Source organism: Gracilinanus agilis, chromosome 1 (assembly GCF_016433145.1).
Source record: "Gracilinanus agilis isolate LMUSP501 chromosome 1, AgileGrace, whole genome shotgun sequence".
NCBI lineage: Eukaryota > Metazoa > Chordata > Mammalia > Didelphimorphia > Didelphidae > Gracilinanus > Gracilinanus agilis.
The window spans coordinates 440,760,708-440,893,158 of NC_058130.1; the positions used below are offsets into that span (position 1 = coordinate 440,760,708).

At 37.9% G+C, this 132,451-nt stretch overlaps 3 protein-coding genes across 8 annotated transcripts in view; 1 reads left to right on the forward strand and 2 right to left on the reverse strand.

Annotated features, from left to right (window-relative positions):
* ANKRD33B (ankyrin repeat domain 33B) overlaps positions 1–853 on the forward strand; it is a 100,698-nt gene extending 99,845 nt beyond the window's left edge. The window contains exon 4 of the mRNA XM_044657885.1: positions 3–853. Coding sequence (XP_044513820.1) covers positions 3–853 — 851 coding nt within the window. The remainder of the gene's footprint in view (positions 1–2) is intronic.
* Positions 854–44,551: 43,698 nt separating this feature from the next.
* Positions 44,552–117,941, reverse strand: LOC123238125 (death associated protein). The gene is made up of 4 exons (XM_044665496.1): positions 117,786–117,941; positions 97,713–97,809; positions 46,479–46,521; positions 44,552–45,227 (listed from the first exon to the last, which is right to left on the reverse strand). Exons 1-4 carry the CDS (start codon positions 117,838–117,840, stop codon positions 45,114–45,116), a joined length of 309 nt encoding a protein of 102 aa, XP_044521431.1. The 5' UTR covers positions 117,841–117,941; the 3' UTR covers positions 44,552–45,113.
* Positions 100,574–118,176, reverse strand: LOC123238092 (RNA-binding protein 41-like). Of its 6 annotated transcripts, none has more exons than XM_044665450.1 (2): positions 118,098–118,176; positions 100,574–102,171 (listed from the first exon to the last, which is right to left on the reverse strand). In XM_044665450.1, the coding sequence occupies exon 2, from the start codon at positions 102,081–102,083 to the stop codon at positions 100,803–100,805; it is 1,281 nt and encodes a 426-aa protein (XP_044521385.1). In that variant the 5' UTR covers positions 102,084–102,171; positions 118,098–118,176; the 3' UTR covers positions 100,574–100,802. The 6 variants fall into 6 exon arrangements, with proteins under 6 accessions (XP_044521385.1, XP_044521394.1, XP_044521377.1 ...); XM_044665459.1 differs by lacking the exon at positions 118,098–118,176 and adding an exon at positions 117,786–117,801; XM_044665442.1 differs by lacking the exon at positions 118,098–118,176 and adding an exon at positions 117,786–117,800 and having other exon boundaries at positions 100,574–102,247.
* Positions 118,177–132,451: the final 14,275 nt, after the last annotated feature.

Below are 132,451 nucleotides of genomic sequence, written 5' to 3' on the forward strand. Positions count from 1 at the left end.
AGGGGCAGATGCCCATGCAACTGATCCCAACAAAGGGATGACCCCACGGGAATGGGCATCTTACACAGGAAGGTCCGAGGCTGTCTGTGTCCTGCAGAGATTGTTGGACAGACCCTGTCCTGAGCAGTTCAGCGAACAGTACAAGCTGGACTGGCCAGTGGTCAAGGACATTCTTGTCAAACCAGCAGAGCCCAAGAGCTGTTTACAGAGGCTCACTGAGTGCTTTCGGTCAGTCTTGTCTTCCCACTATGTCCAGGAACCTGAAGATGGGGGGGTCCTTGACCACATGGTCAGAATGACCACTAGTCTCTACAGCCCTGCTGTGGCCATTGCCTGCAAGACTGTGTGTCCTGAGAGTCCCCCCTGTGTGGGGAAGAGGCGCTTTGCAGTGCAGGAGATCCTCCGAAGACAAAACACTGGGGAGGTCTGTGACGGTGAGGAGGGCATTGGGGAGAGCCACCAGAAACGTGTTCCCAGCTCCCAGGGTGAGGTGGTTCCCCAGAAGACGGAGAGGAGAGCCAGTCTGCAGCCTTCCCCTGTCACAGGGGCGCAGGGGGGTACAGGGAGCTCGAGGAAGGCCAGCCTGCTGCCCCTGCACCTGTTGAGGAGGAGCAGTGTGAGGCCTGGCTTTGTCATTCCCAAGGTGCGCATCAACAAAGCCCCCACTCCCACCTTTCAGCCTGAGAGGGCGAAGAAGAAGGCCAGCACCAAGGACAGTACCTACTTGCAGATTCCCAAATGGAGATACAAGGAAGCCAAAGAGGAGAGGAGGAAAGCGGAGGAGGCTGAAAAGAAGAAGGCTCCTGAGGCCCCGAAAGAAAGACGAGTGTCTCCTTGGAGGAATAGGACTTGAACCCTCGGTGGCAGCGTGCCAGCATCCGGGCTCAGCTTCCTGAGCCGTGGCTCCAGGACAAGGGAGGGTTCCTTTGGGGTGTGGGAGAAAGCCTGGAAGAAGCGAGTGGGGTGCTCAAGAACCTGGGGAGAGTGAGTGAGGACGGGATACTTTCCCTTGCTGCTTCTCCCTCTCACTCTGCTCTGGGGCTCCTCTCCTTTGGTTTGAGTAGAAATGGTCGGGCAACAGGTTTTGGTAAAGAGATTGTGGGGCTTGGTAGCTGGGCAGGGAGTCGGGGAGGCACAGCTGCTGGGGATGAAGGAGATGGATATTCCAGCTGGTGGGAGACAAATCCTCTGGACTTTCTCCCCTGTCTCTGAGGAAGGGAGTGGGTGGGACTCTTGTGCTGGTCCTCCTTCATCCCCCAAACCCCCCACCACCACCATTTTATCCCCTCATTGTGTTCCTTGAAGTCCATCTGGCTCAGATCTCATCGCTTAGAAAGGTGGCTAAGGAGAAGCAAGAGGGAGTAGAAACAGCTCCCATTGGCCTGTACCCTGTAGAAATAACCGTGGCACCATGTGTATTTCAGAACCAAGAAGAGAGACTAATGAAGTCATCATGGCAGGTATTGAAGAATTCTTGTAATGTATACACTACTGGCTACATCCATCATGAAGGATAGCATAGAGATACCATACATTTCCCAAATGCTCTCCTCTCCCTCATTTCCCCCCGTACTCAAGGATGGTGCAGTTAAGTGCCTAACACAGTGCCCTGGATACACTAGACACTTCATAAATACTTATGAAATTGAAATTTAATTGAATCACATCCACTTTGTGCATAACGATGTCTATAATACTAGAACTTTGCCATTGAGGTGTTATCTTTGCCAATCCCAACGCTATCAAGGGGTCTATATATCAATGTATATGGATGAGTGGTTCTTGAAATGTGGACCACTGACTGACTGGTTTTACAGGATAAAGAAAGGCCACATCCTACCTAGATTAAACAGGAGATTCATATTTATTTGGGACATCCCTAGTGAGGTCATTTGCTTTTTACACCTGGATTTGTTAAATTATTAAAGCCTGTCAGAAAAATAAGTAGAGACAATTTCATTATGAAAAAGATGAGAGAGCAAACCTGTAAGCCTTCACAGGTTCCCCAGAATTGCAATTATATGTAGAAATATGGATAGATATGGATAATTCTCATTTCTGCAATTTGGAAGTGATGACATCCCTGAGGTGGAAGCATATTGCTGTTACAAAAGAAGTATGTGATAGCCAGAGCTCCCCCTTTATTTTCTTTTTCCTCTTCTCTCTCATTCCTAGCACTGTGAAGTCAGGAGCCAGCATGTATCTAAATGGCTTTATGAGGTGATAATCTGTTCACTCAGCTTTTGTTCTAAGAGGACACAAATGCTGTAACAGATGACCAGCTTGAGTGGGTAGTTAGCAGCTCAGCTTCTCACCCTTCTACAGTTGTCATCCATTCCAGAGCAGTGATTCTGTCCAGTAAAATAAATTTAATACCCCAAGTTCATGTCAGAACCCAGTGAGGTAAGAGGGGGTACCCCTTGGGGAAGACAGCTCTTTTAGCCAAATGCTATCACAAATCAGTGGTAGCTAGATTGTTTGTATTTTAATAGTACTCCCTATGTTCCCCCAAAGGTTGGTCATCTAATACTGCATCAATGTCTCAGCAGTTATTAGGCACATCCTGCCAGGATGTCTCATCATATTCCTTTGGTGGCTCTTCAGGACTTGACCAGATTATTGATGCAATTGAATTCCACATTCCTATAGCTATCATATAGTATTAAGATGTGGGAGGGAGTTTTGAATGCTTTTTTACATTTTTTCCCCTAACTTTCAATCATAGGTAAAGGACACTTTGGGGGTCTATATACTGAATAGGCAAAAAAACACAGAGAATGCTCATGATATCAGCAAAACAGGCCTTATATTTTTCTTCTAAACTGTCCAGCCAGCAGATTTGGACCAAACAAGCATGTTCTTGGCAAGCCAGATGCTGTGTTTGTCACTTTTCTGTTACTGAGGAAAACAAGATAATTGGTCAAAGGAATATGATGGGAAAGGCACAATGCATAACCTAGAGTTAGTTGTGTGTTACAGGGACAGAGAAGTATGTGTTTGTGTGTATGTATGTATATGTACATGGATGGGTACATTATGTGGAAAACAGAAAATGAACCAAAGGAGACTGTTTAGTACCATCCTGGAGTGCAGTCTTACCCAACTCTATTATTAACTCCAGTCACACCCAGATTCTGAAGGGAAAGCACTTTACGTTATTTCTGCACTTTTTTTCTCATGGCTAGCTTGTTTAGATTTTCTCATTTTTCTCCCTGCATAAGCAGATTTACTAGTACAGCAGTTTCACAAGGCAAAGAAGTTGTCTTCCAGAGCCGTCTCTCTGCTGTAGCAAGGACGCTTATGTTCTTGTTTTTTAAGCCAGCTGTGGGAGGCAGAGGCAGGGATGCAACTGTACAGAGCCAAATAATTTGCTGTCTTTTCTTTCCTGGGAATTTCAGGATTTCCTATTTATTCCTTTCCAAGGGAGCTTTTTCTTACATGAGGTCATTTTTCATACTGGACTTCAGAACTCTGCACAAACCCAATCATCAGCACACCAGAGACCACACAGACGGTCCATTCAGTAGTTGTCAATGTCAGCAGAACAGGTTGGAAACTAAAGAAAAATATAGATACACTTATTTATCAGCTGCTATTTGGGTGAGCTAGCTAAGCCACTCTGATGGGAGACTGAAGGGCAGCAGAATAAAGGAAGATTTCTTATGAAGGAGGCATTTAAAAAAGACACCGACTCTTAGACAAAATAGTTATGTTATTTATTCCTCGTCTCTTTTTTAAAGGCAAGTTTCATTTAGAGCAGAAACTGACCCTTTTTGTCCATACTGGGGAAGAAAACTGTGGAACTTGCTCTTAAGTATTTTAGTAAGTGTATGTCACAAGTGTGTCAAACGGCAGACTTTTAAGAATGTTCTTTCACTGTTACCATCAAAATGGTAGATTGGTTTGGTTTTGTTCCCGCTTGCCATATTTGCTAAAGTTCAATAGTTGCTTTCAGAGAACTATTTTCTTTAATTCCCACCCCCATCTCTGCCCCACTCCTGCCTTTTTGGGGGCTGAAAAGAAAAAAATGGAAGAATAAGGGTGACAATTAGGCATTTTCTGCCTTGTTACCTTTTGCCCCTTTACACTTGATGCCTGAACAACCTTTTCTTATTTCACCAATTCTGCTCTTTGTAGCCTGTCCTGTGGCCTCTCTTTTCTTCCCTTTGCTGGCTGTTTCACCACCTCCCTATCAAAATTCCTCATAGAATTCTTGTCATCGGTTACTCTGGAGGCAAAAAAAAAAAAAAGAAAAAAAAAAGGGCAATATGGTAGCTCCCTTTTTTGGCAATACCAAGTGATAGTCTTTAGGCTTCATGAAATGAGAGGCTGATTTCTCCTGTTTCTGTGCATTTGACTGAAATTTTTACAATTTTCTTTTTGTAGATAGGAAAATATAGTTTATCAAAATAACCTAGCAGAGTCCAGATTGGACAAGGGCATAAGAATTTCCATCTCAGTTCTTAATTACTATGAATTTTGAGTAGCAGCCTTTTCATTCTCCTTAAATTCACTTTATGCATACACTCAAACACATTGTTAGACATTATTTTAATTTTAATTTACTTTTATCCCTTAAGGGTATTATAGTTAGACTAAAATTAAAATAAATAGGTTATAAGCTCCCTCCACCCAGTAAGATTCTTTTGCCTTTTGAATTTTCCTTGATCTTAAGCAACTCAGATCTGTGGTAGTCTAGGACATTTAATAGAATGTTACTCTGGTTCATGCAAAGCCAATCATTGATCTTTCAATAACTTCTTATGACTGAATACTCTGAGTTAAACAAAAATCAACTTTCATGGACATTTTCAGTCAAAGATAAATTTAGGTTTTTAAAAATATTTTTACATATTTTTATTGATTTATGTTTCAGAATAGTAGGTTTAGGGTTGGAATATATACTTCTTTTGTGTGTTTTCTACCTAGTAATGTGAATAAAAGGCCCCAGGATCTGCCTTGCATTAAAACCATTAGGGAAAAAAGAAGACTGCAGGAAGTTAATCCAGCATCTATGGAACTTCCAAAAGCTTAAGCACTTTAGTTGGCCACCGGAGCAAGGTATACAGAAGTCTCTGAAGCACTAAATAGCATTTGAAGTTTTTCTTTCTCTTTTTGAAGCTACTTATAGCAATTTCCTGGCAGCACTACTTATATACCTCAAGAATGTGATGACCTGTATTCTAACAGTTCTTTAGTTTAGGCAAAAGTTGTACTTTAACCTTATGTTTGATGAAACAAATATCATGCAAAATGTTTATAAGGTAGTAACATGAATACTGAAGTAGTGTTTGTGCAACCCTTTCCCTTGTTTTCAGCCTACAATTCAGTTTTCTCTGGTCAGAAATGAGAATGCTTTATGATGAAATAAGCCTCCCAAATTTAGCTTCACTATGTGAGGCTAGATTCAGGTGCTATCATGTCCAGTTGCAAAATTCTTGAATTACTTAGATGGTAGGTAGTGGTAAATTAATATGAAAAAGAGTCACCTTGAGAAAGTTGGGATTTTTTTTTACTAAATCTAGCTAGGAGACAAGATTTTTCTTTATAGCATACTGACAAGAATATTCTATCTAATTTTAATATTAGGTCTGAAAGTAGAGAGGTCATGTTTTTTCTTTTCATAATTTGACTTGGTGCCTATGACATTTGAAAGGAAAAACAACAACTCAATCTCCCCAGTTTTTTCGAGGTGTCCTCTTCCAATGTACCCATTACTGGCACATTTTGTTAAAATGAATATAAAATACAATATACTGAAAATCCTTCTTCATAATTTTCTTGCATAGGAGAAGATACCAACATTTGTTTAGTGTTTATAGTATTCCCAATATACAGTATTATAAAAAATCCATATGATGATACCAAAGAGTTAACTCAGGACTATTTTCTTCCCATTGTGTATTATTGTTTCAGTACTGAGAATAAGTCTGACATTTCATAAAAAAAAAAAAAAAAGAAAAAACATAGTTCATTCTCAAGGTGGTGCTGAACTTTGTAGTGTTGTATAACTTAGATCTGGTCCTGGATCTGCCAACAACTGACTTGTTGATCACTTGGTCTCCTTGGATATCAATTTCTACATCTGTCAAATGAGAGGGTCGGAGTAGAAATTCTCCAAGGACCAACTATATAATGTTTTCCAATTCTGTAGTTTACATGAGGGCAGTCAAAGTGCCAGGGCACTTCAGCTATGCAAGCCATCAGTTTCCCAAATGTTTTTTGGGAGGATTGCTAATCTTCTAGGTTGGGAAGGACCACACTAAAAATATTGGCCCTTGTAAAAAAATACAGTTGCTTTAAAAATAATAACAAAATTGGGTCAGTGATAGTAGCAGTGAGGTTTAGTCAAGATGGGTCCTAGCAATAGTTTGATGCTTCCAGGAGTTTGTTTAAGGTGTTGATTATGCCATTTCTTCCTTCTCCCATCTTTTGATGCACCAAGTACTTGGTTCAAAAGTATAAATGTTTATCTGTAAGCTATTAATTTGAAATAACTTTTTTTTACTTTGATGCTTTTTATGCACATTGATGGTAAATAACAAAAAGATCACTGAAAATTGAAAGAAAAATAAATGGAAAAAAAATACTATGGATTGGTTTGATTCTCTTTCTTGACTCTACATCAGTATCATTTCATTTCCCCAATATGGATATGGGTCTAAAAGGGCACTTTAAGGAAAGAGCACTGGCACAGTAAGCAAATATTTGGGTGGCTTATGTCTTTCTAAATAGACTTGAACAGGATATAGTGAAACACAAATGCATCAAGGAGAGGGTATTTTGGTTCAATGTGAGATTAGCAAATTCTATGGGCTCCTTGTGATGATAAGTAACTCTAATGGGCCCTCTGTATTTGGGAAAAAAAAGTTGTACTCTCTAAGGCAAGGGCAGTATGATATATAGAAAGAGCATTGAGTCTGCAGTGAAAAAAACTTACTTAGGTTCTAATTCCAACTCTGACACTAACTGTTTGACATTGGTACATCTTTATGGGCCCCAAATAATTTCTTAAAAGGTTGGCAACATTGGAAGTTTAAGGTCTCTTTTTCACTCTAAATTCTATGCTTTTGAATGAAGGAAGGCCCCTTAGGCAAAGTTGTGTCTAGGAACTAAACAAATCTCATGACCATTTATTGAAGCTTAATGGTGACATTCACCATCATGATATAGACCTTTCTTTAGGCTCTATATAGGAGATCTGGTTTATAATATTGGCTCTGTGTGATCTTGGGAGAGTTCCTTCTCTGGAACTCATTTTTCTCATACATAAACAAGGGCATTGAGTGAAGTTTTCTAAGGTATTTTCTAACCCTAACAATCTATGATTTCTTTGTGTTTCCACTTGTCTGGTTTTGGAATTTTCTTTGAAAATCAACACAGTGATACATGTATAACCCAGTGGAACTGCTTGTTGGATTTGGGATTGGGGGAGGAAAAAGTGCCCGGGGGTGGGTTGGGGTGGGGAGAGATCATGAATCATGTAACCATGGAAAAATATTCAAAATAAAAAAAGGGAAAATCAGCACACGATTTTAGCAGCCTCAGAATCCCTCATCTTGCTTCTAGAAAATGGACGTTTTTTTCTCCCCGATCTTTCCTCCTCTAGTATAGATTAAGGGAAATATTTGACATAAAGTTTTAGAGTGAAAATTGCTAGCTTTTAAAAAAGTGAACATCTGATGTTAAATGTCATTGTCATGAACACAAATTGTTAAAGCTGTACCATATGTATACATTTAGCTGTACAGGAAAATTGTAGTATCAGCCCTTTGAGGGGACAGTTGGGGGGAAAAAACTTATGAATGATAATAAAGAATATGAGAGAATAATAAAAGCCCATTTCATTGAAATCCTAGCACTCTGTACATAAATGCCTACATTTGTAGAGTTTCAAGATATTTTGGTCCTGATCAACAATAACTACAAAATAGCCTGAGAATTTAACCTTGCTCTTTTATGACCACAGTGTAGATTAAAAAAAAAAAATCCCAATATGTCAGTATAAAAACATTTTCAAGTAAATTGTATTTTCTTTGTGGTATATAGGTCTTGTTAAAATGATGTTGAGAATGGCTCCAATTGTATTATTGGAGGGTCAAAATTTTTATTTCAAGGTTATGTCTTTATCACCTACAGCTCTAAAGAGATTTGCTTTATTTGGGTTATAAGAACATTTGGGAATATAGATTGAAGAGACATTATCTTTAGTATTTGGACTACAGAAAAACCATTAAAATGAAGCCTACTCAATTGGATATCATGTAATAACTGAAAAATACTTTTTTTCTCACTGTCTACCAAATTATGTACCTCATGTCAAAGTGAAATCAAGGTAATATCCAAATGACCATTGAAGAGTGTAGAAAGTATTCTTGACTAGAGAATAAAAGAAGCATACAGTGAACCTGTTCTGAGTGTATAATAGTGTGATGCTTGAATAAAACTATTTTAACTTGAAAATGATTGTAAAAAAGTATACATGATTTTTAAAAAATCTTAGATATTTATATTAATTTTGATTCAAATAATTGTGAGATTTCTTAGCTACCATTTGACTTTGTTTTCAAAGGACATTTATATTCTTAATTTAATAAGGATTTGTGCTATTCTTTATTAAATTTAGCAGTGTTGTACTTTGAGTTTTTTCTTCTGTTGATCTTACATTGATATTATTAAAGTTCTGAATTCCAGCCTGTGGGAGGAAAAATAATTTTGGTATTGCCTTGATTGGGAGGGCTCTAAATAAAAAAATATAATGTCACCCTTGTTTGGCTTGGTTTCAGTGCCTTTCTTGTCTATACAAAACAAGTTGATGGGGTGAGGTCCCTTTATTCATTTTCCAGCAGGGAGGTTAGTTGAGAGAAATACCTGAATTAGCCACCAGATGTTGCTCTGCCTGAGCTATAGACTCCATTCCTGGTAAGACTTAATGAGTATCAAGGAATTGGCATTTTCTATTAGTCATTAAAGAGTGCTGAAGCTTGGAAAGAGCAGCTAGGTGACCCAGAAAATAGAGTGTAGGACTTGGAGTCAAGAATACCTGTGTTCAAATCTTCCCGAAGACCAGTCAACCACTTCTGAGCCATGTGACCCTGAGCAAGTCATTTCATCTTTTTGCTAGTCTCATCTGTAAAATGAAAATAATAGCACATACATAATGGGATTATTATGAGGCTCAGATGAGATGTAAAGTACTTTGTACACCTTAAAGTGGCACAAAAATGCTAACTAATAGCTATAATTAACTAATAAATAATAACTAACAATTTAACAATAACTAACATTTCTGTAGCACAATGTGCCAGTCACTGAACCAAGTGCTTTAAAATGGAGATAATAATAGCATCTGCTCAGGGTTGTGAGGATCAAATGAGAATTGTAAAGTGCTTGGCACAGAGTATGCACTGTAGGAATGTTGGCTATTGTAAGGATGGGTTTTTGGTGCAGAGGAGAGGGAACCAAAGGGAGAAGAAGGCAGTTGCTGACAGTTGCTGGCAGTTGAGACCAGCAGAGGATTCTGGGAATTGCTTGGGGAAAGAGGAGGAGGAGAGGGCTTCAGGCGGAGGACTGAGAGAGGGAGGAGGACAACCCAGCTCGCATCCAGTCCTGAGGGCTTCCTGAGGATCTTCTTTTGGAAATTGAAACCCTGATTCCCTGATCAAAGCCATTCCATTGCATCTCACCCATCAAGACTTCAACCATGTCTGCTAAGTTTGGACTCCATTTTGGGAGCAATCTCTTACTCACCTTCACACATTACCCAACCTTGCTGAGAGACCCCTTTCAGTCAAAACTTACAATTATAGAAAAGGATAGAAACAGAAAAATAGAAATAGAAACAGAAGGAGAAGGGACCGGGGAAGAAGCTTAGGAGTGGGCCATTAGGATTTCCTCCTAAGTGACAGACCCCATAGGAATAAAAAAGAGGGCACCCCAAAATCCCTTTCCCCAATCTGAATATTAAAAAAGCCATTCCACAGTCAGTGTTCCAGAGTACCTGAGAGACAACAAGGGAGAGGGGAGCCACAGCTTGGTCAGACTGCCTCCATCTTGAAGCCAGACTATCCGCTGTGAAATTAACTGATTGGGGGGAGGTTTGTGTGAACCCCGTCCTTATTCAGGATTGGATTGGGGTACCACATACCTCCTCTTATAGGGAAGCCTCACCCCCAACTCCTCAGGGGCAGCACAACCATCCAGGTCACCCAGTTTCGGGGTGATACCCCCTTAAAGTGCATATTCGGCCCCAGGGAAGTGCTGGAAGAGAGACTTACCTCATAGACTTTCTCCATCTCCCTTCTATCAAATATCCATTACTGGCTCTTTTCTTCTTACACTATTTTATATGCATTGAGGAAACTGAGGCAGATAGGGGCTAAGTGACCTGCCCAGGGTCACACAGCTAGTAAGTATCTGAGGGAAAATTTGAACTTGGGTCTTCATGACTCCAGGCAGGGCAACTCTGCACCATACCACCTAGCCCTGATTCAGCACAGTTCACTGAAGTGGCTTCCCTGTTAATTCTTGCTGATTGGGCTCAGTTTAGCCTAGGAGAGGAAGAAGAATATTAGTTAAATATCAAAACACAGAATCTACTCTATCTGACTAAAGACTTCCCCTTGCAGAGGTCTTTCACTTTTGGGTCACTTCCTATTTTATTCAGAGATGTAAGTTCATTATGATCAGAATTTTTAAAAATAGCAAATATGTAAAGAATGTATAAACTCAATGACTTATTCTTCACCTCTATCCTCCAGGATCTTTCTGGCTTGGAAACTGGCCAGTCCATATATACTAATGAATATCCATCCATCCATCCATCTATCCATCTATCCATCTATCTATCTATAATACAAGTGGAGAGTAAGGTGGAGAAAGGCTTTCATTATTGTGAAAATTAACACTAGCCTGTACTGCTTTCTTTGGAACCACAAAATTAACTTTGGATTTTAAAAAGGGAGAGTTTTCATAAGTTTGAAATTTCAACCTACCTCAACCTCTGATTGAATGAAGTTGCAACTAAACCCACCCCTTGATTGAATTAAGAACAGATAAAGCCTGTTGCTTGTCTGTAAACAAACTACATAAGACTGGGATAAAGATCATGATGCCATCCTAGAGGTCTCCTGGTGACCTGAACTAAAGACCCTTGTCCTTTACCCAGAGTGAGGTTGGAGTCTCCCAAAGAGGGTAGAGGGGAGATTTGGAAAGGGACATCACCAAGGGCATACATTTGACTAGAGAGAGAGAGAGAGAGAGAGAGAGAGAGAGAGAGAGAGAGAGAGAGAGTGAGTGTGTTTGTGCTAAGAGAATAGTCAGCCATATGTGTCCTCTTTCTCAGGATCACTTTTTGTTATTTAATAAGTAATTATAAATTAAGATACAGGTCTAAGGAATTTTAATCTTAACATTCTATCTTGAAGTTCATCAGTTACAGAACACTGAAGATGTTCCCTCCATGGCTCAGCAGCCATAGAATTTCTAGTGTTCTCTGACATTCACCAATTTACCAATAAACAATTTTTTTTTGTGCCGGGGTTGCACCTGGCCCTTTGACTTCTGTCTCTGCATTCTCAGAGGGAGCAAGTCCCAAGTGGAAAATGTTGGAGGAAAAACATCAAAGTAAAAGCATCACCCTATTTTGTGGTTTCTCCTACAGCAAAAAATAAAAGGATCATAATGTCAGATAATCAGAAATTATTCTGTCCACCTCTGTCTCTGAGTTATTTCCTAGGCCCTAAGTTCTCCACAGAGAACTGATGAAGTATCACCAGTCTACAAAAATTTAAAATTAAACTTGATCTTTTAACTTATCTTTGAAGGCTATTTCCTTTTGAATTCCTGTGCAAATTTGGGGATAAATGAGGGGTTTAGGTGATTATGAGCATCAAATGAGATTATATATATATATATATATATACACAGTGGTCTGTAACTGGAAAGTGCTCTACAAATGCTAATTATGTAACAAAAATAAGGAATATGTCTCTCATGAGTATTTTGGTTCTATTTATTTTCATTTTTAATGGGCAGGTCTGTGAATTGAAACTTGAGAAATTGGGAAGGGGAAGGTGATTTAGAATTAAGGTTGCATCATATTTTACCTACCTTGAAATAAAATTGTTAATAAAGAAAAGAGCAATAAAGCAAATAAATAGTGATTAGTAATGTAACATCATATCTGCTGTAAAATAACAATTTAAACAATTGAGTAAAGTATCTTAAATATCTTCCAATTCTTCAATTCTCTCTTCTAGATTACTTTTTGGGGGTAGAAGGGAGCAATCAGAGTATTTAAGTGGTGCAATGGATTAAGAACCAATGGGTAGCTCAGTGGAGTGAGAGCCAGGCCTAGAGATGGGAGGTCCTGGGTTTAAATGTGGCCTCAGACACTTCCCAGCTTTGTGACCCTGGGCAAGTCACTTGACCCCCATTGCCTAGCTCTTACCACTCCTCTATCTTGGAACCAATACATAGCATTGGTTCTGAGATAGAAGAGTAAGGGTTAAAACAAACAAACAAACAAACAAACACAAAACTAACAAACACTGGGCCTGGAGCCAGGAAGATACAATTTTGTGAGTTCAAATATGACCTCAGGCATTTATTCGATGGATTACTCTGAGCAAGTCATTTAATATTATTTACCTCTGTTTCATCATCTGTAAAATGGGCTAGAGAAGGAAATGGCAAACCACTCCTTTATCTTTGCCAAGAAAACCCCAAATGGGGTCACAGAGTCAGACCCAGTTGAATAACAACCAAAAGGTGCATTCGTTCATTCATTCATTCATTCATTCACTTAATGGACTTGTTAGCCATCGGTAGAGAGACAGGTACTCAAATAGGGAACTTTTATAACTTAAAAAGTTGACTCTAGGGCTAACGGGGCTTAAGGGGATTAGGGGGAGAGGGAAAGAACATGAAATATGTAACTATGGGAAAATATTCAAAATAAAAATAAAAAAATATTGACTCTTACCAAAGGTTTTAACCAGCCAGTTACCAGTTATATTCTCATGAATAAGAAATACATTTTTATATTTTTATTTATTTTTTATCTCCTCTTTTACCCTTCTCGCCTCCCTGCTTCACATCACGGCAGAGAAACTCGATGGGACTAGATGAACCTTTGCTCCATAGACGTGCCAGGGCACACGTGCATTCCAGTGGTTGTTCTCTTCTTATTTTGACTCAGAGACAGAACGGGACCCCTGCTAAACTGATGTACTGAGGCAATCTGGATATAAAAGCCCAAGAAACGGCCATTTGGGTGTGAATTCAACACAAAATAGCCTCATCTTGTGGCTGTGGGAGTACACACCTGGACTTGGGAGAGCAGAAATGAGAACACAGAGCGCTCAGGCGTCCAGGTGGTCTGGGTACTACTGCCAGGCTTCCAGCAGGAATAAAGGCTATAAACTGAGTACAGTCTGCTTGATGGGGGGAAGAGAGCAGACCCTTCTAGGCATATGCTCTACCCTTTCTTTGGGGGACTACTTAGACTTATGCCTCTGGAGCCCCTGTTTTCATTTGCTCTGCAGTCAGCTGCCAGGAATGAAGCTAATTGTGGGATTTTTCTTTGAATACAACACCTGCCTGCCACTCAGCTCAGTCCACTGACTCATTTCATGCCGCCACCAAGCACATGTCATAGGAACGGCTCTCCTTCACCACTGACCTGGGCTGAATTCCAGCAAGGGACATGAAAGGAGAAAGTTTCCTTCTGCCCTGAAGCTCCCAGTTCCCCAGACAAAATAGACTTTGATATGGAAATTGTGCTAGTAAGTTGTCAGCGGTGAGATGGGAGCCAACAGCTGCATCCCAAACTGTTAACAGTTCTCTCAATAAAGAGGTTTGGGACTGGCAGCACCATCTAGCAAATTAGAGTCATCTGGGGTCCAAGGGGAAGTGTGTGAAGCCCGGCAGGACAGGTACCGCAGTAACAGAGATGGGGACATCGTGTAATGAAGCTGCCTTCACTGTTCCCTGTGTACCACATTATTTTCAATTACACAATCTTTGCTTTGGAATCTTCAAGTGTAAACCTTCTCTGAAGAAGGAATTGCCTACTTGGCATCCCTAGCATGTGGCCATTCAACTTCTGCATAAGTACTTCTGGTGATGAGAAATTCACTATCCTACAAAGAAGTCTGTTCCATTTTTTGGGCAGCCCTAATATTTGACTATTGCTCATTCATTTGTTTAGTTTTGGGTGCTTTGGGTTTTTTCCCCACTTAAAGAATTGATGGGCTTTCAAATTTAAAAAAAAAATTGAACATAAAAGACTTCAAGTTTATTTTAGCTAAAAATATCATTGAATTCCTTCTTATTAAAAATAACTTTCCAAATCCAATTCAGAAACCATTAAGATGCCCCGAGTTTAGATTGGGAGCCAGACTTTTGTATAATTAGAAATCTTGAACCCTTTTACTCGGATATTAATTTTTAATATTACACTTTGTATTAGTTAATGAAGGATTACAGCATTTGGGAGAGAGGAGCAGGTTGTGTTTGGAGTTGACAGCATTACAAGGTGTGGAATGTGTGAATGATGAGTCTAAAGTGTGACTTGACAGCCAAGAGAGTTACTAGAATACAATCTCAGGCTGTGTGAAGAGAATTATAGATTTCAGGATTAAGGAGTTGATAGTTCTGCTGTCCTCTGCTCTGGTCAGACCACATCTGGATGGTTAGATTGTATTGTATCAGCTGTGGGCACGACATTTAATGAAGGAAAATGGCAAGCTGGGGAATGTCCAGAAGAAAACCAGGATGCTGAAGGGACTGGATTTCATGTTATCTAAGGATTGCTTGCTTGAAGTAACAGGAGATGCTTAGCCTGGAGAAAAGATTTGGGGGTTAGAGGAGTGATAGCTGACTCAAGCATATCAAGTGTTGGCAGTGAGAAAGAGGAATTAGCTTTGCTATACAATTGGCAAAATTAGAAGCAATGAACAAAAAGTACAAAGAGGCAAGATGAAGTTTAAAGAAAACATTTCCCAGCAATCAGAAGCACCCCAAAGTAGATTGGGAGACCTCAGGAGTTGCTGTGTCCTCTCTTGGAAGCCTTCAAGCAAAGACTGGGTGATAACTTGTCAAGTACATTGTAAAAAGCATTTTTTTAGATAGTATAGGTTGGACTATCCACGTTGGAGAACTTCCAGCACACGTGCAGAGGGGGCAGCTCACATGGGGTGGAAGAGTGCAGTTTGGGCACTCAGTCTCTAAAAGGCTTGCTATCACTGGACTAGATGGTTCCTGAGGTCCTTCCAAACTCTAGGTAACCCAAGGCACCTCAAAAACTCATTGATCCTCATTGCTGGAGATCAATACCTTATACCTGTGTAAGGGGTAGGACAGAGTTGATGAGAGTGGGAGTTAAGGCAGCTCCTTTGAGGCTCCAGTCTCTCAGGGACTCTGGATTCTACAGACTCTTTGGGCACTCCTAGCTTCTTCTAGCTTTGAGAGAAAAGATGGACAATGGCAACCCCACTTCAGGTTCCAGAAGAAAGAAGACTCTGGGAAGAAGCTGACAAGAGAGGAACTAGCATCTTCATCCTGTCTCTATACTCAGCTTGCTAGAGACTTCAGGGAATGTTCTCCTTTAGGTAAGATCTAAAACTTTCTCCCCTGATTAAACTGAGTCATCTTGCTCCAAATGGGAGAGCTTCTTTATTCTCTGTATTCTGGTATCTATTTTATGTTTGTTTTTTTCTTATTTCTGTTTTGCTATCAACTTGGATAAATGGGTGTTTTTGCTACTTTCTATGTGTATTCATTATGGAATGGGTATTTGGTGGAGAGTCAAGTCTTGGATATAAAAAGTGGATGCTTCTTCCCTCATTAACTAACTGTAATCAGAAGTTTAGCTTGAACCTGAGAGGACCACATTCCCTAGAATTTAAGGAAGCAGACAGAGATAATTCTAGCCTGGAGCTTCTCTTTCTCACTAAGCACCTTCTATGTGCCAAGCACCGTGCTAAGCAGTGGAGATGCAAAAAGACACAAAAAGGAGTCCTTTTCTTCAGGGAGTTTACAATTTAATGAGGAAGACAACCTGTAAACAAATATATACAAAGCAAGCTACACACAGGATAAATGGGAAATTAACAGAAAGAAGCCACTAGAATTAAGAAGGTTTGAGGAAAAGTTCCTATATAAGATGGGATTTTAGTTGAGGCTTAAAGGAAGCCTGAGAGCTCAGTAGTAAGAGCAAAGGAGAGAGAATGTTCCAGCTATAGGACACAGCCAGAGAAATGCCCAGAGCAAAGAGTTAGAGATGGAAAATGATGCAGTTGTTTGATGATAATGATTCAAATGGGATTCTATTTGGTGCTGTTAGAATGTGGGAAAATATAACTTGATATTAGGAGGGGCTGGAAAGCAATTGATAGAATTGGTGTACTTTGGTGGACTTGTTAAGAATAATATTCTAGTACAGAAAGTAGAGCATTTCTCAGTGAGAAGTTATAAAATATATAAAATATATAAAAGCTATGATCCCAACCTTAGACCTGAGATCTGCCTGATTCATAGTTTTTTGGGCCCCCAGCTATCTGACCTACTATGAAGATAGCATGATAGAAAAAGAAGACAACCTGGCCACATGGTGAGAGGAAAGGTAAAAAACTTAAGTTTTTCCATGGCTATCGCACTTATCTTGAAGTTATAGGAGGACATGGACAAGAGTTCCCTAAGAAGGGGGCCCCCCAAGAGTTCCCCAAGAAGGAATACCCCAATTGATCAGATAAAAGATCCTTTGGAGAATTTAGAATCAGAGGGTAAAGCAATTTAATTAAGAGCTTGCCAAAAGTGGAATGATCCACCTTGGGAAGTAAAACTTCTTTTCTTTGGGTGTCTTGAAGCAGAGGCTGAATGACCACTTATTTTAGTGGGAGAGCCTGATTTGGGGTATGGGCTGGACTAAAAATGGCAACCAAGGTCCCTTCCAACTCTCAAATTCTGTGTGTCTATGAACTAGGGAAAGTGGGCTACACATGTAGCAAGAGTAAAAGATAATTCATGGATGATAGGACCTTGTGCCATGATGGTATTCATATAACATCACTTGACATAAGAGGAAGACCCCCAGCAAACCAGATGGACCCTCTGTTAAGAACTTATTGGAGGACACAAGAACAGCAAAGAAAGAGTGTGGATATATTATTATCTGCACCATTTGTGTTAGTTATCCACCTCAATCAGAATACAGATAAATTTAGGTATTGAAATAAGGGCAGTGAGATGGAGCAGTGGATAAAAGGCCAGGCTTGAAGTCTAGAAAACTCATCTTCCTGAGTTCAAATTTGGCCTCAGACACTTACTAGTCATGTGACTCCGGGCAAGTCACTTAGCCTAGTTTGCTTCAGTTTCTTCATCTATAAAATGAGCTGGAGATGGAAATGGAAAACCATTCCAATATCTTTGCCAAAAAAAAAAAAACAAAAAACAAAAAACTTCAAATTGGATTCTGAAGAGTTGTATACAATTTTAAAAATGACTGAACAAAAACTACAGTGTAAGATCCTACAAACATCCACAAAAGGGGCAAGGGAGAGAAGAGGCAGAAGCTCCTAAATTTCTCTTAGATTAAGGACACCTGGTCTGTGCTACTTTGGGCTAGATAACTAAGCCTGTGTGTTCGTTCATGTATAATTCATCTTGTTGGTGGCTCTTATTTTCTGCTTTTGCTTGTGATACGTTATGAAATGCCCTCTCTCTATTAGTCACTTTGGCTTCACTTCATTCAAAGGGGCTGTTTGGACATGGTCCCTGAAGGGAAGCCCACTGCAAGGCCCGTAATTGTTTCTCAGCAAATAGCAGAGGCAGGTGTTTGGTTTACAGCAGAATGATGCTGAGGCTTCAAGCAGGGAAGCTTGAAGCTTTGACTGCTCACTCTCACCAAATGCTCCTGTGGCAGGACATTGAGGCTGGTTGGTCTATGCCTTTCCTTCTTTGAAATAGCCAGGTTAAGTGCATATCTTCTCTTTATTGCTCTATCTCTTGACCCACCAAGCTGCATGGGTAAGGAGGAAGGACTCACGAATTCCTGGTTCTCAGTCCGTCCTGCCCTTGTCTACTAAGAATCTCATGATCCAGGAGCTGGAAATGATCCCAGAGACAATCCAGTTCAATCCTCTCATGAATGGATAAGGAATCTGAAGCTCAGGAAGGAGTGAGCAATTTGCCCAAGGTTAAATCCAAGTCTTTGGACTCCAAATCTAAAGCACTTTCTAGTGAGGGCTGCAAGGAAATCCAGACTGAGCCTATGAGAGTAAAGACAACATTGCTTAGTCTGTAGAATTAGTGGTTTTCAAATGAAAGAAGTTTAATGAAAATGGAAACAGGCAAGTTTAGTTTGGTTAAAGATGCACCAATGTTGGAAATGCCTTTCTTACTTTATTAGTATTATCTTGGATCTTTTCCCAGAAGAGCATATGGTGAAGATGCTTAGATTGCCTAATTAAATCAACTGGCTGGAAGGCTATTCTTAGAGTCAGTACTTCAGCTGCAGTTCTGTGCTGGGTGAGATGCTTCCATAAATCTGGACCAAAGAAAATAACACTTTGTACTTGTATAGTGTTGATTTCTGTAGAGGGCTCAAGGTGCTACTCAGGGAGAGCCTAGTTCTTTAAGCCTCCCAAGATCACTACAAGACAGGAAAGAAAGATGAAGCATTCTTTTTGTTTTCTAAAAGAAGCTAAAGATATTTTTAAAAGACAAAAAAAGCTTCAGAGAAGTAGGATTGAGGAAGGATGAACTTTGAATGACTTTACTTTTCCAATGGTAAATCCCTCAGGCCAACCTGATATTTGGGTATGGATAAGTAAATTCTTTCAGCTCCCATCATGGATCTGGTTATTATTGTAAGGACTAGACAAACTATCCTGGAGTTTCATTTAGCAATACCAGAAAGGATGGGTTGGAATTGGTGACCTTGGCTGTACACTTAAGCAAATAGGAAATTGTCTCTCTCTGGCTACCATGTTCTTTCTTTTGCTGTTTCATAGTAATACCTGAAACTGAGCATTGACTAGCCACATTGTTTATTTGTATGAAGAGAGATATTTATGTCCTGTCATCATTCTTTGGCATTTTATACCATAACTTTCTAAATGATTGATTAAAAATTAGCAAATGACTACTTTTCCTTCTTCAACAGACCCAACAACCCTACGATAACTTCCACAAAGTGAAGAGATATTGTGTTTTTCGACTCTTCCCTGACATACTTTGTCCTATCAGACATCATTCACACTTAAGATGCCTTGCTTTGAAACTGAGACCCACTTCCTTTCATCCACCCTTCACCATACTATTTGAAGACCAGAATTCAAATGATCTGGACATTCAATGTAGTTTGATGATGCAGGTGCTTCCTCTACCCAATATCAAAAACAATCTCAAGGAAAACATATTTCTAATATAGGCTTCAATCCTAACACATACTACAGTAAGTACATTAGCTCCTCTTTATAGACCACCTGGATTTTTTTTTGTGGCTCTAATAATGATGCTCCCTTATCCAAAAGGACAATGAGGCTACCTCAGAACGTTGAATCATAGGTCCTTTCCATACCAGGGAATCTCAGATATCAGTGTTTGCTTCATTTTATCTCACGGCTACTTCTACCCTCTTTGAACATTCTCCAAGACTGCTGAAGCTTCCTAATATTTTGGTCATTCTATGGATCCATTCTCCAGTAGCATAAATCACTAGATGCTGTGAAAGGATTTTTTTAAATTTCCTTTGTCTATTTTGAGTTAATCAAGAACTAAAAATACCTCTAAGTGGCTTGTGAACTTTCTTACTTAGTGACTTAATAGAAAAAAAAAGTTCACTGCCCCAAAGGTCACAAGCACTGCCTCCCCTTGGGTAGTGCTAGGCAAATTGGGAGGCTGTGATTGGTTCCTGTGAAGTGGGAGAGATAAAGGAAGTGATGGGGAAGCAGTCTGGAGGCACTAGGATTAGGACTTGGGGTATTTATAGCCAGATTATTTTTTTCTACCTCTTTCCTCTATTTCCCACTTTAATATATCTACCTTGCTGAAAATGAAAGCTACTAACAGTCATTTGACTAAAGACATTAATTATTTTTTTATAAATGGCAACCACAACAATAATTTTTTAAATTCTTATATTTGTCGAATCCATTTTAATTATTACAATGCCCACCCTACACTTGGCCCACCTCTTCCCATAAATCTTCTAAATAAAAATATCCAGTGTAGGTCTTCTGATTCTCTTAATAATAGTGAATATTGTTGAAGCACTTGCGCTATAAGTTTTTCTCTTTCCTAATGCACTTTCTATTCTTATAATTCTTTTTACCTACTTCTCATGTGTAGGTCATTTGGTAAAATGTTGCTACTCACTTGTGCCCACCATGTATCATTCCATTTAGCTGCAATGATGCTTTTGAGATCTTGTTTCTAAGATTCAATGCCATAAAACATCACTGAGAAAATAAATACTGGCATTAAAAAGATTTCATGGCTAACCTCAGGAATTTTTGTGTTTTTCTTAAATCCTATTAAACTATCATTCTGTAATTTTTATAGGCATAGATATTTTATTAGAAATTTAACATTAAACATCAATATAAGCAAATCATGATTGTAAGAATTCTTATTTTTTTTTACTGTCCCTAGACAATAAAAGGTACCTCTGCCAAGCCAAGAATTCCTCATGGTTTTTTTCTTCCTCTAACTAAGCCCTTATAATTAATAAATTCTTACACCAAAATAGCATTTGACTATTTAGTAATCAGATCTAATTGGAATTGTTTTCAATAGCTATATCCTTGGGATTCTGTCACAGTCAGCTTGCAGAGTCTAGAGATTAATTGACCAGAAAAAATGTTTTTCTTTAAAAAAAAAGTTTTTATTAGGGCAGCTAGGTGGCTCAGTCCCCAGAGAGCCAGGCCTGGAGACAGGAGGTTCTGGGTTCAAATGTGACCTCAGACACTTCCTAGCTGTGTGATTCTGGGCAAGTCACTTAACCTCAGTGGCCTACCCCTTACTACTCATATATATAATACACACACACACATATATGTATATATGCACACACACATATATATATACATAGTATAGATTCTAAGAGAGAAGATAAGGTTTTTTTTAAAAAAGGTTTTATTGATATCTTCCATTTTTTTACATTGCTATAGTTTCTCCTAATATCTCTCCCACTTTCAGAGAGCCATTTCATGAAACAAATAGTACTTTAAATTTTCTATTTGATTTTATTTTTAAAATATATCTTATTTTCCCAATTATATGTAATAAAAAATTTTAGCATACATTTCCTGAAATGTAAGACCCAAATTGTCTCTCTCCCTTCCCTCCCTCCTCTCTGAGATTGTAAGCAAATTGATCTGGGTTATATATGCATCATCATGCAAAATTTACCTTCGTATTGGCCATTGTGAGAGCACACTCATTTAAAAACCCAATCCCAAAACACAAATGAACTAAACTGGAAAATAGTATACTTTGATGTACATTCTTACTCTTAACAGTTCTTTCTTGGAGGTGGATATTATTCGTTGTCCTAAGTCCTTCAGAATTGTCCCAGATCATTTGTATTACTGAGAGTAGGGAAGTCTTTCACAGTTGATCATCATACAATATTGCTGTTATTGTGTATAACGTTCCCCTGGTTCTGCTTATTTCACTCTGCATCAATTCACGTAGGCCTTTCCAGTTCTTTATGAAATCATCCCATTCATCATTTCTTACAGCACAGTAATATTCCATCATCATCATGCCACATTTGTTCAGCCACTTCCCAATGGATGAACATCCCCTCAGTTTCCTGTTCTTTGCCACCACAAAAAGAGCTCCTACAAATATTCTCATGCCTGTATCTGCTTTTCACTTTTACACATGGTATTTTTAAAGAAAAAAATAAAAAAATCAGCAGAACCGATCAATACATCAGAAAAAAGTCAGAAAATAGCTGCAGTTGGCGATACTTATAGACCTTCCATCTCTGCAAAGGGTTAGCATGGGAATGTCTTCTCATATTTCTTCTTCTGAGCCATGCTTGTTCTTTATAATTTTGCAACATTTACTTTTGATTTTTTGTATCTGTGTGGTTTTCTTTCTATTCATATTGTTATAGTCATTGTATATCTTGTATTGATGGTTCTGCTGACTTCACTCTGCAAATAGTTCATATTGATCTTTCTATACTTCTCTGTATTTATCACATTTGTTTTTTCTTACAACATAGTGATATTCTCTGATACCCTGTCCCATAATTTGTTTAGCCATTTTGCAATTGATGGGCATCTACTTTGTTTACAATTCTTTGCAATCACAAAAAGCCCATGGAACATTTATTAAAGTGCTAACAGTGTGATTGGCACTGTGCTGTGTACCTGAGGATAAAAAGACAAAAGAGAAATAATCCATGTCCTCAAGAAACTTACATTCCAACAGAGGATGAAGATGCAAATATAACATGCAAATATAAAAGCATATATGTGTGTGCACATATATGTGTATTTTTATGTAATATGGGCACTCTAGAGATAGCATACTGGAAATAAACATCTAATAGGACAGGGATCCCCAAAGTGTTGTCTCTTGCACTTGAAGAAGGCAGTCTTCACACGGACTAATATGAGTAACTGATGATTGAAAGGTAAGACTTCCTATCTTGATGAAAAAGGAGAACAGAAGCCTTAAGAGAGGTATTTACAAATATAAAATATGTTATTATGTCACCTTATTAAGGAGGACATACCTATTTTTAATTTTTATTTATTTTATTTATTTATAAATTTGTAAATATTTATTTTTATATTTACTCACAAATTGTAAACACAAAAGGAAGGTGTACAAACATTATTAGCAATTGTGACCACTCTGGTGGTTTGATCTATTTTCGGGGTAGCTGGTGGAGATATACTGTCTTTGGAGATTTTTATTATTTCCTGGGAAATATCTGTTAAATAAAAAATAAATATATAAAGGATCTATAAAAAAGAGAGGTATTTATACCACATGGTAGGAGAGGAGGTTGAGAGATTGCCTGTAAGGAGATAAAGGGGAGCAAAGCCTCTTTGGCCATCATGGCTTCCAATGCCCCCTCATACTGATAAGGAACCAAGGGCTCAGTCCACACCGAGAGGGTTCCAGCCCAGAGGGAATAATAGATAGTTTTCCTCAGCCACATACTTTTGCCCTCACTCAGTGTTAGAAGGGTACCAGCACTGCTACATATACAAAATTAATACAGCCTGACTTTGGAAAGGAGGATGCGATGTAGAAGGATTCAAAAAGGTTTCATGTAGGAATTGGCCCTTGAGCTGAGGCATGAAGGAAACCAAGGAGTTCAAAATGTTTGAAAGGTAAAAGAGGAGTCCCCAGCGGGTTCTTTTCACATGAGCCTTTTCCCTAATGCCAGGGAATCTGAATTTTCCTGACATGGTAGTTTCATGAAGCAGTTTCTGAAGATTAAGGTTAAATTTTGTACCTAGGTCAGAGGCACTGCCTGCAATGTAAAGGGGAAGCCTCTTTTTCTTGATCTTGCTCCCTGGAGGGAGGAGTACAAAGCTGATTTCATGCTTAGCCTGCCCTACTGTTTGTAGTCCCATGCCATTTATCTTGCTGTATTTTATATTAGCTCCTTTTGACTCTTGTCTTTTGGGGGGAATTTCCTTCTTTTCACCCACTCTCCCCACAGCGTAGTTGTTTATTCTTTGCTCCCCAGTCCCTTCCCCATACCCCATGCAGACTTATTACTAGGACAGCTTGAGTTGGAACCTTCCATTATGGAAATAAGAAGAGATTTAGTTGGAGGAGAAAATGGGAAAAAGGGGAAGAGTATACATAAAATGCCTATTGGAATCAGCATGAAAAAAATTCAAGCATGGAAAACTGCATAGTAATGCAAAAAGGACCAAATTTAGACCCATACCTCACTAGGTATAGCATTACAAATTTCATTTGGATCAATGAGCTAAATTCAAAATACTCAAACCATAAAAAAGTGAGAGGAATATGTGTATTTGGAGGGGAGAATTCTTGACTCTTGAATCAATGTGATGGTATAACCTAGAGGGACAAATTTGAAGAGTTTGATGATATGATTTCTAAAAAGTTTCACACAATGGAAAAAACCCAAAACTAAAACAAAAAAAGCAATAGGATGGAAAATATTTGTGATGACTGTCAGATAAAAGCTCTGCTTGGTTTTCTTTCTCTGTTTTTGATCTACCTGGCTTTGGAAATATTTGGCTTGCATGCTTTTGGCTTTGGAATCAGTACCATATTTGTGTCATAAAAGGAATTTGGTAGAACTCCTTCTTTGCTTATTATATCAAATAATTTGTATAGTATTGGGATTAGTTGTTCTTTGAACGTCTGATAGAATTCACTTGTGAATCCTTCAGGCCCTGGTGATTTTTTTCTTAGGGAGTTATTTGATAGCTTGTTCAATTTCTTTTTCTGATATCAGATTATTTAAGTATTCTATTTCTTCTGCTGTTGATCTAGGCAATTTACATTCATATCACCTAGATTGCTATATTTATAACCATATAATTGGGCAAAATAGTTTTTAATGATTGCCTTAATTTCCTCTTCAATAGAGGTGAAGTTTCCCTTTTCGTCTTTGATATTGTTAATTTGGTTTTCTTCTTTCCTTTTTTAAATTAGCTTTACCAGTACTTAGTCTATTTCATCTGTTTTTTCAAAATATCAGCTTTTAGTCTTAATTATTAATTCAATAGTTCTTTTACTTTCAATTTTATTAATTTCTCCTTTGATTTTTAGTATTTCTAATTTAGTTTTCATCTGGGGTTTTTTAATTTGTTCATTTTCTAGTTTTTTAAGTTACATACCCAATTCATTAACCTCTGCCCTCCCTAATTTGTTAATATATGCACTCAGTGATATAAAATTTCCCCTTAGAACTACTTTGGCTGCATCCCATAGGTTGGGTAAGAAGTCTCATCGTTGTCATTGTCTTCAATGAAATTATTAATTGTTTCTATGATTTGTTCTTTCACTAAATTATTTTGGAGAATTATATTTAGTTTCCAAATAGTTTTTGGTTTGCCTCTCCATGTATTCTTACTAATAACTATTTTTATTGCATTATGATCTGATAAGGTTGCATTTATTATTTCTGCTTTTTTGCATTTGTTTGCCATGTTTCTATGCTTGGAGTTTTTTTACAAGGAATTGATACAGAGTTCTGGGGCAAGGGGCAGGATATTCAATTTCCAGCATACAAATAATGGCCAAAGAACGTGAATGGAGAGCAAATGAGGACACAGAAATTATAAATCAACGCTTGAAAAAATGTCTGACCTCACTAAGAATTTTAAAAATCACTTCCAAACTATGTAAAGCATCACTTCATACCCACTAAGCTGGTGAAACTAAATATATTTACTCCAGCATAGTGTTGGTAGGACTGTGGGAAAATAGGCTTATCTGCATGCTGTTGGTAGTGTAGTCTCTCTGGAAAGAGATCAGAGAATGTGTAACGAGAACAATCAAACTGGCCTTACTCTGTGCCCCAGGAATCCAATTATCCTATTAGGAAATATGGTAAGAGTCAGAAATAGGAAAATTTGAAATCTGAAAATCTAATTTTCCTATGAAAAATGTGTGTGTATTTAAAGAACTCCAAAACTTCATGGATGTAGTGATTAACCACCACACTTTCCCACAAACCACTGTAAAAGAATAAACAAATAAATTGTGGGTGTTTTGCTTGGGTAAGTAACTAGTGTGGCTACAAAAAAACAAACAAACAAAAAAAAAAACTTGTGTTAGAGCTTTTTAATGGATATCAAATTCTGTATTTCACCTCCTTCATTTTCCAACCTCATTTGTGGAGCCTAAATTTTGAACCAGGCTATAGATCACTTCAGGGATCCTTTAAGACCAAAGTAATACCCAGACTGAGTGAAGGACCATTGGTTTAGATCACTTAGTTGCCCCTATTTTGATAAACTCTGCATTAATCCTGTTGCCCCCTTCAGCTGTGAACCTTTTTTCTCTTTATATTCACAGCCAAATTCCCAGGACTTAGATGCTACAATGGTGCTCCTGCCTCTACTTCCTTATCCCTTTTCTTTCTCCCCAACCTTTTGTTCTCCATTTCCTCTACAGAAATATATTACCTTGGAAGGTCACCAATGTCCTAATTATCACATTCCTTTTAAATTCGTTATTCTTGGTGACTGCTTTGCTGCCTTTAACACAATCAATAATACCTTTTTATTGTTGTTCAGTTTGGGCTTTTCCATGTGGTTTACCATTTCCTTCTCCAGTTCATTGTATAGTTGAAGAAACAGAGCCAAACAGGGGTAAGTGACTTGCCCAGGGTCACCCAGCTAGTAAGTGTCTGAAGCCAAATTTGAACTCAAGAAGATGAGCCTCCTCCAGGCCTGGCACTTTATCCACTATGTCATTTACCTGCACCTCTCTCACTTTACAAACCCTTTTTATTCTAGTTTCTTTGAGAATATCTTATCTTCATGCTTCTACTACTATGGGAATTGGTGTGACTAGTTGGACTTGGAGAGTCAGGAAGACTTGGGCTCCAGTTTCACCTCTGAGTTTACTAGCTGAAGGACAACCAGCAAAATACTTAAACCTTTCTGACCCTGAATTTCTTCACCTATAAAATGGCATTATAACATCTGTAAAGTCTCTCACAAGATCATTGTGAGGCTCACATGAAATAATGTATGCAAAGGGCTTTGCCTACTTTCAAGCACTATAAAAGTGTAGGTGATTGATTTGTTCTTTCCACATTTTTTGCTTTTTCCTTTCTCCTTTTGTATTGTAATGAATATAGAGGTTTAAGTTTTAGCCCTTGGAATGAAAGTTCAGACCCTAGAACATCTGTTCCAAGAGCTTCCACCTTTAAGCAGATAATTCCTAAATAAATATCTCTAGTCCTTGCCTTTCTCCCCAATTCAAAAATCACTGCTGATATCTTCTGGTCATTTTCATGTGGGTGTTCCTTCATCACTTCAAATTCGACGTATCTGAAACTGAACATTTAATATCTCATTCACCTCATATCATCTCTTATTGCTGACTTCATTATTCTTTTAATGATAGCACCACTCTGCCAGTCACTTAGATTCAGAACCTCAAAGTCACTTTTGATTCTTTTTAAACACCCTCCCCCTCAGTCTAATCAATCATCACATCTGGCTGATTATTCCATTGCCGCATCTCCTGCACTTTTTCCTTCCTTTTCATTTTTGTCACCACCACTATATTTCATTAAACTATCACTTTATGCCCATACATCTCCCTTTAATGAGATTTCCTCTTTCTAGTCTCTCATTCTTCCAATTCACCCTTAACATGGCTTAACAACCAATCCTACAATATCAGACTCCTCATGACATTCTGTTCAAAATCCATAATGGTTTTGTTTTGCTTACAAAATAAAGTACAAACTCTATAACTTTATATTCAAAGTCCTGAAAAATCTGGTCTCAGTAAACTCCTTTTAGACTTTAACTTACATTCAATCCTTCATTTATGCTTTGTCTTCCAAACTAAATTGCAAACTCCTTGAAGGGAATAACCATATCTTATCCACCGTTGTGTCCACTACAACACCTGGAAGTTCCTGGTGCAATAGACATACTCAATAAGTCTTGACAAATTCATTCCCATAAAGTGAGAACTCTTATTATTTGTGTCCATATTTTTACCTTGACTAATATTTACTGGTTGGAAGGTCTTTTAGCCACCATTTGTGCCTATGTTGGTTTTTTTTTCTTCCCAAAGTTTGCCCTTACTTACTGTATAATTAGAATTGGAGAAATTGAAAAAAAAAAGTGTTCCTTCAAGCCCGGTAAAAGCATATTAAACTGAACTTTTCCTAAACCAAACAATCTATTTTCCAATTTCTTTCTCTCTCTGTCTCTCTCTCTCTCTCTTCTCCTGCTATAATCATTGGTTCTGTTTTCTCTGTTATTTCTCGTTTACCCCCAAATTATTGTAATTTCCCCTTAGAGAGTGCAATAACCTGTAGTTAAAGATCTTTAGAGATATAAGTTGGTTGTGTGTACTGATTCTATGAGAAAACTAGGCATATAAATCTGGGAGATTTCTACATGCTCATTTTCCATTGGAAACACAGGGAGGATTGTGTAATTAGAATTTTGTACCCCAAGACTCCATTTCCCAGAATCCCACTTTCATCCTCATGTTATATCCTTATGTTTTGGAAATAAAGTTTCTGTAACCCCACCTTCTCTTTCTCTTCTCCTGCTAATACAAGTCAGGAAAACTTCTCTTTACTCAAGTTTTTTACTTTTGTCTTTTTATTTCCTCTACTTCAAGTGATTATTAATAAATCTTATAAAATATGATACTTGGAGTTATGAATATTAATTTAAATCTTACATTTCTTAACTGTTAGAAGGTAAACTCCTCATTATGGGCCATTAGTAGATAAAAATAGAATGTTATTTCTTGGAGAATGAACATTTTTGGGGGGCTTACTCCCTTGTTCTGAAGATAAATTTTGGCTTGCTTTTGTTAAGCATCTTTTGGATGTTCTAAAATCCTTCCTAGTTCTGGAATAGGAATCAGAGGAATTAGGTTTGAATCCTGTCCTGGCTAATGGATAGTCTCATGAGACTTTGGATAATCTACTTAACCCTATACAGTCCAAGTTTTCTCTCTTGTAAAATGAGGGAGGTAGACCTTAATGAAAACAGTTAAATTACAATAATGTGGAGAAAAGTATTACTAATACTAGTAAGGAAAAGAGTAATTTACTGATTGTGGGTGACCCCTTTTAAGTGGATAGTCTTTGCCTGTGATAAATATCATATATTTGTAAGTGACTTAAGTGGGTTATAATTGGACAGGATGGGTAAACTCCATTCTGTGTTAAGCATATATATACATAATATGCAGCAGTAGGACTTTGGTGTTATCCATGGAAGTCCAGCTCCTACTGGCAATTGTCTTGATAACTCTACAAATAGTCTGTTAAGAGTTGCTTGATTAGAAAAGGTAACACGGTTACATAATTCAAATAAAATAAAATAAAATAAAAAAGAGTTGCTTGAGGGGCAGCTGGGTAGCTCAGTGGATAGAGAGTCAGGCCTAGAGATGGGAGGTCCTAGGTTCAAAGCCAGCCTCATACACTTCCCAGCTGTGTGACCCTGGGCAAGTCACTTGACCCCCATTGCCCACCCTTACCACTCTTCCACCCATGAGCCAATACACAGAAGTTAAGGGTTTTAAAAAAAAAGAGATTAAAAAAAAAAGAGTTGCTTGGGGCATTGACAGGTGAAGTGACTATCTGAGGTCAGTCTTTATGAAGTGAGTCTTGAGAATCCTGGTCATCTTGATGCCAAGGCTGCCTGACTGTCCATCACAACACATAGCCTCTCTTAATTTTGTAGTTACACTGATAAAGTACCATCTTCCTGCACTTCGCCTTTCTTAACCTCTCCTCTTGGAAAGAAGAGATCTTCAAGTATATTTCACACTTCTCTAAGAAGTGGTATGTTCTAAGAAATGTGGGTTTTGACACCTTGGCCACTGTCTCATAAAATAAGGAAACTTGCACAGAATGAGCCAGTTTTCAGTTCTCCATAGTTCAGAAGTCTCACTTCTCTTACCTACATTTTACAATGCTTCCCCCCATTGTTGGCGCCTTGCCACCGGCAGTAGTGAACTGGAGTAGAGTGACTTTATTAAACTCCAAAGTGCTGCTCCTTGTTCACTTAGAGCTCCCCAAAGTGGCAGCAGCCCCTCTATAGTCCTGCTCTCTGAGCAACGTTTTCAAAATGGTATTTGGTTTGAAAGTGTGTTTCACTTCTTATTAACATGCAAGCCCCTGGAGCATCATCGGGATGCACAGAAGCTTGTGTGAGGAAATATATTACTCGGGCAAAGGTTTATGATTTGCCTAAAGGACTGAAGTTTCTCTTTTGCTTATTACACGCTGAGACCTCTGGGTTTAAATGATGTCTATGTTCTAGTCCAGGCTAACTAATTTCAGCAATACTTGTGTCTATGCTTTAGATGTCTGAGGGATGTTTGGATTTTAGTTTCAAGAAGACACACCTTTTAAGGTGATAAGAACTACACTGAGGAAGACATCTTTAAAAAAAATTAGTGCCCTTTGTTGAGCATTGCTATAGCCATGACTAGACCAGGCAGTAGGAGCTTTGCCTGAAGGTAGGACATTTACAGGGCTATGAGCCTTCCTCCCAGCCTCTCTGACCAGGACTGGGCCCAGCAGCAAAAGTATATTCCTTCCCATTTTAGCCACGTAGAAACTGTAAGGTGCCCTGGTTTGTACTTCCTCTTTTCCCCAGGCCACATCAGTTCACTACCATTTACTACAGATAAAAAGTTTGCTAGTTTGGGCAGTCATTCCTGGTCCCCAACTGTCAAATTAATCTTCCTAACCTGCACAGGTATGACCATGGCACCTTCCCTGTTCAATAAACTGAAATACCTAAGGGATGTTCCAAAAGCAAAGATCTGACCAAGTCATTCCCCTACTCAAGAATATTCAGAGATTCCCTATTACAGTGATGGCAAACCTCTTAAAGACCAAGTACCTGAACTGCAACCTTCACACTGTATGAGTCCCCCGTCTAACCCCAGACAGGGGAGGGAGGAAATGCTACATTGGGCTGCTGGGAAGAGGGGCAGGGGATGGGAGAATGTCCTCAGGCATGCATGGAGAGGGGGAAGGAAGCAGCCTACTTTGGCACACATGCCAGAGGTTTACCAACATGGCCTTATATCCTCTAGGATCAAATAACAAACTCTCTGGTCTCTACATCCTGGCTGAGCTATTTAATGCTCCCAGAAATAGGACTAGTTTGTTTGAGCATCACTTTGTTCCTTTCTAGGTGAATTAGAAAAGTGTATTCATAAGTCTCGATCGATGACACATGAAGAAACCAGTGGAAAAGTGTGTTGGCTATGGGGGGTGGGGGGAGAGAGAGCAAGAACATGAAACGTAACCATGGAAAACATTTTTCTGAAAAAAATAAAAAAAGAAAAGTGTATTCACATTTTGTAAAGGAATGAGGGCAGAAACACATCTTTACAGAGAAAAACATTATTAATTTCTTATGAGTGAATTTTTGATATTATGGTCTCGAGGTTGGTCACAGATCAACTTTCCTGCATATATTTGTTTTATAGGTAGCACTAAGCTATGGTGGTGCAGTGGGTGGTAGCAGCAGAGGTGGTGTATGTTTTATAGGGAGGCAAGAACAGACATCTTTAGAATCTCCTCCCTTGAGTCTTCTCCAAGAGAAACTTTGGTTTGTACCAAGAGAGGAAACAGGTTGCTCTGCTCTCCTTAAGGGAAAAAAAAAGTGTATAGGGAGAGTTATATCTGTCTTCTCCCTTAAATATCGTTAGTCTAGGAGATATAATTTTTATATTTAAGCTAGAGAAAACTTCAAATGGGATCAAAACAAGTCAGACACAAGTGAAAATTATAATAACAAAAACATTCCAGGAAACACTACCCACATTCAGAGGAAGAACTGTAGGAGTGGAAACACAGAAGAAAAGCAACTGCTTGAACACATGGGTTGAGGCGGACATGTATGGGGATGTAGACTCGAAACTACCACACCAAATGCAACTATCAACAATTTGGAAATAGGTCTTGATCAATGACACATGATAAAACCAGTGGAAATGTCCATCAGCTATGGGGGGTGGTGAGTTGGGGGGTGAAGGGGAAAGTAGGAGCATGAATCATGTAACCAGGTTAACTTTTCTAAAAAATAAAAATTATTAAATGGAAAAAAAACATTCCAGGAAGTTATTCATTAATGGGGGAAAGAGGATCTCTGAGCTTGACTTTCTTCCCACCAAATGCCAGTTGCACAATGGCACGTGTAGCACGTAGCAAAGAAACCCATTTATCTGTGTCAGTAGAGAAAGTCTAAACACGAACATTTGTACCAGACATTACAGAGTGAAGGAGCTTGCCTTCGGGGAGTGAGATAACTCAGCTCAGCCCAGAGCGAGTCTCCTTTTTCACCCAAAGGGAAATGCTCAGAAGTGTCTAGCGGAGCCAGCGGAGGCTAGAGACACGATGACGATGGCCAGCTCCTCTCGTGGCCTCTTCTTTCCTAGCCTTTTTCTCCCTTTAGCACCCTGAAGAGAGCGTGGCATATATATCTCTCTCAAAGCTGGAAGCCAGAAGAGTCTGAAGAGATGGAAGAAAAGGGATCTCTCTTCTCTCTCATTGTCCCAAACTCTGGTCCACCCCTCACGCAGGGTCAGGCCATTGATCTTCATCCATGGGGAAAGAATCACTCAACTGGCCCTTTGAGCCAGGGTTACATTCATCGACTTTATATGTATTCAAGTTACCTTCCTCTACAGAATGTCATTTCCGAGGGCAGCAGCTTTTATCGTTTTTTAATCTCTGTATCCCAGGTGCATGGCACAGTGCCTGGGATACAGTAGTTGCCTAATACTTTGTTGATCAATTGTTTATTGAGGGTTCTGGGAAGAAATGATCCGTTTGCACATGCTAGGTTTTCCAGTTGATCATTTTTTAACATGTATAGTGTTCTGTGTTTCCATAGTTAAAAGTTCTAAAAATATCTCACCTGGGGCTTTATTTCTGAGCTACAGCGGAGGTTTATGTATCACCAATGAGCTCTAACCCTTTCCTACATGCCTCCCTTTCTCGTCTATTCTGTAGATTGTGTTAATGCTATTTCCAGTTCCAGTTCCCAGGGAAAACAAATACTTTTCTTGGATCGTTTCATTTTGGCTCTCAAAGGAATGTAAAGTTCTGCAGTAAAGGGGGATTAGGTGAGTTTTTAATATCCAGCATCCAAGAAGCAAAAGTCAAGGACTCATCAGCATTTTTGCATGCCAGGGAAATTCATGAACAGGAAGCAAAAGTCCAGGTAAGTGGATTCCAGGTGTATAAATGGAAATTGTGAACCTTGGACTTCATCCCCCAATTGGTTCCTTAGTTTTCCCCAAATTCCCTTTAATCTCTCCTGCACCTCCATGTCTGCGTGGTCACGTTGTTGTTTTATAATTGCCTGTAACTCCTCCCTCTTTCTCTCTTTGGTTCCTGGGAGCAAGCTGGTTAGTACCTTTTAGTTAGTCTCTTTTGTTAATTATTAATAAAATATTAATTATATATAATATTTAGCATTTTTGGCATATTAATTTAAATCTCCACACAGGGGATACTAGGAGTCTATACTGGGTGAAGCTGACTTAAGACCTTCTCTGTCTTAGATTTAAACATATAATCTGAGTTGGACTGAATTGAGTTAGGTTGGTCCTTAGATGATAGGCATGCATTGGACTATATTCAAAACCTAACCAGCTAACTACTTTTTGCAATTTGCTGGCCTTTGAGAATTCAAGGAATGGGAATGTGACTGTAAAAAGAACAATGTTACAGCAAAGTTCTTGTGTGTCTTCAAGGGAAATTGAAAAGGATTTGGCAGAAACCAAAACCTACTCCAGGAAGGAGGATGACCCAAAAGACAGAAAACAACCGATTTTGTTCTGGGTTGAATAACAGTCCTGTGTTCTGTATTGGAATAATGTGGAAAATGAGCCCCAGGGAGGTTTGCTGAAATGCCTGACTATTACGAATTTTGCCAAAGCCAATGGAATTGCCAAGCATGGAGATTTAGTTCAGGTCCTCATCACTTGTCACTTGAACTTCGGCAAAATCCTCCTAACTGGACACTCTCCAATTCATCCTACATACACTGCCAAAGTGATTTTCCTAATGCATAGGTCTAACCCTTTCACCACTCCTACTCAATAAACTCTAGTGGCTCCCTCTTATTTCTAGCATCGAGTATCAACTCCTGTTTGGCATTTAATGTTTTTTCCACAACCCAGTCCTTTCTTTTCTCTCCAGTTTCTTACACATTTCTCCTCTACATTCTAAGCTACGACTGAATTAGCCTGGCCTGTGTCTGCTCCTCATGTGTGATGCTCCATTCCCCATTTCCTTGCCTTTGTACTGGCTGGCCCCCTTCCCCAGAATCCTCTCCCTTTGCACCTCTACCTCCTGGAGTTCTTGGTTTTCCTCAGGAATGAGTTCAAGCAAATACCTTCTTCAGGAGGTCTTTCTTGATCCCCTCATCCAACGGTGCCTTCCTATCCAAGCTTCTTTTGTACCTACTTTTTTAGCTGTCTTGAGCAGTCTTTGTACTATCCAAGTTTTGAGGTTGAAGGTGAAAATGAAAAGGAGGGATCCTCACTTCCTCTTCTAGCCCTCATTCTTAGAATGTGGGCATCAATGATTAGATCCAGATATTCCCTTTTCTTTCCCACTACTTCTGAATTATTTTCTAGTCACCACCACCAACTACATTCTTATAGAGAGAATTTTCTGCACATTGGTGAGTGGAAGAGGGAAACGGTGAAGAAGGAAGGTGATTCACCAGCCTTGCCTCCCTCCAGACAGCAATTATGCTGAACTTGTTTTCGTCCATGCAACCAAATCCCAGGACTTTGCTTTGCTTACTTTGGGATGTTTCTAAAACAGAATGAATCAATATCAGTGCCTCCTATATCTCTCCCAACTCCTCAATAAATATTTTTATTGATGATTCATTTTAGCCTTTATACCAAGTCTAATGACTATTCTCTTCTTTTTTGCACCTCTATAGACACAAATAATAAAACCTCAATAATAAGCAGTTATGAACTTGGAAAATTCATGGGACAGGGTATGAGTGGAGAGGGGTGAGGGAGAAAGTCTTCACATATTTAGGGGAGACATCTTCCTAAATCACTGATAGGGTTGAGGACCATTAGATACCCTCCACTTGGATTAGCCATCTGGTGTGTGGCTGTTACATATACGTGCTACAGCTTCTTGGAGCCACAGGGGAGAGTTGAATGATAGATGGATGAGCAGCCTAGCAAGCCTGCCCCCACCCCCGACCAGAGGTCTCTGAGCAGCCCAGAGCATAATATAAATCCATCAGCTCCATTCGGACCACAACTACAACTCCCGGAATGAAGTTTCTCCATGTTAGAGAGATAATACTATGTCTGTCTGTCTGTCTGTCTGTCTGTCTGTCTGTCTGTCTTCTCTCTTCTCTCTTCTCTCTCTCTCTCTCTCTCTCCCCTTCTTCCCTTCCCTCTGTCTCTCCCTCCCCCTCTCTCTGTATGTATATACATATATATATACCTATATATGTAGTGTAATATATGTGTATATACATGTCTATATATGTGTATACATACACACATATATCTATACAGGTTCTTGGTGTCTTCCCATTAGAATTTAAGTTGCTTGGGGGCAGGGACTATGTTTCTAAGTGCTTAGCCCAGTGCCTCAAAGATGGCATATGCTTAGTAAAGTAAAACGTTTTGTTTTACTGGTAGTTTTTTTTTTTTTTTTAAGCTTCACCTTCTATCTTACAATCAGTACTGCGTATTGGTTCCAAGGTAGAAGAGTGGTGAGGACTAGGCAATGGGGATTAAGTGACTTGCCCAGGAAGTGTCCAAGCTCAGATTTGAACCCAGGACCTCCGTTCTCAATCCACTGGCTCTCAATTCACTTAGCCACCTACCTGCCCTCTACTGGTAGTTTTTTAAAGAGGCCTCTGTCTAGCACAGCAGCTATGAATTTTCTGAAAGTATTGCTTCACTGTAGCTTGCAGATATTGGAAGAAATGAAATTCGGCCAGGCCTTAAATGCTTCCCAGCCCTTCTCTGGCCTAGCTAGAGAGAGTACCCTTTGCCTAATATAGCTAATGGCAATGGCATGATGGGCCACATAATTAGCCCAGCAGTGCTGAGCCTTAATCTCTGATTCAGTGAAAGTCATTTTATTCTCTGATACTTTCTAGATGGTATCTAGCACACCTGTGCCCAAGGAAAGCAAAGATTAGCTTTGTGCCCAAAACATTTGTTAAAAAGAAGAAAACAAAATTAAGCCATAGAAGTGGAAAAACTAACATTTCAGTAACTTTGGTCTTATCAGCTTAATGGAACACAGCTGTACAATCTCTGTCCTTGGGAAAGGCCTATTCGTTAAGAGGCCAGAGACTTCTAACCATGGTGTAAGAGTAAATTTCTTAACCCGTTCCTTGTACTTTGCTTAAATTGGGGAAATCTTGGAACTATTCCTTAAAAAGGAAAGTCTGTGTTATCTATATAGGAATCTTTCATAAAGAGAATGCTGTATGGCCAAGAGCAGAAGGAAAACATAAACTAGCTGAATGACTGAAAAAAAAATAAGGGGGCTTCAGCTCTGTCCCTGAGACACTACAGGCATGTAACATGGCAAGGGAAGGCCACTTAAGCTAGTCCAAGTGCCTCGTTTTACACTTTACTATTTACGGTAGTCAATATGTATTTATTGAACACCTACTGGAAATTGAGAGGTAAATTGACTTGACAAATACTAAGTTGCACAACCAGAACTTGAATCCAGGGCCTCTGAATATAAATCCAGTATTCTTCCTCTACCTCACCCTACGTTTTGGCCATTCTCTTGCTCTCTACCTACACTTGTGTGGAATGAATATAAAAAAGTAACCCTTTTTCCATCTGCACATTAAGTCAGGTGGCCAGCCAGCAAGTCATGTGACGAAATGGTCACACCCAGAGTTCTGACTTCCGGAAGGGGCTGGCGAAAGTCGTGGTGAGTGACATGTTTGGAAGTCAGGACGCAGGACCCAGACTGTCCAATCAGAGCGCCCCAGTAGGAGTGACGTCATTGACCTTATACTGAGAGGGAGGCAGAGCAGTAGCTTGCTCTTTAGGACTCTGGACTCTTCTTGAACCAGAGCTGGGATCTCTCTCCGTTCTCTGGAGTGCTTAACGCTCTGCTCAAACCTCAGCTGGGAACTAGACGGGGAAGCATGGAAGAAGCAGTTTTGTTAGGGTGACCTGGCGATTTTTCTTTCTTTCTCTCTCCAACTTTAACTAATAATTATAATTTAATAGTCGCCAAGAAAATTTTAATCATACACAGTCTCTTTATTCCCTTTTGGGCCCCTTATTCCCCAGGGCCCCCGAGGCTGGAGGCATTTGGTACCCACATCTAGGCTTGCCTTCTGCTCCAGTGATCCACTCCAAACCTCTTGTCTCTCTGGGTCCCGTTTAGGGGTTAATTTTAAGGAAGGGGTTAGTGGTCATAGTGCCTTGTTCTCTTGACTCTCCCTGGATCACGTTTATATTTTCACCCATGCTTTAACTGAATGCAGTGTTTAAAAACAAATTTCTTGCTATATTCTGAACACTGCCGAAAGATTTATAAAGCACCGAGGACAGAGGCAAAAGATCTGCATGACGGAGACCCTCCTATTCTCTTGTAGGAAGAAGACAAGAATACCAATAACTATGATGCCAGCATGAATGAAGAAAGCATAGAGAACAGGTCCAGCTAAAGTGATATGAGAAATTGAATGACGAAATCACTTTTACCAGAGGGTGTGGGGGTAGGAGAAGGGACAGGAGAGGCCGCGTGTGGGAAGTGGCACTCTCAAGAGACTTCAACCCTTGGGGTGGGTGGGGAATGTTTAATTGTGGGCACAGGGGACAGTGCAAGCAAAGATAGAAAGGCACGTGGGTTAGAGGGAAGAGGAGGAGAATACACATTTTTATAGTTCCTACTCTGTACCAGATACAAATATTATCTCACTTGCTCCTTGCTATTATCATTGCCCCCATTTTATTGTTGAGGAAACTCAACAGTAAAACAAACAAGAGGTTAAGTGGGATACATAGCTAGCAAGTGTCTGAGGCTGGATTTGAACTCAGGTCTTCCTAATTCTAGACCCAGGTCTAGCTAAGAGAGTGTGGGACAAAAATTTAGGATGGAGAATAGTCAGGTTTGGTTGGAACATAGATGTACAGAAATATGGAAGAAGCCAAATAGAGCAGGTTGGGGTTAGTCTACATTAAGAGCTGGGAGTTCGTACTTTTATTTGATGGGCACTGGGACAGTAAAGGCACCATATGTAACTGGCTATTTTGGGGGAATGATCAGGCAGCTTGATAAGAGATAGGTAAGAAATCCCAGGGCTACTGTAATCAGTCAGTCAGCTAATAAATATTTATTAAATGCCAAGTAAAGTCCTCTCCCCAAGTGAGTTAAATATGGCAATGAAAGTTAACATTGATTTTTAATTTTTTTTCCCCTAACAAAAAACAATCTGGTTCCTCTCCCTTCACTGCCTTCCCCTTTCCCACTGAGAAAAAAAGAAAAACAAAAACTTCATGAGAAGTTGGCAGTGAAGGAAATTCCTACACTGACTGAAGCATACATAAAAAGTCTCATTCAGCATCCCTGGGCCCATGAGCCACCTCTGCCAGGGGGTAGGTAGCATCCTTCAGCATCAGTCCTCTGGAATAGCAGTGTAATGCAGGATCGGTGCAAGAGAACTTGCACCGATCCTGCATTACAGTAGCTAGTCACAAGTTCTCAAATCTTTATAATGTTATTTTATAATTTTTCCCCTAGTTCTGCCCTCTTTATTCATCAGTTCATAGAAGTTTTCTCAGATTTCTCTAAAACCATCCCTCTTAAAACTTCATATAGTGCTAGAGCTCTTCATTACATTCTATTATTTGTTTAGCCAATCTCCAATTGTTGGGCACCTCCCTAGTTTCCAATTAAAAAAATTTTGACACCAAAAATGTATAAGGCACTCTGTAATATTTCACGCTGCTTCTTAATGACTGTTTCAATTCTAAAGACAAATGCAAATGATTCTGATAAAGAAGAAAGTAGGAAATTATAAAGAGACAGATATAGTTGCAGAGGTAGAACTGATTTACCAATTCAATTTTTTAGCGAGATGCCACAGTAGACAGATTGTTAGGCTTGAAGTCAGGAACTCTTTTTCCTGAGTTCAAATTTGGCCTCACACTTACTAGCTGCCTGTCCCTGGGCAAGTCACTTAATCCTGCTTGCTTCAGTTTCCTTATTTGCAAAATGAGGTGGAGAAGGAAATGGCAAGTCATTCCAGTATCTTTGCCCTCAAAATCCCCAAATAGGGTCACAAAGCGTTAGATATGAGTACAAAACAGCAATTAGAAATGGAAGAGAGGGTGGGTAATTGAGGAGAAAAACAGAAAAGGATGACTCACAAATGTTAACACCCCAAATGAATTTACATTAGGAAAAATGAAAAGGGTTTTATTAGGTCTGTTGAATTAACTAGATATTTGTAGTGATTGATGATTAATTTCAACCTGGATGGCTGGTGGAATGCCACAGGTCCTTGTTCCAACTTAGAAGGCAATACAATTTCAGCTAGAAGGAACTTCAAAGTCCATCCATCTCAACTTGTTTCTGAGTAAGATGCTTTTCTATGCCATACACAGAAAGTCATTTTACCTGTGCTTGAAGACCTCAAGTGAAGGAGAATACAATTTATCCTGAGGAAATCCATTCTATTTTTGGATATCTACTAGGACGTTTTTCTTTATAGCAAGCCTAAATCCTTTTTTCCCCAAAATTTCTACAGTGTTCCAGTTCTGGGGTAAAGCACAAGCCTAATCTCTCTTCATAAATTCAAGATGGAAGAAGTATAACTACACAGCAGTCCATCTGGAAAAGATATTGAGATTTTAGGAAACTGCAAATTTAGTGAATTAACAGCTATAGAATATGATGTTCGTATTTATTATAAGAAGCCTGAAATTTTAGAAGGGTTAGTACTTGTGAAATTGCTCTCATCTCACTTGCGTATGATAGCCTTTTGGATACTCCCAAGACAGCTGTAATGCCCTTCTATAAGTTTTCTTCTCCAAGTCAAACATTTCCTCTTGTGTCATAACTTTATCACCGTCTAGTGTTTAAATTCCAATTTATATATCTGATATAAGGATAATGATAATCACTTCCTTATCCTCAAAGGATTTCTTAAGAACCTGAAAAGATATATGGATCTATAACTTTATAGTAAAAAAAGCATGCCACCCAATGGGCACTGTACACTGACCAAGGCAAAATAATTATACATCTTTTGTTATTTTTCTAATACTGAAAAGCTGTCATTACCAAGGGGGCCATAGCAAAAATAAGTACGTGGCTTAAATTAAATTAAAGCATACAACTCATATAGCATGGTGGATGAATGAATGGACAAAAAAGAACTGAGTTCAAAACCTGCCTCTGAAAATTGCTTTCAGTGGAACCCTGTATAAACCACTTAACTTTACTGGTCCTCAGTTTTCTCATCTTTAGCACGGGGATAACATCATCAACATTACCTCCCTGGGTTGTTGCAATGATCAGATAAGATTGTGTGTAAAGTGCTTTGAAAATTTTGAAGGAATTGTATACATCAGGAATTGTTGCTAAAACATGTGTTGGTCCTTGGGCTCATACAGTATTTCTCCATTGTCCTGGGCTCCAACTTGCTTTTTTCAGAAGCCAGGGGAAGCTTTGGATGGGTTCATTTTCAAGGACAGGTATCACAAAAAAGGGTGAACAAACAACTCCGTCAGGCTTCTGTGGAACCTTTAATAGAACCTTTCAAATTCTGTAGTTTACCTATTTGTGGGTACAATTTAACAGGCTTTTATAAAATATCCTTATTAGGGCAAAATTCATCAGTTAGTTCCAGGGGTTACGTCTTGGCTACCAAATGGGAGCACACACAAATAATATTAATGCTGGCCAATTTAAATAGAGGAATGTTACAAGAATTATGGAAATAGAATATTTGTGATAAGCAGTGGGCATTTGATGGACCTACTTGGTTTATATAATACAATGTATAAGAAATATAAATCAATGAAGTTCCTGTAGAAAAACCTGGTAAAATTTGGGGGAAATTGAGGAAATTTGAAAGGGGTAAAGTTCACTAGGTCCAAATTCTAGTTCTGAGGTGAAAGAGAAACTGGATCATGAACTATTTAAGGAGTCTATAGAAGGATGAAGGAGAATCAAGGAGGTTTATGGAGCAGAACTTTAAGAGGCAGTCTTGGCAAGGAGAAGGCAAGGTAAGTAAGAGAAAGAATAAGTAGAAAAACTAGAGGGCTAAACAAATTGAGGGGATTGGCAGGTAGCACTGGTGAAATGGATAGTATATGGGTGGAAGGGTAAAGGAGAAGTAGGTATAGCTACAGAACTGTTGGGAAGGAAAGACATTTGAATAAGGTTGTCAAGTTTTAACCAAGTGCCATGAACTCCTGTACATAACATAAGCAGTCAGTCCAGAGGAAGCAAGGCTTAAAATCTCAATTAGTATGGAGAATAGGGAAAATTGGGCAATGAGTTACATAAGTGTATAATGTTGTATTTCTCCCATGTGTTCCAAGTGCAGGTATAATCTCCCTTGTGGAAAAGGTGAAAGGATTCAAGAAATCCCAGGCTATCCTCCAGGTTATTAGACATAATAAAGCATTTCTAAAGGAAACAAAATTCTAGGATTCTTGACTCCAGGCTCAAGGTTCTGTCCATCGTCCCCTCTAGCTGTTTCTAATAAAAAATTTTAAATGCGTTCTTCTGAGCAGAGCTGCCATTCAGACAAAAGCTTTGAATTTATTTAAGACACTGAAAGAAAATGGAAATAAAGTGAATAATGAAAAAACTACTGAAAGTGCAGGGTAGTCTGGTCGCTTTAAAAATTAACTTCAATCACATAATGTTAAATGCAGATAAGGAAGCAGTGGTTAAGTATCTTGGTGCTTTGAACAAAATAATCAAAGAAGGTAGATATGCTGATCATCAAAATTTTAATTGTGGATAAAACAAGCTTGTTTGAGAAAAAGATGCCTTCCAGAACTTACATTTCTAAGGGGGAGAAAACTGAACCTCAACCTATATTTAAAGTGTCAAAGGATCACATACACTTATTAGGAGGTTTTGCAGAAGGGGATTTTAAATGAAAACCAATGTTTATTTGCTGGTCTTGAAATCCTCATGTTTTGAGAGGCTAAGTTGCAGCAATCCCTTCCGGTTGTTTGGTAGTCAAATAAGAAAGCATTAGTGATTAAAGCTGTTTTCAAAGACTGGTCTTCAAGTTATTTTAGCCCAGCTGCTGAAAAATATTGCCAAGACAACAATATTAGGTTTAAAGCATTACCGATTTTGGATAATGCCTCAGGTCATCCAGCTACATACACTTGGTTCATTGTGAGAATGTGAGCAGGCAAATTTGCCAAAATGTAAATAAAGCTCCCTGCATGTAGCAGTTTACGGTTGAAGATTAAAGAAAGCCAGTTCAGGCTATGTGGCTAAAATATTTTAAATCATAATAATGGCATTTTTGTTGTATCGGCAGTATAGGTTTATCTTTAGGTACAATATTCAGTAACTTAAAAATTTTGCGTCCCAGAAGTATTCTATTACTTTGTAATAAGCTTAAATTTGAAATAGTTTTATCTTCTGTTGTTACATTAACTTAGTAAACAGATAAAAAAAAGTTTAATTTTTCCATTGTATATTCCCATGGAGCTAGAAGTGATTTCCCTATTCACATATAATCATAAGTGTCAATACTGAGAATTAAAATAATGTGACCACTTAACAGGACTCAGTATTTGTATAATCAGTACTTAGCTGTATTGAGTTTAGCTCCAGACCCCATGTTATTGCAAAAACATTGATAAGGTGGAATGCTCCTTATTATATCATTTTGTATTAAAATAGTGTACATGTCATCTACCCAACTAACTTCTAAGTTCCTGGAGACCACAGATTGTGTCTCCCCTAATTCTGCACCCTCTGCCATGCTCAATAAATGTTTGCCGATTGACTGAATGGAATTTACAGTTAAAGGGTACCTTTAGATAGAAGGGTAAATGCACCTACTACCTCTCTGATGCAAAGCTGCTAGTAACCATCATAACATTTTTTATTATACTGTATTAAATCTGTCTTAAAAGGTCCCATTTACCTTAATGAAAGTGCCAGCTAATGGTCACAAGTTACCAGTTTTAATCAAGTACGTTATGTTTTTCCATTTTATGGTACCATGATTTAAAGCAGACAATGAATGGAAGCAAATTTAAAACAGAAATCTCTGCAATAGAAGGAAAAACAGTACTGAGAGAAGGGGAAGCATAATTTTTATTATTGAAAAACATAAATGATTAACTATAAAAGGAAACACTTGACAGAATTGTTTCTTTTCAGTGATTTGGAAAATGTGGATCTACACTACATCAAAGATATATGTAAAATGAAATTTTTGGAAACAGAAAAAGTTATTATCACTTCCAGCTATCTGTAAGTGGAGGTTGGAAGGAGGTGGTGGGTGGGAGAAGCTTCCTAAACTATTCTGATGGCAGAGGATGTGATATATAGATTGCGTGAGACCTAATCTACCACCAATTGTTTTCCCAAGTGTCCTAATGCTCTCTCCTTCCTATATGAAATGCTTATTTCCAAACAGAGCTCTGAGGAGATGCCAAGTCCTTGTTCCAAAGGAATATCAACCTGCAAGCCTCTGGGTATGAGTTCTGACTGTGAAGTAATAACAATATCGACAGTCTTTTGGAGGCAGAAAATGTTCCTGTGAATACTCCTGCCATTAGGAAACAACAGAGATGATACAGACAGTGTCACTGCCATAGGAAACTGGCCTGCTGGGGATCGGGAGCTAAGGAAGGCCAGAGTTTTCTAGAAAACACAAAATCAAGTGAACTGTGAGCATTCTTTGTGGAGGAGACATCGCTCCAGGGAGGGCTGAGAGTATTTCTTCCAATTGATAAGATGTGGACTTCCTCGTTTTATCTAAGGGTGGCTAGTGCAGGAGGCGGGCAGCCATTCAGAGTGCCATTGCTATCCTGCAGCAAGATACAGCTTTAAAGGAGGCGGCCAGTGTCCTAGCTAACAAGGAAAGGCATTCTCTGTGAAACTGGTCTGTTTGAGAGACTTTGTTCCATATGCAAATGAACAGAAGTTTATTTTCCAGTAGGGAAATAGTATAGTAATTGTTCCAGAAAAGCAGTCTTACAAATATCAACTGGCAAGAAGCACACACACAACAGAACTCTGAGGGACATAAAATACTTAAACATTCAGAAAAGTGATTATGTCATTGGGGCAAAGGGGAGTCTGACCAGTTGTGAGGTCTGTAAACAGATTGCTCCAACTAAAGTAGAATGTGTTTCTTTCCTTGACAGTGGGATTCATCTCCCTTTGGAGGAAAACTGGATCTCTTTGGGAACTTGGTCAGTTTTACTCATTATTCCCCCTTCTTTAAATTCTCTTATTAAACTGCTCTCCATATGTCTCTCCCTGCCACGACATGGATGTTGGTCCTAAGAGGTTCCCCCCACCCCAAATCCTAAGCCAGTAAGACAACTACAGAGAGCCCTGGGACTCCAAGCAAGATGTCTGAGAAAACAAGCCTTCTTGGTTTATCATGTTCTAGATACAAGGCTCTTAAGGGAAATAACTGTTTTGGTTATTCATTGAAAGAACAGTATGAATTTTTTTAAACCCTTACCTTCTGTCTTAGAATTAAATCTATATATTGGTTCCTAGGCATAAGAGTGGTAAGGGCTAGGCATTGGAGGTTAAGTGACTTACCCAGGGTCACACAGCTAGGAAGTATCTGAGGCCAGATTTGAACCTAGGATCTCCCATCTTGAGGCCTGGTTTTCAATGCACCGAGCCACCCAGCTGTCCCCAGACAGCATAAAATTTTAATTGACTTCCCTATTTTGCTCTGGACTTCACGGTATGACCCTAGTGTCCAGTAAAAATAAGATTATAAAATGACCCATTTTTTCCTAACCTTTACCAAAATGTGTTCACAACTGTTTTTAAATATCACACTTCACTTTGTGGTACAAATCAAAGGCAACTTTTTCAGTACTACTAAAACTAGCTTTTAAGAACATCACTGCAAATAAAGCTAAACAGAGTAAGGATTCTAAATTGGGGGGGGGGGAATGAGATTCAAGTGTTGTTTGTATTTAAGTAAACAAGATACAAGGTTATCTAATCTATTTTTAGACAGTAAACAAAGAAACATAAGGCAAAGAAAGCTACTGATTTGCTTTGTCTTAAATTTCTCTACAGAGATAGATAGGAAAAAAATTGAACCGTTTCTTGTTGCTTTATAAATGTCAAATCTAAGAGAAATCCTGTAGTTCTGGGAGGGCTGGTCTGGCAGGACGGGGACAGGCCTTCACTTGCGGGGCTGCTGGATGTGTTGCGTTGTCCTGGGAGGGTGCTTTTCCATGGAGGGATGAGGTTTCTGGTGGGCCACTTGAGCAGCTGCAGGAGGGAAGTCTTTGTCACCCTGTGTGCAAACACAAAGGCATACCATTAGCAAGCTGGTATAAGATGATGTTTAAATCTGAGACTTGGAAAAGGAAACAATTGTGCTCAGGAATCTTCAGACTACTCAATACTGAAGAAAGCCTCGAGAGAGGGGCACTGCCCTGTTCACTGATCCTGATAACTCATCGGTAGTGAGAAACAAAAGACATGGAGAATGGAAGATCTTGTGTGCCAGCAAATACAAAGGGCAGGGCACATGTTCCAGGAACTGCAGAAGCCAGGCTGTTTGCATTTTTGCAAATCGCAAGACGGAATTCAGGCGGGGGTCTCGGTGCTGCAGGAGAAAGTAAAAGGACTAGAAAAATTGCTTTCCTACTTGTGGATGCCATGTCTAAAAAGACCCCTCCAACGCCCTCTTCTTTTCTTGTTCACCTAGGGTTTCAACAATCCCCTCCAGAGAGATGACTTCCATAGCTAAAATTCCACCTACCTTCTGTCTCCAAAAGCACACTCGCCTCCTTTCTGTTGGTGTTCCCTGGCCGCTCAGACAACACCCTCTACACTTGACTTGGCTTTGCTGCTAGGCCTGCCCCTCCTTTTACTGGCCCTTTTGCTAACCATGACACCACAGCAAGCCACCTTTGCCAGTGCCTTCCACTTCTCATTAGACGCTACATCAGTGTGATTCTCACAAGCAGCATCTCTAGCCTTTATTCCCTTCCTCTCCATCTTATTTCCCCCCACATTGCTTCTCTTTCAGTATAATGACACAATTATTCCCTGATCCTTTCCTGTACTCTCCTACCTTCCCTGGTCCTGGTACGTGCTCTTATCCTCATCTATGGCTTCTGAATCTACTTCAGATTCTGTGTTTTCTTCTTTGAAAGTTTAGCTCAGGTGTTGTCTCTTTCCTGAAACCTAAAGGTAGTTGGAACGTATCATATCTGTCTGTAGAGAAATGTAAGGGAATGATGGGAATTAAAGACAAGCTGCATCAAATATAGCTGACATACCTAAGAACAAACTGTACTCAACCTTTATCTATTCTCTCATCATCTCCCTTGAAAATGTATCATTTGGGTGTGATAAACTTAAGAATTCCGCCAAGCCCTGGACTCCATTAGTCTTGCTGGTCAATTCTTCTTGAAAAAGTTTGTGAAAAATATAAATAATACGGAAAATACAAACTGGTAAAGTAAATAATGAAATCAAGTGAAAAGACCTTTAGTCTCTTTGGAATGATTATAAAAGAGATATAAAAAGCTCTTACCCTTGCAATAACACCAGAGATGTACACAGTTGGTTTAGGTGGGCTAGAAAAAGAAAAAGGAAAAATAATTTAACATTATGGCTTGAATCAACAAAGCAACATGTGATCCAAATACAGAAGAGGCTAGTCTTAAGCGAACACAATAAACAATGGACAAGTACAAAAATCTCCTTGGGGATAAAAGCATTTTTAAAAATGACATACAATCTGCCCTCAAGGAACTTACAATCTCCAAGACTATACAAAAACACATAAATATAATACCAGGTAGGCAGTCAAACAGAGTGTTTAGGGGAACTTGAAAAGAGAAGGAATACCTTTAGCTGGAAAGAATGGGGGAAGGTTTCAGGAAAGAGACAATACCTGAGCTAAACTTTCAAAGGCCCTAAATATCTTTGGCAAGCTCCCTTTCTACCTTTAGGAGTCCTGTTAAATGAAGGAGCTGGGCAAGAAGACCCCAAAAGGTCCCTTCTAGCTCTAAATCAGTGCTGCTATGAATGGTTTCCCCTGTCAGGTAGGTCCTGGTCCAGTGGATAGTTAAGGGAGTGAGAGGAAGTTGCTGTTGTCAGTGACATCAAGGGAGGTAGGACAAAAAGAGGAGTGAAGGTGCACTGAACACTTTGTTCAGCTCAATACTTAAGGCCCAAGATGGTCAGTCTGGCTCTGAAGGGCTGCAAGTAAGCAAATCACTCAGCATCTCTGCCTTTTAACCATATGCCCTTCCTACATCAGGACTGATTAGGAAGACAGAGAGTCAGACCTGGAGTCAAAAGGTCCTGGGTTCAAATTTGGCCTCAGACATTTCCTAGCTGTGTGACACTGGGGACAAGATACTTAACCCCAAATGCCTACTCCTTGCAAGTCTTCTGACTTAGAACTGATACTAAATACAGATGATAAGGTTTAAATTTTTTTCCACAAATTACAAACAAATACATAAATGGTGAGAAACAAAAGGCTTTAAAAATTATTAAATTATTACAATTACTATCATTTTAGTAGTAGAGAAATCCAATATCTCCAAACCCAGGGTTTACTCCAATGCCCTGATTATAGACAAATAAGTTTGGTATAAGCAATAATATATATATATTTTTAAACCCTTGTACTTCGGTGTATTGTCTCATAGGTGGAAGATTGGTAAGGGTGGGCAATGGGGGTCAAGTGACTTGCCCAGGGACACACAGCTGGGAAGTGGCTGGAGGCCGGGTTTGAACCTAGGACCTCCTGTCTCTAGGCCTGACTCTCACTCCACTGAGCTACCCAGCTGCCCCCTATAAGCAATAATAAGAAGCTCCAGACAAAGTGTTCCATAGATTTACTTGCATTTGGCCCTTTTTAGGAAAAAAAAAATAAAGGTTTATCTCAAAGCAATATTGTGGCTTCCTTTTGTTCATGGTAATTGTCCTAGTGTTCAAAAAAACCCATGCCAATTGTTTACAACTTAAAAAGAGTTTAGCAAAAATGCAAAAATATTTCCAATTCATTTCTGTACCACAATGAGATTAGAAACTGAAATCTGAAAAAGTATCAAAACAAAAAAAGCCTCCTTAATTATTTAGTTAAGATAGGCTTCAGTGGTTTTTGTTGGCTTCTTTTTTGTGTTAACTGGATTGCTATTTTCTTTTTTCTTCTTTTTGGTACAAACAATTTAGCTGCTGGATTAATAGCTAGCAAAAGAAGTGTAAATTCAATTTGTTTCAGTAGCCCCATCTGGTCTTCTTTCATCTTTATATAAAGCACAAACATGATATGATTAAGTTATATAAGCTGTCAGCAAGTTTAGTAGTGAATTCATAGCCTACCAATATAGTTAACTCATGGCTAAATATTTTTGGATCAAAACTTAAGCACTGAAACCTGAATCATTTAACTATATAAATTATTTTTGAAGGAGCAAGAATATCGTAACTTGTGAGGCTTTAAAAAATTCTCAGTATTCTTTTACTTTAAAACAATTCATTATTAGACTGGAGGAGGGATGAATGGGTACTTAAATCATCCATTCCTTTCCCATTCTTGAAATAAATCTCCCTTTCTAGTTTATAAATCTGTCAAGGCTTAGCTTGGGCTCCAGCTTCTATAGAAACTTTCCCCAAACTTCCCTAGTTGTTTGTACTCCTTTCCTCCTTAAATATTCTGGGTGGATTTTGTCCAACTGTCTTCTTATAAGGGGGGCAGGGTGGGTGGGAGAAGATGATTATAGGCATCTCTTCCATATCATGACTTTCCTTATTTTGGTTTTGATAGATTGCAAGTTGGCATAAGAAATTAAATGGGAGTTTTGTGGAAGTCTCAGACAACACACAAAGGCCAGCCAATGACATAAAAAAGTTTAGAAACTCAGAAATGCATAAAATATATGTACAATAATGTTTATCAATATATTTTATCTTTTAACATAATAAATACACTTTCTTTTTTAAAGTTAAAATAAGTAAAAAGAAAAAAATTTGCCAAAACAACATGAAAGCCAAAAAATTTTACACGGATTTTCCAGATCGTGGGGGTGTTATACCCCTAAACCCCATGATGTAGAAGGGATATCTATACTCTGTATTATATTTAGCTGTACATATACTGTATTTCTCACTAAAATGTTATCTCCTTGAGGCAGAGAAAGTTTCATTTCTGTTTTCAAATTCCAGGCTCCTAATGTAGTGTTCTGGAGGCAGATAGATTAGATAACTCGGAGGATAAAGCACTAGGCCTGGTGTCAGGAAGCCTGGAGTTCAAATCTGGCCTCAGACAGTTACTAGCTGTAGGGTTATCAGATAGTGGGGGTATGACTTAATGACCCCCACTTGTCTGGAATACCTGGGCCAAAGTTGCTTATTCCCCCTCCCTACTAGGAAGACTTTTGAGCGTATAATTCAGATGGGGACTCCCCAAACTGGAGGGGTGGTAGAGTAGATGATGGAGGAAGGTTGTAAGGATTAGTTTGAATCCTAAATGATTTCTGTCTAATGTTCAGAGCCACTAAAATCTTGACAAACCTCCCCCAAGCACTTCCCAAGCATTTTTCCCTCAAGATGGAGTCGAATGTTCTAAAACCTCCTTTCAGCCACCCAACGAATACCTCCCCCCTCAAGGTTTCTACTCCAAACTCTAATCAATGTAACATAATATAGCTGAACAGGGATTTATTGTGAAGAATAAAGTAATTGGGGTTCAGGGAAGGGAAAGGATATGACTCCTTTAAGATGCTGGGTGGGTGGCCCCTCCCTGCTAAGGCAACTGACTCCCTATTGGGTGAGAGCAGAGCCCAGCAGGAAACCATGGCCCAACTTCCTCTCAACAATGGAGGCTTAGCTTTCAGTTCCACAGTAACCTCTACTTCTCAAATTCTGTCCTCCCCTTATTCTCCTTAGCCTTGAAGGTGTTATAATAAACACAGGAATTCACAAATTAAGGCTAATGGGTTTATTTGAACTGGACGGGGAAAACTAAGGTAAGAGGGCTTAGGTTTGCTAAGCTGTTGCTAGGGGCAACTGGCAGGTGCTGGCAAAGACCTAAAGGTCTTGACAGGCTAGGGCAACCAGCCCCCAGCCAAAGATGATTAGACTCTGGCTTGGTGTTATTGATCAGCTAGGTAGACCAATGATGTTGTTGAATTGCTCTAAAGATGGCCCTAACCACTAGGCTACACTAATCTAAGTTCCTGCCCACGATCTTCCTCTCTTCCACCCTTCCCAATCAGGGGCCCCAAGGGGAAAGGGTCAGGGATAGCAAGTTGTCTGGGTGAGGTCAAGGGAAAAAAGAACCCCAAGGTTGAGTTTGCAGGGCCTTATATAGTCACAGACCAACTGCCAGTTGGCCCCTGGCATGGCGCATGCCATCGGCAAGATTCCATTCAGGGTAACTGACAGAATTGCCTAGGGTAATATTGTATGCAAAATCTCTGCACTACAAGCTCCCTTTGCTAATAAATTCAATCCACACTGTTCTGGGTAAGTCATTTAACCTCCATTTGCCTTAATCCACTGGAGAAAGAAATCGCAAACCCCAACACAACTAAATGATTAGACAATAACAATGTAGTACCTGGCACATATTAAGTAGAAGAACTGGGGTTCCAATTTTAAAAATAAAAAGGGAAACCTAATAAATCATAATCATATTTTCCTGGAGTGAGACATATGCCCATTTTTGTCTTAGGGGTACTAGAAACATGTCTTTTGAACCCCAAACCTTGTCTCAAGACCTGACAAAATATATTTTGGCAAAGACTGTTTAAAAGTATACTTCCTTTTCTTGAAGTCAGTATTGGCCTAGGGCTGCGGTAGTGAACCTATGGTAAATGTGCCAGAAGGGGCACTCAGAGCCCTCTCTGTGGGCACCTGTGCATCGTCCCTGCACAGAGTTTGCCAGAATTCGTTACTAGAAAGGCACAGGTATGTGGGGTCAGGCTGCTCCCCTCCCCCTCTCCACACATACCTCAGAATGTTTTTCATATCACCCACCCCTCTAAAAGGTTAGCCATCACTGGCCTAGAGATGGTCACCATATCCATTCTCCTTTAGCTTTGTTTAAATATGTCTTGGAAAATGGATTTCTAAATATAATTTAATTCAATAAGCATTTATTAAGCAGCTACCATGAATATAGCACTCCGTAGTAGGAGTAGACATAAAATTTAGGATATGCCTTCCACTGAGATTACCTCCAGTTTATCTTGTATGTAACTTTTTTGTACATGGTTATTTGCATGCTACTTCCCAATCAGATTATAAGAGCAGAAAGAGCAGAAACTGTTTTTACTTCCTGTATTCCCAGCACTCTTAGTAATGCCCCAGCACAAAGCATATGCTTAATAAGCAATTGTTGACCTGATTAAAATTATACAATAAAATGAGTTTTGAACATTATGAACAAACAATACACACTGAAAATCAGCAACATTTCTAACAAATCTAATGGCTCCCACAAACCCTGTTAGCTACAATGATTTTATTTCAAATTATCCTATGGCTCTGATCCTACTGTTTGATCATACAGCATACCATAAGATCAGAGCTGGAAGGGGTTGTAGATATCATCTATTTTACAGAGAAGAAACTGAAGCCCAGAAAATATAAAATGTGAGTCCAACCTCATGTGGGTTAGTACTAGACAGTAGCAGAACCAAGATTCCAAAACTCACAATAATAATAAAAAGGTTTTTAAGTGGGTATGGAAGTTCTGCTTTATTGTATTTTAAATTAGTTGCTGCTATTGCTTAAGCAAGTGTAAATTACAGAACCCTCCCTTAAGCAAAGAAATAATTATAGTAAGAAAAAACAATAATGACAATACTATGAAAATAAGTTTAATTTGTTAGAATGTGTCATTTACTGGGGGACAAAAGGTATGGACTTGCTATCTGACTCCTAATGCAAGCTTAGAAAATTAAGGGTTCCCCCCCCCTTTGGGAAGCTGGGTTGGGTGGAAGGAGAATAATTGAGTTTCTCTGTGACTTTACAGGCAGATATAGCTGTTACTATATAACTTAGGGATTTAATTCCCCAGGAGAACATCCCAGAAGTCATGCTTTAAAAAAAAATTTGCCAATTCAAAAAATGGTATTTATTGATCATTGCCAGTGATTTAAGGCTGCATAAATAGAATGCATCCCCAGATTTAATATTATTACTACTACTATAGTACTAGTATTACCATTAGTGGAGGAAATTTGCTACTACTACCAGTACTTCTAGATGTTAAATTTAAAATTCTTTGGGGACTGTAATTTTATAGTTTTTCATTAAATAATAAAAATTGGGGCAGAGAAAGAAAAGGCACCAGGTACCTGTGGCTGGCTCTTTCCCTCAGAAGTCTCCTCCTGAAGCCAGCTGCATAAGCTTCTCAGCCAGACTTCGGACTTGCCTGGAGTTCAGCCCTAAGCAGCAGCCTGTGTGTGTGCACTGGGGCTCCCCTAGCCAGAGCTAAACTGGTTGTGTGAACTAGATGTCTAGGGGATCACCAACCCAAGCCAATATAGGAAAGACTCAACATAGGAATCACAGAGTCTAGGCTGCCACCAGGACCTGGGAAAAGTCCTGCCAGCCAACTGAAGGATGAGGTTTAAAAAGCCAGCCTATGGAAGCTAGAAGGCTCTGGGCTCCTATCTGGCCTCTGGGTTCCTGGCCTCACTCTTTTTCTGAGCTCTCCAGTCAGCTCTCATCTTCCTTGCTGTCTCTGGTGGTGTGGAGGGGACCTTACTGGGTTGGAATCAGGGACCTGATCCTACTTTAAGTTAGAAAGGCTGGAAACCTTATTTCTCTCTTTACTAATACTTATAAATTTACTATGAGGTTTCCAAGATTAATTTTTATTTATAACACTGTACTAGCCACCTCCCTCCCACCCCAGCCAGCCCTCTACAGACCACTGCTTTCCTAGCCACCTTCCTACTTCCTTTCCCCAGGCCAATTTTATGCTACTTGTGACACCACTGTTCTGAGACCCTCTGATTAGGTTGACTCTAACCTTAGTCTGGATCAGAGGCAGCATCTGTTTGTGTGGTGGGCCTCAACTAAATTAATACCTGAGGATCAATTACTTGGTGACCTTTTCTAAAAGGGAAAAGAGCAAGTGATGGAAAGTAGAGGAAATATGCCCTGTCAGCTGCCTCTCTGGCTTCTCTTAATCAAATTTCAAAAATCAAGAAGGAACTCCTGCATTCCTGAGGAGTGGGTAAAAACTGTAGCTTTCTACATTTTTAGCTGTTATTACCTATGGATAAATGTATGACATTTGTATAAAACTGCTAAGTCTGTGGCATCCTAAGAGCTTAAAATAAAAGACAAGACAAATCACATATATTAAAAAACCTTTGTCAGGTATTGGGACAAAACAAGGTTGAGGTGAGAGATGTCCCAAACCTCCAGTCGGCTTTACCTTGAGCCCTTAACCAGGATGGCCACCAGGTGGCCTGGGAGATAATGTGGAACATGTAATATTGAATGGAATGCTGGAAAAAATTAACTTATACAAGAAATGTGTATTTTTTCATTTGTAGCTTATTAAAATTAGAGAACAGAGCCATTCCTACTTATTCAGCATCTCCCTCCCTTTCCCATTACTGAAAGAATTTTATTTTAGGTATCTGAGGGTCTTTTTGTTCTGCCAGTGTGGTTTGGGGACCAGAAAGGGTTTGAGCAATCTTATTCAAGCTTTCCACCAAGTTGTTTCTAAGATTTCTAACAGTGAGAAGTATTATGAAAAGTAGGGGGGGCTCAGGAAATGTATAAGACCCTTATACCCTGTCCTTAACTGTCACCTTGGCACATGCCCTGGGGTGCTTTGCCAGGTTGAGTGTTCTAAAGTGGCAAACTGCTATTTTGTACCTACAGAAAATGGCTGCCCGTTTCTGTATATCACAGAAATATGATTTCTTCCCTGTGGTACGCTGCTCAGAGCAAATCTGGCTGGGTTGGTTATTCTTTTTGTGAGATGGTGTGCAGAAGGACAATAGAGAATATTTTTAATATTAATTTAAGGCAAAAATTTCACCAAATATTTGAAGACTTAGTGGATTTTCTCTTGCCATTATTCTTAAATTCCTGCATATAGTCCTAACACAGCACTACATGTTTTAGCACTAGTACTTAAAGAAATGCAGGGAAATAATGGCACCCAGAGACCATTTGACATTCTCTTTCCTGGCCTTAAGATTATGCTTTCCTAAGTAAGGCCTTAGAGATCCAAGGTTTTTAAAGCTTTATGCTACATGGGCAAATATTTAATTTTCCATCTAGTCTACAGAGGGGAAAAGGTCAGGAATTGGCAACTCTTGTCATTTAGGTAACTAGTTATCTCTGAAAATTTTTATCATAAACTTTTCTCCAAAGAAATGGGCTTTGCATAAGGGTCATGGAAAGGTCTCTCAGTGCCTTAAAATCTTACAATGGACTTCAAATTACTCTTTGGAATATTTTTAAGCTAGTCACTTAAATTTTGAAACATACCTTCCAGAGGGGATCGGAAACCTTAAAGTTGCTTTGATAATCTAGCCTAGTCTTGTTATGTCCAAATAAGTCCAAAAGGAATGTCTCCCTTCATGCTCTCTATAAATTTTAAAGGCCGTAATCTTCTCTAGAGCAGCTAATTTTGAAGGCTGTCTTTTTTTTTTTTTTTAAAACCCTTACCTTCTGTCTTGGAGCCAATACTGTGTATTGGCTCCAAGGCAGAAGAGTGGTAAGGGTAGGCAATGGGGGTCAAGTGACCTGCCCAGGGTCACACAGATTTGAACCTAGGACCTCCCGTCTCTAGGCCTGACTCTCAATCCACTAAGCTACCCAGCTGCCCCCAAAAGGCTGTCTTAAAAGAGTGGTTTGTTAAATAATATCCAGGAGCTATTTTTTTTTTAAATCTCTATGTTGATAAAGTTCATATTACGTTTTAAATTTTATCAAGCTTGGCCAAAAGGTAACATAGAATGAGTTTTCATACATCTAGCTGAATGGCTACCACCTCAACCAAATACATTTCTGACTTTGATTTACCAAATCAAATTGGTATATGATTATTTATGGCATTTATACAGCACTGTACTATTTCTTTTCCTTCAGACATAGGTGCAAAAAATAAATATAAGAACAAGAAATTAAAAAAAGAACCCCCCCCCAAAACAGTTCCCAAAACTATTTCCAGTATCCAAGTATTTTAAATGCTATTGGTGTTTCATTCAAAGCAAAACTTACTTTCCTAGTATTCTGTAAACTATGACAGTTGCTTTGAGGATATATTTAATCTGATGAGAATCACTCTGACAGATGTTGTTTTGAAGATGGAACATTACTTTCCCTTAAGAAACAGACAGTGAAAAAATTCCATTCCCCTACACCCTAAATCCTTAGGCCTTTCCCATTTTTAAAGAATTCACTTATTTAAATTTAAAGGAAATGCATGCAAGGCAGAATTAGCTAGGATTAAAGTCCCTGTAACACTTTCCATAAATCAGCAGAAACTCTGACGCTTTATCACATATGGGAATGACTAGCCATATCTATTAGGCTGAGAATTATTCAAAGCACTTAAGGTTCTTATGTGTGAAATTGTTAAGGACACCTGCTAAACCTCAAAATCCAAGATCATTCCTCCTTGGATTGTTTTTTAAAGGCAGTCCATTATGAATTATACAAATTGTCTTTCTGAATAAAGCTTAAACATATCTTAAAAATTTAGAACATTCCAAAGGAAGTTCCAGATAGTCAAGATACAAAAGTGACAAAGTTGTCCAACATGAGCATAATAAAGACTGTCTGACAGTCTTATCTACAATTTGGCCATCTATGAAGGATGGAGAAGGGACCATGAGAGAGACCTCATTAACAAATGGCACCCTGGTTCGGCAGGAAGCAAAACAAAGAATGACATCCATTTTCATTTGGACTCATGGCCCCTCTCCTAAAGCCTGCTCTGCCATCTTCTACCCTCATTTTTTCTTTTTCATGTATAAAACTAAAAACAGGAATGATGGATTGGTGTTCTGAACCTATTCTGCCTAAACCATGTTAGGAGCCACACAGCTATGGAAACCATCTACTTCCCACCCTAAAACAGCCAATGAGACAAGTCCCAGAACATGTGAGGTCAAAAAAGGTATACAATAGGCAGTTTTCAGATGAGGAATAGGCAAAAAAGGACTTAAGGTCATATATAGTCATTATTCTGCAAAGAAAAGATAGAGGTACACTTTCTCATCTTTTATTTGAGGACAACCATGGTCATTATAATCACATGGTGTTAGGTTCATTTTTTCCCCATTTATATTGCTGTAGTCATTGTGCAAATTATTTTCTAGTTCTGCCTGTTTAACTCTGAATTATTTAAAATAAATCTTCTCATGATTCTCTGAATTCTTCACAATCAGAAAGTATGATTCCATCATATTTTTGTAATACAATTTATTTAGCCATTTCCTAATTGATGTGTATCTTTAGATGTACTTCCATCAATCCTAGTTATAGTTTTCCAAACTATGGCAGATTAGAATCAACAAATTAAAATTGTTTATGCTAAAATTGTATACACTGCTTAAATAGCAAGAGATGGAGGTCTGATAATAATGAAAGCAACTCCAGAAAAGCCGAGATTCCTAAAATAAAGTATCTCAGATCAATTAATATAATCCTCTGCCTTTATAGATATATAAATTGTGACCCAGAGAGGCAAGTCAACTGATGTGGCTGGTAATATAAAAATCAGACAAAAGAACTAAAGAAGACAATTAAATGAAACTATTTTAATGTCTTTTTGGCAGGCTCTTAGTGGAAACCACTGTAATATAGCATAGTTAAAACAAATGTTCATAATTATGGACTTAAATAACCAAGAAAAAATTAAATTATGCTTTATAGTCTTTGTTTCAGAAAGCAGGAAAGATATATAGTATAGCTTAGAAAAATTTCCAACAAAAAGTTAAAGATGTTGATTTTAGGGACATAAAAAAGATAAACTTCAGTTATCTAGAAAACTGACTTTATTATAGATTCAGAGCTAGGAAGGATTTGAGGATATTTATTCTATGTCCTCATTGTACAGATGAGAAAATGGAAGCCAAGAAATGTTGTCATTTGTTTAAGGTCCCACAGGTGGCAAGTTGTAGAACGAGGTCGTTCTGACTTGAAAATCCAGCACTCTTTCCACTGTGCCATACTTCTTATTTATGTTCCACTTAGATGAAATACAAGTGACTGACAAAGGAGGCATTAAGGCATTCACTTTAACATAGTGAAAAATGGTGAAATAAAGAAAAATGAGGTGATTTTTCTTCTCTAAATGAGATTTTTACCTGAAAAAGGCAACTGTAATTATGAAAAAGCCAGAAGATAGCATGGCTGGTCAGGGGCTGCTTTTGGGTAAAAACTGCTGCCTTTTGTTTTGTGTATGGGGAAACCTGTTATCACTTTGAGCAAAAAAAAAAAATCCTCTTACTTGTTAAAGCAGGTGATGATTAAGCGTGTTGGAGGACAAAATGATAATAATATCACCTGTTTAACCTGCAATATACACTTAGAGCTTTCCACAACCAAAGTATAAGCTGGACCTTTAAACCTAGTCAGCCACCACACAAAACTAGTCTCATGTACTTGGAGGGAAGAGAAAGGCCAAATCCAACAGCTTTGCTCCAGGCTCAGGGGAAAATTCTTTCTTATGAACGTCTTATGGTCCTCGAGGCCAGCATTATTATTATACCTCTTCATTTGATTTGGCATGAGAACAGTATGCACAATTTAATTTCCCTTTGCTAAGTGGTAAGCGTGAGGGAAAAGGTAAGTCCTCTTTTCCTTCTGAAATCAAGAAAGCTGTTTAATCTTATCTGCCACAAATCAGCTACCATAACCAATTATGACTAGACCATGACTGCCTGCCTATCTTTATAGAGGTAGGTGGCCTGGCAAAGTGGGAAAAAAAACCCTACCAGACTCAGAAGAAAATATGTGCCCTGACCCTAGACTAGTAAATTATTTCAACTAGACCCTTAATTTACACATCTGTAAAATGTGGAGTATACTCTCTTATACCTCATGGGGTCATTATAAGAAAAACTTGTTGTAAAACCCCATCAGTGGGAGCTGTCATTATCAGGAAAAAAAAGAGATCCCTTAGGGAAAGTCAGAAACAAATTCTACCCCAGCAATGGTTTTGAGTGAGTCCTATTGTAGTAGAATGTAGTGAAATGTGTGTGTGTGTGGGGGGGGTGGTGGTGTTTGGTGGGGGAAAGAGCACTGCACAGCTGAGATGATTTTAAAACATTTCCCAGTAATCAGACTAAATACAAGCTCACTGCTTATAATTTGTGGCTCTTGAAACATTTTCAGGCTTGGTTTTAATTTATTTGGGTTATTAATTTTCTGGACACCAAAACAATAATTATAATTAGCATGGCTGGCTACCAGAGGGAAACATTTCACTTGACTGAACACAGACATGTCTTTGTAGTGTCATTCTACAAAGTTCCTGACAATCAAGGTTGTTGATTTCTCCAATTCAACCTCCTTCCAAGACTAGGAGCCTTCCCACAAGATGGCACTGTTGCATCTTTCAATTTTGCTGTCATTTTAGGGAAGCAAACAAAGGCTCAATAGCTTCAGGGAATAATTAGAAGTAGAAGATTATTATTTGGCAAAGGCTATTTGCAACTAACTTAAAAAAAAAAGAAAAGAAAAAGACAACCCAAACTTCTAGTTACACTTGTCAAGTGTGCCTGTCTGGAGGTGCATTAATAAACCACAGTTCAAATCTTAAGTGAAATTCCAAACCTCAGAAGAAATTACCTGGTATCCAATTCTTTCCATGTTTAAGAGTTGATTGAATTCTTTAAAAAAAAAAAAAGAAAATCACCACAGAAGAAAAATCTTGATTTTACAAAGAAGTCACCTTTTTTATTTTCAGTGATCTAGTTGGTGGGCTTACAAAACTAGGAATGTAGCCTTCATTATCTAGCTTCAATCACCATCATCTATTTTCCTGTGATTCATGCAAACAACCGCCCCCTTTTCCTCTGTATAGTTATCAGCTCTCCTGATTTGAGGGCACTGTGATCCTCTTAAAATGAACACTCACTCACCATCTGTTGTTTTATTAAGTCTAAAGAATGAAAGGATTATTATCTCTCCATTTAGATGGAATTTTATTATTTGAAAGGGCTAAGATATGCCTAGAGAACTCCAGCAATGTAGTCCCCCTAGCTAGCTGTGGGTTTGAACATAGGTTATAATAGCCTCACCTAACATTTATTTATAGAGACCCCCAAATAGTGACTGTTAAGAGATAAGTGGCCGGTCCAATCACTGAATTCAGAAATTTCTAACTTCTGGAGGAAATATATTTGTTTACATAAAAGCTATGTATAAAATTTCAAAATGAATACAGATGAAATTTTTTTCTGTGGACATAGTTGTTTAAAAAGACATTCCAAACTAAGAATTAAAAATTTAATTAAACTCAGAAAACTTCATGATCCTGTTCTTCTCCCCCCCCCTTCCTGAATGCTGAAAAGATCATAAAAATGAATAAAATTAATATTCTTGATACTTAGCCACCATGTCTTTGTGGCATGTCGCCACCCAGGACAAAGGGGATAACAAGTGGTTATGAAAAATAAAATAGGGCAGGGAGGCAAAATGACATCTCTGAGGTCACAGGACATGAGTTCAAATCCTGCCTGCCAATGCCAATATGATCTTAGACAAATCCTCTCACCTCCCTGGGTCTCAGCTTCCCTTGTAAAATAAGGAGAATGGATTGATGGGTTTCCTAGACTTGTGATCCTACTGAAACTTCAGAAAAAGTGGCATGAGAAAATTCTGTTTTATGACTACTTTAGCTGGACTTCAGTATACTTCAGTACAAATGTTTTACAAACTGTGTTCGAGAGAATAGTTTCCTACAAAGTATTTAGAAGTCCTCTGAAAAATGTATAGAGTAGGTCAGTGAATCTGTTTAATTTTTGTAATGTTGTTCTCTCCCCTCTGTGCCCCACTGGACATGGAAGGTTGGAATTATAGGGAACTAAAAACAAAGGTGGTTTCCCAAACCTCAGAAAGTCTGAAAAAAATCCATCACAAGACATTAAGCAAGTTCAAATTAAGGAGAATAAAGACCAACAGTAGTTTGTGTTCTCTCAATTTACAACCAAATGGTGATGTTTTTCTTACCAATTATGAGTATATTCTATATCGAACAGCTTTCTCATACAGGTTTATTCTGAGAGACTGTAAAGACAGTCACAAGGAAACAAATAATTGTGACATGCTTTGGGCACTTCTCTCCAGAAGCTTTAGAAGGTTGGAGGAAGACATGGGGAGCATCCACTGTTTCCTCCTCCCTTCCCTTCGCCTTTCTCCTGCCTTTTCAATCAGTTTTTCTTTGAATGGTCCTATCTACCTAATGTGTTATTTGGAACCCGGAGGGGGGGGGGGGGAGTTCCATTTAAAAATATTTGACAAACTTCCTGTGGACATGTGGGGGATTTTGAAACTACATTTTCCATGATCCAATGGGTTTCCTGTTTGGGATGACGTCTTTAAGGTAAAGCCTGCCAGCTTTAAATATTGGGAAGTTGCTTTGAACTTCCTCTTTGCAACCTGAGGGCTCTCCCAGGGGATGGGGAGAAGTACAGAAGGTATGGAACAAAATGGCTGAGGTGACAATTTGAATTTTTTACAGGTGCATGGTTGATCTTATTCTATCAACATGGGCCTAATTAAAATATTATTTTTCCTCATAATATCAGCCTTTATCATTTTTAAACCTTACATTTATGGCAACCACAAAGGGATTGATTTTTCCTTTATTCTCATTTTGTATTAATTCTTTTTAAAATTTTACTGTGATATAAGCTTAATGCAAATATGTATTTGCTATATTATTAACGCATACCTGAAAAGCCTGAGACTATGGTAACCTGCCAATTATTGGTAAATATTATGGGACTGTGATTTAATGCCTCTCTGTCTGATTCCAGGAGAAGTGCTAAAAAGAGCCACAAGGTCATGGAGACTGACTGAGAATCTGCCAAGGAGCAAAAGGCCATGTAGATCATGGATCACAGAAGTTCTATGCCAATACTGAAGGGCTTGAAACTGGGGTTTCAGTTTTTGGAGTCCCAGTCTTTTCTAACATTTTAGAGGATGAGAGTCCCCTTTAACTTAAATTCCTAGTGAAGCACCTAAGATTGGCTATCATTTATGGCTCATTCCCTGAGAAAGTGAAGAAAAATCAGACCAGAGAGAGACATTCCCCTTATTTCTCTTATACATAGAGAGAATGGCAAATTTTCTATAGTCCTGGCCCTGCATGGGTATTTGCAAACTGCTTAAATCACTTTAATTGGGCCTTGATTCAAGGGCCTGTTATAAGTTTAGTTTTCCTTCTTTTATTTGAATTTGAATTTTTAAAATTTCTTTTGCCAATTGATTTCATATAACCCCGTGACTCAGCCATGCATCCTTAGCTGAGAAATGTGTTATTTAGAATTTTCCTCAGGGGGATGTATGTTAAGTTTTAAAAAAAAATCGATAATATAAAAATATATATTTAACTCTTTTAGGAGTAATTTCAGGGGGAAATGTATAATTCTTAGAAGGAAATGTATGTTTTATAATCTATAATGTAAAGTTTAAATTCTTTTGAGAGTAATTTCAGGATAAGGATTTTGCCATCTCCCCAGAATCCAGACAATGAACCTGTTTGGTGAAGGCAGCATGAAGATGCCTGAAGAGCCTTCACTGGACCATGAAGATCAAAATTGAACTTTGGGGTGCAGTTGATTTGAACTATGGGGAGTTGAATGAGTTGAATGCATTTGTTTTGAATGTACCCTCTTATGCCAATAGGGGAATGCTCCAAATTGGCTTTTTGTCAGTGCGGCTAGTTTTTATCCTTTTCTTTTATCCCCAAATCCCTGCAATTTAGAAGTTGACTATGTTTACAGATCCACCGAAAAAAAGGACCAATCCTTTTTTTTTTTTTTTTTTTTGCAGGATCTCAGGGGGAAATGTGTTATTTGGAACCTTCGGCGGGGGGGGGGGGGGTCCCATTTAAAAGTATTTGACAAACTTCCTGTGGACATGTGGGGGACTTTGAAACTACATTTTCCATGATCCAACGGGTTTCCTGTTGGGATGACGTCTTTAAGGTAAAGCCCGCCAACTTTAAATATTGGGAAGTTGCTTTGAACTTCCTCTTTGTGACCTGAGGGCACTTCTGGGTGATGGGGAGGAGTAGGGAAGGTATGGAACAAAATGGCTGAGGCGGCAATTTGAATTTTTTACAGGCGCATGGTCGATCTTATTCTATCAACGTGGGCCTAATTAAAATATTATTTTTCCTCATAATATCAGCCTTTATCATTTTTAATCCTTACACTATGTAGAAGAGTGGAGCTGTGGCCTATAAAGGAAACCTGAAATCTCACTCAAGGGCCTGATGAAAGATGATGTGAAGGTTGTTCTGTCTTCTGTAGTCTGGTGAGGCCATTTACAGATGACTCTGTGCTCCAACAGAAAGCCTCTTAATTCAAGCTTTTCTTGGTAGTGGGCTATATGTGGGGAGCTGTGGAAAGGGGAAAGGAATAGACTTGTGGATCAGTTTATTTCCTCCTACTTTATTTAGACAGGCAATGTATTTTCAGTACAAAGTCAAGGTCTTCATCTTTGTATTTCTCGGAGAAATGAATAGTGCTTACATAAAGTAGGGATTCAAAAAAATTGCTAAACTGAAGGGAAAATTAATTTTGGCCTTAAGAAATGAAAGGGCAAAAAAAATTTAAATCTAACCGTTTACATGCATAAAGGGGTTATACAAAAGATAGCCTTCTAAGGGAAAGCAGTAAATTTAATAGGGAAAGAATTGAACTAGATCTACAACAAATAAGAAGTCAAATAATGAGAGCCCCATAGCTAGTAAAATAGTTAAAACATCAAGCTACTTAATTTTAGGATTTGCTACATATATACGCCAAATTTGTGGAGTATATATAATATTTATCATGAAGATTTCTGATCTGGAAATGCACTGTCATAAGTCTCTACTACTAAAATCTGAGATTTCCACATCCCCATCTAGTATATCCTTCTGACACAATTTAATTTTAAAAAACTTTAACTGTTATTAGACTGTACCTTAATATATACTCAAATGGATGTGTAATCTCATTAATTTGAGAATCCTTTCCAATGATACAATTGGCTTAGCTCTACTGTGGACCTCTCCATTGCCCACCACATGATAATTGTTTTACATTTTTGTGACTGTTGTGTTCTAATTATTTGTTGCTATAAAGCAACAACAATAACATGTCAATATTAAAAAGATGGGCCTTTGATTCCAGTTTAAGTGTGGGCATTTTAGGATCTTATTCCAGTGCAGATTTAACTTGTCCAGTTGTATTCCTTGTCTCAGATAAACACACTGATGGGCAAGCTTGATAAACTGTCTAACTGCATGCCATAATCTAAAGAATATCCATTTTTTAATTTGCTTGTATGAGGCCAAACTCTTCAGTGGGTACTAACTTTTCCTTACATTGCCTCCATTAAGAGAAACTTTACAGTTTTTGGGGACTTAATGTTAATACCAAAGTTTGGTCTCTGTGAAAAGGACTATCTCCATCACAGTGATAAATACATTTGCCAAACATATATACGTTCCTGTTTTATATACCTTGATTAATGTTTACCATTTACCATCAGAGGATTATTGAAGAAGGTAATTTTTATTTTTGTCTTTTAAGGAATTTTGTATGCTTCTGATGTATAAATAGGAGAAATATTTTGTTGGAAAAAAGCCTGCACTACTGAATAAAATGCCTTAAGAAAATACTACATATATCCAGGAATAAAATCCAGATGGAAGAAAACCCCCAAATCCATGACAAAGGCTATTTTCAAGGAAGTCAAAGATTGGATTTTATAATATATGTTTTAATTTAGGGAGGAGTGGTGATTATGATTATCATTTTAAATATCACACATTTAATCTGTGTTGATCATTCTTTAATATAGGAGGGGGAAGTATAAGGAAAATATAATCCAAGGCAAATGCTTAGCATTAATAACATCACTTTTAGAAGGGTATTATGAATACTGAACCAATCAAACCAAAAAGATCACACTTTAGGCAAGAAAGAAGAAACATAAATTTAACTTACTGATCCTGCCTTCTCTGGGACTAGTTACACTTTAAGGAAAGGAAGATGAAGCTTAAATTAGGTTGGCCATTACTGGCATTTACATAAAACTTAACACTTTCAGGATATATAAATTTGCTATTGTGGGTATTCCCTTCACTGAATGCAGATCACAAATTCTCTTATGATAAGGAAAACTAATTTTGAGATTTTTCCAGAGCCAAAAAGAAATTATTATTCTGAAGCCAACCTGATGAATGACACCCCACCTCCCTGCCTAGAAGCTAGAAACAAATTTTGGAATATTACAAGATTATTTTTCTTTCTAATCATCTATCTCCAAGTCTTGTTTACTATCCATGGAAATTGGGCAAAATATGGCTCTGTAGGACTAATACAGCTTTAGTTAAAGTCAAGTACAGAGAATGATGGACAAGAGCCCCTTTATTTCTCTCTTGCTGGATTTGCCAGTAATTATATTCTTAATCCACCTTCTATACTCATTTCAGGGAAGGGATTTGGTGAGCTGATAGCCAGGCATCTAACATCACATGCTTAAAATTTCAGTACTCTTGGTATTTGCAAATTTAATTCAGGGTCTTACTACAGAAACTGGAAGTGCATTTTCCCCCCAGATCATATGCCATTCCATTTTTTTCTCCGTGTTCATTTGCAGAGACAGAAAAAAAAGGTCAAGTAGATAGAGGGGAAAAAACCCTCTTTTATATAACTTATCGAACACATTTCCCCCTAAATCTGACCTTTTATTTCTTCAGGCCAATTCTGTTTGGCAAGATTTTGGGGGTCTTCCCTGGCCCCCTCCCATTAGATTGTACAAAATCTTAATAATCTGGGAGACTCTTCTTCATTCACATCTGCTTGGAAGCTTCTGAAAACTTCACTGGAATGCCTACCAAAGTGCAGAATAATACTGAACTAATATTCAAGAGAGAAGAAGCTCAGGGTATGGACAGAGTGAGGAGAAATCCACAAAGAAATAATGATAGTAGAGAGAGAGACTAAAGAAAGAAGGGGTTCAAGATGGAGTTCTTAGGGAATGCCTACTGTGGGGTATAAGAAGATAAAGAGGTAGGAGGAAAAACAAGTTAGTGCTGTGTAATGCATGCAAAAAGAAAAAAAAATTCAAGGAGTGATCTATGTCAAATAATACAGAGAAGTCAAATAAGATAAGGACTAATAAAAAGGCACTGGAGTTGGCAACCAGGAGGCCATTGATGGCATCTGTGAGAGGAATATCAGGAGAATACAAAAGAGAACAGCAGCAACAAATAATTAACAATAGTAGAGCAATGAGAATGTAAAAAGATTCCTGCCCTTAGGGAGTTAACAGGGTTTCTGGTGCTATGGGAGATGAGTTCAGCTTCACTTTCTACCTGATGTTTACCTCCAAGACCAACTAGAGTCCAGGCTCAAAAGTAAACATCTACTTGACACAGATGCTGTTAGTGACCACCCTGATTGCCAAAATGCCAAAACTTGTTTTTACTATTATGAAGTGGAGTTTCTAAGAAAAAGGTCTCATCCCCAGGAGTTATATGTAAGGATTTCTTCACATTGGCGAGACCAAAGTAATGTGGAGAACACTAAGATTACCTTGAATTCTCCAAGTTTAAGGTTTAATGCAATAATGCAAGTTTAGCCAGAATGTGGAATAAAGTACATTTCCTAGGTGACTGTCTTTATTAGCATCTTATCTCTCTAGCTTCAATAAAACTTAGCTAAGTGAGAGCTCATAAAACTATATTCAAGGAAAATTTTCTTATCAAATCATATATGTAAATGTATGATCCTAAAAAGAGGCAGACTTTAGATTATCCTCATAATGAGTTATAGATAATATTCACAAAATATGCCCATGTCTATGGAGTAGCTATAAAATAAATCTATATCTCTAGAGTACACCTTTGTTTGGAAGGACAATACACACACATAATTTAATGGCAATTCTGAAGCTTGCAATATTAAGATTTTTGGGGGGCTTCTAGTAGCTGATTGACACAAGCAATAACTTGCTCTTGTGAAGTAGCTAAAGGGGGCATCAAACAATGGCAATTCAATGCACTAAGGAACATTTCTACTGCAGCAAAATGCAATCACTGGCACTTGTCTGTCTTCCCCAGCATTCAGTGTAAATGAACAATATTGTTTAGTAAAATAAAGTTCCAACAGTTTTACACAGAAAATGAGTGAATAATGGCAACTTTTGTTCTTGAAATCAAAACACTTGAGTCTGCATGAGAAAATCAACCACTTATTAAGCTATATAACTCTAAGCAAGTTATTTATCTATGTGGCATCTCAAGTTCCTCTTCTATAAAATGGAGAAACTAATACTCATGCTACCTACCTCACTTACATTAATAATAATTCTCTTTCCCAAATGCCAATTTATGTCTTAGAGCAAAGGTTCATTTCCTTCCCTTATCTTGTGTCTGGTCAAAACCTCTCCAGGCACTGAGCTCCAGTTTTTCTTCTAGAAAATGGGCCTTTCTGATAGATGATGTCAAATTGTTAGAACTATAATAAATACTAGATCACCTAATCTAGCTCCTTCATTTGTTATATGAAGAAACTGAACCCAAGAGAGATGAAATGTCTAGTGTGATATAAGAGGAAGAATTGGGATTAGAACCAATTCCACAATGAGTGATTAAATATGACATAATTGTTTTTATCTGGTTTGTAATTCCATTGGTATAGGAAGTTCTCAATGAGAAAACAGCCTCACTTTACGAATGGAAATCCAGATATTCCCTGTAACTTGTAGTCTTAAAAGAGTTGTCTGAGGCATCAAAAGATGAAGTGACTTGCCCACAGTCACACAGCTAGTATGAATCAGATGTAGGAACTGAATACTATTCTCAATCCCCTAGTGGGGGGGATATTATATATATGTATATGTATGTGTATATGTATATGTATGTGCATATATACAATTAGTTCTTTGTAGTTCAGAAAGCACTTTTCTTACAATCCTCTGAAAAAGACACCTCATGTATTATTATCATGATTTTAAAGATGAGGAAACCAAGGTTTAATGAGGCTAAGTTATTGTCAAAGACTTGGAAACAAGTCAACTCATAAGTCCGATTGCTATTTTTATAATTCCATGAGGCTCATGCAACAGAACTTATTTCTAGGGAAAAAAAAACAAAAGTATTTAAGTTTATGGAGTGCTTTCATAAATTCTCATTTCATTCTTCTAACAAACTTGTATGGTATCCCCAATTCCTTACCCTTCTCTCCCCTGAGTACTCTTAATTTATTTAGTAAAGTGTAAACTAGGGAAATATCAGAAGGGCAATTAGTTTGATATGCAGAGAATTCTAGCAATCTAGTCAGTTTCCAATTGTTCATATTAATGGGTGAGAGGGAGGCAGTAAGAGGGTAAATGCCTCCAAATAGCAAATAACTGGATAATCCTTTATGTCTTTCTGATGTTTTTGTACTTATACTTGAATCTGGGGATGTGTTTGCTATTTGGTTAACTCAAGTCAAAGAAATTTTTCTGCCTGAGATCAAATGAATTGACTTTATCCTCCACAGCTAATAATGATTCTGTGGGTTGAGAGCCCTGTCTAATTCTAGGAAAGGATGGCAGTGACATTTGGCCTCAAAAGGACCCCAAAAATCTATTATTTTTTTCTAGTGAAATCCTCTCACCCTGCCCTTTCATTTTCTCTACTAGGACACTAGGCTTTCAGAACTGAAAGGGACCTTAGAAGGTATCTAGCCTAACCTCTTATTCAAAACATGAATCCCCAATATAGTTTTCCTGTCAAGGAGTCATTTAGGTTCTACTTGAATAGCACAAATAATTGGGAATTAAGTCCTCCCTGAAATATCTATCAATATCCATTGCATTGCTGGATGACTTCAAAATCTGTCAATGTGGCATGCCCAGGCAAGTGCACATAATTAACCACTACGGTGATCCAAAATTTAGAGGTTGAGTATTGAAATGGCTCTTCACACACCAGACATTTCATTTCATTCTATTATAACCCTGAAAAGCACTTAGTGAGCTTAAAGTAGGAGAAACCCAACAGACACAAAAGGTCAACAAACACTAGTTACAAGTCTCAGGGTGAATATTTACTTTAATTTAACTCAACAAATGTTTTAAATGCCAACAGTGGATGACACAGTTAATTGCCTCAAGCTTCATAACACTGCAGTCTCCTAAATGAGATCTATTACTCAAAAGAATCTGGCCTATCTGCATAAGAAAAAGCAAGGGGATGAGGTATACTATTATCTCCCCAAGGGTATGCAATTGCAGTATGAACTTATAGAGCCTCATTAGAGTACCAGTGTGTGTCCAGGCAGGCATGAACATATGTATTTGTGTGTATATGCATATTTGTTTGCACATATGAATATACATTGAGTAATCACTTCAAAAGGGACAATAAAGTGAATTTGGAGTTAAAGAAGAGTGGGCTGGATTGTCTTTGGGAAATTACAAAGTTCTTTAAAAAAATCTCAATTTTTTTCTCCAAAATAAAGGATGATAGGGGCAGCTAGACAGCACAGTAGGCAGAGAACTGGGTCTGGAGTTGGGAGGACCAGGGTTCAAATCACTTCCTAGCTTTGTGACCCTGGGCAAGTTACTTAACTCAGTTTGTCTAGCCCTTGCCTTTCTGTCTTAGAGTTGATTCTAAAACAGAAAGTAAGGGTTTAAAAATAAAATAAAAGGCTCATGTTTTTAACACCAATACTCTTCAGATGACATATGGCTGTGAGCCATGTTAACATCATAGCCTTTAAAGAAGTGAGGCTGAAGATCACATGAAAATAGAGAAAGTTGCATGATGGGAATGAGTAGGCTGCAAGACATTCAAACAAGGAATTATGCAGATGTGGTGTAAAGGATGACATCAAAGGAACAAAATCAAAAATCAAATGGGCTAACTCCCATTTGATTGACCTAGGACAGGAACAAGGCATAATTGATTGACTGAAGGGGAAAGATTAAAAGAGAAGAGACTCCAAGGAAGGAAGCTAGTCAGGAGATTATTATGGAGGGGCCTGATATTATGAATAGAGAAGAGGGGATAATAGGAAGAAAGAACTGATAGGACTTGGCAACTAACTGGATGTGAGAAATGCAGGCAGGAGAGGGAAAAGATAAAGCGAGCTCTGAGATTTCAATCCTAGTTCAGTGGGAGGATGGACATATAAAGTAGGTTCTTCTATGGGTATAGGTTGGGGGAGAGGGCCTCTGATTCTTTTTTAACTCTATGGCTTTATGAAATAAAAATGCCACATAAGAGAGAACAAAGGTGGAGGAGGCCAGGAAGCTAGGCATTTTCCCAATCCTAAACCCTTCCCTTTTCTGAACTTTTTTTTTTTTTACATGTGTCATTGATCAAGACCTATTTCCATATTATTAGTATTTGCATTAGGGTGATCGCTTAGAGTATACTTCCCCAATCATATCCCCATCAAACCACGTGATCAAGCAGTTGTTTTTCTTCTGTGTTTCTTCTCCCACAGTTCTTCCTCTAGACATGAATAGCCCTTTTCTGAACTTTTAACACAACTTTTCCCATTATTCCCAGAGAACCAGGAGTCATTCTCAACTCTTTATTTCTATTCATTCTCTAAGCCGACTCAATTGCTAAATCTTAGTCCTCTTACCTGTTCAATCTTTCATATGTCCCCTTTTCTCTATTCACATGCACAGCCCACTCCCCAACATCTTTCCGGGAATCCTGGGATAATCTCCTAATGGGTCTCTCTGTATTTAGCCATTCCCTTCTCCGAACCATTCTCACACTGCTGCCAAACTGAAATCCCTATGGCACAGTTCTGGCTGTGTCCTTCTCCTGCTGAAGAAGATTCAGGGGTATCCCACTGTCTTTAGGATCAAATACAAACTCCTTTGTTGGACACATAAAGCCCTTCAGAGTCTGGCTCCAGCCAAGCTGAAGTGCTTGCTGTTTCCCACACGTGACATTCTATTCTCCCTGCCTTCTTGCCCTTGTACAAGCTGATACCCATGTCTGGAAGGCAGCATTTTTTGCCACTGCCAATGAAATCCCCAGCTCCTAGTAAAGTTCAGTTCAAGGGCCCTCTCCTGGAGTGAGCACTACATTTGTTAGAAGGCAGATTCAAATCTGGCTTTAGATACTTACTGTGTGACTGAACAAATCACTTAACCTTTCTCTACCTCAGTTTCTTCATCAGTGGAAAAGAGTTGGGTTCAATGTCCTCTTACATCTTTTAATTTCTAAACCTACTATTGATCCTATGATTCCCGAAATGGCTTTTTCTAATTCCTCCAATTATTTTTTCAAAATATGTACTCTATATTTACTCATCTGTGAATTGTGTATTCTATAAACTCCTTGAGGGCAGGTCTTGTGTATTATTTCTGGCCCTAGCACTTAGCATAGTGACTGGCACATAGTAGACACTTAATGGAGGCTTGCTGTTCCTCCTGACCTTCTATTCCACTATTCCTTGAAACTTACTCCATTCTTTAGAGGAAAGGAGTTGACTTTTTCAAAATAGCTTCTTTTTAAGAATAGTAAATAAAAAAAAATTGGATGGAAGCAATGTGTAAGTATACAAAGTTCTAAGGATATTGAATATTTTCATATTGTTAGAATATATTCTTATCAATAAAACTTAAAAGACAGGCTTTATAAAAACCAAAAGGACAATCATATAATCAAAATCATTTGAATCGCGTAGCCAGAGATCAATATAAATACACTGGCTATCTTGAGGGTGGTAGTGAGGGCCCTGGATGAGGTGAGAAAGAGGGAAGATATTAGGTGAGAAGCAGATACAAAGAAAAGAGATTTGGTCTGTGTCTGCAATTTTATTTGGGGTCTTGATGGCCATACTCCCTTGGAATGTTGTTTTTAGAACCTATGCCAAAAGTTTTCCATACGCCCTAACATATCTGTACAGATGAGATTACCTGATTAGTCAGCTGTCACACTGGGACACAGAGACCTCAAAGGACACATCCAAAAGGAAAGTGGATGCATCCTTAACTAGAAAAAATACATCACAAGTTTAAGACGAGGAAAAGTGTGGTTCTCAAGAGTTGTGAAAAAGATCCAGAGGTGTAGCTGTCTCCCAAATTCACTAACTGCATACTACTTTGACTCATTTGGTAATCACTAGGCCAACATCTCAAAGAGATCAAAGGGAGGGAGAAAGACTGCCCAATTCCCACTGTAGGCTTGAGTTCAGAGGGGAAGCTAGCAACATGTTTGCCCCCAAAATGAAACAAATCAAACCCTGCCCCCAAACAGGTCATTGAAGCATTTTTTAAAAGCTCAGATGAGAACAGAGGAAAGAACAGAGAGAAACTCAGAGCAACAGGATATCTTTGAAAGTCATATGTTGAATTTTTACATGTTTTAAAGAAAAAGTAAGCTATGTGAAATAATTTTCCCCTATTCTATTTTGTATATAAAATGCTAGTTTTTATTTAGTATTTATTAAATCCAGAAAAAAAATTAAAATAAAGAAATACAAAGACCCAGGGATTTGGGAGTTCAAAGAGATTAACAAGAGAAGTAAAAATATGATAATGACTGACCAAAAAAGCTAATGCTATGAAAGGCTGCATTAAGAAATACAGTGTTCAGAAGGAAGTGATGGTTCTATACTTTCTCCTGATCAGACTATATCTCAGGTACTAGGTTCCATGTTGGGCTCCATATTTAGGTTGGACACTGATAAGCCTGAAGAAACCTAGTGAAAAACAGCCAGAATGGTGATCCTCAAACCTATGAGGATCAAGTAGAGGAACTGAAGGTGCTTACCTTGTAGAAGAGAAGCCTAAGGAGAAGTATGACCTGACGTCAAGTATTTGAAGGGCTGTCATTTGGAAAGAGAACTATATATTTTTTCTTTTTGTCCCTGAAGGACAGAGCCAGAAACAATGCAGATAAATAAATTTAGGGCTTCATGTGCATCTCTAATTCAAAATATTCAAAATCAAGTGGGCTGTTTTAAAAGGTAGGCTAGCCTTCTGTTCCATCTCTGGATAGTACTATAATATACCCTCTAACACCTCATAAAAAGGAAACTCTATGCCTCTGACTGGTACATGAGCAAGGGAATCAAATTCTATCACTCCCATGATAGTGCTCTGTAAGTTTTTGTTATCAAAATTTTCAAATGTTCATTCAGAGAATTGGACTAAATATGTCCTGGAGTAATTATCTTCTTCCCTTGCTTTTATGACTGTTTTTCTATGGAAGAAACCTTACTATATATTTCTGATATCTAAAGTAGCTAGGTGGTCTTGTGGAAAAAGTGCTGGGCCTGGCGTGAGAAAGACTCATCTTCCCATGTTCAAATCTAGCCACAGATACTTACTAGCTAAGTGACCCTGGACAAATTTACTTAATCCTGTTTGCCTCATCAGTTCTTTATTCTGTAAAATGAGCTGGAGAAGGAAATGGCAAACCACTCTAGTATCTTTGTCAAGAAAATTCCCAGACAGGTTCAGGAAGAGTCAGATATGACTGAAACAACTAAATGACAAAAATGTATCATGAGAAATATTAATGGGGTCATACTTTTCAAGTGAGTTCCATTTTATAGCTAGCTCCTGATTAGTATGAATAATTTATCTCCTGAAATAGTCACATACATTCAAATTCATAGTATTTGAAGTTATAATTATGTAAAATATGGTAACTGGTTCCAGTCCAATGGACTTTGCAATGTTTATTCAAATAATGTGAACCCTTCACAGCATTCATTAGGCATTTATTATTTGCACCTATCAGGACCTGGCTAGTATTCTTTACATTCATTTGCAGACGAAGGGAAAGAATAACTGGGCTGAGATTATTGTGGGACTTTTTATAATATTTTAAACTCAGGAATACACAAGACTCTTAAATCAACAATAAACTCCTGGTGCTTGAGAAAGACAAGTTGAAAAGGTCAGTATGGAAGAAAACCAGCACAGCTGGTTAAGTAAGCAAAGTTCTCCACAGTGAGAGTAATTTAAGAGAAAATTCCCAAAAGCTTCACCTGCTATAATTGAAATCAGAACTGTACAATAATGAACTGGAACTAGGAGGATAAACTTCTCTAGAAGAATAGAGAATCAGGGAACCTTTACATTGTCTTCTCACCAATGACCTTAATAGAGTAAACAGACAAAAAATAAGGCTATTCACACCATTAGTTGAATTCTTTGGCAATGGTGCTGCTGTTTTGTTTTTTGTTTTTTTTTTAAATATGGGGACAGGAGTGGGGAAAAGAGAATAAGAATTTATATAACACCTCTATGTGCCAGGAACTGTGCTAAGTGATTTTTTTCTTGTAAATATCTTATTTGATAATATTTGTGAAAAAGGAAATGTCATAACTGACCAGACGATAGATCAAGTGTATATGGATTCAAATAATATCTGAAAAGAAACATGCTCTCTTTACTATGACTTTAGCATAAAACCTAAAATTAAATTCATGATAAAGTTACTTTGTTTCAGTCAGTCAACAGACTATACTACTTTGAGTAGCAAACATTTATTGGATGTCTGTACATGGAATTATGTTGGATGAACTATATTCAAACATAATTTAACAAATATTTATTTTAACAACTTTTGAGGTCCCTTTCAGCTCTAAATCTATGATTCCATGAGCAATACGAGATCATGAATGAAATGGGCAAAGAAAAGTTAAGATAAAGTTTCAAGGAAAATTTGAGGAGGGAGAAATCATATCTGGGACAGAAGAATAAAAGATTAATGGATAGAATTCAGGCAGCTCCCAACATATGAATGAGTTATTTCCCAATATATATAGGTTGGTAATCAGTTTGGAATTCAGAACCTACTTCCTTATAAAAATAATACTGCAAATAACAAATGGAGTTTAAGGTTAGCACTAATGCACCTGGCCCCCCATCCCAAGACTCTAATATATAACATAGCTGAACTGTACTGTAATACTACCAGCCCAAATTTGGGGGTTGGCAAAAGAGAGGCCATAATGGTTCAGGAAGAAGGGGAAGTAAAAACATTTCCACCCTTTCCTTAGTCTTAAGAGTTACCTCAAGCAAAATTCTGAAATAGGACTTTAATATTTGGGAAAGATTACAAATAACAAAGGTTAGAATAAAAAACAGCTAACTAGAAAATTCTACTGTTGAGGACACTTTGGCTAATCTTCTTGTTCATCTACCGGGGACCTTCTTTCTACATGCAGAACACTGATAGATACTGGGGCTAGGGTTGATTTCACTGTGAATAAATGCAAAAGCTATCTTATTGCTACCTGTAAGCAATGCTATGTTTAGTTATGTGTTTTTCTCACATTTTCTCTATATATGTACTTTGTATACTCTATATTTGTACTTTACATGAACAATTTTTTTTGATCTTGTCATTTATTGTGAAACATAAAGTATTGGATGGTTAGTGGAAATAAAAAATGTAGCCCTTGGTTAATCTGTTAATTGTGAAAGCTTGCTTGCCAATGGATTATTTAAAAATAAGAAATTCAAAGTTAACCTCTAAGTATACTGAACAATTTGTACTTGCCTTATCCTTGATTTCCATCCTCACTTATTATTATCTATAAACTTTTGGGAGTAAAGGAGGTATAAGTGATAGAATTAAAAGTTATTTAAAGAGGGAGTAACTTAGATACCCGATCCTAATTATGTGGTATATATTCTACAATATTCTATTAGGTCAGTGAATCTGAGAGCCAAATAAAAGGCTATAAAAGAACGTAAAAGTCCAATTTGGAAAAGAATCCAATTTGCAAAGTCCCTAAATATTTTTATGTACCAATGTAAGTAGCCTCTGGGAATAAGATGCTACTCACCCAAGAGGCATAATGTAAATGTAAAATAGGAGAAAGGAAAGGTAAAATGTGGGAACTTTGAGCTGAAGGGTACTTCAAATGTTGTTGGAATTTACATTAAATAATATCACATTATAAAAGGCAAGATAATAGAATATGAAAAAATAGAACTGAGCATGATACTTAAATTGTAGAATGAGTTACTAATAAGGCTTTTAAGTATGCACTTTATCATATAATAGGTACGTAGGTAAAAATCTCTTGAAAATCTATTGATATTCAATATTTTATAGTAGTTATGGTTATCCATTTGCAAAGCATTGGGTTTTTAATTTAGTTCTTTGTTGTGTCTGTTGAAAATGATAGAAGGAAATAGGCTATATTTTTCAAGTTCCAAACCCCCAAATGGCTAAAAAAGTTTTTATTAGATTTGAGATACTTTTATAAAATATACCTAGATGCCTCTTGGCAACTAGTGTTCTTCCAAAATGGAAATCAATAAGACTAACTCACTTTACTAACCAAAAAGTAAGCATGTGGTTAAGTTCTGCCTAGTAGTTTCATACAGTTAAGTATATGAAGGAAAGAAGACTGGATTTTGTAAGGGGTATTTTTAAATGATTTGAGTACAGTTTGTAGGACCATAAAATATTTATTTAAGTGCAATATACTAATTTGTAACTAGTCAGTGACTAATAAATAAGAAAACAAGGAAGTATCTCTGAGATTGACAGCCTTGAGAGATTGACAACAATCTCTCCTTTTCCACTCCATTCCTCCCTTCAGTGTGGTTTTGGAAAAGCCAAGTCACCTCTTTGAGACTCAAGTTTTTTCACTTGTAAAATGACAGTTTAAGTAAAGTGAATGATCTTCAAGGTTCCTCTTGACTAATTAAAAGTTAATAAGCAAAACCAACTAAGATGGTGACTATTTAATAGAATATAAAGCATTGTATCAGCTGCGATCCCCTCCTCCTTCCTACCAAAAGGAAAAAGGTCTATTTTGTCATGTCTTCTGGGATCAAGCTATTTATTGAGATGCCTCCAGCGTTCAGCTTTCTTTTGTGTATATTTTCCCATGTTTCTTAGAATTCCTTATATTTCTTAAGGTGCAGTGATACTCTATTATGTATTTATACCACAACTAGATTGACCATTCCCCAACTGTTGGGCATTCACTTTGTTTCTCAACTTTTTTCTTTTGTAAAACAGTTGTTATGAATAATGGGACATTTCTTTCTGTTTTACTGAAGACCCCAAACTTTGCAAATTATAAACTTATCTAGTCTAATAGACTTCAGAAAACTACCAAAGAACACAGATTTTTTTTAACTGGCATAGAAAATGGAATGGAGAAGAATTTATTAAATGCTTACTATATGCCAAGCACTGTAGATACCAACAGGTAAGTGAGATAGCACTTGCTCTCAAGGATCTAACATTCTTATTGGAGGAGACAACACACTAAAGTAGGTTCAGTTTCATGGCAGATTCAATGGTACTTAGGTTCTGGCAGAGACACAAAATAGCAGGGTAGTTGGTTCTGATGAAGAGGATGGTGGGTCAGAGTAGAATAGGACTCTTGGATACTTCCTGTAGAGGTGGTAATGGGAATATTAACACACAGCAGAGATTGTTTGGTGTCATCTGGGCAAATGGACATTGAGTTGGGGTTCTTTTAAGATAGAATTATAAACATACTATAACAATTCTAATCTAGTATATTACTTAAAATACCAGCTTAACACAATATTGTAGATTCATCTTTAAAACTTGGGCTGAAAAGTACATTAATAAACATTTCCAGAGATTTCATTTTCTTTTCTAATTATAAAACAGACATAAAGATCATACTTATGTTCCTGAACTTAAACTTTCTTAAAACTATTTTTATGACTATAAATCTATTTTCTTTCCCTCTTTTGTATTTTAAACTTTTATACATTGTGAACCAGATGAATGAGTTTTGAAGAAAAAAGAAATAAGGCCCCCCTCCAGAGAATATTCTAAAACTACTAATAGCAAAGAAGAATAAAAAAAAAATACGCTTATATATTAGGTAGGAGGTGAATGAAAGCAAGTGAAACCTATAGTCCTGTCTAAATTAGTAGTATCTCTGTTCCTCACACATGATCCTCTATTTCCTCTCTCCAAGCCTTTGCAGGAGGCATCTAGCCTCACTGTTTGAAATATATTTCCTCCTCACTTTCTCCTTAAAGGATCCTTTGCCTTCTTCAAGGACAGAAGAAAGAAGAAAGTAACCATTTATTTAGAACCTATTATGTGCCAGCCACTATGCTAAGTGCTTTATATATTATTTTATTTCATTCCTACTGCAGTATTCTTTCCAATAAATCACAGCACCAGGACACTTTAAGATCACTGCATTAAGTAATGTTCTAACATTATCATTTGAAATAGGGATGAGGGAGGCTTTGGCCCCTATGCTATGGTCATAGGCACAGACCTAGAAAAAAATGTAGTTTTGTTTTCCCACCTTCTAACAGTGAAGAGAAGCAAAGTAGGATTCACTTCCTTGTATTTGATCATGGCATGCTAATACTGTCCCTCATACTCCTGGAAATAGCACCTCCTACCCTAGTCAACATTTCAGTAACAGCTGTCTCATAGCAGTGGTGGTACTGGCATGGAGTGGGTGTATAGTGGTGGAGGCAGGTGCTTGAGTCACCTATGTTGGCACTGGTACTCCTTTTCCTTTTGGCTAACTAGAATTACCTATTTTCTATAGCATTCAAAAAGAGATGGAGGGGTGGGGTCAGGTGGGGTAGAGAGAAGGTTGCTTCACTAACTAAAGGTAGAAAGGGAAATACACTTGAGAAAAAGTCCCAGTTGTAGGTTTGTCCCCCATATGCCTTTATTTTCCTTCTAGACTCTTGGAAAGCACTTTTCCCTTGGCTAGAAAATATACCTAACAAAGGGAATAACCTCCCAGAGATCCCTTGGCAGGAATCCTATATCAGCAAAGCCAGCCCAGTACACAATGGCCTAACATCGCTCCTATGACAAGCAAAAGTTGGTTGAGCACTTTATTGTAGTCTCCCACAACTCAAAACATTGCTGAGACTTTGCTGCCATTCTTGTCTTTTGGCTATCATTTGAGACTGACTGATCATCACTAATAGCACAAAAAAAAAAAACAGTCTTGCAAGATTATTGATATACATTATCTATCTGCCTATCTATCTGTCTTATGATTTATGTAAAATTTATGTGGATTTTTGTATGGAAAGGTATTGACTGGACAATCTTGACACTGTGCCACACTATTAAAGAATAACAAAGCAAGAATATATGTCTCATGCAATAATGATTAGATGAGAGGTCCTAGTTTAGACATGAGTAAATTAAAAACTCTGCTCCTCCAAGTATTCAAAATTGTCAAACATGAAAGAGATCTTGCTGAAACACTGGAAAGGTCAGAGACACAGTTCAGATTTAAAAAATGGGAAGAAGTGATCAAAGGGTCATAAACCTGGGTTCATTTCAACGGAAAGCTAAGGGTAAGCAGAATGAGAGATTAGCATAACAAGGCATAACACAGCTGCTGCCTCAGGTCTATTCTCTATCTAGCCATATTTAATCCAGGGTAAAGTTTAAAGCCGCCTTCTTCATTAGAAACAATTAAAATTTCAACTCCAAAAGCCAAAACTTACTATGGCATCTTTTATTTTGGATACGTAAAAGAGGTTATCTGATCAGATACTGAATTATCTTGAACTGGAGAAGAGTATTTATAAAATACTCATATTGAACTCCTAAGCTGGTGTTTAGAAGGACAATTTTTACAGTATTCATGCTAAGTGGGTCACAATACATTACCATCCTACCTTTCCCCCTTAAAGCCTTCCTTTGAATGCTTATAGCTTTTGTCTGTACCACTTCTTTGGCCCTTATTATATGCCTTATGTTAGGATTATCTTTTAACATGTTTATTCTTTATCTCTCCAATGTCTTCAACAATATTGTTGATTCTCCAGAGGTAATGTCCCTATCTGATATTTCTTTATCTATTCCTGTGGATGTTCAGTTTTAGATACAACAGTTTAAGGTCTCTGACAGACTGGAGAGTTATTATATTCAATCATTATAATATAATGAAATTATAATCAAGATTAAGGCAACTAAGATACTGATGAGAATTCAATTCACATCAAATGAGTCAACTCAAGGAACTGGGGATATTAAGCCTGGAGAGGACTTGGAGATATGATAACTGTCTTCAAGTGTGTATAGGGCTGTCAAATGGAAGAGAGATAAGACTTGCTATTTGGTTTGAAAAGAAGCAGAAGCAGTGGATGGAAGCTGAAAGGGCAAAATTTTGGCTTGACTTCAGGTAAAATTTGCTAATTATTAGAGCTGTACAAAAGTGAAATGTGCTGTCTTGAAAAGTAGAAGACGAGATTTATTTATTTATTCAAGCAGAGGCTGAATAATTACTGGTCAGTATTGTTACATTAGAGACTTCTTTTAGATATGGGTTAGCCTAGAAGATTGAGGTCCCCCCCAAACCAAATTCTGTGAAAACATTCCATGTCTTCACAGATCATATCATATCACCAAACTAGGGAGGAAGTAAAACAAGAGAAAAAGGGATACAATAAGCCCTCAAAGAAATCGTATGGAATAGAAAATTGAAAAGGTAAGCCCTAGGCTTTTCTTGAAGAAGTCAAGACAACCCGAGAGAGAAAAAAGAATTAAGAAAGTACAGTCTCTGTGAGCAAATGCCATTGGATCTACTGATTAAAAGGTTATTGGTGAAGCTAATAGTTATATGATAGACTCATAGGCATGGAAGTCAAATTGTAAAGAATTAGAGAAGGAAAAATGACTCCCCTCTTCTCTCTTAGACAGCTAGGTGACCATGGATAGAGTTCTGGTTCTGGAGTCAGGAAGATCTGAGTTCAAATACAATCTCGGATATGTCCTGGCTATGTTAACCTTGGGCAGGTCACTCTCCATCTGATTCAGTTTCCTCAACTGTAAAATAGGGATAATAAAAGCATCTACTTTCCAGGGTTATTGTGAAGATAAAATGAGATACAAGTGTTTAGCACAGTGTCTGGCACTATATACTTTTTTTTTTTTACCCTTTTCTTTCCTTCATTAAAAGTAAGTAATGCTTGACCTGGCGAAGGACTTGGAGGTAATGTCTGCAAAATTTCACCTTCAATCTTGTCCTGTGAGGATATTCTAGTGAGAGTCTTTTTTCTATCAATGAAGAGAAGTACTAGAATCTTGAGGGCCTCAGGAAACTTGGGAAAGCAAAATCTTGTGAGACTTTTAACAAGAAGAGTTCCTAAAGAACTAACATTTTATGGGAGGACTGTGATAACACCTCCATATAATTTTTTTTGGTCCAGACCTGTACTTTCATCTGTGTAGAACTCAGTGTGAAAACTTTCCACTGCAGATATTCCTATTAACAGAGCCAGAAGGCAAGGCTATCACAGTGTTTTGCAAAGAATAGGTACTTAATAAATGCTTGTTGATTTATTAATGTCACCAGTAAATATGGAGTAGATACAGAATATTTAAGGAAAAAGAGGACGAATAATGATTTCTGAAAAATGCAGGTTGATCAAGGTCACTCAGAAAAGCAGGACCATTTCTACTTTGTAAGTGAATGAACTACGATTGGCTGTCATGTTCTGTTCATTCTTCCCTTCTCCTGCCATGTAAACTAACTAGGGAATTTTAACAGGGAAAAGCCTACAGTGGTATTTATCACTTTTCTTACATGTCAGTGTGTCATGTGTAACAATTAATTTGATGATCTCAAATTAGACCTGACAGGCAGCCAGTCCCTGGATAATACAGCCTGCTCAGTTTTAGCAAACACATACATTGCTCTTCTGCACATTCTCCAAGCATAAACAAGAATTCTCACTCTTTCTGCTGCTCCCCTCTATCTCTTACCAACTGTTCAATATTTCCCCACTTTACATACTGCTGTGCCCCAATTTTAGAAAGTCTGATAACCCTCCCGGTAGTTCCCCTAGGAAACAGTTCTCCTAATGTGTTTCAATGTTTCTTTACAGATCATTAACCATTTGACAGAGACAGCCAAGGGGAAATGGAGAGAGCAGAAGGGACAGAGAAACTTAAAAGCATAATAAGTATTAGAAGTGTCCTTCCCACTCCACGGCCAAAGGAAGACTAACTAAAATGAAAACACACACACACACACACACACACACACACACACACACACACAAAACCTGTCAAATCAAACTTAAGTCAGTAGAAAAAAATTGGCATTGATTTAGAAAATTGCTATTTGCACTTTTCAGGAAACCACTTATGTATTTGTTTTAGGCAAAACAAAGACTGGACTGGGAGGGGTTAAAAGAAAATTGCCCTTTTGGGGAGCACTCTTCACACTTCATAAATACCTATTTATCCTCAATTACATAACTAGGGCAACTAGCCCATATGGAATAACTAAGTTATGCAATGTCCATTGCCTGTGCAAAAGAAACAGATTTGTTTGATAACAATCCATATGAAAATTGCTTAGGAAGGAGGGTCAGTTCCCTATGAGGAATACCTGGCATCTAGTATGGAGTATCTCCTTCCCACACTTAAAAACCCTTTATACTTTATTCTTTTCAAAAGTTACTATACCCAACCATCCCTTAAGGACTGCAGTTAGGAATGTGCCTATGTAACTGAATTCAATCATAGAAGCTGTGCATTGAAGACATTTGATGTTTGATGTACCAAAAAATCCTTTTTACACATCTTTATACTTTAGCCAGTGCCATAGCCAAGTTGCTGCTTCTGGAAGAAATGCCAATGCTAAAGAAATAAAGATTTATACACCAGCTTCCTTCTTTTCCTCCAAGGGAAAAACAACTTTCTTTTTAAGGAATAGCAATTACTATTAAGCATTTCATAAAAAAAAAAAAAAAAAAAAAAAAAAACCAGAATGTGATAAAAATGCTAGCATCCTTGAAAAAAAAAGAAAAACATTAATTTTTGTACATTTATCAGAATGTGGAAATCATAGAATTTTAGGCTTTGAAGGGATATGAGATAACAAATGAGTACAACCTTCTCAACTTCACAGATTGGGTAGGAAGATGGGGGGGTGGGGTGGGGAACTTAGCTGCAGCAGAGAGAAATAATTGCCCAAAGGTCACACAACTAGTTGGCAGAGACAAGACTAAAACTATTGTTTCCTGCCTCTTGATTTAATGATCTTTTCGTTAAATTATGCTGTCTTTTCATAGTGGGGGCTATGACCTTCAGAAAATCACTTCACTTCTTCAACCTTATAATTAAGACTACAGGATCTTAGACCTCACCGAGATGTTTTGAGATTCCTAATCATCCCAGACCTCATTCATGGCATGCCTATTTTTGCTTTTCTAGATCAGAGGATCATAGGTAGGGAGTTGGAAGGGAGCTTAGGGGCCATTTAGTTAACACTCCTCATTAATACCAAAGCTGGAAGTACCAAAACTAGGACCTGAACTTGAGCTGGCTCTAAATCAAGCATGCTTTCTACCATCCTATAATTCCTGTTAAGTTAGTTCCCTGAGTATCTTTGGAAAACTGATGGGAGGAAAAGGCCAAAGTTGTTAAATTTTTAGTAAGAAGGCTTATTCAGGGGACAAAATAGAAATCTATTTCTTAAGCATTTTTCATCAAAGAAAAACCCACCAGACTGACCTACCTAAATACTTAGTATTTTACACTGACAAAAGCTATAGCCAACTTTGGGTTAAGTAGAGAATAAATATGTAAAACCATTTCCCTTCTCATTAAAAACCCAAGGTTGGAGTTGGCTATGTATTTCATTACACTCCATTATAGTCATCCTCATTACAATGCTGAGTGTTATGACATCTTCAATGTTAACTCCTAACGATAGTATAAAAACAAGATAGAAATCTTTCCTAGCTTCTTATGGATGTCTATTACAAGACTCCAATTGCTAGATGTCCATTTTAAGAATCACTACAGCAAAAGCAAAACTATAAATGGTGTACATATTTCCTACGTACTGAAGAATAAGCCAACTAGACTTATTCAATGATATAAACAAAATGCATCAATAAAACATTTTAAAAGGTTTGCTCAATGAACTATATAAAGTAGGAAGCCCCTTCCTCTCCTTTTTCTCACCATCTTAAGAATGGCAAAACATAATAATTTCAAGTAAAAAAAATCATTAAGTTAAAGTTTCAAGAATATAGCATATGCAATTCTAATGAAATCTAAAATGACTTCTATAAAACTGTAGGATCTACTTCAAATAGCAGTGGTGTGCAAACTCATTGAGGAATGAATGGGCTTGTAGGATATTCTAAGATCCTTTAGAGAATAAGAATGATCTCATCCATATTTTCTATTCTTCACAGAGCTGATTATATAAAAGATATTATAAAATACATAAAGTAATTATACAAACAGTAAATATTACTATTTCTTTGATCTCTCTCTATTTTTTCACTGTTCTTACATTTATTGTCAAATTTTATTATCAAAACAATCCTATGTATTAGGCAGGTTCAATACCATTATTCTCACTGAACAGATGAGGAAATTGAGACTTAAATGACTTTCCTAAGGTCATACTGCTAGTAAGCATTGACAAGTGAAACATATGTGAGTTCCAAATACAATCCTTCTATTTACTACAATACTTCTATTTACTACCTCTGGGATATTGAATAATCATTTCTAACTTATTTGAAGCTTAAATATTTATAAAATGAGCATTCTAGAATATAACAACAAAAATAACAGTAAACATGTATAAAGTTGCTTTGCATATATTATCTCATTTCACAGATACTGAAGATTTATAAGGTCCTTTTAAGTTTCAAATAATATAGCTTTTTAGGGTGATCTAATTAGTAGCAAAATCAACTAGAACCCAGGCCTTTTCCTTTAGACCATGCTTAGTCTCAAGAAAGCAAGAATATAGCAATTAAGAGATGGAAAAATGTGATAGGCTAACTGGGAAGCTAGATGTACCCAAAGACTATGTAGACTTTCTGGATTTTTAGCTTTAGTAATCATAAATGTGCCATAGGATTTTTTTTTTTTTTGCATCGAGAAGAGCTGGAATCTCATTGCCTTATTTTTCATAAGTGATGTCTGAAAATGTCTTTCCCCACTTATTCCATGATGCCCTAAGGGCAACTGATTCACTAATGACTCACAGGGAAGAAAACAAGTCATAGACATCCCACTGCCATATCTTGGCAGCTTCTCTTAGATTTATAATCAGTCTTTCACCCAATGATGGCAAATTCAGTTACACGAGGATATCAACTTGGAGGGTTTTTTAAAGTTTACGGGAAAGTTACTCCTATTTCCTCATTCATCTCTTTTCTCTTCCCCTGCCTAAATTTTAACCCCCTTTTCATAGCATTTTAAAATAAAGAATATACCATTACCTTAGTTTTGCCACAGATGAAAAAAATTTATATATATGTGTGTATATATATATATATATATATATATTTTTTTTTTTTTTTGCTCTGTAATCACCTCTAAAATCTTTGGCACAAAGAATACAAATTCTTTCTTCAGCAGAATCTGGTGTTTAGCTCATTCTGCACCACCCTTCCCTTCCTACATTTAAGACTCATTTCCCCTGCCAATTAAAACCACCATAAATTTAGCAGCAATGAATCATGGGTTTGCAATGCTACTTCTACTTCCTTTAATTTCAAATTTTCTAGTCTGATTTCCTTTACTTCTAGCTACCTTCAGAAAATTTATTTGTTGTAATTTCAAAGCTTAAAACTTGCCTCTAATTTCTATCTAAATTTGAAGATGCATTATTATATATAAAGACTAGGTATCATATCTCCAAATAATCAGCTGTGTTTTGTCTTCCCTCCAAATATTTCAATTTTTCCTTGTCTACTTTTAGAATTAAAACAGATGTGTCTCTGAAGAGCTGAGAGTTGAGGGGCTGCATAAGTGTAAGCCAGTAGCTATTTAATAAGAGTACAGACCCCCTTTGACAGATGCTTAAAAACCTTGAGTCTGAATTCAGCAATTTGTGGAGGAAAAAATCACGAAGTTTTCCATATTACATGAGATTAAGTAAGAGATTGAAGCTTCTCTTAAATAAGCTTGTGCTAAAAGCACCTAATTATTTTTAAAAAACCACTAAGTAGAAATTTTAGTTGCTGTTGTCAGAAATTCTCTTTCATTCTTTGTTAAAGGTTGGATAAAACCTACCCTCAAGAAGATGCCAGGTGGACAAGATTTATTTGGCTATTAAAGAGTCCACAAATGGCTGTAAATCTCTTTTTTATAGTAGCAATGATTTCATCTACTAAACTAGTTCTTCTCCAAGGACCAATTAAAAGACACTGTGGTTGTAAATTCAATAGGATGAATGATATCCTTCTACAATAGGTCAAAGTTTACTGGGGGGAAAAAACAAGTTCAATTCTGGCCTAGAAAAATTTCATGTAAAAAGCAAAAACAAAAACATCATTCTCATAGAGACAGAGAGCATTTGCAGCCCCAAAACTGTTACTAACATTCTGTTCAGTTTTAGAGAACAAAAAGTATATATTTTTTAACAATGGAGGGGAAAACAACCTGTACAACTGCATCATAACTAGACATCAGATAAGCTAGGTGTTAGAATGAGCACAAAATTTCCTATCCCTGTATAGTTTAAATAAAGGTTTCTTCTTTTAAGTTCCTTTTTGTAAATATGTGGCCTTGCTATTTAAGGAGTAGTGAAGCATTCCTCCATCTTACCTACTGGCTGATCTAAGTATAAGACATCATCAACATTAAGAACTTAAAGAGTAAAATGCCACCGTGTCCCCAAAAGTACTTACCTCCAAATAAATGACTACAATGGGCCAGGCACTATGCTAGGGACTCAGAATTCAAAGACAAAAAAGAAGATAAATGGAAGAAATGGAATTAGGTCCAGGTAAGAAATAGCACTTACTTGAGGTTCATTGATAAGAGTCCTTGACATCACATTTAATTGGGTGAGTTAGTGTAAGGAATGTTTGGTCAAGTCATTGCACTTCTTTGGACCTCAGTAACAGGAAAAGAACTACACAAGATATTAGACTGCTAAGGTCTTTCCAATTCTAATGTTCTGTGACCTTGTGAGTGTTTCTTAACTGCTTGTTGAATGATTTACTTCAAAAGCTCTGCTCCTTAGGGAGGACATTTTTTTAAAACAGAAAAATGCTTTAGTCTCTTGTGTACAACTGTTTGTTTTAAATCTCTTAGCATCAAGTCTAAGAACAGGCAAAGGCTAGGCAATTGAGGTCAAGTGACTTGCTCAGGGTCACATAGCAAGGAAGTGTTTGAGGCCACATTTGAATTCAGGTCCTCCTGACTCTAGGCTTGGTGCTTTAGCCACTATGCTACCTAGCTACCCCTATTTAATGTGTTTTAAAAACAAGACCAAAATCTAAAAATTGCAGTTAAAAAATTTAACTCAAGAAGAGAGAAAGTTTAGATTTATATAAATATAAATAGAATTCAAGAGAACAGTGCTGATCCAAGAATATTTAGACTATTCTGGAACTATCAAGATTGTATCTGTTCTGTTTTCCAAAGTATCAGGGGAATGAGGCATTACTAGAAATAAGACAATGCTTGATGTACAAAAGAATTTCTAGCCCTACGCCAGAATACACTAGGTGACCAGGAAGTTAGCAAAAGGACTCCAGTTTGCCTGAAACCAAAGAGAAGCTATGCAGACCTGGGCCTAATGGAACAGAAGGGACCATTAGACAAGGGGCCAAGTGACGATGTAGGCAGTTAACATGTTGTATCCATACTCCCAGCCACACCACACATGAGCTCCATGTCTGCTTGAAGCTGTATACACTTGGCAGAGATTGCATGTTATCTGAGCCCATCAGGGAGTAGGCCAGCATTGGCAAAGTATTGGCATGTGTGCCAGGCTGGCAGTGGGGAGGAAGCTGCTCCCCTCCCCATCTTCCTAATGCCTGAGAACATTTTTGTATGCCCTGCCCCTCTGTCCAGCTGCCCAAAGGGGGGTCACTTCCTCCACACTCTGGGGTAATGTGGGGTGGGGGGGCTCACATTCAACTTGAAGGTTCAGTTTGGGCACACAAAACTTGAAAACGTTAGCCAATGCTAGAGTAGGCTCAGTAAGAGTATATAACTCAATGCTAATAGAAGACATTAGTGGCCTTGCTGTGCTACAGACATTCTACTCTACTTATATATTCTGGCTACACATGTTCCTGTGTGTGTCCTTCCATATATTTTATCTGTGTTTTCTATTTACTGATGATGTGCATTTGTGGAAAAATGTCATCTAAGTTTATAAAGGACATTTTTATTGTGGCTTTCCTTACTATGCTATTTCATTAAGTTCCTTAGCTTTAAATAGATTCTATCATTTAGCTGATTAGCAAAAGTAAATACACTAGCAGAAACTCATGATCTATATAGTCCTGAAGAAATTTATACTCACAGAATTGTGTATTCTGAATCTGAGAGTAAATTTATCTGTTAGACCCACATATGAATTGTTGGAGGCTCCTAGTTGTTACAATGGTTAATAAGCTCCATTCCATTTCTAATATTTTATAATTCTGTGAATCCCTCACTAATAGCACATGCTTTTTCAGTTGCTTGAAAATAATAATTTACCAAGTCCAAAGATAGAACTTATCCCTCCTAAGAAAAACCATGTAGTCAAAAGATGAGTGAATGAAAAAGTATCTATGGAATACCTACTATGAAGCTTGAGATTAATTTGGGAGAGGAAGTTTTAAGTAAAAGCATCTTTTTGTTTACATCAAATTAATTTTTTAATATTAGGGGAAAAACAATAGACAACAAAACAAACAAAAACTGAGAGCACCATTTCCTTTCTTCATTACCTTACCACCTATTTTACCTATGAATGAGACTGTGAAAATCTGTTTTGGGGGAGGGGGAAGGATCTTGGGAGCTAATAAATCACACCTGGTTCCTCCACTGGTTTTGAAACGAAGAAAGAACAGATGTACTACAAATACAGTATCAAAGCCTATTACCTAATAGTAACAGACATCCCTGGAAAGCCAAGGGGCTTTAACCACTTTCTTTCTCACTCTTGAATTAAAAGAGTCCAGCCAGGCACTTTTGACATATGGATGCCCATATGCTCTATCACTCTGTGGATAGGCTTTGATTCACTACCTGCCAGATTTCAAGTCTTTCTCCAGAGACAACAGAAATCAGGACAGTCTACAGATAAAGTACAAATTTACATCAATGCTAAATAGCTGCCACTTTGTTTAAGACAGCTGAGGGTGTCAGAGGGTGTATATTATACCTTATATCCCCATGGCAATCTGGCAAAAAAATTTTCCAAATGACACACAATTTTACACAATATTCCTAAGATACCCCAAACAAGAAGCTCTAGAACAAATATTTATATATTTATAGACACACACAAAACAAAATTTTTTAAATGCAAACTCTGAGAGGTCACCGATGGAAAACCTTTCACTGAGCACTAATTTACTAAGTGCACAGCACTATATTATGTTATCAAGTAAAAGCCCATGTATTTTCTGTTGCTAAAAAAGAAGTGGTGACTCACTAATTGGAGAACTGCTAAAAAAACAAAACAAAAAACTACAGTTTATGAACACAATAGAATATTACTGTGTTAATGAGAAACTTGGGATTTATATGAACCAACGCAGAGTGAAATAAGAATAGCCAAAAGAATAACACACGCACACACAGGCAAACACAATAAACAAAAGGATTACTAAAAGAAGGTAAAGTCTAAATAATCAAAATAGTAGTGACCAATTAATACAGCAATTAATGATACCTATCATTCTCCTTATGGTAGAAAAGGGGGGAATTACTGAGGCAAACTGTTGTATACACTGCCAGATGAGGTTCCTCCATGAAATGTTTATGACTTTCCCTCATTTTGTTAAAAGAAAATTCAGACTGAAATAGGGAAGGGTTCTCCAGAAATGACTGAATCAAAGAAAAAAAAGCATCAATAAGTCATTTTTTAAGTGATGAAAAGTCAGTTATATAAACTCCAAGAATATAGACTATTACTTTATACTTAGAAGTCTACGATATATTTTGTCCGCATCTCTAAGTAATTTATTTTACTGAAGACATGCATAGACCATACAGAGACTCCCAGTTTACTCAGTCTCCACCTAAATCTCTTACATTCTTATAGCGCTGTTTTATATTCCAGTGTTTTGTAGTTATCTGAGACCTACCAAGTAAAGTGTTACTAATTTGTTTTTTATGTTGCAAAATCTCAAAGAATCATAAGCTTCCTGAAGGCAGAGGATTAATCTTCCTTCTAATGTATCTCTTTTCCTCTACTTTCCCTATTGAACTTTCCCACTCAGTTCTACTTTTCTCTTAATAATAATATCTACCACAGTACCATTCTATGCAATATCCTCAATAAATGCTTCTGACTAGCTGACTGATTATGCCTGAGCTTGGGCTGGCCTATTTAACTACTTTTCTCTATGGTAACTAGCATTTTTGAGCTGGAAGGTTATCTTGGAAATTTAGACCAAATTTACAGATAAAACATTATTAAATGATACATTTTACAAATCTGTAATTACACAGACTACAGGTAACATGGATGAGATAATAGAGTAAAAAAGAAAGGAAATTTCCTCTGGAAATCAGAAGATCTGGGTTCAGATCTTACTTTACTACCAGCATGACCCTAAACGAGTCAAGAAGAGGGGGGATTCGACTGGGTGGCCTCTGAGGTTTCTTCCAGATCTAAGTGAGCGATCCATGTTCTCTTGGAAAAGGTGTAGTTGTCTAAAGAGATTACAGTTGATGTCTGAGGCACTCAGCAACAACTTAGATCTTAATTTCCATCCCCGCCTCATAATAAGATTTTAAAAAGAAAATGCACATAAGGGTAAGAAATTGATAACAGCATGAATATAAAAGTGTTACATGGGAAAGAGGAGAAATAAGCATTTATGTAGTGCCTACAACATGCCAGGGACTGTGCTGAGCATTTTATAATTATTTTCTCATTTGATCCTCGTAACAACTGTAATAGGTATAGGTTTTTTTCCATAGCCTGTCTGCTAAGTCTGCTTTCCTACTTTTAAAGCCTATACCTATTACACAACCCTTCCAAGGAAGTGCTATTATTATCCCTATTTTATAGATGAAGAATTGAGGCAAAAAGGCAGGGTTAAATAACTTACCCAGGGTCATACACAGTTAGTGTCTGAGGCCAAATTTGAACATAGGTCTTCTTGGCTTCATGACTAGTGCTTTAACTTCTATGCCACCTACCTGCCCCACTTAGGAGCCAGGATGACCTGGGTTCAAGTCTTGCCTCCAGTATGGTAGTTGTATGACCAAAGACAAGTCAGTTAACCCCTCAGTGTCCACAGATAAGTCCTTAAGACTAAAAATTACAAATTAGTTAATCTGCATTGTTAGAAGAAGTTTCTATACTAGAAGTTCCCTAAGAAAACAAGAAAAAATGACAGCCTGAAAGATCAGGGCAAATAACAAATATAGTTTACATATGTTTTAGCAAAGTATTTTACAAAACTTTTCATTCTATTGTTCTATATAAAATACATAAGTATTTGCAAACCTTAACGTGCTACATATAAGCTTGTTGTTGATATTATTACATGACAGTACAATTAGGTAGATTATGAACTAAACAACCAGACCCAACAAGAATCATCAATGATTCATAGTGTTATAAAATCAAAGGGCAATATTGATAAAAGGATAAAAGGGTATATAGGAAGTTAAGGAATGAATGGGGAATATTGGAAGGGCTAATCAAGCAGGCTAATCACAAAGGCTAGGTACTTGAGGGTACTGGGAGGAATAAGCTGGGTCTTTCAGGCAAGGAGGCTACCTCTACAATACAAGAAGAATTGGGTCAGCCAGAGATGGTATGAGTTTGGCTGAAGGGTTTCTGTTGTGAGTTTCTAAGGTCCCTTGAGGGAGGAGACAAGAGGCCCCTCCCTGCAGGTGAAAACTGAAACCTTACAGGAGGAGGCAGCTGGCCACTTCCTGCCCAAGATAGATGCCTAGCTTTGCCCTCAAGAAATAAAGAAAGGTTATTCCTTTCCTTCTTCAGCCTTTGCCCAACTAGTGGATACAATGATTCACCAGAAACTCTTTGGGTAAATACCAAAGGGGTTTATTAATGCCAGGGGTAAGCTGAGGGAAAAAGGTATTATGGTTTTGTAACTACTGCTAGGGAGAAGCTAATGCTGGGAGAGGGCCACAGAAGAAGGAGTCAGACTGAGGTAGGCCTGCTCCCTTAGTCAGGGATAGTTTTGCTGTCCTGAGGTAAAAGGATTTATCAGATCACCAGATAAGGGGATGGCTGGATTTAGGTTGTCCTGTCTGCCTACAAAAGCTAATTCCCATGATCTCCACCCACCAAATCACCCTTCCTCCCAGGGCTCAAAGTGGAAATCCAGGGAAGAGCAGGTTATCAATAGAGAGGTAAAGGGAGAGTCCCAGGAAAATCAGGTTAAGCCCAAAGTGCCCAGAAGCAAAGAGCCCTTCAGTTGGTTCTCCAGGGATATTTATAGACTCTAATGTCTAATGGTTTTTCCGTGAGCACCGGGTGAAATTCTATCCCTTTCCAACTGTCAGGGGTGCTACAGTTGGTTTGCAAAAGTAAGAGCTTTTGCTGCAACCCTGCATTACAATAGCTAGTAGCACTTGTATAATACATTAAGGTTGCCAAGTGCTTAACAGGTTATCTTATCTGATCCCTACTACTCAGTGAGGTACTTGTGATGTCTTTATTTTACAGATAAAGTAACTGAGGCTGAAAACCTGTGCTGGATCACATATCTAGTAAATCTCTGCAGCAGAATTTGAACTCAGGTATTCTTGACTACCAAGTCTGACACTGTCTTCACATTCACTTAGCTGTCTAGATGTCAACTTAGGACTCTTTAGTGATGCCTCGGGATCTCTACTGCTTCACATTTTTCTCCATGACTTAAAGCCACAGGTAGCATACTTATCAACCTTGGAAACAGCACAAAACTAGGTAATATGCAATCAAGATTACAAAAAATATCAACCTATTAAAACATTAGTCCAAATCTAATAAGATTATATTTTTCCTTGTTAAATCTCAAGTAATACTTGAATTTTTAAAAAATCTTCATAACTCAAGGCATAGCTAGAGAGTAGTTCATCTGAAAAAGATGTGGAGTTTTAGTGGAATGCACTAATATAAGCCAATAGTATGATGTGGCTGCCAAGCAAGGCAACACAACCACATGCTGAATTAAGAAAAAAGTGTACAAAACTATATTTCATAGTACGGCTGTATTCTGCTCCAATCAGACCAAAAATGGAACACTGAGTTCGGCTATGTGTGCCACACGTACATCTAACATAGTTAAGATGGGGTATGAACGTGGGTTTTATGACTTTACATCTAGGATCTCCTTTGGCCACACCTACCTTTTGAAATTTATTATACACAACTTCCCTTCTTAATTCTCTGAACTGATACTCTTGCTATTGTTTCTTACTTGGGATGATCCACCCTAATGTCCCCCCATTCCTAGAATCTACTTCCTTCTCCCCTCTGCCTCTTAGAATCCCTAATTTCCTTCAAAGGTCAACCTAAAATTCATATTCTGAAAGACACCTTTCCTGATTCCTGCAGTCCTTCTTACTTGACTTTTCAGTGAACTTGTATTTACCACGTTGCCACTGTGTTATTTAGAATTTCTGGGGTTCCATTTAGAGGTATTAAGCCTCAAGATATGTAGATATGACAACTTCCTGTGGACATGTGGGGACTTTGAAACTACATTTCCCATGGTCCAAAGGGTTTCCTGTTTTGGATGACATCTTCAAGTTAAAGCCCGGCTTTAAATATTGGGAAGTTGGGCTTGGCTTTTTTTTTGCTACCTGAGCACGCTCCCTGGGGAATGTAGAGGAAGGTACAGAATGTAATGGCGGAGGCAGGATTTTTGAAATAGCCAGGTACATGGTCCGATTTTATTCTATTAACATGGGCCTAAATAAAATATTAGTTTTCCTCATAATATCAGCGTTTATCACCATTGCCAATAGACTATAAAGTCTTTGAGGGTAAGGATGTTTGTTTTCGTATTTTCTGTGTCTGGTGTATACCAGATGCCTAATAAATGCTTGCAGAAAGAATGAATGCATACAGTAGCTTTCTGAAGGTAAGCAGATGGCAAGAATAATGTCCCTTTTTCAAAGGAAGAAACTTAAGCACTAGAAAGTGCTCTAAAGTTCACCCAGCATCTAAATCCAGACCACAGCACATGTGACAGAACTGCCCAGGACAGGGGTCTCCAAGCTCAGCAGCTTTTGCAGGGGAGAAGGCTGACCCAACCCTCTGTGCTGGACATCAGCAGTAAGAATCCCCCCAAGGAATTAACAGCTCATCTCCAAGCTAAAAAATGCAAAGGCCATATCCCTTTTAAAAGACTAATGGTTCCTAAGTCTGTGCATATAAACATATTCCCTGGTAGCTGGGATGATGGCTATAGCCTGATGGTGCTATTGAGACTGCTCCACAGCATGGTTTAATGAAATAGATAATAACACAGTCTTATAACTTCAAGGTGAAATTTTTGGGCATACAGACAAAGTAGACCAAGCTGATTTGTCACTACTTAACTGTCATAGTTGTGTTAAAACTAGTATTTGGTTTTATCTTGTTTTGTTTTCAGAATAAACTGTAACCAAGAGGACTGCTAAAATCACTGTTTATGTTCCAACTTCCATCTAAATGTCGCTTCAGTTTTTTAGGATTCTAGTTCACATTACCATGAAGTGTATCCAATAATAGAACGCAGTGCTGCTACTGCTGAGTTAAAAGTCTAGCAAAGCATTACTCTGCTATGAGAAAAAAGTCAAATGTTGATGGTACTTTTAAACTTTTAACTCCAAATGAGTCAACCATGCATTGTATGCATCCTAGGATTATATGCCTTTAATCTAAGTAGCTTTTAAAATAAAATTTAAACAGAAAGCCCACCCATGACACAGTTTCAGTGATAACAAAGGTTTTGAAAATGATTGATTCTACTCTCTAGAATTCATAATCCCAGTGGTAATTAAAGCTGTTCATCTTCATAAGTGCACTGCAGTACCGGGCAGCTGTAAACGTTTGCAATTGCCAATCAAAACCTCGACTATAGATACTATTTCTTCTTCTTCTTCTTTTTTTTTTTTTTTTTTTTTTTTAGGAAAAGAAAAAAGCCTACAAAGAAATGAAAAAAGAATTGTTCAGTATTCTCATGAGGATGATTTCTGCAAGGAATCCTGAGCTTAAAGAATGAAAAGAATTAATGCAAAATGGCACCTTCAATGCTTAAGGCAATTGACTCCTACATTTTCATAGTACTTTCAGACTCAAACTTAATACTACCTTGACTGAAGTCAAGAAACAAGTAATTTACAATCTTACTTTTTTTTTTTTAACAAAGACTACATGTTTTTTGAGTTGTTTCTAATATGATAGGAAAAGGTTATTTCCTTATTACCATTTGTTATGTCCAACTCACAGAGATGTCTTAAATGTATGCCAAGTGTTTCTGAGTAGCAGAGAAGAAAAGGAATGTTTTTAGAGTGAAAGGCTGGTTCAAGAAACACACTGATACTTTGAGATTTCCTACATTCCCATTTCTAAAATTCATTAACTTTATAATTACTTACTATAGCCATTTTGTGGGTTTCTTTACTTTGATAAAAAATGGACAGGAATGGACATTCATAACCATTTCTGAAACCAAAAGAGCCCTTACAAGCACAGAAGAATCTGGGTTGGGGATGAAGATGAATTCCTCAGGATTTAGGTGGAGCCCCTGGAACAAAGGCAAATAGCACAGACACCCACAACTTTACTAAGCCTTCCTCTGAGTCAGCCTAAATGGCTTACCCTCAAGGCACTAATCCCTCTAGGTAACTGGTTGGTAACACACTGCCCCACCACCCTCCAAAAATTATGGGTGAGGCTAAGGGATTATCAGAGGGATGGTAGTACAGAAAGAACCTGACTCATTTTATTACCAAAATTAACATTTCACTGTGGAAAGAATACTGGACCTGGCTCACTTTATTCCTTACCAACTCCAGCACTATGATTTGCTGTCATTAAGAAAACCAAAAATCATTTATGGTTGTGGAGAAAGGGAGCTGTTTCATGCATTTTTGAGATCTTATAAGGATGGGGAGGGAAAGTATTTTTGGAAACTGGCAGGTTTAAAATAATTTCTTTCTTTTGGGGTTTTTTTAGGCTGAGATCCATGAGGTTTTTTTAAAGTATTTTAATAAGTGTATTTGGATATAATTCATTTCCTTTATAATCTCATGCACTTAAAAATTTTCTTCTAGGAAGAAATCCATAGGTCTCATCAGAGTACTCAGGGAATCCATGACAAAAAAAATCATCATCACTATACTTAATATAATCAAGTAATGAATTCTATAGGGAGAACAAGAAGAAAAGAGACTTAATGATTATAAAATAATGATTTATAAGTATTTTATAAAATGATTGTAAAAAAAGTAGATTAGTAGTTTAGGCCACTGGAGACATTTATAAAAATAGATGCAGTAGTCTTTGGGGCAGAAGTTAAAAAATAGATGATTAATGCTTGCCTGAGTTAATGGTGAGGGATAATGAATGTAAACAGCATTTTCTTTTTCATAAGAAGGAGAAATTAAGCAATAAAAGGAAGAAATTAGATGGTGGTTTAGGGTATCAAGGTTAAGGGTTTTTTTTTTTGTAAGTATTTGATTTGCAAAGGAGAAAGCCAAAGGATACAGAGAGATTAAAAATATTAAAAAATTAAATCCCCCCCAAAAAACCCAAATCAGGGTATGATAGAAGGAGCAAAGTCCTAGAAAACACAGGAGGGAATAGGTTTGAAGATTTAAATAGAGGAAAAGGAGGAGTAAAGATTATAGAGATATCTGAGATGGAGGGTAAGGATCAATGAGTGAGGTCACCATAGAGGGCTTTGATCTTCTAAGATCTACTAAAAATTCAAAAGGTTAAAATGGGATAAAGTGGGATTTGAGACCTGAGAGTATGATAAAGATTTGTAGTGATGAACCTATACAATGCCTAGTGGAATCAATAAGAGATGAAAAAAGGGAGGTGGGGTGGTTTTTAAGCTAGCCAAACATAAAACCTGAGCCAAAACATATCATAACAGGGTTTTTTTAAGTGATTCATTCCCTGGACTCCCAAAACTACATGTCTTGGCATTTTTTCCTACAGTATAAGATCCTATGGTTTATAAGTCTGCCTTGTACATGCTGCTGGATTTAATTAAAGACCCTGATCAATGGGTTCCTGAACAGCCTAGCTCTCTTCATATTGTTAATTGATCTAGAAGGCTCCTAGGACACTGGGTATACCTTTCTGTGAAGGATTTAAGGGAAGATAAAAACAAAAGTCATAAAGAATAAGAGAGATGGACAGTCTGTGAATTGAATCATTGGCATGAAGAGTCATACTCATGAGATTAACAGATTTACTGAAATAAGAGTCTGACTCAACCTAATAGATATATTGTTATAAAAGATAAAGACCTGGCTGCAAGAGACAAAAATAACCTAATACATAGTTTGTCATCAGCTCTGTTCCAAGGCACTTCATTCTGGAGAGACCAAATCTCCAAGATGATTAAGATGCTAAAGTCGAGAGAGCTGCAGTGTTCCATTCTTCCTTAGCAATCTTTCAACCACTGGACTATTTATTTAAATTGTTCACCATACATACATCTTGTATTACTCATAAAAAATCAATAGGAAGAAAATAAGTGGGTTGCTGCTTTGTATTTTTTAAGTATGCCAATAAATTATCATCTCCAAGTTCCACAGATTGTTAAACTAAAAAAAAAAAAGAAAAAAGATCTATAACTTATTCTACTTAAAATATACTAAAATGTAGATGGATTAGAAACAGTTCAAGATCTTTTATTGGCAAAGTATTAATTTTATTTTAACTAGTCAAAAAATGCTTATAAAGACTCAGTATTTCCAATTCTGGTTGGAGTTTATCTCATTAAGGAAAACTTTAGCAGAGTGGACACTTGCTTCATGTTTTAAAGAACAGTTTTGGGAAACCTGCTATGTGCTGTAATATTCTCATAAAATAGATTTTTTTTCTACAAAACAAGACTTTGTGTTGAACTTTCAAGTTAATGACCTCACAGTTAAAAAGAAAAATATTCAGATCCATCATATTTCCAAATCTAGTAGGCAACTCCTAATTTCCTTCCCCCTAAATTGTGCTTTCTAGACTAATGGCATATAAACAATTTTCTGTTAAAAATAAGTAAACTGGATTAAATAATGTGAGTTGTTTTATGTTGTATATAATGAATATTTTCCAATTTTCATACCCACTCCAGTTAGGAGCTATCATATTTTTTGAAGCCTGGCTCAAGTATTCTGGAGATTAAAACTGTAAGGAATAGCTCTCTCAGTGATAAGGTTGATTATGACTGGGTAAATTGGAAGAACAAGGACTAGACTGAATGAAAGGAAAACTGTTCTTTATAAGAATTGAGAATGTGTGCTTTTTCTCTTCTGAATTAACTGGGAACAAAAATTTCACACATTACTGATGAGGAAAGAAAAAATACTGCATAAAGTCCCTCTTCCACATAATTAGCCACTATTATTTATGGTGTTGGACTTATCGAGAACATATATTAATATTTAACCAGACAGAAGCTGTCCATGAAATGTTTACAAGTTATAAAAAATTCTCACCTGGTACTTTCCCATTCTTGATCATCTTTATCCCTCTCTTCTTTGGCATCTCCACCATGAGGGTGTTTCTGAACAATTCTCATTCCACCAGCTTTTACTTAAATAAAAATAGATGGGAAAAATCTAATTAATGAGGGAAAGAGACAAACCTGAGGAATGTCTGAAGATGAGACAGTTTCCTGGTGAACTTCTGAGTGACAAATGATTACATGTAGATGGGTTAAATAACATTGCTAATCATTAACTATAGAAAGTTAGATGGAAGTAGGACATGTGTATCTTATCAATATTTCCTTCAAGCAGTCCACCTGGGTCTATTTCACTTTAATTTGCTTGGAGTCCTTTCCAAGGTTGTCTCTTATCAAACATTTTTAGTATCAATGGAAGGTATATTGTAAAGAGCTCAGGGAAAGTAATTTCTCCTTTCAATTCTGTACTCCTTGTACCTTACAGGTCATTTTCCTATACCTCTTTACATTCTACAAACTGTAGTCCTCCCAACAACCCTATGAGGTAGTGTATAAGTATTAATATTCCTTTCTGATGGATAAGGAAACTGAGACTCAGAGAAGAATTGTGATTTTCCCGGTGTCATATGCTCATTGGGTGGTCAGGATTTAGAAATAGCAGGAACATAGAGCAGTTATCATAGCCAAGAGTTTTACTACTATCATAATCTTTAAACAACCAAGGGCCTATTATGGCTCTTAATTACTGTGTAAATGCTAATTTCTCTCATAGTACTTTCCCACCTGAGATTCTTCCATATAAAATATATGTATCTTGAATGTACCTAGTTATTTATAAGTTGTCTCCCCTTGAAAAGAAGGGATTATTTGTCTTTCTTTAAATTCCCTGGGCTTAACAATATCAGTAGCATATAAAGCATTTAATAAGTGTTTATTGACTTGGTGACATAATTTCCTAATACTGAACGTGATCCTTTTTCCACTAAAACTTGGTTCATAACATCTATAAGAGTCTTAACTCTCCTACCTCAAAGAACTTTATGGGATCTTTACGTAGAACTCCTACTGGCTCACAGTGATCTATATATTATTCTGTCCACTCTTCACCTAACTTAGTGATGTTTCACATGTGAACATGTTGCCTAACTGATTACACAGTAAGCTTCCTAGTGTATGGACAGTTCAATAAGCATTAATTAATAACCACATGAATTCCATGTGTTTTAGGATTTTAGTCTATACATACACAGTTGTGTATGTGTATTTAGGAGGGAGAATATACAACTAGGGGAATCAGAAAAGGCATGGAAGAGGTTACACCCAAACTGTTTTCAGAAAATAAAGTCCTATTACAGGTGTTGCTGTAACAAGAAAAAATTATATAGAACCAAGAGAGTATTATCCATCTCAAAAGCCTTGAAGACCACTAACTTCAGGCAATATTTGACGCCATAAAGTTACAATATAAAAAAATTATTTTGTTTAGGAGTTCTCTCCTTATCAACTTATAAATGTGTAACTAAAGTAGTCACATCTTTTGAAATTCATTTTTAAGAATACCACTGACACTGACTTACTTGTGTTTCTTTCATATCCTAGCAGCCTTAGACTTCCTTGTATAGGGCTAAGTGCAATCAAAAAATGGTTGCTGACTTGACTTTGCACCAAAAATAATTGGTGAATTGGTAATTTGGTGAAGCAATAATATTGAAATGGCCCTAGTTTGAAAGGTTGACAGTGAAATATCTCTAGTCAGGAAACTACTAGTAAGACTTCTAAAATAAGAACAGAAAACTCAAGTGAGGTCACAACTGTACATCTCTTTATCGTTGGCATTCTTTTGCCTTCCCTAATCCCTCTTCATTTGAGTGCCTTCTCTTCACTGATCATTTCCCTTTTACCTTAAGTGTAGCTTATCTGTACACAGCTATTGTATGTTGTCTCTTTCATTAGATTTCAAGCTCCTCAAGTGCATGGGCCGTGTCTTCTGTCTTTCTTAGTATCCTGAGCTCTTGGCACGCATAATAGGTGCTAAATAAATGTTTACTGACTCTTGTCTTGTTACTTTTTCAGAATTACTTGTTACTTTTTTTAGGTTAAAGTTACTGGCATGGAAGACTAGCTGACACTAACTTACTGAGGAACCATGAGCAGGTCTTTTACTTTTCTAGGTCTCAGTCTTTTCATCAATAAAAGGAAGACTTTGGTCTATATCAGAAATTCTTAGACTGGGGTAAAGATTCTTGAGAAATTCTTAGGCTGGGGTCAAGATTCTTGAAACTTGTTTTTATTTTTAAAAACATATTCTGATAACTATTTCAATATAATTGGTTTCGTCTATAATCATATGAATTTTATTTTAGGCATTTAAAAAAAAACATTCTGAGAAGGGGCCCCCAGGCTTCACCTTTTTGCCAATGGGGTTCAAGATATTAAAAAAGATTAAGAAAACTAAGGAAAGATGATCTCTAAGGGCATTAGATCTAAAATGCTATAAGTTGGTATGTTTCACATTTGTCTTTGCTTCCTCATGCTTAGAAAAGTTCTTGACACATAATAAGTACTTAATGAATGTTTGTTAGGGAATTTAAAATCTATTAGGAAGTAAAAGAAATATAAGCTGTAAACTATGGCTCAAGAGTGACTATTGAAAAGATGTCCAACACAGATACTTCCCTAGCTGTGTGATCCTGAGTAAGTCACTTAACCCCCAAAGCCTAGCTCTCTTGCAATCCTAGATGACTGGTGTGGTAGGCAGGGAGGGACGGAGGGTCTCTGGAGACTGCTGCCTCCCCTTGTGGTTAATAGGAGACTGTCTTGGATGTTTCATCAACCTCTATAAGGCAGCAGGAGATAAAGATCCAATGGAAGGAAACAACTCAGAAACAACCATTCTATCTTACCCTGTGGAGGGTAAACTTTATTCTCAGTATCTCCTCTATCCCATATGGTCTCTCATTGAGGGAAATGTTTCCAACAATTACCCAGAATGAACACTTGAAAAGGACTGTCTTGGGTGCTTTATAATCACTCTCTCCTATGAGATGATCCTTTATAGACAGATTCTAGAAGTGAGTTGCAAATACAAGGGAGAACAAAACAGAACCCCAATCCATTTCTGTTAGTTCCCATCTTGTTCTGTCATGCTGTGTGTCACATGTTGGGTAGGGGGTGCCGAATGCAGCCCTGCCCTCTGTGTTTTGTTTTTGCCAAACTCTATCACCAGTGTTTTCCCCAGGAGGTTATATCCATTCACCAAAAGCAATGCCTGCTGGGCTATCTCCGTACTGGGAAAGGTGATGAAGGCCTGGCCCTTCATGCGGCCAGTCAACACTCGGAATTGAATTGGAGTTCCTTTATCCTCTTGGAACCGAGCAAACAAGGAGACAAGTTCCTTCTCAGTCACCCGAGGACTGAGGTTCTTTAAATACAGTACTTTGTTTGGCTCTCCAGGACTGTATGAAGCAAACATAGGTATTTTTCGGATGTCCTCCTGTGACAGACGATTTCTCGCGATCTCTTCTTCTGGGATAAATTCCACTACTTCTGTAAACTTCTTGGGCCCAGTAAGACACTGCTGTGCCTCAGATTCAATAGCTTTCACCACACAGAGGCTAGGCCCCTTGGCCTGTGCTGCCTGGTTTCCTTGATCCTCAAGTACTGACAGGTTCTTAGCTGTGATACTACTGTCCGTTAATGCACACGGGTCCAATAAAGGGCAAGCAAAAGGTTCACCTCTCATAAGCTGAGCTTCTTCAAGATGGGGTTTGGCCATCATCTCTTGGTAAACAGTCTCCAGATTATTAATGGGGTCCTTTTCAGTCTCTAGTCTCTTATGGGATTCACCTTGGTAATAGAGAGCCCTCAGGAAGGAATGGCGATCATTCCCCTGAAACAAAGCCTTTTCTATTTCCATCTCCCGTCGACTCAATTGTTTACACCCTGCAAACCTCTGTGGCAAAGCCAGGATGCGCTGATGCTCCGAGATCTTCTCTTCAATGTCTCGAAGACAGTCCTGTGTTGCTTCAGGGGTTGCTCCCAGCCCTGTACCCCTCTCTGATGAAGCACGGTTTTTCCACAACATGATCTCTCTATCGGTAAGACCCAAGTCCCTCAGAGATGCAATTTCCTGGTCACTCTTCTGTAGTGCCTGAAACTGGGACAAGCTCAAAACCCCAGCTGCCTCCTCACCAAAGGGCTTGTACACTGCAGCGGGAGCAAAGCATTGCTTCTTAGATACACACTCTTCAACAGAAACAGAAGTATCGAGTTGATGGTGAAGGAGGCTTCTTAGCTGTCTCTCTCCCTCTGTCTCTAAGTCCTCCAGAATAAGGTCATCACTGGAAAGGCTACTGTTTATTCTCTTCATGTTGCTGCTATAGCCGTCACTGCTGCTGAACATTTTTTTTTTTAACTTGGGGTAGGGGAGTCAAGGAATGCTTCAGGCTTCAGTAAAGAAATGGAACCTTGTTGGATCATCAAAGTTGGGCCTTGAAGAAAGGAAAGAATTTTTACAGGAGACTAGGAAGTGGGTGAAGAGTTGCTACTTCCACGTATAAGAGATGGCTGTGGAATTAAAAGAAATATTAACCGCAGGATGAGAACAGGTGATGGAGAATACTACCTTTAAAAAAATATACAAAAGGGAGAAGGGTAAAATGAGGTTGAAAAGACAAGGTACAGCCAGACTGTGAAGGGTTAATTTTCACTGGTAAGAAATATAATTCTGTCTAATATTAAAAGAATATTCCACATGCTTCAGTGTGAGAACAATACTTTTATGCATGAGAACCTTACCTCCCATATTTCCTTTTCTTCTGGGAAGACTATTTTGGTGGTAGACTGTAAGCTCTTTGAAAGTAGGGTCTGTGCCATATTTATCTCAATGCTACAATCTAATTATGCCTTGCATGTACCATGCCCTTAATAAATGTTTGTTGATATGACTATAAAGATTTTGGTAATAGGTAAAACTGTAAAGACATGTTTCACTGAACAACCCTTTAAAATAGATGATTTTCCCATTATTAAATGGAATTTAAACATCTAAGGACAACAATGAATATAAAGGGTTTCCAAGTATACAGTGGCTACAAACTCCCAATGCAAAAGGGTAAAAATATTTAAATTCTCATGACAAATAATCTAAAATGAAAAAGAATGTTCCTCTACTCTTATTGTACAACTCCAAACTACTATTTGGAGGGACCCACCAAAGCCATCCAGCATTGCTAGCTCATTGAACTGTTTATAGACAATTAACAGTAATGTTTCACATTAAGCTTCTTGATTAATGCAGATATAAAGAATGGCAGTAAGGCCCATAAAGACCTGAAGCTGAAGTAGATTACATTTTACTTAAGATTGCCCCCAAATTAGGAGAGACTATTTTCTAGAAATACTTTTTCATTATAATGGATACCCAGTGGTACTCTTGTAATGAAGTCCAAAAGGCATTTCTAATTATTATATTATAATAGTTAAAGTCTTCTTTAATCTCTTCTGGAATATATTTCATTTATGAAAATAGGAACAATATCAGCAATAGCAAATATAGGCATATCTTGACTAACATTATTAATTGGACCTGGGAAGAAGGGGTATTAAGGGAAATAATACAGGACACTTGTTAGGATACTTTGGATACCTATAAAATACATTCTTATGTGGTCAACATTTAGAAAAAGGGTATGGGCACTAAATCATACATAAGGACACCTGATGACTACATAACAACTTAGAAAATCACATGTTAACCATATCCATATTCTACTGTATTTTTATTTATTTTCTAAAATATTTCCCAATTTTGTCTTGGTTTGGACTTTGCACAGAAGGGTCACTGGCTGAATCCAGTGCTCAAATTTGTAGTATGCGAACTTAAATTTGGATCTTGCGCATTAGTGAGACTAAATAGACTTTGTAAAGTAAAATAAACTCTCCTGTCACCACAACTTCCCCACTGCAGAGGCTTAAGTTTCCTAATTAATGGATAAAAGCAAGGCAGACTAGCTCTGTTTTGGGATTTTCTAGGGAGTTTTGCAGAGGATGGGTAGGGGTACCTGAATGTAGGTCCTTCAAACCTGTAAAGCTTTACTATACAACCATATACCTTTTCTTCAATGGGTCTGGCCGATTCCCCACAAAGGGAATGAAATAATCAAATAAGCACACAGAGAAATAGGGGGAGAGAATAAGTGTGGAAGAGAAAAGAAGTTATTTGTTGTCCTGTTCTTACAGTTTTGCCCCTTGTGATTCAAGGTATCTTACTAGGCTAGCATGGCAACTGTTTTCTGATTGGGTAAGTATTAAAGATTTTCCTGACAATGTCTCCACCAATCAAGAATATGGAGGAGATTTGCATCTTTAAGAATAAGCAGCTGTTAGTGTGGTTGTGGTTATATATTAATATGTTATTGTGAAAAAAATGTCCGTCAGGGAAACCCAATGTGGAGAAGGCCTATATTTTTTCATTAGAAATCTTAGAAAACCAACTCACAGCTGCTGTCCTTTGAAAAATGAGTGTGCATAAGAAAACTTCCTTTATAAGTTCTACATAGTTTTTTTCCTCCCCAAATTCCTATTTAGTACTCTCTCCCTTTTTTTCCCTTCTGATATATTCTAAATGTTCTTCCAGTCCCATTAGTCACTTATACTTTCAAGATTACAAGCACAAATCTAGGGAGAAAAAGGAATTCCATTTCCTGCTCTCCTTTCTCCCTTACCCCCTTCTCTACACTAAATCCAGAATTAACCAGTAATAGACTTCTAACTTGAAAATAAAAACAATCTGGCAAATAAATCCAAGACTGATTATTTCCTAGTGAAGAGAACTAGTAGTGATAATATAAATGTTTTTATTTGGCTTTGGAGTTTACATATAAATATGATGTACCTCAAACATGAGGGAGCTCAATGAATTTCAAACAAAACAGGTACCAAAGCTTGGCTCATAAGACCTGATCCACCTCCCTACCTAAAACTTTCCTTACTCCTCACTCCTAAAGAGACCAATATCTCAAACTTATGAAAACAATGACTTATTTGTTTAGTATAGATATTCTCTAGATTAAAGAGATTATGGCAATTAAAAGGCTTCCTGCTGTACTAGAGGCAAGTAAAGAATAAATGGTGAACTAAGTCAACACAGGGCATTTATTATTTTCTACACTCCAAAATGAGTTGACAAGGGTGTAAAGGTATGCAACCCATTTCAGTGGCTTCCTATTTGCAAAGAAAATATTACTTTGTCTACTTCCCTTATAAAGTCCTATACAAGCTGTCCTGAATCCACCTCTTTGGCCTCAACTGGACATTACTCCTGCTCCCATATTCTTATGATCCAATCAACCTCATGTCTCTGGTCCTCATTTTCTATCTCATGTTTCTGTTTTGTTTGTGTTTGCATTGGCTGTCCTCTGCACCTGAAAAGGACTTTCCCCTTCTAGCTGCCTCATAGAGCCCCTCTCTTTAAGAAGCAGCTCTGGCAACATCTTTTGCATGGTCATTCCTGATCCCTCTAAGTCCTTCATCCTAAACTGCCCTATAAACTACTAAACTACAGTGAGAGGGCACTGTGTGAGCCAAGAGTGTTGGGGCCGAGTTCAAATTTGCCATCACTTATTGCTGTGTGATCCTGGCAAGTAATTTAAACTCTGTCTGCTCATCTGAAAAATTAAGTTGTATAGATGACCAGTTTCCTCATAGGATATGGAGATGATAACAGCACCCAACTCTTAGTTTTTATGAGGATAAAATGAGAGATTTATAAAGTGCTTTGCAAATTTCTAAATGCTATGTAAATGCTAGCTATTGTTATTAACTACTTTGTAAGCATTTGTATTATTAGCTTTATATATGTTATCTCTCTAATTAGAAGGTAAATTCCTTGAGTAGGGACTATTTCATTCCAGCACATAACATTCAAGGCATATAAGTAATTGCTTAATACTTAACTAATAACTATACTGGCCCACTACTTTGCAGAATGAGTGCCTTTGAAGGATGAAAAATCAGGTACCATGTGGCTGATAACTGTAAGTTAACCTGCTAACTGCTAACAATTAAAAGTGTTGGTTATTTAATAGCTGTTGGTAAATTGACAGGCTGGATTCTGGAGAATATGTTTTTAAAAATAGCTCTTCTCATAACACTCACGACTATAAACTAGTTGTTTCCAGCTAAAAGGGGGCTTTTTTTGTTCATTTAGCTATATAAGAAACATGGGCATTAAGGGAACTATTTAAAGCATCTTGCAAACTCTTTTCTATGTTTATCTCCCTACCTTAGGATCCACCACTGGAAATTCAACTAGCCTCTTTGCTAGAGAGGTTAAAGGGCTTGAAGGATACCTCTTTACACTCTGGTTTATGAAAGGTTCTTAGAGAGGATTCAAGAAATAATCCTGTAAGTCAGAAAGAAAATTATTTTCAGGAAGAAATAATGTCAAGAAATAGACAAATAGAAGGATATGAAAACAGTCAAGAAAGAAAAAGAGAATAAGTGATATTTACATAGCACATTGATATTTGCAAAGCACTTTTACATATACTTTTCACCCAAATCTAGCTTATATAAAACCTAGGGTCAACATTTAGTTGTATTCTAAGTGATAATGTAGAACTGGAAAGATAGCCTGGCATAGTAGATATCATGTTGGTCTTGAAATCAGGAAGACTGGTTCAAATCCTGTCTGTGACACTAACTAGCTGTATGGATATGGGCAAATTAATTGAGAACTGACCTCAAAGTCTCAGTTCCCTCATTTATAAAATTAGGGAGTAGGGAGAGGGGTGGACTGAATGGCCTCTGAAAGTCCTTTCTAGCTGGAAAATTTTAATCCTGTGAAAGTGCAGAACAATTGTATAAAAGATAAAGCATTTGAATTTAAAGAAATGTGTTTTTAAAACCTTTCCACAACAATAGCCATATTACATAATTAGTTTTAGTGTATATCCATTTTTTCTTTCCAAAGAGATATTATTTTAGGGTGACAAATATATTAGGATTAATATAGATTTTTTTTTACATTAAGGGATGTAGCTTTTTTGGGTAACCAAAATAAAATAAAATTTTTTAATTTCTACTTAAGTAGATTTACAAAATATTAGCAATATACATTGTTCAGTATAGTGGATAAAATTGCTAGACTTGGAGTTAAGACGATCTGGGTTTTAATTTTGCCTTTAATGCTTACTATATATAAACCTGAGCTCATCTACCTTATCCCAGACAGGTTGGTGGAAAAGTAATCCATTTGGAAGAAATCACAGATCCTTGCATATTTTCTACAGAAATTTTGACTATAGGAAAAATAATTTTTCCTTTGTAAAATTTATCAAGTATTTAATTAATAAGCATCAGAATACTTTAATACAAAATTAAACATAATTTTGCTGGAAAATGCAGTGTGGGTTTTTCTTCCCAATTTTTACCATAACTGTAATATTTTCCCCATCCCTCTCTTCTCCTCAAATTTTACCAACTCCAACCAAGATTCAAAATACATTTTAAAAAAAAGAGTCAAAATTAGTAACACTCAGACTTGTCATAAATTAGATTTAGAGTAACTTTAGCAACATATGGCTCTGGCTCCAAAGAGAAATGGAGGGGAACTGGGCCAATCAAATGTATTTAACAATGAGATTCTATCCACATCACTGACACAAGCATACAAAGACTGGCAGGAATGAATAATAATACAGCTCATAATTATGTTCTCCTTTCTGCAGTAGAACACCATTACTGCTGTTAGATGAAACAGAACCTCACTAATTCTCACTTTGCTAATCTGTATGTGCAATAACTCTCATAAAACAAGCAGTCTCACCCCATTTCTCTGCAAATATTTAGTAGTAGAGAGCAGCAGTGAGGTCTCAAATCATTAAGACTTGATTATTTTTACAAAGGACTGCAAACCACAGCACATTTGCTAGCACATTGTGAAGCATCATCCATCATTCATAAATAACAATACTTTGTATTTACACAGCACCTTTCTCCCAAGCATTTCAAAATGCTTTACTAACTGCCTCATTAATCTCACATCTTAGAAAGAAAAGCTTGGAAAGAGGTGCTATTCTTCTGTTTGTTAGGGACTGCTGGGGTGCCAAGAGGGTTAAGCACTTGGGCCCAGTTACTGAGTTATTCATAGGCAGAAATGAGTTTGACCAAAGATCTTAGCAAGAAGGCATACTGCCCGCTGTGCTAAGCTTTTCCTAATACTCTCTCTCTCAAATGTAAGGTAACTGCTAGCCCACAAATAAAACTGAGTTTCAACCTATAACCTAAATTAGGATGAGTTCATAGATTTAGAAAACATGGTAGAATAAAAAAGAGCAATGGATTTGGAATCAGATGACCTTGCTTTGGATTTCAGCTCTGTTTCCTGCTACCTGGGTAAAGTTGGGCAAGTTATGTGACCTCTCAGGGCCTCAGTTTCCTCATCTGCAAAATGAAGTGTTTATAGACTATCTGATGTTTAAGATCTCTTTCAGTACTACAACTATGATTCAATGTTCTTGTGAAGTAAAAGAGGCTATGGATGAAAAGAACTAGGGAAAAACATATCTATCATGAGGGGTCAATGTTAGTACAATAGACAGACTAGAAATGGGTTCTCTGCTTGTCTAATGAAGAGATATTTAACTTTGGTATATGTATGCATAATACAAATTATTATATGCATCAGGGGATCAGCCCAACTTCTATATATGCCAATTAAAAAAAGTGAAAGGACACTTTTTTTACCCAGAGAAGTGATCCAGTTTTCCCAAACTAGTAGATTTAAGAGAATGTATTCCATAAATCAATTGAAAAGGAAAAGGACTAGGGTCATAATACTTGCTGGTTTTTTGAAAGTAAAATACTCATTACAGGAAAGTCATATTCCATTCTGAATCAAATGATATCTAGTTTTTTTACATATATCCCAAGGGGATAACACAGATACAAAGATTGACTTTAAATAGCTGATTATACCAAACTATGTGCAAATCCCTTCTCAGTATTCAGCACATTGAGATAGGAGTGGACCTTGGCCTAGGCAGGGTACAATGGAGATAGAAAGCTGGATGTGGAATCAAGATGATCTGGATTTAAATCCTTCTTTAACCACTTACTAGCTGGGTGACTGGGCAAATTACTTAACCTCTCTGTCTCAGTTTCCTAAGCTGTAAAATGGAGATAATAATAACATCTACTTCACAGGGTTGTTGAAGGAATGAAATAACATTAAAGCATTATATAAATATAATATATTAAAAATTGGTAATTATATGTATGTATATATACATATATATATAGCTAGCATCTATATAGTGCTTTAAGGTTTGCAGAGTGATTTTACAAATCTTATTTTATCAATGAAAATTGAGATGAAAAAGAAATCACCAGATTGTAAATTGGGCATTTACAAACTTCTATTTGGTCACTCTGGCATGAAAGTGATAAAATATTTACATTTAAAATACCTCAAATTGCCTCATGCCATTATTGTATAAATCAAATGCTATTTCAATAAAACATTTTCTATGATTGGGGAAAAAAAGATTTTAAAGTTGAGATAATAGATTACTTATTTCAAGAAAGAATTGATAAAGAAATTTAATACAAAAAATTAAGGATAATCTTTGCAAGCTTTTATTGTATCATGGATCTCTTTAGCAAGCTTATGAAGCCTATAGCTATGGATCCCTTCTCAGAATAATGTTTTTAAATATATAACATAAAATGCATAAGCCTACAAAGGAATCCAATTATATCATATACATTTATCCGAATACTTAAAATAAAGTTCACAGAACCAGGTTAAGAACCCCCTCCCTTTGGATAGATTCTGGTGGGCCTAGATCTGTACTGAAATATAGAAGCAACTGCACTGAAGAAAGTAAAGTACAATTCCAGTTATTCAAGCAAGATTAACTAAATATGTGAAAAGTATACTACATAGAATTTTAAGATTCACTTAGGAGTAAAGTATTATAATACTTTTTTCTCCTTTTGAATCTTATGGAAATTTTTTTAAAGCTAGTACAGTGTATAAAAGTTAAAATAAAAATGAAGTTCAGAGGAAGATATTATTACAGTAAGATATGAACAATTTTTGAGATGTGGAGTTTTTTTTATATAGGGCCACTTGTCTTTAGTGAAGGATAGCAAAAGGTTTTAATCATAGAAGGTGAAATAATTAGAGATATTTCCAATCCAACAGACATTCACTAAATACTTATTATGCTCAAGGCACTATGAATAAGCCTTCAAGGAACTTACACTGTTTTCCATACTATTCTCCTACAGTGGGAATTATGAAACATGTGGATATGTGGCTAAAAGATTCCTGAGGTCTTCTTAGGAGACCTTTACAGAAAAATGAGCAGCTGTGAGCAATTAGGCATAATTTGACCTGAAGGCAGGATGATTGACTAGATTACTTTTAAATGTTCTTTCTAGCTGGGTAGTGTTTTTCTACTATATTTGTTCCTAGAAGATGGCTTACCACCAACCCAAAACCCCTTCAAGCCACCCCCCAATCTTGCTTTCTGTTTATGCTTAAAAATATTTGGAAAATTTCATCCCATTTGACATAACTCTGGGCTGGCCTTATTAATCTATTATATAGTCTTCATTTGCAAGCTGATTATGAAATTGGTTTTTCTTTTTAATTCTTCTTGATCTGTCAACTTCATTTTAAACACTGGAGTTTGATATTCTTTGCAAATGATTGGGAGAAAGTATTGTAGTATCCTAGGAACAGGTCACAAAGTTAGATTTAGCCCAAGTCATTCATGCCAATGTCTAGAACTCTTTCTACTGAATTTACTTTCAACTGACCTTCTTTCCATATCTATAAAATAGGAATCATTCTTGAAGAATCTACTTTCCAAGGTTGCTGTGGAACTCAAATGAGATAAGAAGTTCTCTGTGAATTTGAAGCATTTTATAAATGTCAACTACAATTATTATCATCAGGCAAAGTCAAAAGGATGGTAAATGTGACAATTCCACATGGTCAATAGGAAAACTAGTCACCAGAGTCCCTAGAAATTTATCCTAAAAACTCCTGTCATACAGTCAAGGTCTCTCTGATCTGTTCTCAAGTCTACTGTTCTTCCTTCCTAATGGCTATAGAGATTACAAAGAGGTTTTAGGAGCCTTATGTGCACCTGTAGATAATTCATTCTGTGTAACCTGTCTGACTTGTTGATCTCAGCAGTTGCCATGGATTTAATTACTAGCTCTAAGCTTTACCTATCCTACCCCAATCTCTGCTGACCTCCAATCTTGCATTTCCAGCTGCCTTTCAGACATCTTGAAATGGGTGTCTAGTAGAGATCTTAAATTCAACATGTCCAAAACAGAATTCATTATTTTTTCCCTTAATACTCCACCACTCCTACCTTCCCTATTGCTGAGATCACCACTATTCTCCCAGCTCCTCTTGCTAGAAACCTAGCAGTCCTCTTGGATTCCTCATCATTTCTAACCCTGTCTACCCTACCCACCATCTAATCTGTAGCTAAGGCCTGTCAATTTTACTTATGCAACATCTCTTATATATACCCTCTTCTCTCTCTGACACTACTATCACACTTTAGTGCAGGCCCTCCTTACCTATGCTGAGACTACAGAAATAGCCTACTGGTAAGTGAGTCTGTCTCTAGTCTTTCCCCAGACCAATCTATCCTCCATTTGGCCACTAAAGCAATTAAAAAAAAACCCAGGTCCATGTCACCGTCCTACTCCAGAAGCAAATACAAAATGCAGTTTGGCCATTCATAGCCCTTGAAACCCTAGTCCCCTCCTATCTTTTTAGTTTTTTTAATACTTTACTTCCTTTCATTTCGTTAATCCATTATCACTGAACAAGACACTTCATTTCCTGGTGCCAGGTATTCTACCTACTCCCCTGGCTTCCTTTAATTTCAACAAAAATTCCATCTTCTACAGAAAGCCTTTCCCAACTCCTCTTAATTCTAGTGCCTTTCCTCTGTTAATTATTTTATATTTATCTTATATATGGTTTGTATATGTTTGTTTGCATTTTGTCTCCCTCACTAGATTTTGAGCTATTTGAGGGCAAGGTCTGTTTTTTGCCTCTGTGTCCCCAGAACTTAGCAATGTCTGGCACATAGTAGGTGCTTAATCTGTTTCCTGATGGTTCTGAAAGATTCAGAATCAACCCAACATGTGAACTGTGTTGCAAAGGATAATGTGGACCAGATCATAATTGTAAGTTTAGGACTGTCTACACTCAGATTCATCATTTTCTTATAACTCTTGACTCAGTATGTCCTGGTCTGTGCTGTTTTCCATTCCTCAGGGCATTCTCCTCTCATAGACATGGTTTATTAAAGTGGGAAGCAATGTCCCAGGTCATCTACTTACCCTACCTGTACAAGAAGCTGCTCTGTATCTCAAAAGGGATGTTCTAACTTTTGCTTAAAAACTCCAAGTAAAGAATCTACAACCTTTGGAGGCCAACTGTACTACTTTTGGATAGCTCTAATTGTTAAGAAACTATTTATTACAGTTCGCTAAATCAGGCCTAAATCCCATCTTTACAGCCATACCACCTCTGTCTCTCACTCCCTGTGCTAGGCTGAGCACTCCTGGGACTAATTTTCTTATTTTTTTTTTTTAAACTCTTACCTTCTGTCTTGGAGACAATACAGAAGGTAAGAGTTTAAAAAAAAAATACTGTGTTTAGGCTCCAAGGCAGAAGAGTGGTAAGGGTAGGCAATGGGGGTCAAGTGACTTGCACAGGGTCACACAGCTGGGAAGTGTCTGAGGCCAGATTTGAACCTAGGACCTCCCGTCTCTAGGCCTGACTCTCACTCCACTGAGCTACCCAGTGTGCCCCCTAATTTTCATTATGACCTGGGACAAATTTCAAAATGTGAGGCCTCTGAGGTCCCTCCCAAATCTAAATCTATATTCCTATGATCATGGAAGTTAGTCCTCTTTGCCAAGACAAACATTTGCATGCACACTCCCCTCCCTTCTTTTCCAAAGGATTGCCTCCATGCTCTCTCAAATCTATTGGATCCTTCCCTGCTGCCTACACATGCTCCCAAATATTTCCCATCTTAAAAAACCATCACATGATCTGACTATAACTAAGAAGATATAGCTATAATCATATACCTTTCCTCCCCTTCTTATCTAAAATCCTTGATAAAATGGTCTACACATGCTGTGCCTCCACTTCCTTTCCTCACATTCTCTTCTAAATTTCATGCTATCTCCCTAACTTTCAATCTCATCATTCAACTCACATTATTTTCTCCAAAATTACTGATAATCTCTTAAGTGTCCGATCTATTGACTTTTCCTCAATTCTCAATCTTCTTGACCTTGTACAGCATTTGATCCTGCTGGTCTTCTTCTGGGTATCTTACCCTCTTTTGTTTGTTCATGACTTTTGTTCTGGCTCTCCTCCTCCATGATTGTTCCTTATCCTTTGCTGGCTCTTCATCAGTATCATGCTCACAAACCACAAGTGATGTCTAATTATTTTTTCCACTTCTGTGTTTTCCCCACCCCCACCCTGACTACTGCAATAGTCTCCTGGTGGATCAGCCTGCCTCAAGTCTTTCTCCAGTCCAATCAGTCTGCTGTTCAGTCACTAAAGTTATTTTCTTAACGCACAGGATCAACTGTGTTATACCATATTCTCCCCAATAAATTCTTTCTTGTTTTCACATACCCCACACCTGCAAACCAATGACAAATATCATTATTTCTGCCTTTATAACATCTTATAGGCCTTTCTTCTCCACTCAAGTCACCAACATTCTTAAAGCTCTTATCACTCATTTTCTGGCCTATTGAAATAGTTTTCTAATTGATCCTCCTGCTTCAAATCACCTTCAATCTATACTTCAATCAGCTGCCAAAATGATTTTCTAAAGCACATGTCTGTCCATGTCAACCTCCTACCCAATAAACTCTAGTGACATCCTGTTAACTCCAGCATTAAATATAAACTTCTCTGTTTTTGCATTTAAAGCTCTTCACCACCTAGAGCCTACCTTTCCAGGATTCTTATACCTTATTCCCCTTCATATACTCTATGATCTAGCTACACTATCCTTGTTACTTTTTGAAATGACATACCCCCTTCAAGCCCAGGTTTTTTCACTGGCTGCCTCCTAGGCCTTGCCTCTGCCTATCTTCAATAGGAAGTTTTCCCAATGGTCCCCAGATACTAGTATCTTACCTTTTGAAATTAACTTCCATTTACTCAGAAGACATTTTATTTGTCCTTACTGATTTACATGTTTTTTTTCTCATTAGAATGGGAATTCTTGAGTTCAGGGGCAATTTGACCCTTTTTTTGTTTCCAGGACATGGCACTAAGCATTTAAATGCTTGCTGACTGACTTTTGTAAATTAGTAGTTCTGGCCTCATAGATTTAGGGCTGGAATGTTTTCAGAAGCCATCTAATCTAGTTGTTTTTTTTTAACCTTGGGTCCATAAGCCTGTTGCTTTAACATTTTGCTAATTAGCCTTGAATAAAACAATTTCTTTTGTAATCCTCAGGATATTTTATACATTTTAAAACATTAAAGATCCGTAGGCCTCAGTAGATGCCAGAGGGGTTTGTAAGCAAAAAAGATTCAGAACCCATTCAAAGATGAGGAACTGACTTTTCTAAACTCACCCAAGGCGCAGACTTCTGAAGAAGGATTTGAAATGAGTTTCTCTGATTAGCTCTTCTTTCACGGTATCGGATTGTCTCCCTCTTTCAAGAGCCACACAACCATAGCTTAGTGATGGAAAGAATTATTTCTCAAGTGCAAAGATCTGTAACCAATCCTGTCTCTAAAGTTCATTAAATGTATGTAACCTAGGAAAGCCAACCTTTCTTTTGAAATGAACAATGACAGGAAAAAGTATACATACATGCACATATATGTGTATCTTTGTATTTGTGCATATATTAAAATTTATATATACATATATGTTTTACATACACTGGTACACATACTAGGTATGTGCCTATGGCTAGTCAGTCCAATTCTCTGAACTCCAGTTTTCTTGTCTATTAAATACGAAATGTTGAATTAAATCATCTGTATTGTCCATTCCAATTCTAACACTTGGAGAAAAAGAAGGCTATGTAATAACAAGTAAACACACAAAACCATTAAAAACCAAATGGCATAATACATATCAAAGAAATCCAAAAACTAAATCTCTAGACAAAATAATGATGAGAACTGAAAGTGAATCTCTTCTCGTACTCTTGGCTTTATGTTGTTAAGGTGTAGATTTTTTTAAAGAGCCCAAATAGTCCATATCTCTCAATATTTACCATCACATAGTATTCCAAATCATCCATCTGATTCTACAAAACATCAATAGACTAAGGTTAAATCTATATGGGGGGAGAGGGGTAGGGAGTAGCTAGGTGGCTCAGTGGAGAGAGACTGGAGGTCCGGTGTTCAAATTTGACCCCAGATTCTTCCTAGCTATGGACCTGGGCAAATCACTTGCCCCCAACTGCCTAGCCCTTACTGTTCTTCTGCTTTAGAACCAATACCTATTCTAAAAGAGAAGGTAAAGGTTTTAAAAAAAAATTACTCTATATGGGGCCAATTTTGTCTATATGATGTTATGAACACACTGGATAGACTGCTTTATGTTTGTTTTTAAACTACCTTGAACTACTCACTAGATAAATAAGAGACAAATTTTCCAGAGTTATAGAAGTGGTCATTTTCTCAATTAATTGGTTCATTATAATCTTCTTTTTCTCTAAATATTACAAATATAAAGGATAATACAGAAAACTGGACTGACAGGTCATAGGTACACACCTAATTAATAGCAGAGCCAGGACTGAACCAAGGTCTTCAGTTTCCAACTTAAATAAATTTACTGCAGAACACTGCCTCTCTTTTTCTCAACAATTTATTCTCCCATTTTATGCATGAATCATTGTTCATTTTATAATTCTCAAGGCTATTGATTTTTTTAATTCAAAAAGAAAAAACAAGAGTATTATGAAGTTCTTCCTTAAAATATTTCTAACTTAAACCACAAGGAATTCCACTGTAACACAAATCATTTTTAACATATCTCTGTTATATAGCCTCAGCAGTGTCATGAGTCAAGCCATGTCCTATGAAATATATCTATTACATTAAAATGTTCAATAACAAGGCCTATAAAAGAAATATATTCTGAGGCACATTAAAAAAATCTGTTTATCCTAGAGGACCCCAAAACCCATCTCTTGTTGAAATTTAAATATTTTCTGGTGATACTTAAAGGTACTTTTTAAAATACAAGGTAGGCATTTTCTCATCAGGAATAGTCAGCTTTTATGCTCCCCCCCCATATAGATGCCTCAGTTTCAATTTTGGGGGGGGGAACCCACCCAGAAATGGAGTATATTAATATAGAAGACATATCAAAGAGCATTTCTTTAGTCAGCCAATTAAGGGTTGAAAATATAATTCCAGAGATTATTACCTGAAATCACTTCAGGGAAAAAAAAGGAAAAACATATGCCACAGAACATAGGCAGGCCCCATTCCTTTAATATTCTAAGTTATTCCAAGGTTTTTTTTTTTTAAACCTTCAGTTAACACAGCCAATTAACACATTAAGGATGAAACATATTAAATAACAATGGCTCCTGTCTTGTTGCTTCTTCCACAACCAAGCCTTATATCAAGAGTGCTTTCTTCACACTTAGAACCTCAAGAGATATAACTCAAAGGGATGATAGAAATTACTGTCAAGACAATTTTGAAATGACCAAAAAAAAAGTCTGCACAAAAAGGGGGAAGAACTAAGCAGGGAAAACACCTTTTACTTCTCACCTATCTTAAAGTTGTCTATATTTAGATTTACCCTTTTTTTAAAGTGCCTTTATTGCTTAAATCAGAGTTTAAGATTTTGCTGCCTTTGTTGAAAAGTAGGGGAAATTTAGAGGGTCAGGGAAATTAAGGGTAAAATGTCATTTCGAGAGATCCATGATTAGAAATATTTTAGTTATGGTTCTCTTAGCAAGACACTGTTAGCCTTAGATTTGTCTTCATCAGATCACTGGCCAAAATTAACGTTCAAATAATTTTGCAACCCTTGGGGAAAAAACCCAACCTTAACATATGGTCATTCCAGATAAATCATTCATCACTAAAAAGATCTTTTAAAAGGACTTTGATTGTAACTGTCTAGAGGAGCTTAATTAACATGCCACTCCAAAAAGTCTACCAAAACTTAACCTTCTGTATCATGGACCTTTTTGACAGTCTGGAGAAGCTTGTGGACACTTCTTTTCAAAATAATATTTTTAAATGTATAAAACAAAACACATAGGATTAGGAAGTATATTGAAATGCAATGGTCAAAATAGTTTAAAAAAACAGGTTGCAGATCCCAGGTAAAGACTCTTCCCCCAAAGAATGTTGTTTCTTTTCCCTAGGGTTACTCTAAACAGTAAATCTTTAGATGGACCTGCGCCAGGACCTAACCCTTCTCCCTACCCCCACCTCCCACCCCAAGCTGGAGAATGACTAAGCTGTTTTTTTAAAAAAATAAAAAACAAAAACATTAAAATCATAACAATAATGCTATATAAGAAAGTGGTGTGTAGGGTGTGAATACCAATGCCATTTCAGGCACACTTAACTTCATTAGTGACCTGTCAGTCACATCACTCTAGAGAAGGGCCAAGCCCTCCAGCAGGGGGAGGGACCCTCCTCTCCCGTACTTTCCACGCCTGGGTTCTCTAGGCCACTCCAAGCAGCCCGGGCCCTAGGAGCTAGGGGAATGTACAAGGGGGAGCAAGGAAATGTGCCCCACTCTGCGACCCTTCCTCAGGGGGCGAGCCCAGTCCAGAGGGGATCCTCCCCCACCCCTTGGGTCAGCGCCCTGGTGGACGCCTTTTCCTCCCCCGGGCAACCTGTAGTGGAGTTCGGGGGAACCTGGGGTGTGAAAGACCGCCACGCGGGCACGTGGGCAGCCCCGTCTAAGCTCGGCCTGGTCCACTGCCCTCCAGGAAAATTCCCTCCGTCCTTCTTCTAAGTCTTCAGGGTTTGGCAGGGGTCAGAAGAGGGAGGGGTGGGGGAGGGGAGGAGTAATCAATACCCGCAGGAGGGTGTCCAGCTCTAGTCTCTACTTTCTCGTCAGTAGGCGAAGACATTGTGGACACTGACTCGCTCTCTCCTTTTTTGTCTCGGTTCAAGGGACCAGGGAGCAGGCGACCAGTTGCGCGCGCCCGCCCGTCGCTAAAAGAGACCGTGCGCGTCGTCGCGTTGCAACAGCTGGAGCCGCCGCTGGCTGGTCGGGAGGCACACCCCCTTCCCCTCCCCCCGCTCTCACGGCCGGGTCGGGATGGGCGGGGCTAGGGACTCTGCCCGACTCTCCCCCACTACCCCCCCACCCCAGCTCCTCACGCACCCCAGCGCCCTCCGGCCCAGTCAACGTGGCTCCGCGGTGGCCTCAGCACCTCCCCAACACCCTCTCATCCCGGGCTTGGACGTGCGCGGTGACGTCACAGCGTCCTAGAACTCCCCGGGGTCGCGGCGTTCTGAGGGCTCGCGAGTTGCCACCCTGGGGAGGGGAAGGGGGAAAAAAAATCTTCCTTAGTTTTGCAACCCAAAGTGAACCCAGAAGACTGAGCATGCCCGGACTGACTGAAGAGCCACGTAGCCGCGGTTGCACAGCTTCCATTTATCCGAAGGAGGGGGAGGGGAAGGATGAAGCTTAAGGCCCGGATACTCTCCGAGCAGTGCAGTTTTGGAGGAGTAAAATTGGAAAGAACTCTGGTGGCAGCTGGGCGTGGCACCGGGGCACTGCCCACTCCTAGTGTCTCCTTCACAAAAAAAGTGTTTTCTAATGGCTTCGTTCCACAGCAATTCCTGGGGGCACTTTCTCCGCCTTCACCTGAAACATGACCTGAGATCTCAGTGGGGAGTAAGCATTTATTAAGCGCCTATAGCCAAGCGTTGGGGATACTTAATGAAGCCAAAGCACCTGCCCACGAGGAGATTTCAATCTAAGGAGACCGGGAACCTAGTCTGTTCCTTGCTCTCTGCAACTCTTCTGCTGGGGAGCCACCTATTTAAGGGAAAAGAGAGCCCTAATTAGGCTTCTGGCAGACTGGGCCCGGGAAAGGTCTTATTTGTAGGAAAATCAGAGAGAAGCTGGGGAAGTTGGATGGGTTTGGATTTCCAAAGATGAATATCTGTAGAACAATTCTCTATTAAGACGCGGCTAAAACCGTACCTGTGTAAACTTGGGCTCTTCGAAGACTAATAATGTATAGTCGTCCAACTGATTCCCCTCCCCCACTCCGAATTTTCGCTCTGTTCTCTGCTTTTTTTTCAAATAAGATTCCTCTTTAGAACTCTTTGCTTGTCTCCAAGCTGCTACTAAAATCCTTAGAAGTACTCTCTGAAACTCATTCACTGAATAAAAAAATGCATTGTGTCTCTGGCTCTTCAAACTTTTGAACTTACTGTATTTACTCACAGGAGGTTGTCTTAAGTGTGAGTTGAATTTCAAATATCTATGATTTCATCCCACTGTAAATTGTACCATGACGGAACAGATTGCAAAAGACCCAATAGCCTTGGTGGGCTTTAATGAATTTCCTGTGATCAAAATAGATTCAGCAGCCCCGAAGACCAACGGAATGGAAATGAGTCTTTGAAAATTTAGCTGGTTGGTTCTTCCATCTGTCAACTCTTGATTTGTGCTGGACACAGACAGAACTTGGGCTCCAAGTGTTGGAGAACCCACTTACCTGGGGCCAGCAATGTATGGCTCTGGAGCCATATTTGGCTCTTTTGAGGACCAGATATGGCTCTTTCTGCAGGAGCCATAAAGTCAATTTTTTTTTCAGGCGCTGTTACAGGAGCTCGCACTGTGAGCACTGTTTGGCTCTCATGAAATTACATTTTAAAAAATGTGGCGTTTATGGCTCTCATGGCCAAAAAGGTTGCCGACCCCTATACTTACTCCCTCAGCACTAACAAGGGGCACTGAAGGGGAAATAGGGTAGTGGTGCAACTTCTGGAGGATTCAATTAAATAACTACAGCACAGTTGGGTGTGTGATTTGACACCTGAGTTTTATCCGGATGGTCTGATACTCCACTTATGGAGACTCGATGGAGATATGTTAGGTTGTAATAAGGGATATGAAATAACAGCTTTCAAAAGAGGAAATGCAAGCTCATACCCTAAAAAAGTTTTAAGTCACTGCTAAGGAAAATACAAATTAAAACAGCTTGACCTGGCTAAGATGACAAAAGACAACAAAATCATTCATTTGTTATGAAGGAGTACGGAGAGTGTCCATGATAAGACAGGCACCTTAATGCACTGTTTGTAAAACTGTGAATTGGTCCGATTATTCTGAAAAATAACTTGGAATTGAAGCCATAAAATTATATCTAACTTTTGAAATAGCAATGTCTCTACTAGACAAATACCCTAAGAAAGTAAAAGACATAGGGAAATATATACAAGAAATATTTATGGCAGCCTTTTTTCAAAGGGAAGGCCTGAAAGGAAAGCAAAGATGGTTGAACAAATTGTGGTATATGAATGCAATGGATCATATTATTATGCTAAAGAAATGACCAAATTGGAGGGAAGGGCAGTAAGGTGGCTCAGTGGATAGAGAACCAGGCCAAGAGATAGGAAGTCCTGGGTTCAAATGTGATTTCAGGGGGCAGCTGGGTAGCTCAGTGGATTGAGAGTCAGGCCTAGAGACAGGAGGTCCTAGGTTCAAACCCGGCCTCAGCCACTTCCCAGCTGTGTGACCCTGGGCAAGTCACTTGACTCCCATTGCCCACCCTTACCACTCTTCCACCTAGGAGCACACAGGAGTTAAGGGTTTAAAAATTTTTTTTTCTTTATTTCATATAGATTCTTCCTAGCTGTGTGACCCTGGGCAAATCACTTAGTCCTAATTGCCTAGCCCTTACCCTACCTATTCTAAGACAAAAGGTAAGAGTTTTAAAAAAAGAAAAAAGAAATGACCCATGAGAAAGGTTTAGAGAAAATTGGAAAACTTGTTTGAGTTGTAGCAAAAGGAAGATAACTTCACCTTAAAAACTTACATCATGATTATTAGATAGAAACCACCATTGAAAGATTTTAGAACTAATCAATATGTAACCTGTTAACTAGATGACTTAATGGTGAAGCAGGCCTCCTCCCTGTAAGCAAAGAGGTGATGGATGACAGATACAGAACAAAGTGTTTTCAGACAGGGTCAATGCCTTGGTTTGTTTTACTAGACAGCACTTATTTATTACAAGGGACTTTCTGTGGTAGATGGAGAAGAGAGGGAAAGTTATTGGGAAGTGATAGCAATGTTACAAAAAGAAAAAGGCATAAATGACAATATCATTTTTATTTTTTTAACCCAAAAAGAGATAATGAATTGAAAGAAAAAGGGAGAATCTGAAATTCTTTGAGAATGGATTAAAAACTATAGAGCATATTTTCCCCAGAAAATATGGCCAGCTGGCATAATGTGCAATTGTTAGTTGTAGCATTCTCAGTTCATTGATTTTCTTTATAAATACAATATGAGCACTACTACCAAGGCATTGTTTACTTTGCCTTTCCCCTTTCTGTCTGGTCAGCTAAAGATGACTCTTCTAGCTGGTGCATGTGTGTGTGTGTGTATAACTTTTATTTTTACCCTGGTAAAAATATCCACAGTCAAGCAAAACAAATCACCACATTGGCCATGTCCAAAAATATGTCTCATTCTTCAATTTGTATCTCTCCCCCTCTCATAGGAGGTGGTAGCATCGTTCATCATTCATGCTCTGAAATCATGATTGGTCATTGCCATTGAACAGAGTCGAGTCTTTACATCGATATTTGTCTTTATTAAGTTGTGGTTGCTTCTTTTTAAATTTTTTCTCGTGGTTCAGCTCATTTCACTCTGTATAAGTTATACAAGTATCCAGGTTTCTCTAAAATTTCCCTTTTTATCATTTCTTATAGCACAGTAACATTTCATTCTATTCATGTACCATAATTTGTCCAGCCATTTCCCAATTGATGGAAATCTTAGTTTCTAGTTTTTTTCTCCCAAAAAAACCCCAGCTATTATAAATATACTTCTTTTCTTATAACCACTTTTAGAATATGTGGAATCTAGAATTATAACCGCATTAGGTAATTTGAAAAGATGTTGTCCGATTTTGGTATTTGGGCTCCAGCTTAAAGTCCCCCTTTCTCTGTTAATTTTGTTAGCAAGAGAAACAATAGCAGCCCAAGAATTTGGTAATGACTACTCATGTCAGCATTTCTGTAGCACCAGTACCCACTTTACACTCTTTTAGAAAGCTATTTGAGATCTTGTATTAGATCAGAAAAGGGGAGGAGAGGAATATACCCTTTGTTCTAATGTCCATGGTCTCTGCATCAGCATCAATCAAGCCAGCACAATATAACAACTAATTAAAACACTAGCTATAGACGCTGATTGACAGCTCAAACCTCCCATTTGACAATGGTGAAAAGATAATGAGAAAATAATTTTTCCATCTAGGTCTTTGTGCATGGAGGGTAACTTCCTGGGGCCATTAGTATAACATTCTGGCTTGAGGCTTTGGCTACAGTTGGGGCCCTACTTGATTAAAATCCTATAAGCTCTGTAACATTATCACTGATTTACTTGGAGTTTTAAAAAAATAGTCAAATTTGTTTTTCATTTGCACTTTTGGAAGGTTATTTATAATGCCAAATACAGACTAACAAGCATCTAGATTATGAATGGAGTTCCAGTAATATTATTATGGCAGTTGACTTCCCTGTGGATCAACTATGACTCCCTAGATATTCTTTTCTCTTTTTTCCGCTGATTTTTATGCTGTCTCATGCTGACCTTTATATCCTTATCTATACATTGGAACCAAACAGTAATGCTAAATTCTGTCTTTGTAACACATTAGGTATTTCCAATTGTGCCAAGGAGGGTATAAGGATGAAAAATAATTAATGCTGAAATGATAATATATAAATTAGTATTTTAATTAAAGCCATGCTGATAGATAAAGTCATTAGACCACGCGCTTGTAAGAATTCAAAACTGCCGCTCAGCCATAATTGCCTCCTGTCTCTTCCTAAGTCTGCTGGCCAAAGAGGCCACTCCCCCCTAACCCAGGAGATTTAAACTCTTCTCTGCGTGGAGATGTAGGTGTCCCCACACCCAAAGAACCGGAAACGGAAACCCGTTGGACCACGGGAAATGTAGTTTGATAATTTCCACGTGTCCATAGAAAATATATATACTTTTAGATAGCATCTCCCAAATTTCACTTTTACAAGGGATATCATGAAAGTTTTAAAGAAGTTCTCAAAACAATGTTAGTTTAAGGTCCACTCCAAGGAATGATATAATGCAACATGATCCTTTGGGGATTGAGGAGGAGAAATACCAAAATCCAGTGAAAAAAATTAGAGGATTTTGCAATTTCAAAATGACTAGAAATCATCAGTTTTCAGATAAGAGATTCAGTTTCTCAGGTGATCACAATAGAGTTTCAATAGACTTTGATAGCTTTTCTTTAAAAAGATTCAATGAGGAGTTGGAGTTAGATTTTAGTTACATTGGCTTTTATTCTTTTGCTAATTGGTATCTAAAGAAAAAAATTAAACAGTCTGTATCTTAGGAAAATTTCTTTCCTTCTTTATTTGGAAACTAGAAAATAGAAACTGAAAAAAAATGAGAGTAATATAACTGTGAATACTGATTTCCTACAGAATTGCAAATGCCATATAAGTTATTTATGAAAAATGTGTTTTAGAGGAGAATGCGTAGGATTGAGGTTAGGAATCATTCTATTTCTAGCTTTTCCACTGAGTTGTTACATGACCTTGTGCAACTTGTTTAAACATTCTTTGCTTCTATACTGGAGATAATACTACTTATTCCATGTGGAGTTTCAGCAGTTACTAATATTATTTCATAACTTTTGAGAAATTTGTATATAAAACCTTACACTGATATATGAATATTTGTTGAGTTGAATTGAATATGAATTACGGTGAGAATAAAGAATAAACATGACAAAGACATCAAGTATAAAGAGGCTTTCAGCAATATAAAATCAGCTCATGGGATTCTCATTCTTGAAGTAGAACAAGCGTGTTTTTATTATTTTTTTTCACCAGAATTTTCCAGGATTAGGATGAATTAACCCATGAATTAAGCCCTTCACAAATAATGATTAAAATGCTCTTTGCAAGGTTATCTTGATGTTATCACACACACACACACACACACACATCCAGGCATATTATTTTGAAAAATGTAAGGATAGGATTTGTGCAAGGGGGATGGGACAAAAGGAGCCAGAGAAGGAGTGGCTGACAGTTGGTGACAGTTACTGGCAGTTGAGACCAGAGAGAATTCTGGGAATTCTCTGGAGGAGGGAAGAAGGAGAGGAGAGGTCTTCTGGCAGAGGACTGTGAGGAGAGAGGAGGAAGACATCTCAGCTCAAATCCAGGCTTGAGGGTTGCCTGAGGATCTTTCTTTGGACATTGAAACCCTGATTCCCTGGTCAAAGATTCCATCACATATCACCCAGCAAGACCTCAATCACAGAGTCAGTTAAGTTTTTGGACTCCATTTTGGGAGCGATCTCTTAGTCTCCTTCCCCCATTACCCAACCTTGCTGAGAGACCCTTTCCGGTATAACTTACAATTATAGAAAGGATAGAAATAGAAATAGAAACAGAAGGAGAAGAGGAGAGGGAAGAATCTTGGGAGTAGGAACCCCAAAGGTTCCCACCCAAGTGACGGACCCCATAGAAATAGAGAAGAGGGCACCCCCAAATCCCTCTGCCCTTCAACCCTTTCCCCAACCCCTAAATTGCAAATAATAAAAGTGATTTATTAGTCAGATAGCATTCCAGAGTGTCTGAGAGACAACAAGGGAGAGGGGAACCATAGCTTGGTCTGGCTGCCTCCATCTTGAAGCCAGACCATCCACTATGAAGTTGACTGACCTCAGGGGAGGCTTGTGTGAACCCCGCCCTCATTCAGGATCATATTGGGGTACCCTATATCTCATCTTATAGGGAAGCCTTGCCCCTAATTCCTGTGGGGTGGAACAACCATCCAGGTCACCCAGTTTAGGGGTGACATCCCCTCAAAGTCTCCTAGTGTATATTTGGTGCAAGGGGAGAGCTAGAAGAGAGTCTCACTTCATAGACTTTCTCTATCTCCCCTTTATCAGAACATTGGTTACTTGGTTCTCTTTATTATTACAAAAATCAACAAACATTGATTAGCCTACAATATTCAGAGAGCTGTGCTAGACATGGGGGATTGGGATGGGGGGGAAAATCTATAGTTTAGATGAAATATTTCCCTCTTTGATTTTATTGATTTTATACAATATCCTTTAAGAGAGAGACTCTGGCCCACCTCTTGCATAGGTTGCTTGGCCTCCAAGAGGGATTAGGTCAGTTTGCTAAATAATACAGGAATAGATTAATCAACTTCAATTCTACTTTATTCTCTAACCTATTTCATTTATTGAGACTACTTCAATGTTTCCTCTTCTCCCTAATTTAACACCCCTAGATCTCTTAAAATCATTCTTCATCTTTTCTTTTGTTCCAGTCTGGGATAAGCAGAACTGGGAGAACCTTGTACACAGTAACAGCAACATTGGACAATGATTATCTGGAAAAACTTGGCTACTCTTAGCAATGCAATGGACTGGTATAATCCTGAAAGACTTATTGATGGGGAATGCTACCCACCTCTAGAGAAAATGTTGGAGTCATCTTTCACATCAATGTATTTATGATTTTATTTTGGGGTTTTGGTTATGTGTGAATTTGCTCTTACAACATTGACCAATATGGAATTGTGTTTTGCAAGACAATAAAAATTTTTCAAAAGGCACAGTTAAGTGACTTGTCCAGGGACACATAGCTAATAAGTTTTTTTAAATTTAGATTTGAACTTAGATCTTTTTTACTTCAGACCTGGTACACTTTCCACTATGCCATCCCTTTTCAGTAGATAGAGACTCAGGACTAGAGGCAGGAGGTCCTGGGCTCAAATTTGACCTCAGATACTTCCTAGCTGTGTGATCCTGGGCAAGTTGCTTAAACCCCCATTGCCTAATGTTTGTTTTAAATTCAGGGAAGTGCTATTTGGAAGTGTCCAGCAGACTCCCTATGGACACGTGGGGGCTTTGAGACTACATTACCCATGATTCCAATGGGTCTTAGGGCATGGGGACAGTTTAAAATCAGAGGAGGGTCTAAACAAGGCCTTTGGTCTCCTTGAGGAGCTGGCTGGCGAGTGGGAGAGAGAATGGGCTCCAGCAGTAAATTTAAAAGATAGGCGCAGTCATATATATATTTTACCAACGTGGCCATGGCTTTAATTAAACTACTAATTTCTCATATTATATCAGTCTTTATAATTTTTAATCGTAACACTAATCCTTATCATTCTTCTGCCTTGGAACCAACATACAATATTAATTCTAAGATACAAAGTAAGAGTTTTAAAAAAATTCACTAAGTTCAAATCCAGCCTCAGATACTTCCTAAATGTGTGACTCTGGGTGAGTCATTTAGCCCCCATTGCCTATCCCTTGCCACTCTTCTGCCTTGGAACCAATACACAATAAGACACAAGGTAAAAGTTTTTTGTTTTTTTTAATTCAATGAGAACATTTATACCTCTCAAATCAGCAAAAAAGTGCAAATTAGGACTTGATTTATTAATTTTTGATTGTGTAGACTTAAGAAAGTGATAGAGAAAACCCTCATAATAAAGATTAAATGTATTTGTGTCCTGTATATGTTTCCCCCACTTGCAGAGCAATAACTGTTAAATATTTCCCAGTACAGCACTGTTGTGATTGGCAGCACCATTAGAGGAAATTGGGCATGAGGTGAGTTTTGAAGGAAATATAATGAGTTCTTTTTTGTGGAATTTTGAGATACTTATGGACATATAGTTCAAAATTTCCAAAAGGCATTTGATGCTAAATGCCTAAAGCTCTGGGATTAGACTGGTACTGGCCATATAGAGTTTGGAGTCATCTACATAGAGATGATAATTGAACCTATGAAAACTAATGAGATCACCAAGGGAAGTTCTTAAGCTTTTTATATCATGTCCCTTTGGCAATTTGGTGAAATCTATGGATCCCAAGAGGTAAAACTCAAAGGCATGAGAGAAATTATTGTCAAGTCAATGTTGAAATGGTCAAAACAAACTTGGCACAAAAAGGGAGAAAAACTAAATAGGGAGGAAAATGTCTTCTACTTCTTGGAAGAATATTTTTAAATACATAAAATAAAATTCACAGGATAACAAAGGAAATCAATTAAATTGAAAGTATTATAAAAATAGATATTTTTAAAATTCACAGATGCCAGATTAAGAATTTAGAGAAAAAAGAGAAGCAAGCCCAAGACTGAGCCTTGAGGACTAACCATAATTGTTGGATATGACATGGATGGAGATAGAACAAAGGAAATAGAGAAGAGTTTTGGTAACTGTTTGGAGATTCAAGTTAAGAAAAGAGTCGGGTATGACTCTACAATTTAAAATGTGGGAGAATTGGGAGAAATGAATTCTGCTGCCATGAATATGAACAATGAAATCATAGAGAGGAAAGATAATGTGTCCAGTTTAAGTCACTCTTTCCAGGCTTCAAAAAAGATTAAAGTCAACTCATTTTGAATGTGTGAGGATATGGATTATTTTAATAAATCTCCAATTAATCAAGGAAGGAGATTCTGTGGTTTTTCTGCTCTAGTCTGTTATTCCTAGTCTGTTTGTCTAGAAGTCATGTATTATATCTGACTCAGATCTGTTACACTGAAGTTTAGACCATTTCCTCTTTTGATGGCAGAAGAATAGTTGCTCAAGCTCCAGTATAAGAGCACTTAACACATTTGAGGATCATTTTAGAGCCACCTTTAAGCCTTTTCTGGGTTAAGTTGGCTTGTTACTTCTCACTTTTCCTCACAAGTCCTATTTTTCAAACTTGTCACTCAGTGCAAGCAGTGCAGCTGCCCAGGCTATAGCTGGTTCAGCTGGCAGGAGAGAGAGATCCTGGTAACTTTTAATATCTTCCTACAGGGAAGCCCAGTTGTGACCTGGAAATTAAATGCCATAGTTATAAGTTGAGACCTAAGGGACTTGAGGTCCCAATCCCTCTCATTTTTACAGATGAAGAAACTGAGACTGGGAAAGGTTTAAGTGACTTGCTCCTGATTACAGAGCAAAATTCAGGGCTGGGATTGGAATTAGATTTGGAGTTCTTTGACCCCAAATTTGCCATAGTTACTATTATGCCAAGTACCTTATTGTATGGAATAGGGGAACTTTCTTCCTCTTCCTATCAACACACCAAAGTCTGAGATACAGCCCAATAAGGTCTCTCTTCCTACTTGTAAAAATAGATGGGCACCAGGGATGTTAAAATATAATCTAAATGGTTGTGGGTACACACACTGGGTTGAAGGATAGACAGGACCAGGATAGGGAGACCAGAGTACACAGTTAAGCTGCTCCTAACTGACAAGAATGGCTGTTGGCCAACTGTCAGCCAGCTCACCACTAGGCCAGAGTCTTTGAAACCAGCAGGCAAGGTAAAAGGTTTTAACAGTTTTAATTATGTTTAACTAATTAAAGGTGGGATAGGGAATTCTACACTAAAACCTAATGGGCAAAACTACAGGGCAAGGGGAGGACTTAACTTCTCTAATACTAATTGACCTAGGCCAGGCTGGGCATAAAGGAGCAGTAATGGAGGCTGCTTCAAACCTGGTTCCAGCCAGGTTTGACCAGCACAGCTAAAGGGCTGAGGGTAGCTTTGAGGGTTTCTCACGGTTATCCACAGATGATCTGAGGATGCCAAAAGCCAAGGTGGTCCAAGGTACCCAAGTAGAGCGTGTGTGCCTGAGATGCTGTCCACCAGATCCCAAACTCCTCCTCCACTTGGTGCTGCTCTGTAGTTCTTGTCCAATTGCTAGATACCACCACCACACAGGATCCCAGGGAATTGGGATGCAAGGTGTCCTTTACTCTGAGATCTCCCAGGGCTAACAACAGTTTGTGCCAACCACTAATGGAGTCTCTCTCAGGGCACAAGCCACTTCCTGCTCCTTCATTCCATCTTGGAATGCTCCAGCCCTTCCTGCTAGGTCAACCTTAATACTTAATTAATTACTAACTAATCTTCCTCACAACATACTCTTTCCCCTTCCAATATTTCTGTCTGTTTTTTCCCCTCTAGCAATCACCCATTGGAAGAAACTATGTTCAAGGCTCTGACCTGTTGCTTTTACCATCTCCTGTCAGGCCTGGAGTCAAGAAAATCTGAGTTTAAATTCAGCCTTAGATATTTGCTAGCTGACTCTGGGAAAGTCATTTAACCTCTGTTTGTTTCAGTTTCTTCGATTACAAAATTGGGATGATAATAATAACATCTATCTCATAATAATAATAACTTTTTTTTTGTTCCTACTATGTGTGAGACACTCTTTTTACAAACATTACCTCATCTGATCATCACAACAATCTTGGGAATTAAGTGCTATTATTATTCTTCTCATTTTACTGAGGCAAACAGGGTTAAGTGACTCGCCCAGGGTCAAAAAGTGAGGGAGTGGGGCAGCTGGGTAGCTCAGTGGAGTGAGAGTCAGGCCTAGAGACAGGAGGTCCTAGGTTCAAATCCGGCCTCAGACATTTCCCAGCTGTGTGACCCTGGGCAAGTCACTTGACCCCCATTGCCCATCCTTACCAATCTTCCATCTATAAGACAATACACCGAAGTACAAGGGTTTAAAAAAAAACAATTAAAAAAAAAGTGAGGGAGCGTCTAAAGATGAATTTGAACTCAGGTCTTCCTGAATCTAAGCCCAGCATTCTATCACTGGGCCACCTGAAGTTGTTATAAGGCTCAAATGAGATAATATTTGTAAACAAGTGCTTAGCACAGTGCTTGGCACATAGTAGGTACTACATAAAGGCCTATTCCCTTCCCGTTTTCTTCTTTTCTAAATTATCTGTGTTCTTAAATTTGATTGGAAATCAGTCCATTAACTAGAATTCAGTTGAGCACATAGCACCTTAACCTCATTTTAAGAATACCAATTTGATAGCTGAGTAGAGTATGGTCTGGAGTGGGTAGAGACAGATAGACTAGGCAAGAAGACCTCCCAGAAGGCTATTGCTGAGGCAATAAAGGGCTATACCAGGGTGGAGGTGAGAAGTGATGTGGTGAGGGGAGAATGGCTCTTCTTGGCAATGGTTGGATAGGGGGAGGTGAATGAGAGAGAGGAATAAGTTAAAGCTGGTACCCAGGATGGTGGCACAATAACAGGGAAGCTAAGAGAAGAGAGTTTGGAGGAAAGACAAAGAGTTCAGTTTGGCGTGTTGAGTTTGAGATGTCTAGAGGACATTCAGTTTGAGGCATCCAGTAGCAGGTGGAAATGTGAGACAGTCCAGGACAGAGATTAGAGAGAGACAGAGAGATCTGAGAATCATCTGAACAGAGACAATAATAGAATCCATAGAACCTGATGGAATCCCCACATAAAGTGGTAGAGAAGAAGGGAAGTAGATGGTGGGAAGAATCAAAGGCTAGTCTTGGCAGGGCGAGAGCATTGCTAAGCGAAGGGGCTCAGGAACTTGAGAGAAGAAGGTGGTGTAGATGTGAATTAGTTCACTAAGGGATGAAGATGGGACAGGAAGAAAATGTCACTATTGAAGGGCTATCGATCTGGGAAAGAACTGAGGGGCTGAAGGATTGGTCACAGAGAGGATGAAGACTAGGAGAGTAAAGGGAGACAGGACAGAGGGAAAGGTGGATTAAAAATAGATTATGATGAGATAAGGAAATTCCAGAGTCTGTGGCCACAGAGAGGAGACACATGTGGCTGACGGCAAGATCCAGGGTTATGAGCATCTTTGTGTGTAGCTAAGGTGGACTGGAGGAATAGGTCATGAGAAATGAATAAGTTGAGGAACTGAGAGGTTAGGATGTTTGAAGGAGGATCAGCATATCTGTCGAAATCCCCTAGTTCAAAGGCAAGGGTGGCACAGGAGAAAAAACTGTCACGTACTCTACATATTGAGGAAGGAAGAGGAGTGTCCTGGAATTTGGTAAACCACAGCCACTAGAGATTTGATTGGTTAATAAATATGTATTGAAGGAACCTCAGAGAAGGAGAGGTCCTGAGTCACCAGTAGAGGAAGATCATGGTAGAGATATAAATGCAGAGAAGGGGCTGCCACTAATGTGCAGATAAACTTAAGAGCCCTAAGACTAGCAGTGCCTTGTCCCAGGCACTAATTCTATTCCCAGCCCAGCACTGGTAGCAATTGCTTCTTTGGGTACTGATCCTCTGCCTGGAAAAGAAAGGTCTTGCAGCCAAAGTCCTCAGCACTATCAAGCTCACAGTTCAGCCTCAGAAACTGAGGTATTTTTGTCAGTGGAAATGACAGCAAAGAAAATGTATTACTGTACCCTAAAAACCATGACATTTTCAGTTTGTTTTGCGGTGAAAATCCTCTGTATATGTTGCCTTTCCCATGAGAATCCATTCCTTTTATTATTTTTTTAAACCCTTAACTTCTGTGTATTGGCTCCTAGGTGGAAGAGTGGTAAGGGTGGGCAATGGGGGTCAAGTGACTTGCCCAGGGTCACACAGCTGGAAAGTGTCTGAGGCCAGATTTGAACCTAGGACCTCCTGTCTTTAGGCCTGACTCTCAATCCACTGAGCCTCCCAGCTACCCCCGAATCCATTCCTTTTAAATATATACCCCTAATGCTAGGTAGCTGGTCTGGAGTATGGCCTCAGATACTTGCTAGTTGGGTGACCTTGGGTGCCACTTAACTTATGTTTGCTTCAGTTTCCACAACTGTATAAAATGGGAATAATAATATTAACAATGATAAACAATAACAATAAAAATAATACCCACCTGTTAGGGGGCTTGGGTGAGGGAAATAACATGAAATATGTAACTATGGGAAAATATTCAAAATAAAAAAAATACCCACTTCCCAGGGTTATTGTGAGGATCAAATGTGATCATGTTTGCAGAGTGCTGTTAGATAGCATTAGTATTAACACAGAGCTTTGCATAGGATACGTATTTAATGTGTTTTTATTCATTAACATATAAATAAGTTATTATAAATACCATGATGAATTGGGGGTACCATTTAAATGAAGGCCCCTCTGCAGCAGTTAAATGAGAGCTCCTTGAGTTTAAAGAATTTGAAAAGGAAGAGGATATCTGATGAGTTTCTGCTACTTACTGAAATTCCTTCACTTAATGGCAAACATCTCTCCAAATGGTAACCCTGTGTCCATCCTATTCAAGGCAAAAGAAAAACCACATATGACTCATGTGTTCCGAGGAGATTTATTAGACAAAATTATTTATAGTTGGCTGGAGACAGGAATGGGCTGCTATGGACATCTGACTCTGCATTCAGAATGAGACTTTGGTTTATTACCTCCCCAGATTATTGTGGCAGGGTAGCTCCAGAGATGACTTCCCAGATTTCCCTTTTTGAAAAAGAGAAAGTCTGATCTTTGATCTATGGCAGAAAGGCTCCCCTCCTCGCCTTTTCAGGGGTCTCAGAATAGTGCCTGGTAGTGGTGTCATATAGGTACTACCTCTTTGTCCAAGTTTCTACCTCAGCATCATTATATATTAATTATATTATATTATATTATATTATATTATATTATATTATATTATATTATATTATATTATAT

Bases quoted from the DNA above. Each gene is read 5' to 3' on its own strand.
- LOC123238092 (XM_044665450.1), bottom strand. From the start codon at position 102,083: ATGTTCAGCAGCAGTGACGGCTATAGCAGCAACATGAAGAGAATAAAC.
- LOC123238125 (XM_044665496.1), bottom strand. From the start codon at position 117,840: ATGTCTTCGCCTACTGACGAGAAAGTAGAGACTAGAGCTGGACACCCT. The intron at 46,522-97,712 runs GTGAGAATTTTT...TTCTTTTTCTAG, and splicing joins CAAGAATGGGAAAGTACCAG to CCCACCTAAACCAACTGTGT. The intron at 45,228-46,478 runs GTAAGAGCTTTT...GTTTGCACACAG, and splicing joins TCTCTGGTGTTATTGCAAGG to GGTGACAAAGACTTCCCTCC.